This window comes from Diadema antillarum, unplaced genomic scaffold, assembly GCF_040938485.1.
Source record: "Diadema antillarum isolate AM-2024a unplaced genomic scaffold, OU_Dant_1.0 seq00000321_RagTag, whole genome shotgun sequence".
NCBI classification, from domain to species: domain Eukaryota; kingdom Metazoa; phylum Echinodermata; class Echinoidea; order Diadematoida; family Diadematidae; genus Diadema; species Diadema antillarum.
In genome coordinates, this window is record NW_027271340.1 from 2,001,513 (window position 1) to 2,145,691 (window position 144,179).

Here is a 144,179-nt window from a genome sequence, read left to right on the forward strand (position 1 = left end):
CAGCTTACGGGGGGGGGGGGGGGGGGGGGGGGTAGAAAACGAGAAAGGACAGAGAGGGGGATGTGAGAGAGAAAGAAATACCAAAAAGCTGCAAAAAGATGAGAAAGAAACAAATATAAACAAAAAAGTATTCTCTTTGTGTATGCATGAAATGAAATTTAAGATGCCATTTTTTTTTTAAGCAGAGAAATCTCAAAAGTTTTACAAACAGTTAAAAATATATAATATGGGAGGATAGAAAAGGTAGGGGATACAAAATATATTTTTTTAGCAAATTAAAAAAGAAAACACTAGCATGGCATATGATCATAATACTATTTTGTGCATACTCTGGCACTTATCAGCACACAAAACGGTCAATATCCTTTCAAACAGCCCTCAGACATCGAGGAGTGAATCATAATTATCTGAACTCTTCCATGCTGCAATATAAACAGAAAACCTTCCTTCCTTTGAGCCATATGAGAGGTGAGTGTCTATTAGAAGAAGCAATTTCTGGTTCAGTATTCATTAGCTTTGAAAAAAAAAAAAACAACCCAGCAACTACAGATGAAGACACACTGTTAATCAGAGTCATATGTCAACTCAAGCCTAAAGATGAACAAAGATGCCCAGCTTCTGACCCCCCCCCCAAAAAAAAAAAAAGAAGAAAAGAGAAAATGGTGGAGAACTCACGCGATCCCCTTCCTACCACTACCACCGCCAAACCAACACCCCAAGGGGTGGGCGAGGCACTCCCCTGCGGTATTTTTATGAATGATTAACGGGTGCGAGTGCACTGTTGTCAGAGGGCAGACCCAAGATGCTGCTACACTCTGGGAGAAAAGTGCATCCTCCCGGCCCGATGACATCATCAGTGGGGTGGGATGTCTCCTCCCGAAGGAGGATGGAAGTCATGTGTCACCTCCTCACATCACCTCCACTCACTCATCTTCCAGGCATCTCCCTCCACCACCTCCTCCTCCTCCTCCTCCTCCTCCACCCTACCATAGCTTATCAACGCTGGATGCTGGTAGAACCAGCCTCTCTCATCCTATCTCCCCCATCTCTCTCTCATTTCTATCCCTCCATCACCAAAAGCAACCGCACCAACAAAACAACTGAAAGTTCTAACCGCAGAAGCACCATTTTACTTCATACGATGCCTTTCCATCAATAATTCCCATCTATACTAGAATCCACAAAGATAAAACAGTAGTTAGATTAATTTCAAAGATGATCAACATTGCTCACAAAATATTGATACAACAAATTTCCGTATTCAATACAGCTACTTGGTGTATTCCAACAAAATGTAGGACCCCCCCCCCCCCATAATTGTTGGAAGTACTCATTTACCACACTAAATTCAACAGAAATTAGGTCTATGTGGGGCACCAAAATCAAAGCATCATTCCTGATTGAATATTTTGCCTGAGGGAGTTAAAGAGGCCTGTACAAACTCTATGGAGGTTTAGATTCTGAGAAGAAGTGGGTTAGGACCTCCCACACCCATCAGGCATTCTAAAATGCATTAACCCTGATCCATATGGTAGAAACAAGTTATTCCTATAGCTGAATGATGGGTCACATGAATGTGTAGGCTCATCCCTTCAAAAATATTTTCATAATCTTTTAGTCACTGGTCATCCAAATTTGGTTAAGCTCAGTACTGCTGGAGGGAACCAATGTGATTGGCCTACTAAATGGAACAAAAAAAAAAATCTCCTGAAAGAATATCCAGGCTGGCTATAATTGCTCATAATCATCTGCACAGTGGTTACATAACAGTTGTTCCTCCAACAATTGCTCCCATGAAATTTCTACATGCTAATCCAAACATAAATTCTACCCACAAACCTAACCCTACCCCTAATCCTAACCCTAATCCTCACATCAAACTGAACCTAAAACCCTATTACAACCCTAACCCTAAACCCTTAGTCCTTGGATAAAGTAAGACCAGAGCAATTGTCGCAGGAGCAAATGACATGTCACCCTGAACAGTATACACAAATGATATTTTAGCATTATTCAGCCATGACTTACAACAGAGAAGACAGTGGGGTACAATGGTGATGCAACAAGTCATTGGCACTCCTTTACTGTTGTGAATAATCATGGATTCCAAATACAACCTAACACTTTTCCATGTGAGCTTAAATAATGTGAATGATAGGAACTTGTTTGACTAGATACTGTAAACGTCAATATTTTCGCGCGATTAATTTTTCACGCTGAGCGACTCGAAAACATATTCGCGGGTTCTTAAATTCGCGCTCCGCAGCAGGTTAATACACAGTCGCTGTTTTCATCCAGCGATGCCAGCGTACGATAAGCGACGTAGCGAGCGGCGCGAGTGCGAGTACAAGCGCTCAACTAACCTCTTTGATTTTACTCGATACATGTACTGTAGTACTAGTACTGTAGTCGCGGGGATGTAGCACACCACTGCTATATGCGTAAACATGTCTGTACTACGTAGCAGTATCATCGACGAAGCACACACAATTCAGGCCGTTCAAAATGTGCATGGAAAATTGCGAAGATATATTCGCGCGTTTTTGAATTCGCGCTAGCCGAACGTAGCGCGAAATCCGCGAAAATTTCCACGTTTACAGTACTCAAAAAGTCAATGCCTACAGATAATTTGTACCACAATAGGTTCGTTTGGGTGAGAATGATGATGTTGCATTGGGGAGAGGTACAGACAGAGAAGAAGAAGAAGAAAACCCTGAATATGTGAGAGCGTAAGAGAGAGGGGTAGATGGAGAGAACAAGGGAGAGAGAGAAAAGGAGAGGGATGGAGAGAGAAAGATAGTGAACAGAGAGAGAGAAATCAATGGAGATGTAAAACTTATGTCCATCGTAAATATGGCCCTCATCTTGGAAGTGTGAAAATCACAGCTCAGGTAAAGCTACGGCTTATTACTCATCGGCCCTAATTCTGTTGTACTCTGAATCACTGGTGACAGCGAGGGTAAAAACAAAGGACATCCAACACATTTCATGAGGTGGTCATCTTCCACTAACCATTAATGACGGCAAATCTAATTAGTGTGAAATTTCATCCAGGAGGCGGGCTCCATGGAGATGGAGGGGGATGCTAAGACCCCCAACACCTCGTCCCGGACCAAACAGTGTTTTTCCCGAGATTACCGTCCATTCATTAGCTGGCCAAGTCAATCCTTTTGCTTCGGCATTTGTCATGATTTTTTTCGCGAACAAAAGAAGAGGGAGGGGGAGGGGGTTGTCCAGGAAACTGACCCACCGACAATAATTGGCTCCCTCCTAACTCCCAAACCTGCCCCCATTGTCGACCCACGAGCGAGAGAGATAGCGATGAGAGAGGATCATTGAACGTTGACAATGTTTGGTGTGGGATTAGGAGGAAAGGGATGTCTTTCTGAATCATTTCCCCTCCTCCCTGCCCACGTGGGCTTCTGGAGTAATTAGAAGAATATATTAAATGCAAATAATGAGTCACGCCATCGAGGCGGCAACTTTCCCTTTAATGATCTGACCACTCACCAGCACGGGGGAGGGGGGTGTTGGTTACTAGTGGCTACTTCCTACTGGTATCACATTTTTTATTGACAAGCACCTGAAGGTCATGGTAAAGGGCTTTGATATATTACAATACACTTGTTCCTATCTTTTTGTCTCCCCAACTCCCTCCATAATGGACTATTTAAAATGAAATTGTGGTACCATTATTTATTCAATCCTAAGTTTCCCTGAGGGCTTTTGGAGCACCATATTCCAAGTGGCTCAGAGTCCTTTCTGACACACGATGAATTTGATGAGTTATAGAATGCCTGCAGCAATATAAACAAAAAGTAGTCTGGTCAAAATGCAATGATATTGCTCCAAAACTAAATGGCTCTTCTTGTGTATGCGTGTGTGTGTGTGTGTGTGTGTCTGATTTATTGTTGTACATATGCCATCTCAGCAAACTGAGCTATTGTTTGTGAGGGAAAGAAGTTTGATGCACTTTTATTAGCACAATAATCTTTAATTAACATGATAACCAAGAAAACTAAGGTAACCTGAAGGAGAAAAAAAAATCGTCCAGGCCTAAACAACCAAAAATCCATTATGATGATTACTGTATACCTTTTTTTTTTTCATATGCATGATCACATAACATCGATTCATTAACAATAAATGATGACAAGTATGTAGAAAATTCAAGTAGAAAATTGGCAAACTTAAAAAAAGAAAATAGTGACCATCCCTCATTTCTTGAGGGCAGGATGAAAAATAAATTCACTGCATCAGCATTTGTAATGACACCTTATATGACTTTATGTGTATGATCTATACTGGGATAGATATTTATATTATTATATTATTGCTAAAATAAGCTGGGTGTTCCATTCTCAAATTCATTGTTCATATCACAAGGATATGATATATTTTTGTTCCTGGCTCTCCAAGATGAAACAGCTTTCCAGAAGTAGATGTTATTTCTCACATACCCCCTCCCCCACAAAGAAACAGAAAATCACCTTTCCCAATCATTTATATTTCATTCAAAATTGTGTACTTATCCTGTTTATTGATCGGGGACAATTCTGTCCTTCTGAACAATTCCATTTTTGAGTGGGAGAAGCTGAATTAGTGGCTGCCACAGAAGAGGTGGAGACCATACAGAAAAAAACTTGAGGGGAGCACGACTCTCCCTTCTTGAGGTGTCCAACGCAGTTAACCCATTCCATACTGAATTCTGAAATCCCCATAGACTTAATACACAGGGCACCATGTTCCCGTAGGGAACGGGCTAATAGATGAATGACAGACCCAAGTTCAGACCGGTCGCAAGTTCACGTTTGTAGTCAGATCCACAAACAATGAACATCCAACCCTCTGGGGGGAGTACAGACACGAAAGGGGGCCAGTCTATACATACAGGGTCTGGTTTCCAAATTTCTCCACTCTCTCTCATTTTTTCCCTCCCCTACCCCCTTTGTCCCTGTCACAACCCGCCCCTCCTTTTCTCTTTTTTAACATCAGAATGATGTCTAGTCTACCTAAACAGTTAGCCACTTCCAACCTAATTCTCTCATCCTTCATCAAACAAAACATACTCAGCAATCCATCCGAAATGAATAGACAGTGATTTTTTTTTTTTTTTTTGGGGGGGGGGGGGGGGAAGGGGAGGGGGTAATTCTTTGCATTGTTTGAGTCTAGTGAAACAACATATTAATGGCCCATTGTCATATCTCCACTCTGGGGCCCTTGGGAATGGCTATCTAATTTAGCCATTCCTCTGGGATTCCCTAACTCGCAGAGACGAGCATCAGCGCTGTTTGCCATTCCAGGATGAGTGCACAAAGAAAGCACTGCCACAAAATACATTTTTAAAAAGACCACATTGAGAGGGGGAGGGGGAAGGGGGAGAGGTCTTTTAACTGCCTTGGAGGGGACTGTAAATATTGATCACCGGGGATACAATGTCGGCAGAGACAAAAAGTGGACGAAGGTTGTTTAGTGCTTCCCGGCAGGCTTCGGTTGCCGGGCGGAGTCCCTCGGTCAAGGCATCTCCTTGTCATAACATTTATCAATTGGGGAGGAGGGGGTTTTCACAGTCTTACTCACAATGATGTTGGTAAACTTTGGAAAAGGGTATGGGATTACTCGCCAAACCCAACGCGAGTCATCCGCGCCTGCCTAAGTCCATTTCTCCTGGTCGAGGTGCGCGACATGGACTGGACGAACCACTTTCGCCATGGTCAGTATGAGTCAGTTAGGGATATCTTCTCCCTGCCTATCAGAAAAATGTTTTGTCTTATCCAGGGTTAACGTTCCATGATTTCAAGATTGCATCAAACTAACTACAATAACTCAGACTATGAGGGAATGTCAGTAACCCATGTTATATATATATTTTTTCATAGTTTGCACATTTTCTCTTCTTGGCCTGATTCTATGCATGTACCTCACTAATAATTAGTGTTCTGCACGAGGAAAATGAGATCACACATTGCTTTCACTTAAAATTTGTCAGTAATGACATGTTAATGCCTTTATGTACCATTCAATATGTTATAACTCTTGTCCCATTTTCAAATTAACCTCCAGCTCATGGTTCAACGAAGCATTTTTATTTCTCTTGGGTCCTGCCCTGATTCTAACCATGTATTCCACACCAATAATCAATGTTCTACACGATATCTGGGGCATGCAAAATGGGGTACTGCAATTTTCTTTACTCTAATAATTTCTGCTCAGTCCAAGATTCAACTGACACACTTTAGCAAGTCATAAATGCAACATACACAAAAACAGCAACAAATGGGCAACAGAATGTTGTTCCCTTTTCTGGATAGGATATCGAATGCCACTAAATCAATTTGGAACCAAGTGCAATAATCTATATTTCATATGTGTGGTAGGACTAAGCCAGAAATGACTGCATGTGTGAGAGGGTCTCTGACACAGAAAAATCAATCTCTAGTCCCATATATTGGAAACGGTGGTTATCACACTTGACTCCGATGAGTGATAGAGAGCCACATTATGACTGACCTGCCAGTTTTAATCCGTGGCGTATACAGGATTTGGGGTGGCATGTATTAAGGCTACGGGAAATAACAGTATATCAGTCACAACAGGTTAAGCAAAAGAGCCCCCAAAACTTAATAACTTGGAGTTCCACTCTACTATCAAGATATGTATTATTGCAATACCGCCCTCTACTGCATGTTCATTAAAGGCTACTTATTCATTAACTATTTTTATACTGATTTCACACTAGAAGGGAAAAGATCAACACTTAATATGATGAAATAAGACTTTCTTCAATGTAAAGTATTTGATATTTGTATATTAGTATTTGATATTATCCACTGACACAGAATATCTAAACTCTAATTGTTTTAATTGCTTTAGCATAGGTAAAAAAATGTCAGGGGTTAAAGGTCAGAAAAAACACTGTCCCAACAAAAAAGTAAAGGGGAAGAGGCATTAATCTGTTATCAAAAAGCCACAAGGTCTGCTATAGATCTGACAGACCCGACATTTTCTACTCTCCACATTTTCATTTCTGATATTCAACTCTGGCACAAACATACCAGTGATCTATGTTCACTGCACTGCCACTGTACGATTGCCTGTCTATAAACTAGTCACACCTGAATTCTTCACTGCAATGGATACTGTTAAGATACATTGGTGAATTAATCACTTAAGCTAACCTTTTACTCATATACAAATGATGCACAAGAGGTGCCTTAGTGTAGGCGTATAGTGCACTCGAGGGTATTTACAATTGTGAAACATGCACGAGGCAAAGCCGAGTGCATGTTGCACTACATTGTAAATACCCGAGAGTGAGCTACGCCTCCACTAACGCCACGAAATAATCCTGTGCATCATTTGTTTTATAAAATGGGTCAAAAATACGAAAACTAACAACATTTTTCAGTGTTTTTCACGTACCTTTGTGGGTCAAGACGTCCGAAGATGTTGGTCCCAAACATTTACGCACATTGCACTCGGAAATCCCGCACATACAGTATAAGTATAATGGGGGGTTGGGTTTCCGGACACTTAAGTTCCCGCATGAAAACTTACTTATTTTACTTAGAATATGCACCCTTTACCTTAAAGACTTGATATAGACTCCTCATATAGGCCTACTAGACAACATACTCTGAAAACGGCGTGAGAATTAACCTGCTAAATCGTTGGATTTGCCCTTCAAAGTGACTCCATGTACGCGTCCGGTCCCACAACGCTTGGTCTACTGTACTGTACAAAGTGTACGTATAGTAGAGTATACGTACGCCACACATGTTATGCACAAGGGAAGAAAGGCCGGCCGGCCGGCAGCCCGAACTAGAAGTTGTTTACAGGATTGACAGCGCGTATGCATGCAATTCAAAGGAGCCGCCGCGCGCACAGACGATCGGCAATAGGATTTAACACGCAGTGCAATGGGACTGAGTAACCAAAGCACACGTGACTCATTTCAGCGCTTCCTATTGGCTACATTCTTGAACCCATTTTATAAAAACACAATAATGCATTTCTCCAATGTTAATCTCACCTGATAAATTCAGAAAATCAAGACATATGCATATGGTAGACATTAAAAAAACTACACTATTTGTTTGTTACTTTTCTTATCATTTGAGAGCATACAAGCACACTGTAAATGACTAATCAACTGATGATGTATCATTCAGTCACATCTAATATAAGCAAAGCCAATCTGTATCAAGCCAAATCCATTCAGGTGATGTACATGTACTTAGTAAATACGTATACCACACACTAAACGTCCAAAGCAGGTGAGCTGATACTAACCCATGGATACTGCATCTATGGGTTACACACAACAGATTAAATGCCTCCAAGCACTGGTATTGTGGGGTGAGAATGTATGCCCCCAGGGTGACACATAATACTCTTCATATCCTGCTCCTTCATACATCTCAATATCAAGTCTTGTTCCCAAGTAACTTTATCCCAACTCAGTATGAACCCATGCTCAATATTTCTTGCCCCTCTGTAACCTTTGATCCATCTCCCCCGCCCCTCTCACTCCCCACCCATCCCATATCTCAAGACATCTTTCATGCCATACACCATCTCCTTACCCCAGAACAGGTGCTCCCAATACAGTCTTCTTCTTAGTCACTACCCTTATTCTGATCTTATCCCCCTCCCCAAAGCATCTCTATCATACAAGTCACCCCTCCCCCCATCACTGATCCAATAGTTCCATATCCCAAAGTCAAACCCTTCTTTTCCTGAATGCATCACAAAACCATCCTCCTCCTCCTCCTCCTCCAGCCTGCCTTCCAGATTCCTCCCTAGCCGTGGTCACACAGGCAAAAAATCGAGAAGTTTAAAATGGCAAAGTCTTCACAATCTTTGGTCGTCTGTTCACACTGGCTGTCAAACTTGTCAATGTTTAAATCAAGAAGTTTGGGTCATTAGTGTGTGTGCACATGGAAGAAGAAAGAGTGCGCCGTCTGATGGTTAGTAATTGTGACGTAACGATAAACATCTGTACAACACAATAGCCATGCGCTTCTGACGCACCGCCCGAAAACAGTTGGAGGACTGGTCACGTGACAAACATCACAAAGTTTCCGTTTCTAGCGTTCACAGTGGCAAAAGATAGAGAAGTTAAGCGGAGGTGGGGAAATATCCCTAATTTGAGTGGGAAGTTTTGTGAGAAGTTTGGCGGAAAGTTTGGCGGGAAGTTTGCAGTCACACTGGCAAAATGCCAAAACCTGAAAGATCGCCATCTTAAATTTTGCGATCTTTTGCCAGTGTGACCGCAGCTACTGATGCTGCTTCCTCATCAGTGACTACTCCTCATCATACTTAACCCTCTTCTTCCCCAACCCCACCAGGGTAAGCCTCACCCCTCCCCTTCCCCCCTCCCTCCTAACCTGTGGTACCTCGGTGGTTTCATATCTTCCTTAGATGGTGTAACGATCCAGGATCTGTGTTGATGTACGATGGCCCAAACGGATAGTGACATGGCTAATTGTCTCGTGTCATAGCGTTACAACGTCTCCCTGATTAAAACAAGAGCAGAAATGTTTCCCGAGGCAGAGCCGCAATTAATTGAGACATATATCAAGTGATCACAGCTCATCATGGCTCTGTCTTCCCCCATCCCCATCCCCTCCCTACTTTCTTTCTTTCTTTCACCAAAAGGATAAAGGTAAACGCCCTATTGGATGCAATCTGCATACTGCTTAATGCCATAAACTGCACTTTGTAGCACAGATTCTGTGCAGGTGCATTTAAAGGGGAAAATTCCCCTGCATATGTATGGTGAATGTAGAAAGATTAGTGACATATTGATTTAAACTTCTGAGGAAAACTGGATAATCCATTCAAAAGTTATAAATGACTAGTCTTGATTACTTCCATGTACTACCCTCTGTGGATGGAAACTCTACATCAAGTTGTGATGTCATAGTAGAGCAATATCAAGTATTCCTGAAGTCCTACAAACTGGTTGTGGCGTAACATGTAAAACTACTTTTCTGTACTTGCTACCGTTACTTTTCAGTAGTTGTAGCTTTTCTACACACGACTGACCCCTTTTCTACATCTGACTGTAAAAAGAAAATATTTCACACTTTAGAAAACTTTGTGCATTCTGTGCCATTTACAATACCAGTACAATGATACACGTGTGCCTAGACTATGCTTACCTCGTATTTCATTTTTTTTCCATGTGGATATGGAGAAAAAAACAAAACAAAAACCAAAATAAAACATGCAAATGTCCTCTCCTGAGACTGACTGCGCAAAGGTGAATTGTGGAAAAAAATTTCGATTTCTACATGATTTGGCAGGCATGGTAATTTGACCACCCAAAAGACATGAAAATATGATTACATGCAATAAATGTCATTGCAATTCATTCCTCTTTGACCTGAACCTACCACCTTCTGCAGCTGACAACTCTGTGCTATCTTGTGAGTAACTCATCCCACACGTGTGGGTTATAAGTCCTCTTGCAGTATAAACAACACTGCTATCACTTTGCTCAGCACAAATTTGACACAAGCATAATGCTGAGAGTTTCCTAGTTCGGAATGCTGGGAAGGTTGATGTTTACAACATAAGAGAGAACACGACCTACCAAGCAAGAAACACATACCTTCAGGGGGAAAACCCTGCATAATTCAATGTGTTTAACGCATTACACATCATGTATCCAGCTTCAATATTTTCAGATGAAAAACATCATCTTTCCACACGAACCCGAATATCTCCGGGCGGTATTGCAAAGCCCATGTTTTGCATCTCAATCGGAGAAGAGAGAGAAAGAGACCCTACGTTCATGTGTGAGAGCGTAAACCCACTGATGAATTGAATGCGACATCTCGCGGAGACCGATAAAACTTTGCGGGGAATGAGGTCATATCCTGGCCTGAAATGTAAGACGGGGGAGCCGTTGGCGTAGCCATTTACACCGGGTGAAGAACTGGAGCACACAGTTGTCAGTCGCTGCCCAAAGATGTATGGAATACAAATGAAGAATTTCTGTGTTGATAGCACATGGCAAATAGAATCAGATATCTACAGTGGGGGGGGGGGGGGGGGGGGGAGAAAACAATCTCAATAAACAAGCAAATGTAATATTGATTATCTGTATATCTTGTTAGCACCTGCCTCTGACTTGGTCACTGCAAATTCTGAGAATTCTTGACCTCCAAATTATTTTATAACTTCTTCAAGGAATTAAAGTCCTGAGACTGAAGGAAAATTGCACATGAACCCCCAAAAAAGAATAAAAAAGACCCCCCAAAAAACAACAACACAACAACAACAACAAGAAATGAGTGATGAAAAAGGAAAAGAAAGATATAGTGAGAGCTATCTAAGTAGTACATCACCAACCAAAATGCTTACGGAAATAGAACCTTTCCAACAGTTTCTATGTCTTCAAAGAGCCCATTATTTCTACGATACTGTATGTCCCGTAGGGTTATTACATGGTAGACCTGGTTCCAATACGCGATTGGCTAAAACTTGCCCTGCAGAAATCGACGTAGTGGTTATAAGAATGTACACTGATGTTAATGCATGATTTTCAGGGTTAGAGGGATTAAGGGGGTGGGGGATGGGGGGGGGGACTTAGGGGCGAGACAGAAGCTTTTGCTGAATGGTCTAGCATACTGCAAATCTCCTCATGACTATCACATAATATGACCGAGGGATCATCTCCTATATGAAGATTGTACTCTGATATACACAAATGGGTACTTGATATGTGTATAATAAAATAATTCGCTTTGAATTGATTCCATCCCTAGTACATGTATTTCTTTGGGTGTATATATTTACATAGTAATTATGTTAAAGACGGAAAGAGAATGATGTTCTGATAAATGGAATTATCTGCACAAAACGTCAAGAAGCTGTAACGATATTCAGAATTCAACTCACACTACAATGTCTGCAGAACAGAACTGCACAACATGGGCAGCACATATACAACTATATTGAGTGAGGGATCCATTTACGCACCCTAAGACAGACAGACACACGACAGACAGACAGACAGACACACGCACAAAGTTATAAAACTTTGCGGCAATACATGAAAATATAAGAGACTGCAACTCTGATAGGTCACGTACCCCCATACTGTATTATCTATCTCGCAGGAAAATAATGTAATCTTCTCCCTCACTCAGCCATGGCAAAAATTATCTTTACCACTCAGGCATGCAATAGTTGCATAATTTTTTTTTCACTTGTGGGGGAGTGGTGCTAGGTTCATGTGAGGTTGCATCCAGTAGGTGAAAGTAGCACGTCCGCCTCACTTTCTTACCTCAGGGGTGTAAGCTGGAAGAATGTGCTCATTACTGGATAGTAGCTCGAGCTGGTAGTTGTTCCCTCTCACCGTCATGGTAGGAAAAGAGAATCCTGGTCGAGGTGTCATTAGTGCATAGTGTGGATACCATAATCAGAGATTGTGGCAATGCTCCCGCAGTCGGGAGGGGCAGAATTTACACAAACCATATCTCTCAAGAGCTGTCAGTGCCAAAGTATCTCCTAAAGTTTCAAAATCTCAACATTTTCATAAGAGACACAGTTGATAAATTTTGCTGACTTCATAGTATGCACTTTCAAGACAGAATTTATTTCATATTGGAAAAAAAAATGTTTTGTGAAACATTTCACTCCAGTAAACTTTAGTTTATTTGAATGCTATTGTAATATTAATATTGGAGTGCAAAATGTCATCTGACAAAGTAAACTATTTGTGACTTATCATACATGTCATGTCACCTTAAAAGTCAAAAACTTGTGAGGGTGCATGATATTATACTGTATAGCAGGTACATCCCCTAAAGCAAGTCGTGGAGAATAAAAGCAAAAGGGCAGAGTTCTTGTTGTCTATACATCCAAGTTTGGGAGTTTTGTGGATGCCTCAAAAACTCTTTTACCTCCCCATACGATGAGTCGAGCGATAAAAATAGGGATCTATGTCCTTGTCCCCTCCAAAGATACATCTTTAACAATTGATTTATCATTTGCATCTTGCAGTGTCAGAAGCACAGCCCACTTCCTATGTAGTCTGTACTTGGCGCATTATACGTAAGTGCCTCACGTATCATTTGATCCACAAGGGCGCAACAGTGTCTGGGTTGATAATGCTGAGCAATGATGATGTTTGTGTGGATGCGCGCCTTCCGTTCGCTGGGTCTCACTTCCCGATGTCGAAATGCAAAGATTTTTGGAGATAGAGGGATATATGCGGGACTCAATTCCGGCCGCGAGAATACATCCTGGGCAGACGACTGCTCCCAAACACCGGGAGTGTGAAAGCAGCCCAACAAACATCCCTAGCCTCCCAGAGGCTATTACCGACCTAGATTGGAAGACATGTAGGAAAATAAGATGGGCAGGGGGAGGGGGTGGAAAGACAACTAATACTACAGTTGTGAGATAAACTTAAGCTTTGGTTACACAGGCAATTCTTCCTTTGGAAAGAATAACCATTATTTTTTTTCCTGGTAGTGCTCTAAGAATAGAATTCATGATTTCTTTTGCCACCTTTGCCCCGGGGGATGCTATGAAAACTATTTGATGATCACTGATCGCGATGAAGTATTAGCCAGACAAACACTGGAAGAAAGAGACCAAGTTCTTTCTCCGGCTCATATGCCACAGAAAGAGAAGACAAGAAAGGATGAGAGACATAGAAAGAGAGAGAGAGAAAGAGAGAGATGGAGAGAGAGAGAGAGAGAGATTGTGAGGAAGATGCCTTCCAACCATGGTGTGTAGCATTAACCTCCCTTGCATCCACACGCTCTTATTTAGGAATTTTGAGTCTAAACATCTCTCCACTTTATACCAATATTATCACGTTGACACTGATGAACATCAAGGTTACTGCCCCCCTGTCAGGGGAGGACAAGCCAGATTTCCATGGATGACAGGAAAGTTGAGTCTTAAACCCTGCTTCAGATGAGACAGAATGCATAATGTTTATTCTTTTGATTAATATGTGATTTCTAGTTGGGCATTAACATTGCCCAGATAAAGTTGACTTGGATATCATTCTAATAACATAACTTACTTCAGAGGGGAGAATGGGAAATGACAAATTTTGTCCTTGTGAAATATAGATCAGCTAACTTTTTTGCATGCCATGAAATGTATTATTACTTTTGCTGGTCTTATCTGTATGCCATTTAGCATAGTATTCTCCCTTTCCATTTAATTCTTCAATCACCCATAATTCTGCTACAGAGTTGGAAAATCATACTGACAACTTTCTTTTTGTCACAGAAGTTTTCAAGTCTTCACACTTTCAGACATCATGATTTGCTTAAGATGCTACTTATCCCATAATTTCTTAACTTTTTTTGATCTCCAGTATGGCCACCAATCAAGTTTATTAGTTTTCAGTGACTTGAATCAGAAAAGATTAATCTCTTATAACACAGCCTAGCAAATCAGCAAAGAACAAGACACCTCATATGAGTTGGAGCAGAGGCTGTCAACAACTATCCTCCAGTTATCTTGGCAGCGTTACTTCAATTTCTTGGCAATATTTCCTCCAACAACCAAAAACATGATTATTGAGTAGTCATATCAGCAGGACAAACCTTTTTTCCTTTCGGTGCTAGGTCTAAGAGCATGCTCCATGAGATTTTTGTAGGACTACTTGTAAATCTGATACAAAGAGCATTTTCCCCTTTGTTTTCGTTTCTGTTTTTCTGATCATCATTTACTGTTGTCCTGACTTCCTCACGATCCAGGAGGACAGAGCGCTTGAGATTCCATCCCGACTGGGGAAGCAGACGTAAACAGATGGGGGGCCCCAGGAGAGAGAAACAAGAGGGAGGGAGGGTGAGAGAGAGACTATGCCCTGGGTCGTCCTCTTGGAGTGCTCCACAATCACAGACTGACAGGTGAGTGACATCGGTAAACATTGCCATGGCAACTGCACCTAGGGGCATCTTCACCAACGCCCAGGTACCGCTGCCTGGGAGAGATCGGAATCTCCTGAGATGGAGTGGACAGGATTAGAATCAGACCCCGTCTCCATCTCCGCCTCCTCCCTCTTGTTCCACTGCGCCAGGATGCCTTCCTGGATCAAAAAAGATGACGGGGTTTCATCCGATGTTTCTCCTTCTCTCGCTCAAGATTCCATTTCCTGAGGTGAATTTTCAGGAAATGATGGTGATATTGTATACACCGTGGAGAAATCAATATATTCAGCATGATTATTTTTTTTTTTTGTCTGTAATCGTTGCATAAGGAGACAATGAAGTAGCTGGTCTCTCCCTGGACCCTGGCTCCAATATTTTGCTTCTCAGAGCAGCCACAGAGGTCCCATTTGGTTAGGTTGTGGGGGCACAAAGTCCCTTACTCAACATCCATCATGTTATCAGTTGAAATATCTTTCCACAGTGGCAGCATAATATCAAATGAAGCTTAAAGTCCCCAGTCAGTGTGTAAAGCAATCACAAAGCTACATCATACTTAAAGACAATGCACTGAAAATTAACTATCAATGTACTTCATAATCTGAATATATTTCATGGTTTGTATATCTAGTGGTGGGGTGATTTGCACAATAAGCATGTACATGCCGACCAGGCCAGAAATATTCGCTTGATGACAACTCACAAGATCTGTCAGTTGGTGGTGACCATTCTGCAAAAGTTAAATACTGTAAACGTGGAAATTTTTGCGGTACATTAATTTTCGCAGATTTCGCGCTACGTTCGGCTAGCGCGAATTCAAAAACGCGCGAATATATCTATGCAATTTTCTATGCACATTTTTAACGGCCTGAATTGTGTGCGCTTCGTCGATGATACTGCTACGTAGTACAGACATGTTTACGCATATACATTGTAGCAGTATCATCACACGCACCGCACGCACCGCATGCACCGAGCCCACGGCTGATTGGTGTGCTACATCCCCGCGACTACAGTACTAGTACTACAGTACATGTATCGAGTAAAATACATGTACTACGTAGTTGAGCGCTTGTACTCGCACCGCTCGCTACGTCGATTATCGTACGCTGGCATCGCTGGATGAAAACAGCGACTGTGTATTAACCCGCTGCGGAGCGTGAATTTAAGAACCCGCGAACATGTTTTCGAGCTGCTCAGCGCGAAAAATTGACGTTTACAGTAAGTCCCATTCCATACATTAACCACCCAGCAACAATCTGGTTGCACACAAATCAATGGTAGTTTGATGTGATGGGCTCAGAGTGGTTAAGGTACTTGTGAAATTCTCTCGGCACACCACATTTGGTCGAATTTTGAATGCTACAAGAATGTCAGTTAGTCCCTACACTGCCTTCATCACCTTGGGTAATTACATGTATGTGACAACTCAGTATGTGATTGTCTCGGATGCAAAGCTACAACAGATCAATATCTTGGATGTAGCTGCAGCCTCAAACAATTCCATTCAATTTGAATATTCTTGAACATCACAACATTTAGATACTTTACCTGTGGTGTGATCCCTAATTCTTCTTAGATTAAAGGTACAGCCTATAACCATTCAGAACAAAGATTTTGGGACTTTAATGCACGGTGAGAAAAAAAAAACAGAATGGAAATGCTTCAGTCCCTAGGAACTTTAAATGAACATTAAGACTTAACATGAAATGTATGACCAGACTTTGCCACAATCTGATTTTTTTTCCCTCCCCAAGTTAAAGGTGCCCTTAAAGCTATAAGTAAGGATTCAAAGCTACATGTAATTTGGGCTTACAGTATCACTGTGACTGAATGATTAAAAATGTATGTAATCATAGCAATCATGGCATGCTGTAGTTTGTATGATATATGTTGACACATAGTATATGAAGATTAAAGAGTTGATGAAAGGATTCAAACTTTGACATCCTTTTCTTTTTTGATAGCCATGAAGACAGGATCCAAATATATCTCTAAATCCCATCTTGTTTTGGGAAGGAAGTAATGTAAGCTGTTAAGTAAGTAGTCAGACAAGCCAGTGCACTTGTGGAGTTTAAGTGGATTAGCATTATATGCCCCAAATGCCTGAATCTCCTCTTTTAAATGTGAGAGAGCATTAACCCAGAATGTCTCCAGTCCCCTCGTTGCATATCAAAACAAAATGTCAACACACATCTGCCTCCCCACACACACATACATACAAACCCACAGACCTACACACACACACACACACACACACACACACACACATCTACACACACATTGACTATTAAAAGAAAAAGAGGTTATAAAGCATATTGTTCATTGCCCACAGCCATGAACTGCTCTGCACTCGATCGGCCGCCAACTGACTGGAGTCAGATTAGTTGGCAGATCACGTTTATGCCATTTTCAAACGATCGGTTCATGAAGGATTTAATGCTACATACTGAATGTAGACAGATGGACATTAATCTATATTACCTTTAAAAAAAGAAAACATCATGGCCTAGTTTTACACATTTGATCAGCAGCCATATTGTTTTTCATCTTGTTAATTTTAAATGAGCAAGTTTCTCAAATGTGAACATTTACCGCTAGGTTGTTGAGATAACCCCAATATTTTTAAAATCAAATTTCACAACAAAATCTTCTGAGAGTTCTCACATTACTTAAAGTGTTGATATTTCTTTTCAGCAGAACTAGCACAAATGAAACTTTGAAGGGATGCGGCTGGCTCATTTGCCCAAGTAGTACGAGCACTTTGCTGCTTCCAACACTAACAGCCCTTTGCATGGCAGGTGGGAGCAGCAAACACAGGAGACATCATCACATATGTTTAAGATTGTGTTCCTGAGTGTTGCTACAGTATAGCTACTTGAATGTTATTCATACAGTGATATCTAGAAGACTGAGGTACCATTTTCATTTTGGTTTTACAATTATCTTCTTGAGAGATTTCATTTAATAGTTGTTCTGAATGACTGATTGTGCAACCAATTTTGAAGTCAAACAGTGTTGGACTTCATGAACTAAACATCTTTAGAAAAAAGAGCACATCAAAACATTATCAGAGACATAACTGTTCTGGTAATTAGTACCAGTAATACAAATATTAGTGAATGGGATGGTGTAGAGCGAGCAGACATATTAGGTACCTTAAACATTCCTGAGAGTGCCTGAATGTTCTTTTTGAAGCACTTGAAAATCAACTTTCTTCTGATGTGGTTTATTGAGACCACTTGTATATATTAAGTTCCATTCAATTCAGATTTTATTTCCAATATCACATAAATTCTTTCAAACAAATACAATTATTACAAGAAATTACTGTTATACAAAATGAATATATATTTGAAAGCAGAAAAGAAAAATAAGCATGAGCATACATGAACTTGTCTCAAACTGTTTGAACAAAGTCATTGTGCTATTGGAAAAGAGAGGCCTATGTAAAAGAATAGTCTGTAAAGATGTGGACCACTCAATTAATTGGATGTAAAGAACAAAAAAGATATAATAATGGAAGCACACAGAAGTATACACACATACAGACAGTGACACAGACATAGACATACAGACACAGGAATACAATAATTGAGGAAACAATGACGTAGACGGGACAAAACAGCAAGAAACAGTTAAAGAGAGAGAAGGAAGGACCGATATATCGTCGTTTGTAATCTAACAGAGAGAGAAGTGCAAAACCTGACTGATGTCCCGCATGTATATGAGAGGGACTGGAGTTAAGAGACAATGAATGGACACTGAGGAATGGGGGACCACTGGGGTTGGTATGGGGTAGGGCAAAGATGCAGGCCATCCATTACCCAGCGGTGCGCTGGCTTCTTAGCTCCATTACCCCAAGTGTTCGCTCCATCACTTTGGATGCCGGGGCACTCTGCAGCGCTGCTGCCCAACCGACTGCATCAACCTTAATCCGTCCCCATGGCAACATCAGTCATCCAGGATCGGGAATGGCTTTGGGTTTGTTGAGCTCCCCTTGCAGAAGATAATATATGCTTTCTATGGGATATGATCGATACCAGTCTGCAACAATTCTTGTTAAGCCTCAGAAAATCATCAGCTAAATACTGTGTAGACTTCTTTGCTTTTCAATTCATCTCACAATTTTGGTATTCCTGAGGGTGAAAAAAATACCCTAAAAACTATAGAAAAAACCCACCATGAACTACCAATGAAAATTGGGCAAGAAAAGACATGAAAATATCTCATTACCCAAACCCTCTGCTGACAGACAGAATCAGACCTCTAGAAGCTAATAATGATGAATTCATTGTAAAAGCACATATTACAAGATCAGGATTGCAACAAAAAGAAAAGAAAAGAAAAAAGACACATAATTGTTTTATGAGTTGCTAAGAAAAGACTGAATCTAAGAAGACAAAAGGAAATGCATTTGTAGATGATAAGCTTATGTATGTATGTAATAATCACATTTTTTCCATTTTTTTTTTTATTTCTTATATGCTTTATGTACAATTTTTACAGGTCCACAAAATTCAAATATATTTCAACCTTTGCAGTCAACCATTGGCTCTCTTGATTAGTTTCATTAATAATTTACAAAACAAAACAAACAGCTCATTAAAATGTCAAAGAACCTATAGACTGCTTTTGAACAGTTAAAGTTCGGAATGTCACATCACTAAAAACTTATTATCTGTACCACAAATTCTTGTGTCAGTAATAGGCAGCACACTGCCATTGAATCAAATATATTCCTGGAGATTTGCAGTGCCAGCAGCACAGCACTACCAACTTTGGCAGAAAAAAAAAAAGAGGGGGGGGGGGGAGAAACTTTACAGATCCACTGCAAAAACATACTTTGTGATGGCCATGTTATCAAGGAAAGTACAACATGGCAAATATGTTTCATTTATAAGCCAACCTCAAAAGATATCTTGCCATTAAGAAAATGAAATCCTCCTGTCATATAAAAACATGTATCTGTAGCACACAAAAAAACAGTCACATAAACATGCACAAATAGACACACACACACACCAACGTACTACCACAGTGCAAGATTTGATTGATGCCAGAAATTTGCAATGATCACCATGGTAGCACGCGGCAGACCCAAACAACAATAGAATTATTCACGGTGAGTGGACGCAGGCTGCCTTCGGGCAGATTTCCTCCGCAAAAAAAGGCTTTAGCAGGAAGAACACGTTTTCTTTCTGCGAAAAGACAGGAGCATTCCCCTCAATATTACATGTACGATCAAAAAAAGAGACGATACACTCTGCATGAGAGATTAACTTGAAGAATAGAGCAAGTATTCATATATTTTTTGTTTCTTTTTTTGTTGTGGTGTAATGCAAAATGACTCATACACTTGAGTCAGTGAGGTTGTATTTTATTTTTGCAACACACTCCTAAACAGAGGGTTGTTAGACTTTGGAAGTTAAGGAACATCTGAAATCTGATTTGGACAACAACAACAACAAAATAAGAAGGTGTGAGAAATCAATTAGGGAGATGAGCAATGTTGCTGAGATGGGTTCTGATGGGAAAACGGCTCACACCCACGGAGGTGCGTGACTGTACTGTGGGCACAATGTCCCACTTTACACTGTGATGTAACAGGTACAATCCTTTTTACGCTCATGAGTCACTACTGTGATATACACATCTTTTGTATGAAAAATGCAATTGACATGAGAGCTGGTATGTAGAGGGCCTGTATCACTTGAGGAAACATTCACATGACTGAGACTCCAAGGCAATTAACTTCCAAGATGTCTCCAAACATGGTGACAACTTGTTCGCTGCGTGAAGTCGCCGCAATATCTCCGAGACATCATTTTTATCACGGAGACGTATCTGCGATGACTTCACTTCGTCACCAGTAGTTCGCCATGGGTCTCTGCAAGGTCGTGGAGAAGTCGCCGAGACGTTGCAGACAAATCAGTCTCTGTGACTTGGCCACAGCTAGGAAGATGTCACAAAGACATCACAGAGACATCTCTGAGACCAGCTGGAGACTGGAAAAAGTCTATGAAAAAGTTTAACAAGTTCAATACTCTCGACTCCCTGCAGACCAGGCAAGTCTTAAAGAGACGTACGTCATAGAGACGTCTCCGCGACCAGGGAGACTGGAGTCACCATCAGGTTGCCACCTTGTCTCCGAGCCAATGAGATACCCACTTTAATACGATAGAAATCATTACATCTATACATAAACTCACACAAACCATTTTTTAGTTTGTCTGTCTGTCAAAATGAAAACAACCACTTAGTCATTTTGAAGACAGAGACAAACAATGCATACTTTGTGGGTACAAATAAGATTGACAAAGCCAATTCATGCACCAAATTTCTTGTGCTGTGGACAAGGGATCCTAGCACCAGTTGGAGGATTGCTAATATCCTCCATTGAGAATCTGATCGAAATGTGAATGAAAAAAGTAGGTATTTTGTTGTTTTGTTTTAAAGTTTTGTTTTATTGAGGAAAAAAGGGAAAAAGCTGGTTCTTTAAAGATTTGTGGAGTTTCTGCATTGATATTGAGTAATCAACATCTGATGCTGCATTAATAACAAAATTTCAAACTGTGCTCCTTGATACTTCTGCTATTAAACTCTGCATCTTGGGATATTCACACGAACTTGCACCAGACTTATTATTAAGGTATTACATGGCATGCTGATGCTCTCTGTATTCAAATCATTGACTTTTACATCAAGTTGTTTTTATCTTATTTTTTTTATTACAACTAATTAACAGATTGCCTTTCATCTATATTACACAAATATGGCTACTACTCAAAACAATGAATAAATGGTGTTTGAAGGCATTTGTATCAATGAAGGGTAATGCGTCAATCAGTTGCAATAAAAATAAGTCGACACAAGAATCAATACTGTACTTTGAAATATGCAACCACAAGCTCATATACATTCTTGATTGCACACTCTATGCAAAAATCATCTTTTATCTCATACTTTGATTCCCTACACCATATCTGTTTCCCACTCAGTCTCTCTCTCTCTATCCCTTCCCTTCTCTCTTTCTTTCTATTTTCATCTATCTTTCTTGACTCATCCATGTATTTCCAAATCAAATATTTCTCTGTCTTGAGTGATTAGCTGAACATTCCGTAGACTGAACTTGTCCCTCACGTCCTGCAGTTTGTGCCAACAATGCATCACATCTTCGCAAGTATTAAGTCAGATGCAGATGGGCATTAGCACTACAGAGTCAGGTGTGTTTTACGTCCTTCTGGTCTTAAACCGCCGGGATAATGTCACGATGCGTCCTACATCAGGACAATCCTCTTACATGTATATTCTAATCTTCGTCTCTCTTTCTACTTGTAAGGCTACCGTCTGGTTGCCTTAACCCCACATTCCCTGCCTTCTTTACTATTATTACATTTTCCAAAGACTTGATTTCTCTTTGAGCATGAGGAGACATTATATATATGTGTGTTTGCTTGCAACATTCAAAAATTGGAGCTGACAGCCTATTTTGCGGCACAAAACTTTCACATATTGTCACTGGCATTCAATGCATTGTGTAGACATTCAAGCACTTCCACATTTATTTTACTTTCGCGAATCTTGGCTTCTCACAAAATCTACAAAAGTTTCATACATACAAAAATTTCTTGTTTTACAGCATATATTTTTGTATGAGTGTATGTGTATGAACAGAGATGAATGAATGTTTGTATGAATGTCTATGTCTCTCCCACATTTCACATACAAAACAAGTAACAGGGGCGGATCCAGGAATTCTGAAAAGGGGGGTTCATCTCATTTTTTCTCTTTATTTCTTTTGTTTTAACAGCTAATAAAGAGAGAGCGCACTCCCGGTGTACCCCCCTCTGGATCCGCCACTGAGTAAGGATCATTTCTAGCTCTGTCTTTCATATATGTTGCTTTGAAGTTGTTGTTTTTTCTGTCTTTCTTATTCTTCTTTTTAGAATCTCTACAATTTTCTCCCCCCTCTCTCTTCCTTAATGCACACAGGAACAATTCGCTTTTTCAACAATGAGGGATCAGAGTTCTTTTCTTCCAAGGAGCTTGAATACAAAAGGCACCATCTCTTTTACCCTTTCTTTCGCATATTTGTGTGTGAGGGCGTCAAAACTTAAACATACAGAAAGCAATACAGATGTACATTTCACACACAGCTACATGTAGCTTCCAGTGCTGATACTGGCTGTATGAATGCATAATCTGTGAATTTCCACTAATTGTAAGCACTACACAAAGTCATAAAGACGCCTTATATGATATTCTTGAAACGTAATGCTCTCTGAAATCAAGCAAACATACTGCTACATCTTACCCTTGCCCTTTCTCTCCATTCCATCATCTATATCTCTATCCCTCTAATCAAAGTGATTAGTCCTGGTAGCATGGGACGTTGACCGACTCCTGGGATGCGGCCGCGGCGTAACGCCTCCATTATGTATTCGAGTTAGGCACCGCGCCTTGCTCCTCCCAAATTAAGAATGAGCTCAACCGTGCCCCCCATCAAAACTCCACTGGGTGTCTGATGAGATAACCGTGCTCGGCCTCCTCTACCTTCCCTCCCCAGTTCAGTCACCTCTACCAAAAAGAGGCTCCTGGAGCACTTAAAGATCCAGGAAGATAAGTTCTGAATATATGAAGAGTTTGTTCGCAAAAACCGATAAGTCCATTTTTAAAGATTTTGAAGTATGGTCTCTGTCATAAAGTAAAAAATAATACCTTTTAAATGATATATTGGTCACTAAATATAAAGGTACATTTTTGAAGGTATGGTCAAAAGAAGCAAAAATTTTCTTAGTATTCTCTTTATTTTTCTTGACCTTTAATCGCCAATATCTCCATTTGGCAAATATGGACTTATCGGTTTTTGCGAACAAACTCTTCATATATAGGACCTATATATGCTCTGAATCTATGGTGGTGAATACAGGGGGCAGCATTAAACACGCTGCTGGCATTAGCAGAGAGGCACATTCTGATAAAGACTTTTATGTACATACAAAGTAGGTATGGACAGCACCAAACAGCAAAGTCATGAATATGGTATAAAGAGATTATGACATGATTGGGTTTTATATTTTAATTTGGGGATATATTCAGACCCAAACTTTCCAATATTTCTGCAAAGAATGTGTCATCCCATAACCAGTAGAGCTGGCATGTAACTCTACCTGTAACTTAGGAATCCTCCTTTATCTTACTGTAAAGCAATCACGGCATAGAAAAAAAAATCAGAAAACTCAGTTTTCTCTTCTTCTTTCAGCTTAACAAGTATAGCTCACAGTAATCTTCTTGTGTATTTTCAGCACACAAAGAAAAATCATCCAAAATATTTACACTTGAAGAACTATTATGTCTAAGCCAGGCTCACCGAAATGAATGATATTTTGCAGCTTTTTTTTTTCTCATATTTTTGTAAAAGTTGCCCTTCAAACCATCTCCATATGAAATCTTCTGAATGAAGAAAATTTCAATACCCTGTCTGTCTGCCTCTGGCTGAACAAAGCATTGTGTCTGTCCCTGGGCCTTTGTGCAAGGTCACTGAGGTGTATGCAAATTGGCCACTCGAGCTCCGTCATCGCCAAAATTACCACAGATGGGCAAAAATGCATGTAATTTTTGCCGTTGCTTAGAGACGAGGGTAAAATGTGAAAAATTGATACAAAGAACTACTCACCACTCAGTAAGACCCCTATTTGCTTAATTGCATTTCACAAAAAAAAAAAAAAAACACCCAAAACTCACACACATGCAGATTCAAGAAAATGCAAGTGTACAGTCACAAAGACTAACTTTCTTCATATCATCTTTGTGGGTGAATGGATGGGCAGACATACATGCAGGCAGCATGCTGTTTTGCAGCACAAATGTTGCGTCGTCTGCCCCCGAGCCATTGTTTGCCACGCCACGTTGCCACGGCAACTGTACACAGGGGTTCGCTCGCCAGCCGCGGGGTGTCTTTTCAATCAAATATCTTCCACTCTCGCGATGGAAGATATATCCCTTGCTCTCATGCAAATTGCTACCAAAGAAGAGCAAATTTCCAGTTTTCTTCTCCCCCCCCCCCCCCCCCCCCCCCCCCGCTTCTACACTGAGATACATGTCTAGGATACTAGAGATGCACCACAGACTGAGTTGTGTATTGCAGACACAAAGAAACTTGATTTAAACAACAGAAACACACAAACAAGAAAGCTGTGTCTTCTTTGTTGGAAAGCTTGTTTATCATTATTGAAATCAACATACACTCATCCTTGAATATTGCCTCTACTAAATATGAATATTTACTTTCTAAGAATATGTACTGTGAATGAAAGTCTTCATGATTTATGTCACATAAAATATATAACTGTATTAAACCTTGCATCACAAAAGTACATGATTGCATCAATTTGGGATAGATTTAGAATTTTGTGCTCTGAGTCTGCTTTGTAGATTTAAACTTTTGGGAATTTCTTTATGGAGCAAACTTTTTTCTATCTAAATATGATGTTTGAAATCAAAGAATTAAGTAAAAATTAGTAGTTCTTTTTCATAGTTCTCGTAGACCCATCTTTCTTCGGTTTTTCCCCATTTTCCTGTCATTCGAATGATGCACATCAACGTTTACATGAAAACCTGTGAAAATCTTTAACAAGCAGCCAACAATCACATTGCCACAACAAATTATGATGAGAAGAATGTTTTCAGGATAATCAGATAGTCCATTCACAGTGGTTGCTATTGAGATTAAAATCCCTTTTTCACATGCACATCACAGAGAGTGGGTCGGTGAGCTCCAATAGACCCTGAATATCAAAGCCCGCCCCCCCTTTTTTTTTCAAAAGTTCACAATCCCAAAATGTGGATCTTCTATAATCATTTCAGTTGGTTGAGAACAGGCAATTTTGATGAGTTTATACCTCATTGCAAACGTAACAACCCGCACTTTCAAATATGACTCTACAAACCCCAAGGTCTTATCTGGAGATGCCTTGGTTGGATTTATGATTTAAGGTCAAATAATACATCAGAGTAATCCAGATCTTCTGTCAAACTATTGAATTTTGCATGTTCTTGTTGAATCTGAGATTTGTTTTCCCTCTTTGGAGCCCCCTCACTTGTGCCACTAGTGTGCCGTTGACAAAATCCGAATGACCGATTGACCAACATATTCATAATTCACGCATGTCCTTATAGCAAAGGTTGTTCCTGGCAACAAGGAAAGTCTGCCAGAGCCTTACCTTACAAAGAAAAAAACAAGACTAATGCACACAAAGTGGATTCCATGTATTGAAACGTGAGTAAGGAGCTTGTTACCATGTCCTCCGAGGAATAAAAATCCATGAATTTTAACACGGTTGCGAACCTTTCTTTTGTCCAGCGCTGATGCAAGTATGAATGAATAGCTGCAAAACTCTCAAACATGACTATAGATGGCGCTCTCTACAGATGGCACATAGAGCAAAGTCATCTCAGAGGCAGATCAGGGCGCTTACCAGGTATTAAATGCAAATTTCTTCTCACAGCAAGTGACCCTTGAGTGATATCGAAGACTAAGTAGGCTTTTTTCTTTCTGTGACCACAACTGAAAAAAGTGTAATTTTGTGCCCTTTGGCACTACAATGAAGACATTGCCTGAATATGTTTACAAGTAAAGTGCAGACTGGAAATATGCATGAAGGTCTACATTCTGCAAAAAGAATGTCTTGCACGTTATCTTTGTATGAATAACACTACCTCCCACTCTCCAACCCCCCCCCCCAAAAAAAGAGAAATAAATCACAAGTCCCATATACCCATGTTTGTGTAGGTAATATTTACCATACAATGTTAAATTGCATTATTTTGCTTCAGATTCTTATAAGCTGTTTAATGAAAGCATCCATACACAAGAGTTAGCAAAGTTATCTATTTATGACAATATTAAAACAAAAACTATGCCAGGGCCTGTATTTCATTGTAAGACTATAAATGAATGGACTATAATCTCTATGTGCGGCAGACCATGTTTCCTGAACTATGAAATCTGTGGATGCGAAAATAATATTTGCAAGTGGCTGCAAAATTTGTACGATGTAATCTCATTTTGATAGCCTATCCCCCTTTCTCTCTTTCTCTCTCGGTGTGCCTGTCTGATTGTTTATTTGTCTGTCTGTCTCTGGTTCTCTCTTTCTTTTGCTGTCTGTGTGTCTCTCTGTTTCTGTCCATCTGTCTGTCTGTCTGTCTGTCTTTTTTTTTTCTCTCTCTATTTTTACCATCACATACTTTTTCTTCCATTCATCCTTTCTCTCTCTCCCTCTATCATAATTTCCATGTACCATTCATGTCTTTCGGTATTGCATGATACTGCTGAAAATGAAAAGAGACTTTGTCTTACCTTTTCTCTCTCTCTAGTCCTAGCTACATTGGGTTGCTCACAGCTCTCCACTGTCGTCAATGGCTCAGTTTGCATGCATCGACGTAGTCTTCGTTTGTGTACGACACGGGGGCTATCAGCTCTTTGAACTTCTCCAACGGCAACAGCGTCTTGCCAGATTTTAACATCTTCAGCTCCTATGGGGCACGGAAAAACTGCCAATAGTATTCAACAGAGCTTAGATATATGCAGCCAGCATCAGCAAAGTAGGTTATACAGTATAACCATGTATATAGAGATTGGCAGATCTATGGTACAAATTAAGATAACAACTTTTATAGTGGTATGAAAAAAAGACATTCAGTAAACTTTTATTTCAATAACATCAAGCTTAGCTTGGTTATCATTATTCATCCTTTGCAGATTAAATACCATATCACAGTTACTGAAGGCAGCTGTCTTGAATAGTTTATAGGCAACCTGTTTGCTATAGTTACTTTGATCTTTATCTTTACTAGCTGACTGCAAACATGTTTGATAATAAACAAAGTGTTGAGAAGATAGACAGATCAGTTGATATGATAAGAAAAAAAGGAGAATGATAGAAAAGTGAGAGAGAGAGAGAATACAATGGAAAAAATAATAACATATTAAATGTACACATAAATGTAAAGAATTCCTTTATACAGAAGTCCTTCTTACAGATCTTGACTTTGAATCAAGAAAGGATGCCACAAGAGGGCGCTATTACACATATCTACACAGACATCCATTGAGACCTGCATTCACAAAATGGCTTTATCCACAATGTAGGCCAACATTTGGTGAAACTTTCCTGGTTAGTTCATACAAGGCAATGGTGTGATAAAAGCTGGGCAGGCAAGGGAGACTAGATGTTAGATGAAGAAATGCATCAGAGCATTTTTATTTTGTACAAGCGGAAATTTTAATGTGATCAATTTTACATGCTTGGTCAGGTCAGATGAATTTCATGTGTTTTTAAATTGGCAAATGGTTACAACAATTGAATGAGTGCTTCAAACAGCTCACCACTGTCACAGCAGATAAGGGTTATGGCAGCACATACTAAGGTAAGCAGAAACTGGTCTACATTACCACAGCAAATTCACTCCTGCTACAGGACTAGCTAACATGGAAAAACCACAAATAACAAAAATGCAAAACCAATAAGCAAAACATTCACACACTGAAGTTTTTGTGGAAGTTCCATGTCGCATTTGCACATAGCAAAAATTTATATTCTTACAGTGTCAACATTAGAATAGGTAAAGGAAGGGTATATATAACATAACAGAGCATACATGCATAAGATATAAGGAAATGAATATAAAATGGGCCTTAGAATCTCTGCAATGTGATTTGTCAATAGTCATGCATTGATTTTTACTGATTCACACTTAACCATGCGTCCGGTGAAATCTGAATGCATGGCTCAAGTCTTGTATACTATAGATTCTAGTGTTGTAGGTATACCAGAGGCATGATGGGGAAAAAGGTTGTATTTCATGAATTTATGGGCCCATTTTATACCACGAATGATACACAGGCCTATTTCATGGATCAGTGAGAATTAGATGCTCTTGTTTAACTTTGGAACAGTCTAAAACCCATGAGTGCAGCGAGTGGGTTTAAACATCCAATTCTCACCGATCCACTCTGTCCTGTGCATCATTTGTATATATAGACAGATGGTTAGTGCAGATGACAGACTAGCTGGTAGCTGGAAACAGATTGCTAAAAAGATGGGCAGATCCCTACAAAGAACAAAGAATTGCCAGATGGGACATTGTTAAACCATGAATATTCGCACCCATGAAACTTTCACAAATTTCAAGAATCAAGATTTGTGAGACTACAATGCATATATGAAATTTTCTATCTACACTATGCATTGAATGCCAGTCGCCAATTCCTGAAAGTAGTATCGTTGCGAAATTGGCCGTCGCCTCCAATTCATGCAAGTTTCATGACGCAAATGTTTCTGATTTTATAGTATGGCAATAGGTATGAGCTGAAAAAAGGAGAGAGAGAGAGAGAGAGCTTTAGAAGAAAAGAGTGCATCTGGGCCCTGTTTTATGAAGAGTTACATGTATAGTTGATTATATAGTTGATTTCTATGGTAAGTCTATGGCAGCCTGTGTGGTAAGGAAATTCATAATCGATTATATCTTTTGATAAAACGGGCCCAGGGGGGCATTTCATGAAGGAACTTGTCGGATAAAATGTCCGACAAGTCAATTATATCCGACAAGTTCAGAGAAATCAGCCAATCAGACTAAAGAATTTCTCAAATCCTGTCGGATATAATTGACTTGTCAGATATTTCATCCGACAAGTTCCTTCATGAAACGCCCCCCTGGGGGGCATTTCATGAAGCATTTTTGTCCGACAACTTGTTGGACAAATTTGCTCTCAGCCAATCAGATGCAAGGATTTCAGAAGCTTTTAACATTTTGTCAGACGAAATATCTGACAAAAATGCTTCATGAAATGCCCCCCAGGTCTCAAGACGAAGGACTGACAAAGAGAAACTGACCTTGCCCTGGTACACTGCCCTGACGTAAGACTTTCCCTTCTTGTCCTGGTAGAGTTCAAAGATCACTGCCGCGGTCAAAGGTGGCCAGACATCATCGTAGGCATCCAAGGCCAGGAGGATGGTCATCAGAGTGGTGTCATGGCACGAATTCAGGTGAAGTTTGTAAGAGCTGATACAGGAAAAAGACATGAATTGTGGTAAGAATGGTGACACGGCATGAATTCAGATGGAATTTGTAAGAGCTAATAGAAAGAAAAACGTGAATTGTGGTGAGAGTGGTGACATCGCATGAGTGAGTTCAGGTAGAGTTTTTAAGAGCTGATAGGAGTAAAAGACAAGGATTGTGGTGAGAGTGGTGTCATGGCACGAATTCAGGTTGAGTTTGAAAGAGATGATTGAGGAAAAGACCACTCGAGTGGTGTCATGACATGAATTCAGGTGACGTTTGTAAGAGCCGATAGAGGAAAAAGACATGAATTGTGGTAAGAATGGTGACACGGCATAAATTCAAATGGAATTTGTAAGAGCTAATAGAGGGAAAAACGTGAATTGTGGTAAGGGTGGTGACATCGCATGAGTGAGTTCAGGTAGAGTTTTTAAGAGCTGATAGGAGTAAAAGACATGGATTGTGGTGAGAGTGGTGTCATGGCACGAATTCAGGTAGAGTTTGCAAGAGCTAACAGAGCAAAAAGATATGAATTGTGGTTAGAGTGGTGAAATTGTGTGAGTAAGGCGGAGGTTGTGAGAGCTTGGGGGAAAAAAATGGCATAGCAACAGATGTCCACAAAAATAAGCAGAATGAGCATGTGGAAAGAATAAAACTTGCCTCATACTCATCCATTCATACACGTGTTAAATTATGTGTTATTTTGCTATTTTATCTATTCTCCTTATATATTCTTCATATCATTTCACAAGTGTGACATCACAAATTGTTGTAGCTTTCTCATACAGCAAAGACTACATATGGATTTAACCTAAATTTTAAACATTTATAACTATTAAGTGGATTTATTGTGTGATTATCCTTCAGCTCACAGAAATGTTGTAGTCATTCTTCTTCATTACTGAATGTTTGGGGTAAATTCAACTTTCACTAACCTGTTGCTTCTATTGAAGTATCATAGTTTCCAATAGATGGTATAGGGATGGTATAGTTTTGATTGAGGTGGGGATTCAGGTTTTAACTTATTGCAAGATTATTAAAACCCATTGATATATAGAATTTTATTCAAAAGTGCATAGAATTCTAAGAGTACTGGTAGTTCAAAGTTTATTTGATGAAAATCAGTTTTGAAATGGCTGAGATATCCAAAAACAAAATAAAATAAAGCAATCCTAATAAAAGGTGGGTCCCATCTTTTATTAGGATCACTTTGTTTTAAATATCTCAGCCATTTCAAAACCAATTTTCATCATATAAACTTAGGAATCACCTTAGAATTATATGCTCTTTCATATTTCATGGGAGGTTTCTAATCATCTCAAAAAAATCACATAAAAACACATTGGAAACCTGAAGCCCCATCTCAACAGAAAATGTACTGTCCCTTCAATGCATGGTTCAACTGGCACCCACAAATAAAGGTTAAATCATTTATAAAGAAATATATGCAGGCTTAACGAGTAAACATGTATTGATTGACTAACTTCAAAAGCATAAATATGATCGATTTGATTTATATACATTAATAGCAAAACAGCCTGCTTCAAAATTTGAAAATTTGCTTTGTACTTCAATATGCCTGGGTGAGTAAGACAGTCATCCCAAATAGAATTTCTGAGAATAAGAGACTATCCCACCCAACCTTTCAAACATTGTTATAACCAGTCTTTGGGTAATCATGGCAGAATATATATTGTTTGAATTGAATCATACTAGATATTATCTCTGCAAACAGGAGTGGATGAAAGATGTAGCAATGATTCTTTCCAGAGGGATACACGGTGAGGAAGTGACAAATTGCTATGGGAACCGATCCTTGTGGAAACCATAACACAGTGACCGATCGCTATGGGAACAACTCCTTGCAGAAACAACAACTCTTTAATAGACTGGTCATCGCTGCCGAGAGATACACGTAGCTCTGAAGACTGAATTCCAGTTGACAGATTGACACTTTTCATCAAAATATTTGTCAGATGAGACATACTATCACGTGGCTTCCTTAAGCTGGTATCTCACTGAGCGGCGAACGTTTGCGAACGTAGCGAATTTGAGATTCGCCAACTTTTCTGACGAATGTTTGCGAAAAATCAAAGTTCGCTTCTGCCATTAGCGACAGTTAGCGACTTTTAGCGATGTTTAGCGACAATTAGCAACACTTTAGCGAATGTTTGCGATAGTGTTTGCGAACACAGGTGGCGACTATTAGCGAACGTTAGCAAATGTTAGCGACAATTTTGCAAATGTTAGCGACAATTTTGCAAATGTTAGCGACAGTTTTGCGAATGTTCTTGGACCTGGAAAAGTACCAGGCGATTGCGTATAGTAAGACCCATAAAGCGACATAAAACCTTCCACTGAATTCAGATCTCTTGTGACAACCGTTCAAGATGGATTTCCAGGATATGGAAATAAATTTCTGCCAAGAAGAGGCTCAAGGTGTTGCTATCCTTGAAGAGCTGCTTTGTCAGGCTGCTGCTACAGCTATTCTCTCTAAAAAACGAAAGAGTGAAAATGTTCACTCTTGAAGAAGTGAATAACAGAAAAGAGTGAGTTTCAAGTGAAATTAGAGTGATTTTGGAGTGAAAATGTTCATTTTCACTCATTTTGGAGTGACCTCAGGGATCACTCCAAGATTTTCGAGTGATCCCTGAGGTCACTCCAAAATGAGTGAAAATAGATATTTTCACTCAAAATTCACCCCAATTTCCCTCAAAACTCACTCTTTTCTGTAATTCACTCCTTCAAGAGTGAACATTTTCACTCTTTCTTTTTTAGAGAGTTGTGCAGCATAAGAGAAATAAAATAAAGAAAAACAAGAAAGGAAGAAGAAAAGAAAGAGAGTCAGAGAGTGCTTCTTGCAGATGACAGACTTTAGTCAATATGAAAAGCTTTTGAAGCAATTACAATCATGATGGAGATGTCAAGAGCTTCAAGAACTTTCTTAGAGTGGAACCTTGTCTGTTTCAGAAGCTTTTACATAGGAACCATGTGGTTACTTGTTCGCTAGCAGTGGCGAATCATATAAAAATGTTAGCGACACCGTATTACAACCGTTTGCGAATTCTTACGTGTGTTTTGCGAATGTTTGCGAATGTTTGCAACTGTTAGCGAAAATACAAATTCGCAAAGGTTCGCAAAGAAATTTTGAACATGTTCAAAATTTCTTTGCGACAAGAAAAACTGTTTGCGACAATAAAAACCGTTTGCGAACTTTCTTGCGAATGTTAACGAACCTTTTGCAACCGTTCACGAACCCTGGCGAATTCCCAAATTCGCTACGTTCGCAAACGTTCTCCGCTCAGTGAGATACCCCCTTTAACCCTTTATGTGCGTAGGCATCTAGTTTAACTTGCCATTCTTAAAAAAAAATAAAAAAAAATCAGCACTCAGCAATCAAAGCAAACTTTGTCCTAGTTGTAATGCAGGGCTGCCAACTCTCACTCATTGAGAGTGAGACTCACTCATTTTGGTCCTTTCTCACTCTAAAACTTTATTTCATTTGCATGCATTTCAATTGATCTCACTCATTTTGACTCCTAAATTATAGCATTAGCCTATGGGAGTCTCACTCTCAACTAGTTTCCAATGTTGGCAGCCCTGTGTAATGTTAGCAAGTCCATGCACTGTAGGTGCATCAATGTGCCTCAGTCCAATAGGAAGGCCACAGTGATACAATAGGGATAAGAGGGATTAGATAATCTCCAGTCATTGACAATAATATTTCAGATACCAATGCCAATTGTTGGAGAGAGCCCTCTAGTGGCATGCCAATTGGCAAACAAGGCACAGTAGGAGCTAAATGACATAAGATGTTACACAGTCATATGGGAAAATAAATTTGTGAGCTGTATTCCTTAGTAGTAATCCTTGGAAATTACAAGATTTTGGCCTACTAATGCAAGGTCAATTTAGATGAAACTGACTTCTGGATTGTGCCTGCATTGTCATCTTTTGACAGATGCGTAAGAAAGGCAACTAGTTGAGTTACCACGAGCAAGCAAACTTCACTTCCTGGAAACTAAATCTGAATTTCACTTGCCCTCATGAGTTAACACTAGAGAGAAAAGACATGGCTTAACTTTTGAGACAAAGGAAATCAGACAGATTCCTATATACCCCCATACACACTATGTGTGGGTGGGATTGGAGTATGATAAAACAGGAAGCATAAACAGGACAATGCTTTTGAACAAGCAAGAGATGAATCAGAATATAGTATACATGTATACAAATGTCAAGTACTCTGTACAGGTGAGTGACTTCCTGAATTCAGCAGTCCAAACTTGTTTTCATATATTGTGATGATTGTGACATTGAAACAAGCTAGTGCTAATCTAATCATTAATCTGTCCTTTTCATGGCTGCATCATCATCATAAACATTCCCCCTAAAAAAAGAAGAAGAAAGATATAAATATGAAGAAAAAAAATAGTCATATACTGAACGACATGTTTAAATCTGTTGATAGCATAACAGTATTTCAAATTTATAACTTCGATCATCACATGACAAGACATAATCATATGCCATAAACATACAGTCTATAACACATCTGAAAGTGATAAATACATTACAAATATCACTGTTAAATCAATTTTTGACTTTTGTGGAATCAAATCCCGAAAGGTCTGTACAAAAAATTAAAAAAAAAATCCTAGATTGTACACATGTATCAACTAGAACTCCTTCATGAAGATGGATTGTGTACCAGCAGAGTTTATCATACATCATGACTTGCACACTGACATTTACAGACCCAGGGGATCTGGGAAGTGAAACATTTCAGTCCCATCAAAAGAAAAATCTAGTTGTAGCAGGATAACAGTTCTGAAACATACTATTTCTAGTGCGGACATATACAGTATGTTTACATGAAACATTTTTAGCCCTGCCCTGGGGGAGATTGTCTTTGGAAAGCTGGAAAGACAAACATGACTTAGGACCTATTTCACACGATTTTGATCAACTGTTGTGAATTCATTCACAATGTATACCTTATCACTCGTTCATCAGATTATTTCCAAGGGGGAAAAATCATGAGACCACATATTTCAGAAGTACTTTAAAGACCATCAAATAAAAATTGGTTTTATGATACTACAGTCTCCCACCACTGTACAAAATCCTATCCTATTTCTGAGTACCGGGTACCTCCAAAACATTTGATTAATAACATCATCCAGCTTTTCAACTAATCGATTCATATGCGACATCTTAACCCATTGAGGACGGGCTGATTTGGCTACAACACGCATTTCCCCTAGACACCTGCCCGAATATACTTGGGACTTGTCCTCAACGGGTTAAGATATTGTTACACAGAATCAAGAATAAAATTAATAAAGAACAGATCCTGTCAGCACAGTTGGTCATGATTGAATCTTTTACATTTTTATATGAATAGGTGAACTACTTTAAAGTGTAGGTCAAATCTGTTCAATTTCTAATCTGTAAAATCTCTATTTATTGATGAATTCATCAAACAAAGAAGGAAAATACAAATTTAGCAATAAACCAACATATGACGTTATGAAGATGTGTATTGATGGTGTATCCTTGTAGAGGAAACTCCACATGATGTTCAAATTGACACCAATAAATAATATAAAAAGAAATGAAATTGTGAGAGTTTAAATAAAATTGGTAGAATATACAGTATACAAAAGTTACAGAAATTCTTAGTTTTATATCTCTATGAAACACTAGCACCAAACGCAATCACAAATGCAAGGAAGACATTCAAACTAAACTCTTCATGAGATACAGCTGTATCCTTCATGAAATGAACTTGAATAGAAAATATCATACAACTCCTAACACTTTTTTTCTGAAGTTAATTCAAGTTTGCACCACTGACTTTTTATAGCTGGAGAATGGTTTAAACACTTGCTAAAAAGTTACAAAAAGACCTTCATAACATCCTTCTTCAAACTAATAAAAAGGTTATGAGGCAGTGATATAATCACTTCATCTAATTTGCATATTACATAATTGGGACTGATACCCCTGTTTTGTTAAAATGATAAATTTTGATATTAATTCACTAAAGTTCTTGTCAATGTTTCATGCACAAAAGCATGTCTTAATTGATTCATTCCCTTTACTCATTCATTCATTCATTTCATCTGCTATTTATTCAGCTAATCATCATTCATATGGTGGTAGATTAGAAGTTATTATTAGATCATTGTTCATACAAAGCAGACTTGTTGTAACTAATCTGCAGTACTACAGAACAGTACAAGGCTATGTACACCAGACAGTCCAGCAATGCTTTAACGACTATCCAAAGCACATGAAAAGAGGTTGGAAATGCTACACAATTGCTCTTCTAAATGCTGAATAGCCCTGCTTACTGTGACCAAGCAGTGTAACGCCTAACCTTCATGGTATCTGCTTCGATAGCACCAAAAGAATATAAATGAAAATGAACAGATTTTTTTTTTTCAATCTATGGTTGGAGTGTTGCTGTAATTCACAGCAACTGTACAGGTACAGGTGTATAGTGACTGGAACAGTGAGTGGTAAATGCCAGTTTCATAACTGTGCCAATTTTCAACTGTGGATTCAAAATCTTGCATTCAACTCACACAGAAAATGAGTCAAACACACCAAACAAACCGCCCTTATCTACTGAAAAGTGCATTACACAATACAGGAATCTTCCTACTGGAGTAAAAATGGGTACAAAATATTGCATTAAGAAGCTACCACACTTGTGTACAGAAGGGTTCCCCCGGTCAGAAAAATGCTTTAAATATCAGTATCAAATATCTCTTGTCCGTGAAATTTCACAGAAACTGGGGGGCGTTTCATCAACGAGTTCGTCGGAGGTTTTCACCGACGAATTTGCTATCAGCCAATCAGACGCAAGGATTTACACTGACAACTGTTAAAAGCTAATGAAATCCTTGGTCTGATTGGCTGATAGCAAATTTGTCGGTGAAAACTCCGACGAACTTGTTGCTGAAATGCCCCCAGGGGGGGCGTTTCATCAACGAGTTCGTCGGAGATTTCACCGACGAATTTGCTATCAGCCAATCAGACCAAGGATTTCATTAGCTTTTAACAGTTGTCAGTGTAAATCCTTGCATCTGATTGGCTGATAGCAAATTCGTCGGTGAAAACCTCCGACGAACTCGTTGATGAAACGCCCCCCTGGACTGGTGTGAAACTTAAAGCTTACTAAGTCCAGTGAAGAAGCCTACTCCGTCCACTCTTTCCTGACTGCAATCATCCCCTGAATCTGGGAATATCTTACCATGGCAAAAAGACCAAAACAAAACAAAACAAAACAAAACAAAACAAAGCAAAACAAATGAAACAAATCCAAAGCCTGAATCCACATCAATGACCCAAAATGCCCTGTTCTTAGACAGAAAAATCTTTCTAATCCCACATGCTGGTTCGAATTCTACACATCACGTAGAAATTCTATTTGTGTTTTCAGCTGGAACGAGAAATGGACCTTCATATCTTACAGAGATATCATATCCTACAGATGGCAGATGACATCAAATCAACACTCTCATAAATACTGGATGCCATTACTACATGTACAACAAGGCACTAAAACAACTTATCCTTAAAAATCGTTACACAAAGCAAAATGAGAATAAATTTTCACAACACAACAACAACAACAACAACAACAACAACAACAACAACAACAACAACAACAACAACAAAGAAAAAAAATGGAGGTGGTGGAGACAATCATAAGTATGTGAACAACATGAAGTAAAGTAGTAAAATAAGTTTTCATACAAGGGAACTGGTGCATGGAGTGGAAAATGAGGCTTCATATTGTATCATTAGCACAGCTGGAAGGTGACATGATCCGTGTAATTTCCAAAGTTTTGCCTGCTGCAGAAGTGGTGGCTGTACTTCATGCATGCACAGAGCCTAAAGCCTCAGTTACACCGGAACTAAATCAGCTGCGAATCCACCTGAATACATGTATTCGGGTGGATTTGGAAGCATTCTGTTCTCCTTCCCCGCATGGGCACAAATTTGGGAGGGAGTCTGGAATATTCGTGGAGGGATTCGGCTCATTTTGAAATGTTTAAAACCAGTCAAACACCCTCCAAAATACTCCTGAATGTGGCCCCGACAAATTTCATGCAGGCAACATTCGGGATGTATTTGGGGAGAATTCGGGGAGGCATTCAGGGCATTCTGGGCAGATTTGGGCCTATTCGTATCATTAGGGGAGTAACTGCCCGAATCGTCCAGCCAAATAGACCCAAATATCAGAAATAGAGCCGAATCTGCCCAGAATGCCCCGAATACCTCCCTGAATCCATCCGAATCGTTACCCAAATACAGAGCAGAATACAGGCAAGTGAGCCAAATAGGCCAGAATACGGCCAAAAAGCAGCCGAATAGGTCAAATGAGCGGCCAGAATGACCCGAATAGCCTCGCTAATATAGCCAGATTGGCTATATGCGTGCAGGCAGGCCTCTGCTTCATTCCGCCTGTAGCACCTGACTGGAAATTCAATGGCGTATTCTGCGCATTTGGCCATATTCGTCCCGATTCAAGTCGACATTCGGCTCTATTTGGCTATAATCAGGGCATTCGGGCCACATTCGGCTCTATTCTGGCCACATTTGGTTCAATTCTGGCCATTACCCGGGTTGGCATTCGACTTTATTCGGGATGCCAAAAAGTGATTCGGGTCAATTCTTGGCGATTCTGCTGTTATTTGGGACCTATTCGGAACCTATTTGTCTCTGATTCGGGGAGCTCCCAAAATTTGTTCAGAAGAATTCGTTTCTGGTGTAACCCTGGCTTAACTTGCATGGGGGAGCATTTTTTGCAAGGTTGGGGCTCATATTGTTCTGGTATGATTCTTGATAATCCAATGACAACCCTACTCTAACAGTAGATGTTGCAGGAAGCTGGCTTGACCTTGTTATTTCGCCATTGACAATATTGACAACCTCTCTGTACAGAGTGTCATGGGAAATTTGAAGCAGCGATCCTACAAGAATAAATGTGGACAGCTACTAACTTATAAAACAGTACATATATTTGTATAATTTCTCGAAATGCTCATTGGTAGTTCACATTATACGTTACAGAGATATGTCAGAAATATGTTCTTCTAAAAGGAAGTTCAGAATTATGCTGAATCAGTAAAAATGAATCAGTGATACTGTTTAAGAAAAAAATGCTATGAGGTAATGCAGTTATAATGAAGAAATGCTTTCCTCTTTAATGTTCCTGTTTGCAATAAAAGATACTGTAGGTGTGCGATTACCACTACTAGTGATTTTTTTTTTTTCATTTTCTAATTAGATATACTATTGCTACGGATCTTGAAAAAATGCATGGAAATAGAAACACAAAAGGCACTTTTTTTTTTCTAAATATTGATGAACAGCCTTTCAGTAAACATCAGAGTAACTCAGTTTGCACTTTCACTTTTTTTCCTCTCCTTAACTCCCCGTTATCAGATGATCTAAGTCCCTAGGAAGTACTTTGGTTGCAACAGGTAATTGTTCACTTTGGGAATTTCCTGCCCGTTAGCATGCAGTGGCTCTGTTTAAGGTCGTGTAGGCACAGTTTCACTCAGTTACTGGTCCCTTGTTATCAAAATAAAATGACAGCTAAAGGTTGCAGTCTCCCTTAAAAAAAAATGTATGTCATGTATTTCTAACTTTTGCTCATTGTTTTTTCCCCAGGTGTAATTTGGCTCACATTTCAAGTTACATGTGCACCATATCTTTAAGAAGGGATGTGAGGAGATATCTGGAAATATTACGTATTCCTCCAAGCTCCTTTTCCAGCTCATGTTACACCGTACCCAGAGCAATGTCACAAACATAACTTTAAACAGAATTTAGCCTAATGTTACCATGCCTGTATTTTAGCACTGCCTCAATTTGCATCAGCTGTGACTGCCCGCGGAATCAAACTATTCTTATGTGCCATCGATTTCAATCCAAACATTTTATCAGCCACTTTGTTGCTAGATTTTCAAAGTGATCAGAAAGAGGTCATTATGTAACAATGTGATTTTTAGATGTCAATTTTTCTCTTTTCATTTTCTATTCTCTAGTAACATATTCTCGTAATTAAAAACATTCTTCACAGAATTCACACAATTACCTTGTTAATACATTAATCCTTGAAATTACATTGCCCTTTGACCTGCGACATCAAAGATACATTGCATTTGATAACTCTACCACAGTTTATACCTACATGATATTACAGTCACACTTTGTCAGACATTGTTTCAGTTACTACAAATCTACAAGAAATACAAACAGAATTTGAGCTGGAGCTAAGACTGTCATCATAACTGAAATGTACAACTGTATGCCATAAAATCAGTTGTTGCTACATAAAGACAAGATTGGACAAACTTTTGGGTTGTTATGGAAAATGCTTTGCTCTCTGGTTGTGCATGAAAGTTAGATATATAATAACAGAAAATTCCCATATTAGGTAAAATACGAGACTGGAGAAATCATGCTACCATGACAGCAGAACTTGTTGAATGGCAAGTCACAAGTTTACTGGTATGTCACTCAAAAGTCAAATCCCACACGGAAGCATGTCTGTCAGTGTTGCTTGTGCAATGGAAGTTACATCTTTTCACAGGTTTAGTCTCTGACCTACGGTATATGCTTTAGCAGAATGAAGTGGCCATATCGCATGCAGCCACACACAACTACACACACACACACACACACACACACACACACGGCAGATAAACATAAACACTGAGACATATTCATGCACATGCTCATATCAGGGCAGGCTATAGAACACATACATTTGTATTTAAACTAGAAATGTCGCTTTGGCGACTGGTATGCCTCCGCCATAATGCATGATTTTCCCAGGTCTAGATAGTACATGTGGACAATGTGTGATTACATTTTCACAAAATTGGCAAAATATTGAAATGACAAGTTTGTCACAAATGTGTTGAATGTTCACCTTCCTTGACCTACATGTAGGTTTAATTGGATGAATAGGAGAGCATGTATCTAGGGATTTAAGGACTTTAACTTGACTTTGACCCATTCATACATTTAGGCATTGAGTAATTTTCAAGGTACAGGTGTGGAGAAAAAGTGCAATTTCTGAATTGAATAGTAAATTGTTACAATTCTCATCTGGCCCTTGACCCTAAAATTCATAAGATAATCACTTTCAGGTAGAACATGCATAATATGTACTAAGTTTCAAGATAACTTGAGCCACTTCCGAGATATGGAGGAAAAAGTTAGTTCAGCACTTTCACTTGATCTTTGACCTTTTGACCTTTGAGGCGAAAAAAGAAGAAAAGATTTCCAGAGAATTTCTATTAGGTTACACATGCATACACCAAGTGTAAAAAAAAATAACCCTGCTGTCATTACATAAATATGAGGGAAATAATAAAATTTTGAAGTGTTGCACTTGACCTTTGACCCCTGACTTTTGACCCCATGAACCCTACATTCTCTAGATAATCACTTCCAGTCAGTACATGTATATACTATGTTCCATGAAGATACCTTGAACAATTTTCCAAGGTACGGAGAAAAAAAAGAAGTTTTAATATTTTTACTTGACCTTTTGACCTTTGACCTTTGACCTCATGACCCAAACTTTCACCAGAGAATCTTAATTGGGTAATACATGTATACACTAAGTTTCAAGAAAATATCTTCAGGCATTCAATAGATATGGTGGAAATAGTGAAATTTTACGTATTTGACCCTGACCTTTTGACTTTTGACCTTTGACCTCGTCACCAAAACTTTCACCAGAGAATCTCGATTGGGTAATACATGTATACACTAAGTTTCAAGAAAATATGTTCAGGCATTCAATAGATATGGTGGAAATAGTGAAATTTTATGTATTTGACCTTGACCTTTTGACCTTTGACCTTGAGCATGTGCACCCAAAAGTTGATAGGCACAACTTCACCCCCTAATACACATACATGCCAAGTTTCATTAGGATACCTCAACAGGTTTTGATAGTTACCTTGTCCACAAAATTCATTACGGATGGACGGAAGGACGGACGGACGGAAGGACGGACGGACGGAAGGACGGACGGACGGAAGGACGGACGGACGGACAACCCGAAAACATAATGCCTCCGGCACCACTTCGTGGCGGAGGCATAAAAACATGTTTACTGTTTTCTAATCCCACATGTGCAAGAATGCATGCAGGATTAAAGGGATATATTGAATGGCCCATTATTTTGTTAATTCATACTGATAATACAGTGAAGGTGAAAGTACTACATCTGTGTTTCATTCCACTGGCTCCAACTTTTAGAAATCTCCAAATAACAGTAAACAAGGTACTTAGTTCCTCCATTACTGACAAAAAGAATGATTTCAAAACATTCTTATAAAGAAACCAATGAGAAGAGAATTGTGCACTTGTAAGTGAAATCATTGACTCGTCTAGGTAATATGCACATATGTTTTGCAATTGCTGCCCCTGCTTTGGAAAAACATTGTTTACTTAAAAATTTAAAATCTGAGGCTTTTATATTATGAAATTTTTATTATCATAATCATTTAACATTTACTCTCTGTACTACCATCAACTTGACCACAGGATGGAGTTTCCATTTAGGAGAATACTAAAATCATAATGTTATATTGTGGCAATTCACACTCACATTTCTTTCTTGCAGACTGCATCGAGCGTTTGCGTGAGATAGTGCATCGTGGGTCCCGCTGAAATTCGAATGATGTCCTTGCTGAGGGCATTACTGCCCTCTATCAGGTGTCTGCAGAGAACTACCGCGGACCTGTCGATGAGGTCCAGGACTGGGAGTAGATAGGTGGGCACATCAACATCATGTTCCTGGATATCAGGAAAAGAAGATTTCTTGTAATTACTATATCAATACCGTAACAACAGAGTTTAGTTAATCCAATTAGTTCACTTAAAAAAAAAACACAAAACAAAACAAACAAGGAAAAGTAGAAATTACGCGGTGCGTAATATATGTCCCCGCCGAAGTAGCATTTAGTAGCAAAATGTACAATAAAGGTAAAAAGATCAAGGTCAAAGGTCAAAGAAGTCAAAGGTCAAAATTCTATGTAGAAGTTTTGAAGCCCTCACCTAGTGCCATCACATAAAGCAAACAGAATCGAAATCGGGTTAGAAATGGCGAAGGAGTAGCATTTTGTAGCCAATGTACAATATAGGTAAAAAATCAAGGTCAAGGGTCAAAGAAGTCAAAGGTCAAAATTCTGTGTAGAAGTTTTGAAGCCCTCGCCTAGTGCCATCACATAAAGCAAACGGAATCGAAATCGGGTTAGAAATGGCGAAGGAGTAGCATTTGGTAGCAAAATGTACAATACAGGTCAAAAATCAAGGTCAGAGGTCAAAGAAGTTCAAGGTCAAAATTCTGTGTAGAAGTTTTGAAGCCCTCACCTAGTGCCATCACTTAAAGCAAACGGAATCGAAATCGGGTTACAAATAGCGAAGGAGTAGCATTTTGTAGCAAAATGTACAATATAGGTCAAAAATCAAGGTCAAAGGTCAAAGAAGTCAAAGGTCAAAATTCTGTGTAGAAGTTTTGAAGCCCTCACCTAGTGCCATCACTTAAAGCAAACGGAATCAAAATCGGGTTAGAAATGGCGAAGGAGTAGCATTTTGTAGGCAATGTACAATATAGGTCAAAAATCAAGGTCAAAGGTCAAAGAAGTCAAAGGTCAAAATTCTGTGTAAAAGTTTTGAAGCTCTCACCTAGTGCCATCATATAAAGCAAACGGAATCAAAACCGGGTTAGAAATGGCGAAGGAATAGCATTTTGAAGCAAAATGTACAAAATAGGTCAAAGGTCAAGGTCAAAGGTCACAACTGAAATTCTGTATAGAAGTTTCAAAGCTCCCATGTAGTGCTATCACATAAAGCAAACAGAATCAAAATCGGGTTAGAAATGGCGAAGGAGTAGCATTTTGAACATTTTGATCACACAGACGCACAGACAGACGGACAGACGGACAGACGGACAGACGGACACACACACGTACGGAGCCCGTTTCATAGTCCCCTGCTCGAACTCGTTCGGCGGGGACAAAAAACATTCATGAAGGATTTAGTCTACTCACTTACATGATATACACTTTACTACTACACCATCACATTCATGAGTTCAGTTTACCCACTTCTATTACTACTACATGTACACAGTCATACACGAGTTCAGTTTACTTTAAACCTTTACTATTGAATGAATACTATCACAGAAATATATCGATCACATGAGATTAACCCTTAAAGGCATAATTTACCATTTGCAGATGAAACAAAAACCCAGCATAAGTGCTTTAAAATAGTTCTAAAATGTGAGTTAGGGATATCAAACAACCACTGTGAAAATTTAAAATCAGTAAAATCGATGTTAAGTATTGTTAAATACATAAAATGTGAACAATAGTTATAATAAAAAAGTTTCCAGACTAAAACCGCCTACAGTTACGGCTTCATGAGAAAAATACAGATATCTCCTTATATTTTAGGCTTTATCGCGAAAAATTATATATGACAGGATGTTTTGTGGTACAACAGACCTACACATATATGCATTAAATGTCATATCATGTAAATTTTTTTAAATCACTGTTCCCAAAGGTAAACAGGACCTTTAACATGCTTTGTTCTGCGATGGGCATATCCCTGGAGTTTTGTCTTTGACAATTGCTTCAGACGTCTGGACACTAGCTGTCAATGAATAGAGATGACCTACAAAGCAATCCCCTATAATCCCTATTCTGTCACCGAGGTTTCCTTTTGGACTGAGGCACAGTGTTACACCTGTGAGGGCTGGCTAACTGCCAAAATACCTGTCTACAGGTCGGTCAAGTTTGGATGCTCTAACTTAACCCACTGGAGATGGACTAATTTTCCTATACTACATTTACTAGTAATTTTTTACACACTTCCAATTTACCCCAGCCACAGAATCCAAGACCAGTCTTCAATTCTGAGTTACACTACAAGGTACTGTACGATGTGGGTCAAGTTTAGATATTCTGCTTACTGTAAAAGTGGATATTTTCGCGCAACTAATTTTTCGCGCTGCGGGGTAAGAAGAGTTTCGCGTGTTTTCAATTTCGCGGAATCAAGACTTCAACTACTGGAACATACAGCCAGCATAAATATTTGCGTGCTTTTATTTTTGCGCTAGTTTCGGATTGCACGATATGTGCGAAAATTTCAACACCGTGAAAATTTCCACTTTTACAGTAAACTATGAGGTACTGAATGAGCTGAAAAATTTGCAGTGATTTTCATGTGCTAGTATGGTACTTTGAATGCAGAACATACTACCTTTTTTATGAACAGGGAAGCACTCCATAAAAACAAATCAGTATGTGTACTAGTACTGTTATATGTTGTAACTCATTCTCATATTCTTATTTTGTGAAAGGTGAAGTTATCAGACCCTCACAACTGCTATAATTAATATGCGCAAATGGCTGACAGGTAGCAATGCATGAAAATACCTGTACGTGAAAAGTTCAGAACAGAACTTATCTGCTGAGGAGGACACCCAAAAACATATCACTCTAATTACCAAGAGCGGGTCTGAAGAAAATTTTTCATGGGAGAATTTGTGAATTTTCTTATACAAACCCCACAGAGAGCTGGTCAACTTTGACAATTGTTAACTTCACAGGGCTTGACATTAAAGGTGGCCTGGTGGCCCAGTGGCCACTAAAAATTGATGTCAGGCCACCAAACTTTCAAAAAGGCTCTCCTCTAGAGGACTGGTCAGGCAACTTAGATTAAAAATACAATTGATTCTAATGTTTCCTTTTATTTTGGGCTACTTCATTTCTTCTTCGGGCCCAAATATTTCAGATGCAAAGATCTTAGTTGCCTGAATGGGCCAACAGAGAAAAAAAGTTATTAACAAGCCCTGTTTATGTGTCTGATTCCCCCCCCCCAAAAAAAAAAAGAAAGAAAAAAAACGAAAAAAAAACTAAAATGAAATAAAAATAAAAAACAAAAACAAAAAATTCACTGAACTACTTTTCTTTTTTTTCCTGTTTTCATACAAAAGCAACAGATATCTGGATGGAATTTTCTTTTGAGTCAATCCTGCAAAGCAAAATCCCACCTCGGGTGTAATAAAGTAACAGCCCTGCTCAAAGGCCATTGATACAATAGGGACTGATTGGATTACATAATCCCCACTCCTAGACAGCTTGTTTCAAACAACCTGTTTTGATCAGTGAAGAAAATGTAACAACAGTGAGGTGTTGATTGTCCTTTGTCAAAATGTGGCAAGGGTCGGGACTTCATAAGTCACTTGATCACATTGGTATAAATGAATGTATGTCCTGTGAAGGTGGACTATTTTGCAAAGTTTGCACTCAACGATGCTAACACAAAATCAAGAAGACTAGCAAATAGTTTTGCAGATGTTGTGATATGTGCAAAGGTAACCTCATTTATGAAATTATCAATAAGTGAAGTTTACTGAAATGGCCCATTACAAAAAGTTAAGCACATGGAAATTTCCACTTTTAGAGTACAGTATGTATGTTTGTATATAAATGAATATATGTAAATGCTCGTATGTATGTGTGTGTGTAGTGGTGTGTTTGGTAGTATGATATAGTACATGAAAGGATAAGCAAATCTATTGGCAGCAAGGGGAGGGCAGATCGAACCTCCTTTTGCCATTAATACTGCACAGCAAAACAAAAACAAGATGACCTTCTAGCAAATGTCTCAGCTTTGTAAACAAGTTAGCTGATGTTTGTATGGAAAGGATGGAGCCAATGGTAAGAAAATACATCGTACATAAACTGGGATTGTGGAACTTCACCTGAACAGCTGATCAGCACTCTATTATATGTGATCCTGCATCACAAAACCAACAAAAAGTCCCTAGACACCACTATGGATTTTTAGTTAAGGGCAGACTCTAAGCTTTGAAATGATGTATGATAGCTCAATAAGCCAGTTCGTAATTGGCTCATGTACACGTTGGTACAAATGACCTTTCTTTTTTCTCAGTTGGTTAGGCACTTCACTTGTTTTCAAAGCGACATAATGCATAAGCTTGCCCGACGTAACAATGCATGGAATTCATATTCAAACAAAGAATGAACTTGCGTTTAGACCAGGTGACCAGAATGGCCAATTGACATTTCAGGAGGCATCCATTTCATTGTTTTGTATTGAATGCATGAACAACATTTTCTTTTGATATTGCCAAATACCACGCAGGCTTGCTGTCAGGTGGATGTGCTGGCAAGCACCATCTATCAATATAAGGATATATGTGACCCGCGACAACGGTTTCAGGCAAAAGTCGCAAGAGCAAATTCCCTCCTAGGCGGGGTACAAAGATTTTGACCATTATTTTTGTCGATTTAGGTTTTTTGCAGAAATCGAATCTTTGATATGTTTTCTACATCTACACTAAATTTCATAGCATAAGACTAACTTTTTCCTATCGAAAATGGAATTTTAAGCACCCTATGTTGGATCGCACTCGTCAGTTTCGAGCTTCTTTCGAACGCCGCGCCAATATCCCCAGTGTTGCTACGGCGCAGGGACTCGCATGCGATTGGCTGGTGCGTCGCATACATTTACATAATTCGGCTTTCGGAGACACCAGTTGCAGCGTTTGGGGAATGCTTTGTCCACGCGTGCACGACTCGACTACACGCTCCATTGTTCTTGCTATAGTGGTTTATATACGTTCGCTCTGTAGTGCGTGCTCTTCGTTTGGCTTTCTATCCAAACTATTCTACCGCAATGTTCGACAACGGAAGTGCAACAAAAATCATGTAGCATGACATAACCGTGTGAAAAGAAAACTAGATATTCTCAAATTTGTCTACTTGTACATGTAGTAAAAATTATGACAGCAGACTGACTCAATGGAAGGTAGATGAGAGGAAAGGAGCGGTCACATGTGACTAATTATATTCAAATACTACACATCAAGATCGCACCAAACTAACGAGTCGTGTTTGTTTGTTTGTTTGTTTCAATTTAATTATGTTACGACCAAAATCACTCTGAGAATGATCGCACAAAAGAACACAATCAACTGATGTTCAGGCGGTTTATTAACAATGATATTGTGGGTACAGACTGGTAATCGGTTTCACATCAGTACAATAATGATCACGAGAAACAAATATAAGTCAGTAATGGAATCACTTACGTACACATTACACGCAATATCCCTGGAAATGTCCAAATACGATGCTCGATGCACAAATGAATGATCCGCGATGCACCGATGAATGATTCCTCCGACGTAAATCCAAACGCGCAGGTTGTGATGATCCTCGGTATAAATCCGGGGTAAAAATCCAGGATATACGTCCACAATAGATCCACGGTAGAATGTTCACAGCGAAATGTGCAAAATCCAACGACCACATCCAGTCGATGCGTTGAATGATGATTCACTTTATATTGTCCAGCTAGGAATCCAGCCCGTCACAGCTTTGCCGTAGCAATGTCCATTGACATTAAAATATGGAGTCCAATGAAGGCACATTAATTCTCTGCAGGCAAAATGTCTCCCAGGCCTTATCTCCACAAACATAACAGGTCAGCAGGTAACACAGGACTGACTATAACAAGTCGCTTCAGAGCCAGAAGTGACGTAACTCTCAGAGCAGAGGTGTTGGGTACTCTGCCTACTGCAGAATTCCTCTGGCTTATATACTATCCATTCACCCCCTTCTAGCACATTCTATAACTCTCTCCAACCTACTAGCCAGTCCAAGTTCCAGGAAACCTGGATGACTCACTGCCTAACTATGTACAAAACATCATTACCAAAATTAACTACCAATCACATTGGGCTACAGGGACAGTGCCTCACTCAGCCAAATATGTTAGCACTTCCCAGAACTTTCTGGAATGGGTGAAATCATTCTAGATTGAGTGAGCTATAATGTATTTCCTGCTACATGCATGTACTGTATAGCTACATTGTATACCACCTAGAAAATTCTCCACTTATCTGGTCAGCCTGTATGTACTATATCTATACCACATAGAATGTTCTCCATTAATCTGGTCAACCTGTGTACATACACATTAAAACAACCATGCATACAGTACATCATACATGTACATAACTACTAGTGTGTACATTTGTGACACCATCCCCCATGGGAAAAAGAAAGCCTTGCTGTAGCAAGGGTTTCTTTTACCTTCACAATTTCTCATTGTTATTTCCAACGAATGTGAGGTAACATCCAAATCAAGCCACAATAACCACATACTATCACATGTCTTTTGGATAGCTGTATTCATTCCACGTTCTCTTTTCATGGATACCATTTACAATGATATTGCTTGGATTCTCGGAGCTTATACAATCATATCAAACTGTTTTGCACACATTAATGAAACACATACACTGGAAATGATATGAGGTGAAAACTTTTCACCTTTGATACTCTCTTCATGTTACACTCTTGACAGAGCGTCGGCAATTATATTGTTTTTGCCTGCCACATGTTTGATTTTTAGTGCATATGGCTGCGTCATCATGCTCCATCTGAACAACCTGTTGTTCTTCATTTTGAACCGGTCTAAAAAGACCAAGGGGTTGTGGTCAGTATAGACCGTGATCTCCCCTTTGCTATTTGTCAAGTACACTTCGTATTGCTGGAGGGCAAGGATGAGACTGAGAGCCTCCTTCTCAATGGTGGAGTACTTCTTCTGGTATGTGTTCAATTTTTTGGAGAAGTAGCTAACTGGTCGTTCAGTGCCTTCTTCATCTTCTTGGAGCAAAACCGCTCCCACTCCTACATCGCTAGCATCTATTGCCACCTTGAATGGCTTTGCGAAGTCAGGAGCTGCCAAAACAGGCTCATTAGCAAGGACTGCCTTTAGTTTCTCGAAGGCTCTTTGACACTCATCAGTCCAGGTGTACTTTGCCTTGCCCTTCAGCAGGTTTGTTAGGGGGGTGACTACTGTGCTGAAATTTGGTACAAATTTCCTGTAGAAACCAGCCATGCCCAGAAATCTGAGCAACTCCTTCTTGGATTGGGGGATGGGAAAGCCTAGTATAGCCTCTACCTTGGCTTCTCTTGGCAATACTTGTCCCTGACCGACTACATGCCCGAGATACACCACTTTGGCCTTTGCAAATTCACTCTTTGCCAGATTAATCACCAATCCAGCCTCCTTGAGTCGATCAAAAAGTTGCCGCAAGTGTGTAATGTGCTCCTCCCACGTGTCACTGTACACTAGGATGTCATCAATGTATACTACACAATTGTCAAGTCCCGCAATGATTTGGTTTGTCAGCCGTTGGAAGGTGGCCGGAGCATTTTTCATGCCGAATGGCATTACTTTGCATTGGAACAAGCCATCTGGTGTAGCAAAGGCAGAAATCTCTCTGGCTTTGTCGGTCAAGGGCACTTGCCAGTATCCCTTTAGAAGGTCTATTTTACTGACATATGCAGAATTTCCGACCCTGTCAATGCAGTCTTCTAGTCTGGGAATGGGGAAAGAGTCTGTTTTCGTCACGGCATTCACCTTTCTGTAATCTATACAGAATCTTTGAGACCCATCCGGTTTGGGCACCATGACGATTGGGGAGCTCCAACTGCTTTTACTAGGTTCTATTATGTCATTGTCCAGCATGTATTGAACCTCTTCCCTTACTTTTTGCAGTTTGCTCGGGTTTAACCTGTAAGGGTTTTGCTTGATAGGGTCAGCATCTCCTACATCAACATCATGTACAGCCAGAGGGGTGCAGCCTGGTTTGTCCTTACACAATTCTTCGTACTCATGTAACAGACTAGTCACATCTTTCCTCTGATTTTCAGGTAGGTAGTTCAGTGCCTCATCTACTTTCCCTAACATCTCTGAGTTAGACAACCTGGCACTAGAGGGCTCACTTCCATTCTCATCTCGAGCTTCTCCCTCTTCATCTACTTCTTCTTCTACCACCTGGGTTACACCTACTGGCTGACTAGCCTTTCTCTCATAGTACTCTTTCAGCATGTTTACATGACACACCCTCTGATCTTTGCGTCTGTCTGGCGTACTGATCACATAGTTCACATCATTGAGTTTCTTTTTGACATAGTACGGGCCACTGAACTTGGCTTTCAGTGGTTCACCTTGTATGGGCAGCAGTACAAGAACTTTGTCACCTGGGTTGAAAGTTCGGGCTTTGGCATTTTTGTCTGCCTTTCTCTTCATAGAGTCTTGTGACACTTTCAAGTGTTCCCTAGCTACCTCACAAGCCTTTGAAAGCCTTTCACGAAACTTTGACACGTAGTCAAGTAGGTGGACCTCATCATCCTCAGTCATGAATTTCTCTTTGATGAGCTTCAGTGGGCCCCTGACTTCATGACCGTACACCAACTCAAATGGGCTGAAACCCGTCGACTCATTTGGGGAGTCCCTTGTTGCGAAGAGCAGGAAAGGGATGCCCTTATCCCAATCCTCTGGATACTCCTCACAAAATGCCCTAATCATTGTCTTTAGGGTCTGGTGGTAGCGCTCCAACGCACCTTGGGATTGGGGATGATAAGCTGACGACTTCAGCTGCTTCACACCCAAACGATACATCACCTCTTGAAATATGCCTGACATGAAATTTGACCCTTGGTCAGACTGCACTTCCTTGGGCAACCCATACCTAGTGAAAAACTGCACTAGAGCATCTACCACAATCTTTGCAGTGATATTTCGCAATGGGATAGCCTCTGGAAACCGTGTAGACATATCCATGATTGTCAAGAGGTACTTATGACCCGACCTAGTCCTAGGCAAAGGTCCAACACAGTCGACTAGAACCCGACTGAATGGTTCTTCAAACGCAGGTATCGGAATCAATGGCGCCGGCTTCACTGAATGCTGTGGTTTACCAGCCACCTGACATGTGTGACAAGTCTTGCAAAACTCAGCCACATCCACATTCAACCCCGGCCAATAGAAATGCCTCATGATCCGATCCTTTGTCTTTCTGACGCCTAAATGGCCGCCAACTGGTAACTCGTGAGCAATCCTCAAGATCTCATTGCGGTAACTAGGAGGGACAACAACTTGACGGACCACCGTCCAATCCTCATCAGCTGGCCTATGGGGAGGTCTCCACTTCCTCATCAAAATGCCATCTTTGACATAATAGCACTCAGGGACCTTTTCAGCCTCAGCCTCAGAACACGCCGTCTGAGACAAGCCTTTCAACTCAGAGTCTGCCTGCTGTGCTTCAACCAAGGAAGACTTGCTAAACAGCCCATCACTGTTAGCCTCGGAGCCTAATACAGCAACCCCATCATTCAGATCCTTGAAAAAGGTTTCTGCCAACCAAACACCGGAATTCTCCTCCACATCAACAGAATCCGCATCATCTTGAATAGCTCTACGAGCCTGAGACCTAGTCACAACACAATCTGGGAAAATCCCAGGAAACTCCTCCTGCAACTGCTCAGTTTCAGCAACCACCACTGGTTTATCCGAAACAACTGGAGACGCAACCACCTTGTCTCCAGCCAAGTCATTCCCCAACAAAAAGTCAATGCCTACCATGGGCAACTCAGGAACAACTCCAACAGTGACAGGACCAGAAACTAGGTCACACTTCAAATCCACTCTATACAGTGGCACTGACATATAACTGCCATCAAGAGTCTGAATCAAAACTTTTGCATTCACTGCACTATCTGGTGGAAAAGTCATACCACCATCCACCATCAATGACTGAGAGGCCCCCGTATCCCTCAGGATGACCACTGGCTTACCTGCCTCACCAGAAGTACATGGGGTCACCTCACCATCAAACAAAAAGCTATGATAGCTCTCATCCACCTGCTTCATCCTATCTTTGAATTTGGGAGATTGACTTTCAATGGCCTGTGTTTCACTGAACGGGACACTGTTTTCTGGTAGGACACTTTTTGACATGACAAATCCCAAGTCCTTCTTTGTTTTGTTTTGCAACTTCCAACACTGTGACTTTACGTGCCCTGTCTTGTTACAGTGAAAACATTTGATTACATTTGCCCTTGTACTGGACCCTTTGTCAGATTGAGGCTTTGGTGCCGATGAAGTTTCAGAACTTGTGCCTTTTTCAGGACCAGCATTCTTTGGATTGCTCGAATGAATTTTGTCTCTCTTATTTCCAGAGAAATTCCTGAAAGGTGGTCTGTTGTCATTTCTGTGGGTCAGCTCATACTCATCAGCCATCAAGGCTGCTTTATGCAAACTTGTCACTTTGTGATCATCCAAATGTGACCTCACACTGAAAGCAACACTCTTTTTGAATTCTTCCAAAAGAACAACCTCACGTAGGTTATCAAAGTCCTGATCCACTTTCAGGGATCTGTACCACCTATCAAACATCATTTCTTTTTCACGAGCAAACTCAACATGTGTCTGGCCTGGTTTTCGGTACGAATTTCTGAACTTGTGTCTATATGCCTCTGGCACCAACTCATAAGCATTCAATACTGCTTTCTTGACTGTAGCATAGTCACGTGATTGCTCTTCAGAGAGAGATGAGTACACATCGGCTGCTTTGCCGACAAACACACTTTGCAGGAGCAAGGGCCAAAATTCCTGTGGCCAGTTCAAACTGTTAGCCACCTTCTCAAATGACACAAAGTATGCATCAACTCTGTTTTCTTCAAACTTTGGCACCAATCGAATGTTCTTGGCCAAATCAAATTCAGAGGGAGCCCTTTCACGATTTCCAACAGTCTGTGCATGAGTCAATTCCATCTCACGCAATTTCAGTTGTTGCTCCATTTTCTTCTCTTCAATTTCAAGTTTCCTCATTTCAATTTCTCTTTCTCTTTCTCTTTCCTTCATTTCCATTTCTTTCTCCTTCAGTTGCAATTTAGCAAGCTCAAGCCGTGTTTGATCTGAAATTTGAGCTCGATCTGGAGTGTCAATTTCTTCTTTGAGCTCCATGTGACCAGCTACTAAGTCAAGAATCTCTGCCTTTCTTACACCTTGTGGAACATCAACATTTAAATGCTGTGCAACAGCGGTCAAATCACATTTGCGTAACCTTTGCAAATCTTTGAGGGACAAATCTGTCCTCTGAACAAATGCCTGAACATCCATTGTACTGATTGACATTGTCACAATGTATTACACACAATATACAATTGAACAATCAACTCAACTGGTATTTTGTCTGTACCAATATTCTGGCTTCCGGAACGTTCCAAATTCTAAGTTTTGGCTTAAATTCACTTCTCGGACACAAGCCCCCAATTTTGTTACGACCAAAATCACTCTGAGAATGATCGCACAAAAGAACACAATCAACTGATGTTCAGGCGGTTTATTAACAATGATATTGTGGGTACAGACTGGTAATCGGTTTCACATCAGTACAATAATGGTCACGAGAAACAAATATAAGTCAGTAATGGAATCACTTACGTACACATTACACGCAATATCCCTGGAAATGTCCAAATACGATGCTCGATGCACAAATGAATGATCCGCGATGCACCGATGAATGATTCCTCCGACGTAAATCCAAACGCGCAGGTTGTGATGATCCTCGGTATAAATCCGGGGTAAAAATCCAGGATATACGTCCACAATAGATCCACGGTAGAATGTTCACAGCGAAATGTGCAAAATCCAACGACCACATCCAGTCGATGCGTTGAATGATGATTCACTTTATATTGTCCAGCTAGGAATCCAGCCCGTCACAGCTTTGCCGTAGCAATGTCCATTGACATTAAAATATGGAGTCCAATGAAGGCACATTAATTCTCTGCAGGCAAAATGTCTCCCAGGCCTTATCTCCACAAACATAACAGGTCAGCAGGTAACACAGGACTGACTATAACAAGTCGCTTCAGAGCCAGAAGTGACGTAACTCTCAGAGCAGAGGTGTTGGGTACTCTGCCTACTGCAGAATTCCTCTGGCTTATATACTATCCATTCACCCCCTTCTAGCACATTCTATAACTCTCTCCAACCTACTAGCCAGTCCAAGTTCCAGGAAACCTGGATGACTCACTGCCTAACTATGTACAAAACATCATTACCAAAATTAACTACCAATCACATTGGGCTACAGGGACAGTGCCTCACTCAGCCAAATATGTTAGCACTTCCCAGAACTTTCTGGAATGGGTGAAATCATTCTAGATTGAGTGAGCTATAATGTATTTCCTGCTACATGCATGTACTGTATAGCTACATTGTATACCACCTAGAAAATTCTCCACTTATCTGGTCAGCCTGTATGTACTATATCTATACCACATAGAATGTTCTCCATTAATCTGGTCAAACTGTGTACATACACATTAAAACAACCATGCATACAGTACATCATACATGTACATAACTACTAGTGTGTACATTTGTGACAATTAGCACCACCGAACAAAGCAACATATGATGCATGTCTTGTAAAAGCAAAACAAACAGGAAGCATGACCCTTGCCAGCACTAGCAATTTTCTGCCTTCAAAAGGGTCGCCAATGATATAGACAAATCAACCACAATGAAAACGCGATTTGTAAAAGTGTAGATTCGCCATCGCTCCTGTTACATGCACACGGTCATGGCGTGTGGATGCCATTGCGTAATGCGTGCACCAAATACACATGTACATGTACACCATACAGCTGTACGTGCAATGATCGTATTCGCCATCTTGAAAGACGTACTGTAAACAAACCCGAGCGAAACGCATTGTTTTTCGACTCCATACGCTGAGCTCCGAGGAAGGTGCCCGGGAAATTTGACTCTCTCAGTGAGCCAATCAGAAGGCGATGTGGTTGCTAGAGGCGGAGCTTAACATCGATTGGCACCATCGTACGGATGGGTGATTCTCCCCTCGTATCGCCGCTCGGACATTGTCTTTGAGAAAGAGGTGAATCTTCAAAGCCTGGTTTCTCGCAATTTTGACAGGCTAACAACTTAAAAAGTGCATTTTATTTCTCTTTCTATGCCCACTTATGGTGCCGAAGAATACAAGTGTTTTATATCAATGCAAAGCTTAGAAAATGGACAATGTGATTCAGTCAAAAAATGAATTTTCAAAATTCCTGACTTTTGCCTGAAACCGTTGTCGCCGGTCACATATGAATAATCATCACATCACAGATGCTTATCTCAGTGAATTAACAAACCAAAATGCCTGTTGTCACAAATGACCTTTTTCTGCTCATGTGCAAAGTGGAACTACGAACTGGTCTATTGAACTGGACTCTCCTAACCTATCCAAATATTGGAAAGAAAGCACACACTCTGGAAAAGTGTGAACTGAGAAAAGAGGCTCTGAAGTACAAGGTCTATCTGTCTATTCAACCGCTTAATCTTTACCAAACCATGCTAGCTGTGCGGTGAATGGGACAAAAAACAGGGTGTAAACCACCAGAGTAACAACAATGAAGGGATTATCAGATTAAAGGGGCATTCCGGACGATTTTCATAATTTCACATCACGTAGTACATAAATCAACAGCTCCATAGATTCGTGGAATTTATTGTTGCCTTTGAGCAGAGAAACCAATAAAATGAAAATCTTAAACAAATTACACTGAACAGTGTTGATGACATCAGAGCCTCACATATTTCAGAAATGTAGCAGTGTAATTCCATTACAATACCACCCGCTTAACAAGTTCACCTGTGAAGAATCTATGCATGCCTTATTCTTTTGTTCTGCTTCCTTGAGCCTCAACTCATGCATTCTTATGGTGAGGCTGCCATGTCATCATCCTTGTTCATTACAATTTGTTATAAATTTTGGAAACATTCTCATTCCTCATCCCAATCACTATAAATTCAGAAACTCTGTACTCGGTTTAACTAATTTATAGTTGTTCAGGTGTAAAAGTCTGAAAATCATCCAGAGGTCCCCTTTAAACTGAAATTACACATGCTCTATCAACACATTCTGTCCATCATTAATGCCAACTTTCAAAGCAGTAGTGTTATCCCTTCAAAAGTTACTAGACTTGAAAGTGAAAAGTGTGCAAAGGGTCATCAAGAAATGAAAAGGGGCCTCTAAGACATACATGATCTCTCTACTCTACAAAAAAAAAAAAGTTGTAGAAAAATTGCTGAAAATGCACTTTCCCATTCATATAATGATCCCAAACTTAAGAATAATGTAGAAGAAGGGTAGCTGTTTCAGAAAATATGAAAAACCCAAATATTGACTTGGTTGACCCGCTTCACCTTTTTTGAGTCCTCACATAAAATCAAGGGGTGCGACTTTTTGTTTGTTTTGTGATGCACAGTCACATATCTCAGTGAGTAAGAGTCAGGCCATTGCACCTGTTTGGCAAAAGCCCACTCTGAGAGCTCCATAAGATATACACCACAAAGGGGTTGACAACAACTAATAACATGTGGCAAATTCCCTCACACACTTACACCTAGAATCATTCTAAGGTGTGATACATTGCAAACAATGAACAGTAAACTGCCTCAGATAATTTTCCTTGACGAGTACTGGGCATATTTTGATAACAATCTTATCATACAAAGTAGTGAAACTATCATCAGCAAAATGGACATGATTTGCTTGCTGTTGTATCTTCAGGGGCTTGTAGAGGTATACAATTGAGTGCAATTCACCCTTAGACTTATCATGCTCAGTTTATCACAATAAATCAGTACTGAGAGTATATCAAAATGGTGATTTTTCTTTCGGCACATGTGGAATTTACATTAAAAATGTGCATAAATGCGATTCCACTGAAAATGCCAGACTGACCAAATTTGACAATATTCATATTATCCGTAATCTTCTATACGTGTCAATCTAATTAAAAAAATAAAATCATCAGGGATCAAACTTTGATCACTTCTTTCTTCTTTATAAAAGGCAATTAACATGTTATACAAGCATTAAAAAACAGCAAAACATAAGTTGAAAGCTCCACTCAACAAGCATAACGACAATCATTTGATCTGAAAAGTGCTACTGTGAGACCCCTTTAAAGTGTCCGCAAACAGAAATCTATGACATCATCACTCGGCAGGTCTCTGCATGGTGTGCCAGAAGGATAATTCATCCTTGCATTGTGAAAAAGGAAGTGAGCCTTACATTTACAAAAAGCTGACCCAGGAGGAAGAAAAGAAAACAAAAAAAATAGATATTTACCACTTCAAATTTTACAAACAAGTGCTTTGTATTCAGACTCTCAGTTTGAAGTCCATACACAGTTTCTTTTTATAAACTAATACATTTTACCATGACATTTTGTTGTTGTTGTTTTTTCTACCAAGGATTAGAGGAACTATGCAAAGTAAATGCATAACTTGTATCAATTCATAATATCCTCATCATCACTTCCATGTGGCAATAGATTATGTAAATACAAACCATATATTTTGGAATATTCTTCTACCATTTTCTTCAGATTACTTGGATACACCCACACACACACACACAAATAAAAAAAAAAAAAACCACCTTCCAAACGAGGATTCTGCAAGTGAAATACCAATGAAATTGATATACACAGCACCAGGTTCGCGCATGGAACAGGTCATACATAAGTAAACATGGAAACATGTAGGTTATGCTGAGCCTTGGGAAAGGTACCTTCATGTGCCTTTTGTTATCAATCAGTACTTTATAGCAATGATTGTAGGCTATACAAGTAATCTGAAGAAAAGTAGGAGAAAAAGTTATAACAAAATACATGGCACATATTGAGATACAGTGGACTCCCGTTCTAACAAAGTCCTCAGAACCGGCAGTTTTCTTTCACTATACCGAAATTTCATTATAACCAGACAAATAACCAATAAAAATACATAGAGTGGATAAATGTTGAGGCCTGAATTTTGACTTTGTTGTAACCAGAATTTTGTTATAATCGTGTTTGTTATAGTGGAAGTGCACTGTATTCATGTGGCCACACATAAGTGATGTTGAGGGTATCGTGAATCAACACAAGTCAACATGCATTATACGTATTACATACAGTAAAACAGAAAAAAATCACATGCATGAAACTTTCGTTAATTTCACGAGGAGCCAAGATTCATGAAAGTATAGTGCGCACAAAAGTTGACCAAATCCCTGTATTAGTAGTACATGTAGTACACTCTTATTTTTTTCATGGTTAACAATTTGCAGAAGTTTCATGCCGCAAAAAAAGGCAGTTGGGTCCAATATTCAAAAGTTTCATGATGCGAATATTTCTGGTTTTACAGTTAGTTCCTGTAAATGAATTTGATGAACTTACAATTCTGGCAGTTAGGTCATCTCTGACACGAATGAAGTCCAGCTTTTTTGTCTCCCCCTCGCTGTAGTTGAGGAGTGGTGCAATGACGGCCGCTGCGTGCCGGATTCCAGGAACGCTGAACATGTCCTTGAAAATGGAGGAGTAGTGCTGCGACAACTGCTTGCAGTTTCCACTGTTCGGGTAGAGGATCTCCCTGGATGATTCGGCCACATACAGGGTAACAGGGCCTATGCAAGGAGGGGTACAGTTTAAATTCAGTGATTTTGATTTGGGATTGGATACATTTCACTCTGTAAAAGTGGAAATTTTTGTGGTGTTGAAATTTTCGCGCATTTCGCGCAACCAGAAACTAGCGCGAAAAAAAAGCATACGAATATTTTTGCTTGCCATATGTTCCTGTGCGTGATGTCTTGATTCCACGGAATTAAAAACACGCAAAACTCTTCTTACCGGGCCAAGCGTGAAAAATTAGTTGCGCGAAAATATCCACTTTTACAGTAGTCACTAAAGAAGATAGCGGATGCTTATCAGCAGGGCAACCGTGGGGATGACAGCGTAAGTCCAAGATATTCACAGAATACAATTTAGCAGAGGCGTAAACCCAACATAAATCCTTTTGTATCTGGAATTCAACTCCAGGCTATAGAATGATGAATTGTGTTGCTGGCAGTAATATGTTCAATACTGGATACGTCACTGCAGGTATTATGGATCTTAATTTCAAAACAACAGATTACGATTCATTCCTTGTTGCCATGATACTTATGAAGTCACTGACGAGTCAGTGACGTACTCCAAATCCAAAGTTGCATTCATAGAATAAGTAAAACAAAATCTATGGACAAGAAGAATATAATAGATCCGCTACACACAATCTTTTTCTTCATAAAATCCACTCCATTTCCTTTGCTTCAATACCCTTGAATATATCAGGATCTATCAAGTCTATGGAGGCAGCAATAATGGAGACTGCTTTAATCACAACACACTACATTCACTCTCTGACTAGACTTTTTGACTTTGTTACAGAGAAGTACAAGTGCTTCTCACATAATTGCAAGAAAGTCATACATATTGTACGTTATCTCTTCTTTGTTTGAGCTATGTTTCCTTCCACGTATATTTTAACCATGGATAAGCCTCACCTTTCTGGGATGCCATGTCCTGGCCGTACAGACCACCTAACAAACAGCCTAGAGATTGTAATGTCCGGTGGATGTTTGTTGATCTTGTGCTACAAAAGGAGCAAAAATCCAAGTATTATTTCATCATTTTTTGCACTCTTGGTATTAAACACTAATCTTTAATCCACGAATACCTCTCATCCATCCTAACATTTGAAAATTAAAAAACAATAAATAGGAATAAAATCTCCACACAATCAACATTAATAACTGCACTTTCAATCAAGTCAATCATGTTCTGGTAAACAAGTATTTGCTATTATGAAATCCATTTACAACTATTTCTGAATACAGAAGAAATTCTTCTTCATCAAGTACAACTCATAAATTCACCATACTTCACAATAAGGCATTACACTTTCTCATCCTTGGCAAACACAGACTACAATGAATTTCAAAGCTCTAATCAATGCAAATAGGAATATTCATCAGATGCAAGACAAGTTCATGAAGCATCCTTAGTTATTTCATTTTTAGCTACTTTACAGCTAGGGATTGCAATGACACACTACCTTTGTCTCTCACTACAAATGCTTCAAAAGCAGTTAAGTTATTCCAAAGTGAGGGAAAAGTGGTAGACAGTGTTATGACATGAAAGCAGACTATGTGCCTGCTCACACTTACTAGACAAGTTCCGGGCTGAATTCGGCAGGTAAAAAGTGAAGATTGTCAATGTAATGCTTCCTGAGGCTGGTTCCAAGCTGGTGGGCTTGCTTCATCCCCTTCGCTGTCAGCTGACCTCCGTATGACCCACCCTGAAAGACAACACACCGGGTCAGAATTGGGCATGCTAACTAGGAAGCAATATTAAGACACCATAGGATGTTTATCGGTTCTCTCTTTGCTCATTCCCTCTAGTCCTTTCTCCCCCTCTTTCTTTCTCTATCTATCTATCTATCTATCTATCTACCTATTAAGCTATTGATTCCTAATAGCATATTCCAGTTATTCCAAAATGAAAATGCAGAATATCTCTCTACAAAATCACAATTACAACAAATCACATTATACATATTTTGATTTACTTTACAAACAAGTTGTTCATAGAAAATAGAATTAGACGGATTTCTGATCTCAGAAAAAATGAAATTTTGGTGAAAAGAGATGGCCACTATCTTAAAATAACAAACAGATAAAACTATACACACAGCACTTTACAACTTAGAAGATAATGCTAATTAGACTTGCCCTGAGTGTTCTCCTCCTGTAGTGATTCTCAGTGTGCCACACTGGCTGCTCCCCTCCTTCCAGATCGCACACGTTGTAGTCGATACATAGATCCGATGCTCCTCCAAAGATGGTGCTCTTATCCCAGTATGCCTGAGACCAGAACAATGAATGAATGAATGAATGAATGAATGAATGAATGAATGAATGAGTTGAATCAATGAACAAGTAAGTGAGAGCACATAAAAATACCTGTATTAATGAAATGCATGTACAAATGAACATACAAAACAATAAACAAAGGAATGAATAAGTGATAAACAAGTAAATCCACAGATAATGATACATCACCATGCTGTAAGAGGTAAAACACAAGTGGTATAATTTCCTTTAGGTGCAATACATGAACAAGCATGAGGATAGAACTCAGAAAATGCCAAAGCAAATCCTGACTTTGCTAATTCTCATCTGTGAATGTCTTCTTATTGTCTCTCATAATATCTTCCTTTGCTCTTCAATCTTTTGTCTATTTTCATGCCTCATCTCAGTTTCTCATCTTCTCCCATTTTTTTTTTACTGTTCCCTTCAGTGCTATAGTCCATGAATTTTCTCTAGTGTATTTCTTAGAACTGCTACCTCTGAAAACCACAACAAACTAAAAGGAAAGTACGCAAGAACAGTGATCTCATGATTTCAGAGACTCACAGTACAAGACAGACTGGTGCTGGGCCAACTGTCACAACATGTCATGGTGCTAGCTTTCACTCTGAAAGCAAACTGAGTTGTTCCAGTGCAGTGCCGAGTGATACAGTGAAGCAATAACAACAGAAAATGCCTTTGGATATTGTGATACAAGCAGTAAGTTGAAAACACATTAAATTCATGTACATGTCTTGCAGAAATCAACCTCAAGATCCTAAGTGAATGATTGTTGACATGTATGAAGTCTCATCATGTTGTACATGTATGTGCATATTTGTCCTGGATCCTATGGTTTTCTGAAATTCCCACAAATTTTGTACTTGACACAACATAATTCTAGTACTGGTAAGCAAAGGGTTAGATCTTTATATGTGCTTAATGCTTTGAGCTGTCAGCCATCTTATTGGCATTAAATGGCCAATCATGCCCAAAATCTGGCTGTAAAAAGGGTTAGATGACCAACTCAAGTATATAATGATACCGAAGTCCTAGACAAAGGTCCTTTAATTGTGACACAATAGGAATTACAAGGACAGAGCAATACTTATCAAGTTGACAGTAATTGTGCTGACCCACAGAGAAGGCTTGCCAGCAGATGAACTCATTGGCGATACAAGCAGTTAGGGTAATAATTCAAATTGTATTATGAATATTCAAAGAACATACATTACATTATTCTCCATGCCCCAGGGCCTATCAATACATTGTTCAGTGTGCTACTGTATAGCAATGTGCATTTAGCGTATCAATTCAATCAGCAGAGCATAACACTTAATCTTCTTTTGTCTGTTCTCTGTTCATTCATCTTTCAGCTTTAATATCTTTTTGCTCACCCACCATGCCTTTTTATTTGCCTTCTATCCTACAGCCTCTGTCTCTATTTGTTTTCTTCCTTTCTAATTACATTTCATGTTGTCTTTGCTTTTTGTTTTTTTTTTCTTCTCTTTTTCTTGTCTTAACTTCTTTCATTCTAACCAGGGCTAGAACTTGCATTTTGTATGTGTGTGCTATTAAAATACTGTCATGCAGTTTCGTATCCAATCGCTGTCTCATTACCTCAAGTTCAGATGCATCAAACTTGCAAAAAATATATTCATTATTAAATGTATCAAATCATTCAAGGAAGTTTGAAATACATTGCATTAATCTGCCATTATGGAAACTGCCGATTCAGCTTCAGTATTCGGCCTTAGCGCTTATTATTTAACACAAGGCTGTATCTACAAAAAAAAAAAAAAAAGCTGTGGTTGATCTATAGATAACCATTGTGCTATGTTAACGTAACAAATGCATCGTTTGCATACTAGAATCGACCACAGCTGGGTGTATCATACGGTCCTCCCCAGGGACGTTGCCAAAAATTGATACCAAATCGACACTTTCAGTAATCCAATGAAGACGTCTATGTAGCTCATTCACAGCAAAGACCTGATACATGTTAGTAAAAATTTTTACAATTTTTGATGCAGCTCATTTGTCTATAAAGTTGATATGCTTTCTAATTTCTGACACTGCATGAGACTCAGAGAGCCCGTTTTTTTTTTTCCCTTGGGGCCTTGGCTAATGCACTTTAAATATAATTAAATAGATGTCTATTACTAGTCTACAAAGACTAAACTTATCATCATCAGTTCTTCTTCTGATCCATAGACCATTTACTCCTTCACCTTCTTCCTTTCTTTTACAGTTTTGTAAATTGTACATGTAACATATGTCTGTCTCTTCCGTCCTATTGCTGTAGACACTGGAATATATGTGCAGTTGGTTCATCATTTACAAAAAAAAAAATGTTGCAGTACCATTACCAATTTACAAGACTGACAGAAAATAGACTCATTTAAGTTTTACATTCTGATGAGTTAATTCACAATACAGCAGACACAGTAGGCCCTACAGTATAAACAGGGCACTACATGACTTAGTACTGTATCACTATCCCTGACTAACTATACACAGTCCAGTCGCTGTACATGGTAAACGTTTTCGCATAGAGTAGTAACAGCGTCTGGTCGGGCTACACTATCACCTGAGTAACTGTAAACTCAGTTCGGGAAACCCACTCACAAGGGGGGCCCCTCCTTATAAGTAACCCGTCCCCCTTATAAGTAACCCCGTCCCCCTTATAAGTAACCCCCGGGGCACCCCTTATAAGGAGTCTCCACGCTTTTTTGCAATGCAACGCGAAAATGAAAGGACTGCGGCAATTCGCTTGATTATGTCCATAAAGCTTCACAAGTTTCCTAGTTACTCACGAAATTTGAGCAAAATCGGTTTGAGGCATCATATCTAAAATCATGGATTTAAATGCGATGTCAAACGACCCATGCGAATGCTGAAATGCGAGCGATTACTGGCGTGAGTGTCGCCAGTCGCGGCGGGGCGGCAATGCTTGAGCGCAGACGTGGCGACTGAGTACGTTACTCAGTCGCCACGTCTGCACTCAAGCATTGCCGCGCCGCCGCGCCTGGCGACACTCACGCCAGTAATCGCTTGCATTTCAGCATTCGCATGGGTCGTTTGACATCGCATTTAAATCCATGATTTTAGATATGATGCCTCAAACCGATTTTGCTCAAATTTCGTGAGTAACTAGGAAACTTGTGAAGCTTTATGGACATAATCAAGCGAATTGCCGCAGTCCTTTCATTTTCGCGTTGCATTGCAAAAAAGCGTGGAGACTCCTTATAAGGGGTGCCCCGGGGGTTACTTATAAGGGGGACGGGGTTACTTATAAGGGGGACGGGTTACTTATAAGGAGGGGCCCCCCTTGTGAGTGGGTTTCCCGAACTGAACTAGTATCATGGTCAGATCACATCAGTGCAGTGATTTATTCTGCAAATTGAACCACTATTTACATGGATAGGTCGTAGGGCCGTCAATAGTACTTCTATAGTCGATATCACCACTCACCTCTTCAACATTCGGGATTGAATTGAGCGGCGTCCTCGCACCATGCCTGAAGAATATTTGAACAAATTTCAGTTCTAGGTCATCTCTCGGTAACACCGGTATCATGGTCTCTTGTGCCCCCGAAGCTCCCGGCGGGTTGTTGCCACCACCGGCCGCTACTGGTGAGCGGACGATATTGCTGCCAAAATACGCTGAAACACCTCCAAAAGTTGTACCCAATAGGACAGCTCCTACAGGCAGTGCTCTTCTGAAAAACGACATATCTGTTAATAAGTGTTTATGTTTTACAATGGAACGTTTATCAAATAGAAGATTACTATCGTTGCACACACGTCCTTCAGTCCGAACCAGGTACGTAAAATAGCCTGCAATGCACGTTTAACTCCGCGATGATGCGACCGATCCGCTGCCGATTATTACCACAGTTACACACGTTAGAAATCGCATCGTGGTCGCATCGGTACGTCGTAGGCTGGACTACCGTGATGCATGACGAGGTGGTAAGATAGTTCTAGATCGATTGCTGAGATAGACTCAAAAGTAGTCGCTCAAAGTAGTCTGATTTTGTGTATTTTTTTTTAATGAAAAAAGACTTAAAATCTACTATATTTAGCAATATTTATATTTACATAAATTTAGTAGAATGTATTTCTAAGGAAATAATAGACGGAATAATAGATATATCATCATTCAATTAATGGGGATTAAAAAACACAGCGAAGAGCTCCAGCTAGCTGGGTAGCTGGTCCTGAGATGATTGATTAAATGCGACAATGACACCGCTGAGGCGCTGACAGGGAACTGGTAAGATCACACCAAACCAATCTTTAGACTTTCAGTTCAAAGCATACCAGCATATCTAATGTCGATGTATCTTCATAGGCATGCCATCTTGATAATAATCCAACATTTATGTTGTTATAACTCGATGATTGAGTATGTAACATAACAATACATGCAGCACTGCCATGCCACTATGCACTATCTAGCACTGCCCTGGCTGGTCAGCACAGCAGATTCGATGTTCGGGTGTCCAGTCAGTCCGCAGCGCTGGCTAATCCCGTCTATTTTATCCAGCACGTATGCACGAGCGTGTCGCTGAGGTGTTCACAGCAGCAGCAACACAGCGAACGAGCCCCCAGCACTTGGGCGAGACATATGCCTGTTCACGTTTGCTTAATTCTGTAGGAGAGGCCAAAAATGGAAACGTGCTCATATGCCTATAGGCATTGAGATTTGCAAATTTGCCAAATCTATTTTACAGAGAGGGAGAAATAATGTTGCACGTATTTGTTTTTGTTTGTTTGTGGTTTGTGGTTTTTGTTTTTGTTTTGTTTTTGTTTTCTTTTGTTTTGTTTTGTTTTGTTTTGTTTTGTTTTGTTTTGTTTTGTTTTGTTTTGTTTTTTGTTTTTTTGGGGGGGGGAGTGGGTCAAGGGTCAAAAGACACCTCTGGCCCTCCCCCAGGGGTGTCTTTTGCCCCCCCCCCCCCCCCCCCCCCCAGCTTCAACAGGAACAATCTAGACCCTAAATGAAGAAACCTTGCTTCAGAATAAAGTCATGGGAGTTGTGATTTTTTCCAATTTTATTTTTTCAACTTTTTGCCTAGCTGTGGAGTGTGGTGCTTGAACTTTTTGTTTGTGTACCAACCAACCTAGCTAGCTCCTAAAACAACCATTTTAATATTACTACGTGTATTACTAAATATATTCATATTAACAAATCATGTCTGCTTTGTTATTTGACCGAAAGATCGGTCTGTATCTGGTCGTCGGGGATATGTTCCGCGGAGACTCCTCCGGACAGACGGATATCTTTCTGGCTACTTTTTATTTGCCATAATTTACAGAAAAATATACTCGGTGTTCTAAGTTATATAGAGGACTAGTATTTAAGTCAGAGGAATAGGGAGATTGATATAGTCCATAGAAACGTGTGATGTGCTAGATAAATCAACGCTTTTAATATCGTCTTTCGTTACAGCTTGCGTAGCATGATCACTGCACTGAACGATTATGGCTACACGATCAAGACTGAAAGCTGTGTTAATTGATCTGAGTGGAACCATACATATTGAAGACTTAGCCATACCAGGGGCAGTTTCTGCATTAAAGAGGTATGTGAGCACATTAAAAAAAAATACAAACACAATCCTTTTTTTTTTTCCATTTCAGTCTTTCATTTGTCTCTTTTTCTCCTCGTACATGGATATTCCACATGTCTGTCCATTTATACTAGGTGTGCTCTTGATGAATTTGAGAAATTGAAATGGTCAGCCCAAGGAATAGTACTTGCAAAAAGTTTTTATAATTCTTGATTTTGTTTAAGATTGTGATCTATTCACTTTTTTACAGAACTTTAATTTAAAACAAATGAATGAATTCTTTCTGCAGAAGGGGTGTACGAGTATTAAATTTTGAAGAAAATTGCTGGATACTCGAGCAAGTCTACATGAGAGCTTGATTTTACTTTAATATCTTGCGTATATTAACTGTACACAGCCCAGTCGCTGTACGCTGTATTCGCACAGCGTATTAACAGCGTCTGGTCGGGCTAGTGTATATAGATAGTGTGATTCATACAACTTGTACTATGAAGCATTTTGACACATTTATGCATTCATTTACTAGCACATTGATGTCTGAAGATTTTGTTTATTTATTACAGGTTTTAAAAATGTACAATTACTGATTTGAGACCCCCAGCATTACCCCTTTTTATACTTCATGCCAATATGATGTTGGTGGTGATGGTGATGATGGTGGTGATGATAATGGTGATGATGATGATGATGATGTTGGTGATGATAATGATGATGATGATGATGTTGGTGGTGGGGATGATGATAATGATGATGATCATCATTACTGGTAGTGATAATGACTTGTTATTAAAATTTACCATTATATAAACATAAGTGTATCATTGTTAGGAGTTTTGTAAGAAGGTCGGATATTGCAAGATACCGGTAGGCCTACCAGATGAACAAGGTAATTTTGCAGGTCTCATTCCTTTTATATTCTGTTGTTTTTATCCCTGATTTTATAATGAGATATCTGATATAATCAGGAAATTTCAGTGGTCCTAAGAAGCTAGTAATGAGGAGGTTCCCTTGTAGTGGTATTGTTATTATAGTCAGATGAATCATCATTTTTATCAGTTTATTTCACTTCATTCTACTTGTTGACGTTGTTGTAGATTATGGGGCTTTCTGATAATCTTTGCTTTGTCTTGGTTGGGGAAATAGGTTACGAGATGGAGCCCTCAAAATCAAGTTTGTGACCAACACGACCAAGGAGAGCATGGTCACCCTCCACCACAGACTCACAAAGATTGGATTCAACATCCAGCCCACTGAGATCTTCTCCTCCCTGACTGCAGCAAGGAATCTGGTCAGGGAGAAGGGGTGCAGACCAATGCTACTTCTGCAGGACAGCGCCAAAGAAGACTTCAAAGGTGGGATATGGGCAGGGTTACTGTATTGCACACAAGTTCTCTATACTGTATATCACACTAGGTTTATATTTTTGTTATTTTTCACAAGTCATGTGTTATTTGCGAATTTAACAACATACAAAAATATCAACTCTGATCCAAAACAGGAATGTGCAGTACATAGTATAGTCTACGCATAGTAATAGGCCTAAGTCTTGGCTGAATTACTGTGTGAAGGCATGTTTACACATTCCGATCTCTCTAGTGCTGTATGACATGATCATTGATTTAATCATTCATGAAATTATTGGTAAGTCCCTATTTGCAAAAGAAATAGACTCAATAAGTATATGGTGTGTACAGTATTACATGTAAATTGTATATTTTGTATTATACCACTGTTTGTAAAATCAATTTTGTGTGAATTTTTATTTTGAAGAAAGGACAAGTGTCATGAATGCTATGAAATTTGAGGCAGACAGTTGTTTTAGAGCCAACAGGCTCTGAGAAAACATGTTTATGTGTAATGTGTCATGCCACAGAAAACTGCAAGAAAATAGATTTGTAACAGTGACTGATAGAATGTAGATACATGTGATTTTTTCATATGATTTCCTTTAATGTCGTAAAGACAAACTTCTGTTACATTGCATTTAACATTGGCACTTGACATTAATCTTTTTATATCCTAGGTATACCAACAGAGAATCCAGACTGTGTTGTAGTGGGTCTTTCTCCAGACAGTTTTAACTATGACACACTCAACACAGCTTTTAGGTGAGTGATTCTCTTCTACAGCAAGAGGAATTGTCTAGTTTGTTCACAATAACTTTTAAGCTCATATCTATGTATGCTGTATTGCATTGATTTCTTAGATTATAATCTATCTAAAATCTCAAGTCAATGCTGTCATAATCTGCAATGTTAGAAAAAAGAAATTTTCTAAGACAAAATTTTCAAAAGTTGCAGATTCTGACAACCAAAACCTGTTGCTGTGCAAGGAAACATTTTTATAACCGGTACATGTACCTCGTTGCAAACGTAATGAAGAAGCTACCAGTTAAATACTGTGATGGAAATTTGGGACTGCCAAACTCATCTTGTTAAAAGTGGTACCTCGTTGTAAGCGACCTCATCATAATGGGTTTCCCTGTGTATATGAGTTGAAAGGAGAGCTATGCTCCATATGAACAATTCTGGTAGATAGTGTGCCAAGATATCCTAACTGTTTTGAGTAGCCATATACCAGTTAAATACTGTGATGGAAATTTGGGACTGCCAAACTCATCTTGTTAAAAGTGGTACCTCGTTGTAAGCGACCTCATCATAATGGGTTTTCCTGTGTATATGAGTTGAAAGGAGAGCTATGCTCCATATGAACAATTCTGGTAGATAGTGTGCCAAGATATCCTAACTGTTTTGAGTAGCCATATACATTGTACCAGTTAAATACTGTGATGGAAATTTGGGACTGCCAAACTCATCTTGTTAAAAGTGGTACCTCGTTGTAAGCGACCTCATCATAATGGGTTTCCCTGTGTATATGAGTTGAAAGGAGAGCTATGCTCCATATGAACAATTCTGGTAGATAGTGTGCCAAGATATCCTAACTGTTTTGAGTAGCCATATAGAATTGATTAAAAATTGACTGAAATTCTGATCACCTATGCCACTTCTTACAATGTTACTTCAGAATAATGTAGAATATTTTGTGTTCAGACAGCTGTTTTGCTTGATAATTTCCTCACTGGAACCAGACTGGTCCTCGAGGGCAGTCCTCTCATAGCCATCCACAAGGCCAAGTACTACAAGAGACCCGATGGACTAGCCCTTGGACTGGGACCATTTGTGGCAGGGCTGGAGTACGCAGCTGGTGTCAGGGCATCGGTAGTCGGCAAACCAGAGGCAGCATTCTTCACGGAGGCTCTGAAGACCTTGGGCTGCTCACCAGATGAAGCCGTCATGATCGGAGACGTGAGTGAGACATTGCACCCCATGTCAGCTCATCAAACCATAGATGCTGTTAAGAATACTTGAGATACGCTTTGATATGTCGATGAGGTGTGGTGTTTGTAAAGCTAAAGGTGCCTTTCACACAAGATTTCATTTTATATGTGAGAGTCATTTGTGAAATGTAAATTTAGGACAGGAATTGATTGAACATCTAGCCTTTCGTGCAGTTGTAAATCACAGTTGATACATTGCAGTTTGAAGATGAGAAGCAGTACAAATTTGCAATAGGCTTTGCAACTACTTGGAAATTAGAGGTAATTTATGTGATGCAGTATTCAGCAGAATAGCGTTTGTATTTCTAGCGTCTATTGTGGAAGTCACATTAAAAAAAAAAAAAAAAAAAAACAGAAAAACATATACTAGAACACTGGTCGTTTTGAATCAATGAAAGATCTTTGAATCAATGCAAGTTCTTCTTTTGTTACAGGATGTCCAAGGAGATGTTGAAGGTGCACAAAGGGCTAACATCAAAGCCATCCTTGTCAAAACAGGTGATTTTTGCATTTGTTACAACACATATGAATGATTGTGCTGTCTGTGTGTAAACCTCAGTATGCCACTTTGAAACATTTTCATAAAGTGCTCTGAAAATGAGTTATGATTGCTTTATAACATTGTTGATATCAATATTGCCAATACTAAAACTTTATTATTATCATTATGATAGTGATAGTGATTATTATGTTACTAATATTATTTGTTATTATTGTTACTAAAAAGTCTTGGTATTTATTATCATTATTTGCATTAGCATTATTATTACAGTGCACTCCCGTTACAACGAACACGGTTATAACAAAATTTCGTTATAACGAAGTAAAACTTCTGGTCCCAAACTTAACGTCATTATAAGTCTATGGTACAAAATTCGCTTATAACGAACACGGTTATAGCGAAATTTTCGTTATAACGAAGTTTTTCTGAGCACCACTGACAAGGAAAAACAGAAGAAATGTGCTCCGTTATAACGAAATGCGAATTGCTTTTGAAAATACGTAGTGGAACAAGCATTTATAGCGTCTCTGCATGGGCGAACGCTTCACGTCACTGTGTGTTCGCCCCTTGTGTCACGCACAGTTTCTGAGGGGAACTTGCGTTTAATATTGTAATACAATAATCCCATCCCATTTCACATAGCTTTCCATGATGAGTATTCAGCAAACAGAATATATATATATATATCGGTGGTTTCCTTGTTTACGTTATATATTGTATTTGTTCGGTTATAACGAAATTTCGTTATAACGAAAGAAAACTGCCGGTCCCGAGCATTTCGTTATAACGGGAGTGCACTGTATCAGTATCATCATTATTGTTTTGATCAATACAATCATCGTTTTTCAAAGTCAAACTCAGAAAGACATTTATACAGATGGAAATGCATTGCAGCATCATTCAATTTCAGCATGTGGACATGGTGACAAGTTAGTGACCTTTATTTTATTCTTACTACTTCTTTAATTGAAGGAACTTTTATTCTTGACTGAGGGGTATTGTGTTGCTATCCACTGCACTCTACAGTTGATAGTTATACTAGAATGATGTGCAAACTTTAGTGGCCAGTGGTGTCCTATTTTAATCTTTACTTTGATTTTTTTTTAATGTCAAAGATAGGTCAGGTTTCATTGCAAGGTTTTTGTTGGTGTGGCAACTCGCAGTAACTGCAGCTATGATAGTAACAAGCCAGCTTGTAGTCTTTCTGCTTCTTGCTGTGGTAGTTACTCTGATTAAAAGTTACCGTTATAAATCTTTACCATAGCAGGGCTATGATACGTTCAAATAAAGCTGCAAGATAACAAAGTTTGATTTCCTTTTCTCTTTCTGCAGGAAAATACCGCCCAGGCGATGAGGCAAAGATAACTCCTGCACCCATGGCTGTGTGTGACGATTTCTCAGCTGCTGTGGACCTGTTGCTGAAGGATTTTTTATGACATCAACTTCAGAGACTTAAATAACTGTATTTCGCAATTGGCTGTATTACTTAATACATTGAACTTGCCTGAATCAGCTCATTGTACATCCCTAATGAGAATACTTGTATACTGTCATCCTGAGTTTGAAAGACATTTTGCACCGTGCATGGCACTACGTACATGTGCTGAGCATACTCATCTGTCTCTAAATGTGCACTGAAGTATATGGTATATTCAGATATGTTTTCGTCACCATTTACTTTGAGTGCATGTGCAGTGGTGTCAACCATATTTTACTGAAAAGGCCGGTATAAACTTCACATGAAATATAAAGAGTGATGATTTACGACTACTCTACTTCCTTCTTAAGAAGTACCTTCCTAGTGCTTCAAGCATACATTGATAAATAATGAAATAGATGCATATAATCATGCACACATACATTTACTGTATACACCGAAAATTCGCGAGGTTTTTATTGTCGTGAATTTTGCAAGTCAGGTGCTATTCGCGAAATTAAAGACACACGAAAATATTGACTCTGATCCCGATGTGGATGTGACGTAAGCATAATGTACATTTCTCCGTTCATTATAAGACTCCACAATCGCGAATTTAATCACTCATGAAATCGTCGGGAATTCCCGATTCGCAAAAATTTAGACTTGCGAAATATATGGCGTATACAGTATGTAACCAACCAGACAAGCCCAATCAGTGGTGATTGTGGTAATTGCTATATTCAGATGGTCTTCTGTGTACAAATAAAATGTCTAGCTTTGTTAGTCCTTTAAATGTTCATGTTCAACTCAGTGAAAACTGTATTCTAGTGTTTATCTACTAGATAAACAATGGAATAAAGCAGAATGAAAACTTGTTTATAAAAACTGCATATAATGGTTTAATTTGCTAGAAAAGGTATGTGTTTTTTTACATACAAATTTAACATGACTTTCTGATTAGAGTTGTCTGGCATAGCACACAGTGTATTTATAGTAATTGATAATTACATAATATGAATCGTGAGGTTACGCTGTATATGCATTTAAAAATATTTATTGTGTTGTATGTCATTTCTTATAGTGCTCCCACCAGGTTGCATGGATGATGTAGGGTTACCTAGCATCTATGTGTCGTCGTCTGATTTTACAAGGTCAGGACAGTAGAAGAAAACGACGAAGACTCGTTGATTGAGGGGGATGAGTTCTTTTATCGGGCTGGCAGCCTTGGTGCTTGCATGTAGAAGATAAAAAAAACCAAAAAACCTCCAACTGAGGTTTTGCTCTCACTAGCCTCGGACGCCAACCGCAAGACCAGTAGACTCGCTCACCAGCTGAATCTTCACTCCTCGAAGAGCTGTAATCTGTATCACCCTCTAGTGACACAAGACTTTGACTTTGGTTCTCCCACGAAATGGAACCCTCACAAGTCTGTCAAAAACCAGCTCTTTCGATGACTCTTTTCAGCTAGCGCATCCAGCAATCCAACACATCAAAAATCACCAGTGCATCTCCGGAGGAGTGCTGGTCAAGCACTTTTCCTAGCAGAGGGCTAGTTTTCCTTGCCACTTTACCTCATTAGGGATGCGATATTAATCCACCAACTACATGTACTAGTCAAGCAGTCATATAACCAACTTTATACACAATCAATTGCCTTTTACACTATACTCTTGTGACAATAACAAAATACATATATGACTATTTACACTGTGGTATGGTGCTATATTTCATCTTCAATGAAAGGATATCGAGAACACATACTTCTTTGATCAAGTGACCCTCGAAGTCTCTGCCCTGATCAGAATGGATGCGAAGAGGAATCCCGTAATGGACAAACCAAACATCGCATAAGACTTTTGCAATTGTGTGGGCACTCTGATCTCGACACCAAAGACGTCAGTCATTATGACGTCAGTCATTACAAGAATGTCTTCATATCCTCCTCGACCTCGGTCCATCTTCAAGAAGTCTATTGCTAGAACTTCATTCGGCCTGAATGCTAGTAAGTGGTGCATAGGGCTTCTGACTGTGGGAGTCGGTGCTTTGGCCATTGTACAGTTAAAGCACGTCTTGATATGCTGCCGTACATCTGCATTCAATCCTGGCCAGAAACATCTCTTCTGCAACAATGCAAGAGTTCTCGTCACACCTTGATGTCCCCATTTATCATGTGCTGACTCTAGTATGACCTTCCTCATCTTGGTTGGGACAAGTAATTGCTCTACAAACACTTGTTTGAAAGACACACGTCGATACAAGACTCCATCTCTTTTAGTGACGTGTCCCATTCTCGTAAGTAGCTCTTCACAGATGGTGGCTCATCTGACATTGGCTCAGTTGGCTTCTTTTTCTCTTTCCAGTAGTTCCATACTCGTCCTAATGCTTCATCACTCTGCTGTAGCTCAGACAGCTGTGAAGGGCTGAATGATGGGAAGATACTGGGTTTACAGTCGTCTTCTGTCGTCTGTCGAGATGGTTGTCGTCTATTCTCAGCTTTGGGGAGAACTTCTACTGGCATGGCAGAACAATTTAACATCATGTCTATGCACTCGTCTTCATCTGTTTCTTTGTCATGGGGACGGCGACTAAGTGCATCAGCACACCAGTTTTGTTTGCCTGCTTGATACTTTATTTCCAGGTCAAATGGTGCTAACTGAGCAACCCATCTTTGTTCTGTAGCTCCCAGCTTGGCAGTATCCAAATGTGCCAATGGATTGTGGTCTGTGCGATTGTGGTCTGTGCGCACTTCTGTCTTACTTCCTATTAGATACTCCCTGAACTTATCTGCAGTGGCCCATTTCAGCCCGAGCAGCTCTAACTTGAAGCTTGAGTAATCTGGGTAGTGTCACTTGGCATGTCGTAGCCCCCTGCTAGCATATGCTAGTGGATGCAGTTTGTCATTGTCACCTTCTTGTAACAGACTCGCTGCAAGTCCTTTCAATGAAGCATCCACCTCCACCACAAAAGGCTTTTTGAATCTTGGGTAGCCCAACACTGGTGTTGTCGTAAGTGTGTGCTTCAGCCCATCAAACGCACACTGAGCCTCCTCTGTCCACTCAAATGTTTGCACACCCATTGCTCTGTGCCTGTTCTTCGATTTCTTGGACATAGGCTGACACTTCCCAACCAGGGCATGTAGTGGGGCCGCTGTTGCCGCAAATCCCGCCACAAATCGTCTATAATATGACGCGAGTCCTAGAAAAGAACGTAATAGCTCTCCAACATTTGTGGGGCGGGGCCATATGTCTTAATCGTCTCAATCTTGGTCGGGTCGACGGATATGCCTGCTGCTGTCATCACATGGCCAAGGTGATGCACTTCCTCTTGCAGAAATTTGCATTTTTTACCCTTCAACTTCAAGTTGTGTTCCATCAGTCATGTGAACACCATCTGCAACCAGGCCAAATGTTCTTCAAGTGTTGCAGAAAACACAAGGATATCATCTAGGTAAATGACAACATGGGTCAGATTCAAGTCACCCAGTACTATACATCGTGTAGTTCTATCAGACGTTGGAATGTACTAGGGCTATTGATCTAGCCCTTGGGGCATCCGTAGAAATTCAAAGAGACCCCAGGGTACTCTGAAAGCGGTTTGCTTGATGGAACTCTCTTCCATGGCCACTTGGAAATACCCGTTAGCAAGATCCTATGAGCTGAAGAACCTCGCTCCGCCTATTGCCTCAAGTGTCTCCTTGATCCGAGGGAGTGGAAAGGAGTCTCTGACTGTTCGACTGTTGAGTTGTCTGTTATCAATACAGACTCTAAGGGATTCGTCCTTCTTACGGACAGGGACAACTGGACTAGCAAATGGGCTGCTAGACTTCCTGATAATCCCCTTCTCTAGCATCTCTTGCAGGAGAGATTCGGTGCAATGCGTCGATAAGGCAACCTTATGGGGGACTCATCACGGAGCTGAATCCGATGAGGAATAGTGCCAGTGCAACACCCCAAACTCGTGTCACTCTCCACAAATGCTCCTGCATTTTCAGACAACAGCTTTACTATCTCGTCAGCCTGTTCTCTGTCTAGATGATCCAGTGTCACTACAGATGGCACAATGTTGCAGTTTCACTCCAGATGCTGTAACATACTCTCCAGCCTTGTCTTCCATCAATATGGGCTGTAAGTCTTCTTCAGCTCGAGTGTTTTTCCGCCAGCTTCAACAGCAACATCAGCGATGTTCACCTCGACAAAGCCATCTCTTTCGAGTAACACAACCTCCTCTGTCACTCCACTCTAACAGCTGATGCCACAGGTGTTCCTTTTTCAAGCTTCATTACGCCACTGCTTCGGTTTGCAACAATCACGTGTACCGTTTGATGATCCAATCCACCTGAATGCACCCATCATAGATGTCTAATGCGTCTCACTCCAGATCTGATAGCTGCTTTAGGATTTCTACTAGCATATCATTGCCAGTTTTGTTAGATTGCGGTTTCCATGCTGTGTCGACTTCCACATCAGCTCCTTCCAGCAGCGTACCTTTTTCTGTGTTGCACTGTAAACTTCTCAGAGTCAATGGTGGCATCACCTCATCCCCTGTCGTGGTGAGCATAGAGGTTGCGGCAGACTTGGTCACTTCCCTTTTAGGTACTTGGAGAGTTTCTTTGATGAGACCCCATCCATCCGTAGTGGGAATGTCTCCTTCCTGAAGAATTACACATAGCGCATTGCATCCTAGTATGATCGGGTAGTCATCCCTCCGGGGTGTGTAGACTCCATCCTCCACAATGAGAAATCCCACTTCAGCAGTTTTTCCTCCCACAGGTATTGGGACACGCATATACCCCATAATAGGTGCTATGTTTTCCGTCACCCCTACCACTTTCACACCACTGCCACGTCCGTCTAGAGGCCCTGCCCTCTCCCTTAGATGTTCGTTGTAGAATGAGGCTAGGATAACTTTATACACAATCAATTGCCTTTTACACGGTATGCAATTGCAACAAACTCTTGGTGACAATAACAAAATACATATCTGACTATTTACACTGTGGTATGGTGCTATATTTCATCTTCAATGGAAGGATATCGAGTGATGAGACCTACTGACCAGCCGCTCCCTATCACTCTTTCTGGCATATAGTGCCTACCATTGTCCTGGCCAGTTCCTTATCGTTGACACTCTGGCACATAGCAGCCTCCTTTGTTTACTATACATCTTATGGGGAGAGTGCAAATTTCCACTCTCCTACAATTGCATATAATATTAGTTCACATCCTTGGCAATGCGTTAGTGATGTATTGTTGATATTATCATGTTCTGTCAAATTCATTCAGTCTGTAAACACTTCACAAAAGCCAACGGTGCCAAAACTTTGTGAAGACAGAAATAAACTCTTGGTGTACCGGTACAGCATGAAAAGTTTCCAAAGTAATTTCTTTGTTCTCCTAGCTGCTATACAGTCAAACTTGTCTATAGCGGCCACCCAAGAGAGACAAAAGAAAAAAATGGCAGATAGAAACAGGTGGCCACTATAGGCAGGTTCTTTAATATGCTTTTTCTCTCAGAGGAAATTGTTTTTAGTGGTCGTATATTTAAAGGCAGGTGGCCGTAGTAGACGGGTGGTCGCTATACAAGTTTGACTATACATGTATTGATACTGTTTGGCCATACATATATGGATTATGAAATGCTAAACAGAAGTATACAAGGTGTATAGGCCTATATCAACTGCTTTGACCAATAAAAATGCAGACATGTACCACAGCAATATCACATAAATGAAGACTAGCATAAGTGTGACATCGATCGAGAGACACTCCTTCAATGCCAAAACAAACACACAAAACAGCATTGTGGACTAGTGTATAGTCAGTGGCAGATTGAGGTGGGATGGGGGATGGTTGGCGCACCAGGCGCTCCCCCTTTATTTTTTGTTAAAGCAAGAGAAACAAAAGTAGAAATGAAAGAGGGTGCATGCACCGGCCCCCCGTTAGGTTTTTTATGCCTCCGCCAACGAAGTGGCTGGAGGCATTGTGTTTTCGGGTCGTCCGTCCGTCCGTACGTCCGTCCCGTTATGTTTTTGTTGATATCTCAAGAACCGTGAGGTGGTTTTGCATCAAACATGGTATGAGGGTATATCCTGGGGGGATGATACTTTGTTTGGATTTTAGGGTCATGGGGTCAAAGGTCAAAGGTCACAGGTTATTTTGTGAAAAAAGGTTGAAATTTCATGTTTTTCTCTATATCTCGCAAATGGTTCAAGGTATCTTCATGGAACTTAGTATATATGCATGTACCGATGGGCAGTGATTATCTAGGGAAGTTGGGGGTCATGGGTCAAAGGTCAGGGGGTCAAAGGTCAAGGTCAACTCCTCAAAATATCACCACTTTCCTTATATTTATGCAATGCCTGAAGGATTTTTTTTTAACTTGATGTATGCATGTATAACCCAATATATATTCTGTGGGAAGTTTCTTGCCAAAAGGTCAAAGGTCAAAAGGTCAAAGGTCAAGTGAAAGTGCTAAATTGCACTTCTTCCTCCATATCTCTAAAGTAACTCAAGGTATTATCATGAAACTTACATATTTATGCATGTTCTACCTTACAGTGATTCTCTTTGGAACTGTGAGGTCAAAGGTCAAAGGCCAGGTTTAGATAATACTATTTTACCATTTGATACTGAAATTATACTTTTTCTCAATACCTTGAAAATTACTCAATGCATAAACTTATAAAAGGGTCAAAAGTCAAATAAAAATCATCAGTTCCCCCAAATACCTGCACTCTGACGTTTTAATCATTCATCCAATTGAACCTAGTTCTAGGAAAGTGAACATTCAGCACATTTGTGGCAAACCTGTCATTTTAATATTTTGCCAATTGTCTGAAACTGTCATCACACATTGTCAAGACATTGTACTATAGACCTATTAGGAGAACCATGCATTATGGTGGAGGCATACACCAGTCGCCGTAGCGACATTTCTAGTTTTTTTATTCTTTAAAGAAACCATTTTTGTCGATCAGCACCGCCGCCCCCTTTACGGAATTCCTGGATCCGCCTCTGGCAGGCAATAACAAAGATACACACAGAATACTAATCTGCCATTAGAAACGAAAACTGAATGAGCTAGACACACTCATTGCATATCGGATTCGGATATGCGAAAGTAGGATAATCCTACATTCATATTGCAAGAATGCAAAGCAGCTGCTTTGTCATAATTATGTTTTGTGCATGGACATTTACCAGCTGAACAGAGAACCATGTTTTCTTTGTTCATTTTTTACAACTTACAAATGAATTTAAAGACTATATACCGTACCCTTCTTCTTTTGCACAATTTGATCTAGCTGTCTCCTTGGATACCGGGTATTGGTTGAAGTTTTCATTATCGTTCAAGCTATAGGCTTCCAAATCTCACGCAATAAGGGTGAGACTTGCGCAATTCACCCAATTCTTACTCTATTATTTATTAAAGAATGCTCACACTAGATCCCCCAAATAGAAAGTATATATACATGTACTCAGTACCAGATTGCATCATTTGACATTTGAAGTGTAGATTACTAGTCAAAATTCCTAACCTTTGAAAGGGTAAACCCCCTTTCACATCTTTATGCCTCCGCCACGAAGTGGTGCCGGAGGCATTATGTTTTTGGGTTGTCCGTTCGTCCGTCCGTCCGTCCGTCCGTACGTACGTCTGTCCGCTTTCGTTTACGCGATAACTTGAGTAATATTGAATGGAATGTTACCAAACTTGGTCCAAGTATAAAGTGTGATGGGGCAATTACTTCATTAGATTTTGGGTGAAATCAGCAAAAGGCCAAAGGTCAAAGGTCAAGGTCAAATCATGAAATTGTATCTGTTTACGCGATAACTCAAGACTGGATCAAGCAAAGTTCACCAAACTTTAGATTGTCCGAGGATGATGTATGCTTTTTTGAGTGAAATCGGACAGAGGTCAAAGGTCAAAGATCAAGGTCAAATCCTGACATTTGTCTGTTTACGTGATAACTCAAAACTGGATAAAGCAGCTGTCACCAAACTTGGTCCAAGGATGATGTATGATGGGGCAATTAGTTATGTAAATTTTAGCGACATTGGCAAGAGGTCAAAGGTCAAAAGATCAAGGTCAAATGCTAAAAATGTTGCTATTATTTTCCCCATATCCATGCAATGCCAGAAGGTATTTTCTTGAAACTTAGTGTAGACATGTACTACTGCATAAAGATTCTCCAGAGAGAGTTTCATGTCATAAGGTCAAAGGTCAAAAGGTCAAAGTTAGGTGAAAATGTTACAATTTCACTTTTCTCGCAAATGGTTCAATCAATCTTGTGGAACTTGGTGCATACACATGTACTGACTGGCAGGGATTATCTAGGGAATTTAGGGGTCATGGGTCAGTAGTCAGGGGTCAAAGGTCAAGGTCAACTCTTCAAAATTTAACTATTTCCCTCATTTACTAGTATATGCAATGCTTGCATTATTTTTAAAACTTTATATACTGGTACCGGTACATGTGTATTACCTAATTGAGATTCTCTTGGAAATTTCCTGCCAGAAGGTCAAAGGTCAAAGGTTAAGGGTCAAGACCAGGTTTAAGTGCTAAAAAAAGAATCTATTTTATACTGTAATTACCGGTACTCTTTCCTCATACCTTGAAAATTACTCAATGCATAAACTTATAAAAGGGTCAGTCAGATGTCAAGTAAAAATCCTCCAAATTCCCCAAATACATGTAGGCCTACCTGCACTCTTAGACAACTACAGCATTTTTTTTTTTACCTAGTTCAAGGAAAGTGAACATTCAAGATATTTCTGACAAACCTGTCATTTCAATGCTTTGCCAGTTATGTGAAACTGTCATCACACATTGTGAAGACGTTTAATTGCACTATACACCTATTGGGCGAATCGTGCATTATGGCGGAGGCATCAGTCGCCATAGCGACATTTTTAGTTTTTCTTTTTTTTTATTTGATTTATCATCTAAAGAGTGCAGTATTTAATTATTACCTACACGCGTGACTATAACCTATGAAAATTGTAAACTGTTGTAAAAAAAGTGAATGTAGAACCTGAAAATTAAGCACGACCTGGGGGGCGTTTCATAAGGGAACTTGTCGGATAAAGTGTCCGACAAGTTCAGAGAAATCAGCCAATCAGACTAAAGAATTTCTCAAAACTTGTCGGATAGAAGAGACTTGTCAGATATTTTATCCGACAAGTTCCTTCATGAAATGGTCCCCAGGTTCACTGCATATTACATGTACTGCAATGATTTTTTTATAGCAACGCTTGCCATAGACGAATTGGCATGCTTATGTTTTTTATGGGACGTGCGCTGTGCCATGCGTGAAAAGAGTTGATGCCGCGGCGCGGTACAATGTGGTATGGTGCCAATGATTCATGCTCGGCACTCAATTGACGCCTTATCAATGGGGCACGCTACTAGCAACAGAAAAATCCGTCTGTCCGGAGCAGTTTATTTTTTTGACTTTTACGACTCTCCTCTTTGGTAGACATAGGAGGTCGACATAGGAGAAAATTCCGTGAAGCCAGACGCAGACTCCGTGGAACATTATCCCCAACAACAAGATACAGGCAGACCGATCTATTCGGCCAATGCCAATGGTGCATGGTGCTCGCCCTTGCAAAGGGCCTACTGCTTACTGCGTAGCCACCCGAACCTCCTCGGTTGATCCTGCTGACAGTTTCGCATCTAACTACTAGTATCACAACCAGCAGAGAGCAGCAATACCCCACTTCACCGGTGTCTCCACGTGCTGCGCGCCGTACCCGTTTAACGTTAGACTGTTCAGTTCGTTATTAAATGTGTTCACAACAAACTAGTCATGAGTTCCAAAGACGATCAAAGAATACTATCTAAATTGAAGTATTTGCGGCAAGAAGACAAGGCCCTGCAAGATATTGAGACCAAGCTTAAAGCTCAGCTGAACCGCTTGAAGGTAATTTAATACATTCTGAACTGTGAGAGTGAGACTAGACTAGTTTGAGTAGGAATGTGTTCATTGTTTTCAAAAGAAGATAGCATACAATCAATCGAATCTTGACCACTTTCAAAAAAGCATGTAACACCACCTGTGTAACACTGGAGAAATATTTTGCCAGATATAATAATAACTGCATGAGTTCATTCATCGTGGGATTATGTTTCACCTTACAGCCTCACAGGTCATGTGTTTTGAAGGATAACAGGTAGACAGTGGTAGAGTTTCTACTCTACAAAATCGAAAATGTAGTACTGTATGCAGAGACTCCAACCCAAAGCACCTTCTGATCTGGAGATTCTCCCGCCTGAAACCTCTAGAAAACGGGAGACTTCAAGTTGATGTGTGCAAAGCGCGAAATTCCTAGGGTTGTAGATGCTCTCTGGTGCTATCTAAGGCTTATTTTTTCAACATACAATAGCAATAAGTAAGAAATCCTTTCCAACGGGAGACACAGAGCCAGGGCGGGAGAAATTGAATCTCAAACGGGAGAACGGGAGATTTTGCAAAAATGGGTTTTCGGCGGGAGATCTCCCGTCGAAAACGGGAGAGTTGGAGTCTCTGTGTATGTGCCAGGTAGTTCTTTTTCTCGTGATGTACATGGATATACAGTGGAAACTCGATATAACGAGATAGTCGGGACCGAGTCATTTTCCTCGTTATAGCCGATATCTCGTTATATCAGGTAGGCATAAAAGAAGGCATAAAATAATGACATTAATTTGCACATGTGGGACTACCCATATTTCAATCAATACTGAAAACTTGATATTGTGTGTGAGGGAATTACTCACCTTTATGGGTAAGAAGATGTTTTTGCCAAGGAAATCCAATATCAAGAATGTGTTTCTTATTAATTGTAGATGTTTGAATTTGTAAATTTATATAGCTTGCGATTGTATCAAGATCGTATGTGGATTGGTATGTGGTTATTGTATGGGTGTGTGTTGTGTGGAAAGCTTGAATATGGTCTGCACAATGCTGTGTGTGTATGTGACACATTCTGTATGTACATTATGACTGCATGTGTGTGTGAAGACGGGGAATTCCCTAAGTAGAAGGCCAATCACAGCATCAGATTGCCTCACACCTGCTAAATGTCATGATGTCATGTATACATGTGGCTGTCCCACCACATTTTCTGCATGTATCCCGGAGTGTGCGTGCACACACACACTTCACACGTACAACATGCAGTGCTAGCTGGAGTGCATTGAAGAAAATGATTATGTGTGTACAAGACAGTTTTTGGCGCATCAAGCTTTACAATCTCGGAAGATGATAGCACAGGCGAAGTAAAGCTTTACCGAAGGCATTTTGCTTTACCTCGCTATAGCAGGTTTGACTTACTATGTTTTTCTTTGTTTGGAAGTCACAAAATTTATCTCGTTATAGCAGTTATTTCGTTATAGCCAATCTCGCTATAAGAGTAGCATTTTACATAGACTTGTGTGGAAGGAAATTTGGGACCAAGAAAATTTCCTCGTTATATCCGATATCTCGTTATAGCAGTGTTCGTTATACCGAGTTTCCCCTGTATCGTAAATATATTTTCCTTTCTGCAGCAAGAAGAACGCGTGCTCCGTCAGCAGATGAGGCAGTCAAGTGGAGAGGCCTATGCTGAAGCCGCGGCAGCAAGAGCAAGGATAGAGGAGGTAATTAAGGGGATAAATTTAGTCAAATTAAATCTAGACCTTACATTCTACCTTGTGAAGTGCACATAGTGGGGGGGGGGGGGGGGGGGGGGGGACAAGCCCCATAGTATACAGGAGTCCTGGGTGGTATTCTGGAAATCTTCCTAAATTTCTTCCAAAGTTTCTTCGTAAGTCAGAAAGTTAGGAAGTGCCTAAGTAGGAAAGACAGAATTGGTATTCTGAAATTTCTTCCTCGGAACTTCTTAATGCAAATTAGGCCATCCTTATAAGCCTGCCCATGTCCTTTCATAAGCCAATATGAAATGCTGTATCATAACGAACCAACCAATGACAATTGCATATTATTATGACGTAGGGTTAAATACACGTGTCACGGCATGTCCCCTTTCTCATGCATGCCCATTTTGCGCATCAAAGTACATGTTGCGTGCAGTGAATGACAAGCTCCTGTCACAATGTTTTGCAGCTTGCTATATCTTAACAAAGTACCTTAGGACAGGGGTGGGGCTTTCCTAAATATATCCTCCTAAAATTCTTTCCTAAGTGCATTCTAGAATACATGTACCAACTTCTTCCTATGTCAGAAATTTGCATTAAATTGCATATTTATATCCTCATTTTCAAATCTTCCTAGGCTAAGTTTCTCCCTAAGTTTAGGAAAAAAGTTAAGAAGAAACTTAGAAAGATTTTCAGAATACCACTTAGGAAAAAATCCTTCAGAAGGATACCTCTTGGGATTAAAGTTCTTGTGTCCAGAAAATTAGATTCTTTTCATAAGTTGATATATCAAATATTGACCTTTCCTTAGAATAATAAAACTGCAGAAACATCTTTATGATGTAGGGGGAATCAATATTACAGATTTTCAATGAATTTATTTGGACCCCATAACAATGGGGAGTGTATTCTCAAGTGACATGGGGTTAATTTTTCATTCCTTTTTGTGAAAGCTCTGAGGTGTGTTACTAGTCATGGCGTTGGGAGAAATTTTCTTATTTTTCAATCATGCACAAAGTGTTATATGTTTGCAAAAGTGATGTAGATGAACTTAAAGCTGCACGCATGCTCTTTTAGTAGAGGGATGCAACATCTAGAATGAGCAGTAGATTGATGACATCAAAATATATTTCTTTTTTTTTTTTTACTGCTGTTGACAAAACTGCTGTTTTGACAATTGGTCAAACTTTGTGTGATTGAAAAAAAAAATGCAATTGTCTTCAGTTCTTCATCTCCAGTCAGCATTGATTCACTAAAAGTTGTTTAGATAGTGCATAGAAAATCCAGCATGAGCTACATTGTAGAGGAAGATGTCTATTTGGTGATGTTTAACCTGTTGAGGACGAGTCCCGAGTATACTAGGGCAAGTGTAAATGGGAAATACGTGTTGTAGCAAAATCAGTCCGTCCTCAATGGGTTAACATTTTCTAAAGAGAGCTGTCTACAAGTGGCTCTTCCAGGAGAGCCAATATAAAATGCCCTGCGAGAAATGTTTGATTTTAGTTCATTCTTTTTTAAAAGTCAATATTCTGGCCATGAAACCATGTGTGCATGCAGCATACCGTCTATGACATATCCCTCTTTGTGTATCATATATCTGACACCTTGCCAGAATGCTTTGCTTTGAAGAAAGGTAGAAAGATAGAGCAACTGTAGCAGGCGGAGAAAGTGAGGAAGTTTTCGAAAATTAGCAAAGTATGGATTCTTTTTTTTAAATGAAAATACTGTGAAATAATTTAATACAGAGTTTACAACCTATCAGATATCGTGATGTGTGTTGGGAATGTCTGTATTGCCACCACATATTCATTCTATTGTTTCCAGTTTCTCTCATCCGTACCAATTTTTGTTTGTTTACCCGTGTTAAGAATTAAACGCTCAGCAGACTTTCAATTCTTTTCTGATAAATAAAGGCAGCTCTGACAATCTTTATTCCAAAATTCAGCAAATGTCAGAATTTGATGGGGTTTCCTATTTTCTGCAAATTTTGTTTTTCTACAAAATATTGTACAAAAAAAGAAAAAAAGAAAGTGTTTCATATTTGTTTTCTACCTTAGCATTACCACTACAGTTTAAATTGTATATAATAACAAATTCCACCAGGAAAGCAATTTCACCAAACTTGGAAGATCAAGACATGGCAAGGGTCAGTATGGCACTCTCATCAAAATGCATCCATGGCATGTACATCCAGATGCATTTTTAGTTCACACACTTGGGTATGGGTAGAGCGTGTCTTAGTTTTAAATCTGTCAGTTATTTGTTCATGTCTTCATTCATTCATTCATTTATTCATGCATTCATTTGTTTGTTTGTTTGTTTTGTTTGTTTTTTTGATGGTGAGCAGGAGTATGGCGTGCAGCAGGATGTGGATGACAAGGAGCTCATGAACAAGAAGCCACTGATGGACCTCAATGATGCTGCAACCTCCATCCTCCAGATGTGCCAGGCCCAGTTTGTAGGACAGTACGTGGCGGAAGAAGAGGAGGAAGAAGAGGAAGAGAACGAGGAGGAAGTGGAGGAGGAGGAGGAAGGTGATGGAGAGTTTGGAGCCGGTGGACATGACATTCACAGAGGAAGCATCGAGCAGGAGGTTGGCGATGAGCTCGGGGCAGCGTACCAAAAGCTCTTTAAGGAGATGCAGGCAGAGATGGATTATGATGATGATGATGAGTTTGACGACACTTGAGAATCCAACATGCCTTGGGAATCAATGCTACAGCTGTAGCAATAGTACACATCACCTGTAGGGCCATAACCGCCATTGAAGAGAAAGTGTCCAGTACTTTTTATCACCTATGCAGGCTGAGAGCCATGCCTCCTCCTTGCCACCATCATGGGTGCGGTGATGACATCATCAAGAAGATGGTATTAATGTGGGAATCCATAGTGCTGTGAAAACCAGTTCTGCGCTTGTACTGTACCAACACTACGTATCACTGGAGGTCAACAAACTGATGTGTACAGTAGCTGAATCGAGTTGAATTGCCTAGGCAGATGAGAAGTGCCCATACCATATGAGTATGATCATCATACCAAAAGACGTTAAAAGATGGGAGTTGCTGCTACCTTGTTTGCCGTTCAACAGTTGAAAAGGTTAGAGCAACGTCGATCTGGCGCTGCTCAGTGGCTGCCGGGCCCACGATCAATTGGGCAAAATGAATTTCCATTCTTGGACTGTAAAATTTGGAGTTTTTGGAGTTTATATCCATAATATGATGGAATTGGTATTCATGCAAATATGAATATGAGTGTAGAGCCAAAGAGTGTTAGCTGGAAACATCCTATTGACTGCTTAGAGAACCACAAGCTAGTTACCTGTGTAAAGGGCGCAGACAAATATACAAGTGTAGGTACATTTTATGATGCAAGAGGAAGTACTCTGCGGGTTATGAATGTATTTCCAACTCGTTCGCAAGAAAAATATCATGATTTTTTGTTGTTGTAAACATGTCTTTGGTGTTTGGTGTTTTACAGTGTCATACGACCAAGTGTGTTTCTTGTTTATTGTTTCCTTTGTTGTTGTGTCTGCTGAGAGTAAATATGCCATCATATAGCATGAGAGATTATATGAGAAATAACTTATAGTGGATCATTATCACAGATAACTTTAAAGGGTGTGTACAATTCTGGTTGAGGTGAGGATTTAGTTTTTAACGTTTTGCGAGATATTCAGAAACTACTCTATGAGATGTCAAAGAGCATGCAATTCTAAGGGGTATCAAAAGTTCATTTGATGAAAATCGGTTTTGAAATGATCGAGATATCTAAAAACAAGGTGAAACAAAGAGATCCTAATAAAAGGCGTGGCCTGTCGCCTTTTATTATTATCACTTTTTTGGATATCTCAGCCATTCTCAGCCACCCCAACCAGTACTTACAGTCCCTTTAAACTACCTTAAAGATCACCACTGAGCTATAAAAGGAAGACTTGTTTATTTTTCTTTTCTTTTCTTTTTTTGCTTCGAAAACAAATGCCAATGATTTATCTATGACATGGTTATGATTTCTGGGAAACAAAACCAAGCAGTTAGTGATTGCATGTATGGAATTCATCAAGCATGTACATTCTGTGCAGGACTTTTGTCTGTTAGTGCATTTTGATATTCCATTTTTGTCCAGTGCTTATTGTTTCTAAAAATGGAGTCCACTGTATCAACAGGTGTAAGCATTAGCCACACACATACACACACACACACACACACACACACACACACACACACACACACACACACACACACACACACACACACACACACACACACACACATGCAGTTGGTATAGACTACGTGTAACTACATCATCGCGCAGGTGCGTATGATGATTCTGATTGGGTCCACACAGGGGTCAGTGAGACATTGCTCTATGTACATTGTAATATCATGTACGTTAAGTGGAGTATCGTTACAGGGCACCACCCAGGCAAAAGATTACACAAATTTTTGAGATTAAAATTGTTGTGATTATACATTTGTACATTTACATACATTGTATGTGTTTATGAGTGGAGTACATGTATCTGCCGTACAGCAAAAAACAAAGTCCTCGCTTGGCTGTAAGCCTCCAAAATTTCCACTGATTTTTATCTGGAGCTAACATGACATATCAAACTGGCATTTTGAAAGTGTAAATTCAAACTATTTCATCACCAAGCAGTACCAGTGAAGTGTTTCATGGATATGGTTGAACTTTCCCATCATGTTCAAAGTGACCTTTATTAGTAGGATGAAATCAGATAAATGCAATAATAAAAGTTTCACCAAAGTCAGACATAGAATGAGAAAGTTATAGGCCGGAATTCACGATGGTGGTACAATTCAAACCATGGTTTAAACCATTTTCAAAGATCGTAGTTTTGTTTGGGGCGGCAAGTGTCAAGGAAATATTAACATTACGTCAACGAAATGACTGATTTCGCAATGAAATAGGCCATGCGACGCTTAGTGCCTCATACAAAACTAGTCTTTTTCCATGGTTTAAACCATGGTTTCAATTGCACCACTTTTGTGAATTTGGGCCATAGAGTCTCAGAAGTTCACATTTTTACTCCCATTGGTTTGGGGTGGATGTTTAGCAACTGCAGCATCTGTTCCTTGAGAAGTCATTGTTGCCACATTTATGTTATGACAAGATCACAATAATTTGATGGAAATTATTCATCTTATTCCTATTGATTTCATGAAAAGAATGTCAATTTAGTAAAGGTTTCCAGGCAGTTAAATGGGAGACTTGTGATGATTCGAATACTGTATGTGGTAGTGACTACTATTACAGAGTTCAGAAAACTTAAAAATCCCTGAACTTGCTTATTTAAGGTCTGATTTTCAAGAAACCTGTACCATTCCATTCAACTGACACCATAAGCCAGTTCTGAGTTAGTTCATGTGCACATGGGTACAAATGACCTCTCTTTATGCTCAGTTGGTTAGGTACCTCACTCGTTTTCAAAATGACATAATGTGTAAGCTTGCCCAATGTAACAATGAACGGAATTCATTGCTCTTGTTCAAAGCATAAACTTGCGTAGACAATTAACACTTGGGGGAAAATGTCCGTCTCCTTATTTTCATTGACTATATGAACAATCTTTTGTATTTTTGTCCCCGCCGAACGAGTTCGAGCAGGGGACTATGAAACGGGCTCCGTACGTGTGTGTGTCAGTGTGTGTGTCCGTCCGTGTGTCCGTGTGTGCGTCCGTGTGTGATCAAAATCTTCAATTTGCTACTTCTCTGTCATTTATCAGCCAATTTTGATTGTTTGCTTTATATGATAGCACTACATGGGAGCTTTGAAACTTCTACACAGAATTTCAGTTGTGACCTTTGACCTTGACCTTTGACCCATATTGTACATTTTGCTACAAAATGCTACTCCGCCATTTCTAACCCGATTTCAATTCCATTTGCTTTATGTGATGGCACTAGTGGAGGGCTTCAAAACTTCTACACAGAATTTTGACCTTTGACTTCTTTGACCTTTGACCTTGATTTTTAGACCTGTATTGTACATTTTGCTACAAAATGCTACTCCTTCGCCATTTCTAACCCGATTTCGATTCCGTTTGCTTTATGTGATGGCACTAGGTGAGGGCTTCAAAACTTCCACACAGAATTTTGACCTTTGACTTCTTTGACCTATATTGTACATTGGCTACAAAATGCTACTCCTTCGCCATTTCTAACCCGATTTCGATTCCGTTTGCTTTATGTGATGGCACTCGTTGAGGGCTTCAAAACTTCCACACAGAATTTTGACCTTTGACTCCTTTGACCTTTGACCTTGATTTTTTACCTATATTGTACATTTTGCTACAAAATGCTACTCCTTCGCCATTTCTAACCCGATTTCGATTCCGTTTACTTTATGTGATGGCACTAGGTGAGGGCTTCAAAACTTGTACACAGAATTTTGACCTTTGATCTTTGACCTTGATTTTTGACCTATATTGTACAATGGCTACAAAATGCTACTCCTTCGCCATTTCTAACCCAATTTCGATTCCGTTTGCTCTATGTGATGGCACTAGGTGAGGGCTTCAAAACTTCTACACGGAATTTAGACCTTTGACCTTGATTTTTCACCTGTATTGTACATTTTGCTACAAAATGCTACTTCCGGCGGGGACATATATTACGCACCGCGTAATTTCTACTTTTCCTTGTTTATAGCCAAATACATGTACCACTTTTGCTGTCAGGTGGATGTGCTGACAAGCACCGTTTTTAAGGATTAAATGCACTTCAATAATCATTAAATCACAGGTGCTTATTTTCATGAATGTAAAAGCCGAAATGCCCTGTCGGTACAAAGGACCTTTTTCTGCTTATGCGCAAAGTGAAACCTCGATCTGGCGTATTAATTGAACGTGACATGGAATAGCACCTTCAGTGGACTGCTAAAAAATTTTGATTTAATGTTCTTTGCAATTGCTTACTGCAGGAAAACCTTGGTGTAACAAGCTGTTTATTTCATCACAGCAAGGACAACTGAAACAAATTAAAAGAATATACCGTAAAAGGAATGGGACCTCCAAAATTACTTCATTATGTGTCACTACCATCAGGTAGCTCTCTACATCTAATATCTATTACCTCGTTATAATGAGGTTCTACTGTACATGAGTAGTTCTCAGTACCTGAAGGAAATACATCTAGTCAGGTTGTCAAGAATTTTGTCCATTTGACCTCGACTCACATTTGACCTTGACGTCATGCCCATCCACATACACTATATTACACAGTACACTACACATAAAGGGTTACTGCATTGCAGCATATCTTTTATTTTCTTTCCATGCACACAACTTCCCATACGTAATACATTGTATGCAACACTGAACACATCTGTTGGAACATGTACATGTATTGTACGTGGTGGTTAGAGCTACAGTGAAGTGGCAGTTGGCCCGATGCATGTAGTATCAGTGCTGTAAACATATTCTTTTTGGAATCCCCTTTTGGGCAATCATGAATTCACCTGAAACTACAATGTAGCAGTCATGAATTTAGAGGTTGTTTGTTGCGTTCAACTTTGAAGAAAGACAAAAAAAACATTTCTGAAAGCTATAATGAAGCCCATCTAGAAATCAATGCCATGGAATGTCAATAAAAATAAATATCAAATTAATTTGTGTTTCAAGGTGTACCCTTGGTGCTATAAACCATTATTCCTGCACAGGTGCAATTTTTTTTTTTTTTTTGTTGACATGTGGCCTACACTTCTGTGCCAATCACAGGTGTTTTTACCCAATTGGAAAAGCTCTTTTTTTTTTTTTTTTTTTTTTTTGGTCATACACTGGTCTATCAATACTGAAATTTAAGTATAGTCTAAGGACTATTGGATACTGTACACTGATATTTGCATATTATGAATAAAGGTTTAAAATTCCCCCCTTAACCAAGTAATGTATGTGATTGTGTATTTCATAGGACTTGATTGGGTATGGGCATGTGTACATGTACATACATATATGTATGGCTATTTCCTGCAAGAGAAAATGAGAGAATCCCAAATGAATGTCGATGATATGTGGCCGTAAGAATACCAGACAGAGCACATTGTTTGTACATGGAGAGAAATATCCAGTCTTTACACTAACACATGCAGTTAATATTGCAAATTTAAAAAACAAACATAAATCATTTTCTTGACATTATTTTTTTCTTCCAAATTCTAGCACATGGTATTTTCAGCCAAAAATGACCTACAGATTGTACATCATGTGTGGCAGTAGAGTGAACATACATGTATGCATGCTTTCACTACAGTACTTTGAAGAAAAAAATGTCTTTCCTAAATAACCAATCACTTCTTTAGATGCCTCCAGCTGCCTTACATGCTCATGCACAAAGGTAGGTCACACTGCATTTGAATAGGCTGAGTTGCAAATCTACACTGTACATGTATATTTTTTTTGTATGACCTACAACTCAAATGTATGTGGCAATGTCTAGCTTTTGATGCACTGTCTCCCTACTGCAAAAACAAACAACAAAGCACAATGACAAAAACTCAATCTAGCCCGATATTATGAAAACCTTGAAAAAAAAAACCCAAAAACAATAAAAGCAATACAAAATACACATTAGACAAAAGTAAACAAATACAAGTGTACGGTACTATGACTTCCTCCAACATTGTCCTGGCTTCAGGGCCATTTGCAGAAGAACGAAATGATTGTTGTCACACACTCTACTCTCTACTGTTCACACATTACTGTATTCGCCATGTATCTAGCGAGTCTAAATTTTCGCAAGTCGGGACTTCGACAATTTCGCGAGTGGTTAAATTTGCGCTCATGGAGTACAGTACTGAATGGAGAATGTACAGTACCACATACAAATTGTAAGCCCAAGTCACATTAATATCAGGATCAGAGTCAATATTTTCCGGTGTCTTTAAATTCACAAATAGCACCTGACTCACCAAATTCGTGAAAATACAAACCTCACAAAATAGTTGGCGTATACAATACTCTTCTTCTGATGGGTTGGCCCAAACCCCTTACGATAGACAACTTTCTCAAATCACCCTTCCTTCCCGTTCACATGCCATCTACGTCTTAAATACTGTACTAACATTTCATACCTCATTTGAGTTGGAATATCGAAGACACAAAATGACTCTGGCCTCTTCATTTTTATAGGTGAGCTTTAAAGAGTGCTCTGGTCATTGTAGGTAGAATCAGCAAATGATGCAAAATGTACAATTATTGTAACTTTTCTAATTGTAGCTGTGCAGAAACCACATGTCTATTTTTTTTTTTCCTTCTGAGACCCAGGTCATTACTTTGTGAATGAGACTGACCTCACATACGTAACACTGGTTGCAATTACAAATTGTGTTGGGTTCACAGAGAAGAAGGATATCAATACTGCTAATAGCCATGGCTGAGAGTGGTGTATGTCTTAAATATGAAGAGGTATACCTTGTATTAGAAAATATAATTTCAAATCTGGAACACATATGACAGACATACAGGGTAAAAATACAGTCATCTGTGACCCCTTGTACAGCTGTCATTCTTCTGATCTGAGAAACACTGACATAACCATGTTAGACATTTCACATGATGAGCTCAATCTAAGATGTAATGGTTTACACTAACAATAAACAAAATAGCATATCCATGGTAGTCATACTTATAGTACTTGGTACATTGTATGCACTTTCATTATGCCTCTTTGTCCAGACATATTCCATATTTTTGTTTGCATATTATATATCACCTGTAACCCCACACTCAATTGCAGATTCACCTGTATAGCTGCATCAACTGCATAATCTTTTGAAACAGTCTGATCTCATTCTACTTGCTGTAATTCATCACCTACTGTACATGTATGTTTTCCCACCCTATTATGTCACATTCTGCACCAAGAATTATGTATATAGCATATCTAGACAAATGAGGGATGAGACATTGGTTTTTATGTTTTTTTCCTTCAATAACCCCCCAAAAACAACAACAACAACAAACAAACAAACTTTCAAATTATCGGCTCTTTTGCAGTACAGTGATATATACATTGTATATATGACATGTCCAATTTCTGACTGAATTCAGCACCACAATTCTTGATGGACACGTTCCTTACAAAAATATTTATGGGGGAAAAAAACCCTCAAATAGTTTGAATGTGAATCATTGGCATATGATATACATGTACCATTTCTCTACTGAAGATACCTGTCACGTCTTGCACAAGTTATGCTAGAGTAGAATCACCTTCTAAATAGTCCGCTGTTAAAAACAAGACATCATTATTGTCTCCATCAATAATTCACAAGATTCTACATCATTGATGAGTTTCAGGCAAATCTGTCCTGGTATTCCATCATAGACAAGTGCAGTCTTTCACTAATTTAGGCATCGGTTCAAGAGACTTCTCTGGTTTCCATGGATCAATCCTTGCATGCCATCCCGTCAGTCCTGGGCAGCCGACGATATCTTGCCATCAACAGCCACAATCTTCACTTTGTCAACTGTAACAAAGTCGCCATTACGGAACTCTACGTCATTCAGTACGAATGTCCACACGTTGTCACAGAATCTGTATGTGTTGAGGTGACCCTGTCCACAAAGTTGTACCCAAAACACAGACAAACATAAGATAGAAATCTTCACCACTCTTGCATAATCCATTTCTTTTACATGTCTGACGTGCCTATTTTTGCACTTTTTGCAACATTTATTGTGGACTCATGTCTGCCTGAGATCTGTGCACCAAAAAAGGTTCAAATTGCTCACATTTGTGAAGTTCCAGTAAAACTCTCTTCTTTTTGTTGCTTAATTAAAAAAAAAAACATATCTTCACCTTGAGCTATTCCTTTCTTGTACATGTACAGCTTGTAACTGTAATTAGCCAGAAGCAAGGACACTGAAAAGTCCATTTCAGCAATAGTTTACGGTTAAACCAATACAACAAGCATCTAGTTTGCTTTGGCAAGGAACTCAACAAGGTGTAAGCAACATCATTATGAGGAAAAATTCATAATTTCTTGCAGGAAATTCATTTTGAAGCAGTTTCAAAATGGTTGCTTCTCAAAACTAATGGAAAATTGTATCACACACTTGTACTACATGTATGTAACTGGAAGTACAGTGTTTGCAAGTTTGCAATCTGTCTCATGACCTTTTGAGATTTCTGATTATCATCCCAGTCATGTCAGCAATTACAATGAGAGATTGCAGTGAATGAATTCCCAGGTTTTGTACACATTTGGACTTGCTTTCGACCATTATCAACTGACTTAAATCCCAGATTTGGGCAAGGTAAAGACATTTCTCAGAAAATTTTAGGTTATAATCATTACATTTAAAGGTAAATGGTAATAAAAAATGGACTACACACCCATATTTTTTTTTCTTTTTTGAGTGGATAATAATACAGATCTAGGATATTCATCTGTTCGCTATCCATGTCAAAAAATGTGTTCTGGTACAGAAAGTGACAGCATTGTGTATAGTGCGTGTAGTAATACATGTCGTAGCTGTATATTTAACTGTTTAAATTGTAAATGGTCCATATACTGTAGTCTTACCTTAAAACTGATCTTATTCTTGAGTCTGTTGGCTAATGCATCGTTGATGGCTCTATCAAACTTGAGCAGTACAGTGAGTGCCAACTGTGGTGTAATAAGCCTTGCCTGTAAAATACAGAAACATGTTACAATCAATGCAAGTACAGAATACAGTCCATGTCCTATTTGAGTAGGTTTTCAAAGTGCAGGTTAATCCATATTGCATGGATTCTTCACACTGAACTTTCCTACTGTAGCTCAGGATTAGATCTGCTGAATGATCCTGTACAACTTGAAGTCTTGACTTACTGGGCATCATCATAATTCAGCTAAGGTTTGACTTGGAGTTGAAGTTTGACAGATGCATGCAGTAGATACTGTCTAAGTAAAATAATGATAATAATAAAATAACAATAATAATAATAATAATAATAATAATAATAATATATTGTAATACTAGAAAAGCACTCTGAGAGCGCAGACCTCCGCCAAGCATGCAGCTTATTTCCACCACTGATCTTGTTCTTCCATAGAGATATCATACGTACACACAGCATCGGTGCTGAAAGTCGCCCGATTTCCCAATATAGATGCCTTTGTTCCGTCATAAACCCTCAGCTGCACGGCGCGCCTCGCCCTAGCAGAAACTAGAGAACGCACTTTAGTGCGTGCAGGCAAACCTCAAATACGCGCAGCCTGAACTCCCAAGTTCATTGACCCTACCTGCCAAAATATCAAAAATCCTTCATAAATTCCCAAAAAATTCTTGGATCATTACCAAAAGTTAATCGTTTGTTACTTGTGTCATTCTCAACCTTTCCTGCAAGTTTCATCCCAATCCGTTAAATACTTTTTGAGTTATTTTGCACACGGACAAACAAACGAACGAACGAACAAACCAACGGTAACGAAAACATAACCTCCTCCTCCCTTGGCGGAGGTAATAATAATAATAATGATAATAATAAGCAAGAATAGATGATTAAGACTCAAGAGTTAGAGTCTAGATCTATCCTGATTCTTACTAAATCTTAGTCTACTTCGGCATAATCATGATATAGTCCCCACCGCTGCGTGTCCGTACTAAATTAAATAAAACCCTACCTAACCCTATACCCTAACCCTAAACCCAACGGGTGCACACGCACGTGTGGTGGCGCAGCGGTGGGGACTATATCACAATTATACCTCTACTTCTAACTGCGACAGCCGCCACACGCTGTGTGGCGGCTGCGCCGTGCTCCCATTCAGATCTTCATGTTGAACAAACGGGTGCCTTTGCGGCGCTGTATTTCCTTAATTTTTCAACAGAAACTACTAGGAATACTTACATGGGTCGATGAAACCTAAATGACTATCATCGGTGACTGTTTGAGGCATTTCATTGCTTGTGATGCACAAAATGATGTCTTATAACAGTCCGGGAAACCCGCTCATGAGGACCGCCCCCGCGTACGAGGATGGTCCCTCCTCATGAGGACCTCCCCCCGCCTCATGAGGCCCCCCGGGGAACGCCTCATGAGGCCCCCCATTCACTTCTTATTCATCTCACATCTGACGTATAAATTGTCGCAACTTTGCACGGTGATTTTTTGTTACACACACATGTCCACTATCCATGATGAAAAGAAGAAAAAATCCTGTCTGTTTTTTTTTTTTTTAATCGAGTTTTAATCACCCGATGCAGAGCGCCCATCAAAACACGGGCGCCAGCGCGTTCGCACAATGCAAGACTGCCGCACCTAGCGGCCTGATCCGACTAAATATTTTCGATGCTTTTTTTCTGCGGCTCTCACCTCTCCGCGCACGAATCAGCCTCGTGAAGCTGAAGTCTGACATCTTTTTACACAAATTCGTAACGAGAAAAATTAAATCAGTACTAACCTGATCTTGTCCATATATTCCAAATTACTATTCCACACTGATAGAGTAGGTGGGTAGATGACATACTCCAGTTTGTTAGCAAAATAATCACTTTGTAGGTATGACGAGTTCACTTTCTTCGTCAATTCCGCCCACGATGCCGCCGTTTGGGCGCTTTTTCTGGAATCATCCCGCGACGCGACGTACGTCGCATCACATCACGCATCCAGCACATACTAAGTACCAGACTGGTATGTGCTGGATGCGTGATGTGATGCGACGTACGTCGCGTCGCGGGATGATTCCAGAGAAAGCGCCCAAACGGTAAGAGGGCGGCGGAATCGTGGGCGGAATTGACGAAGAAAGTGAACTCGTCATACCTACAAAGTGATTATTTTGCTAACAAACTGGAGTATGTCATCTACCCACCTACTCTATCAGTGTGGAATAGTAATTTGGAATATATGGACAAGATCAGGTTAGTACTGATTTAATTTTTCTCGTTACGAATTTGTGTAAAAAGATGTCAGACTTCAGCTTCACGAGGCTGATTCGTGCGCGGAGAGGTGAGAGCCGCAGAAAAAAGCATCGAAAATATTTAGTCGGATCAGGCCGCTAGGTGCGGCAGTCTTGCATTGTGCGAACGCGCTGGCGCCCGTGTTTTGATGGGCGCTCTGCATCGGGTGATTAAAACTTGATTTAAAAAAAAAAAAACAGACAGGATTTTTTCTTCTTTTCATCATGGATAGTGGACATGTGATGTGTGTGTAACAAAAAATCACCGTGCAAAGTTGCGACAATTTATACGTCAGATGTGAGATGAATAAGAAGTGAATGGGGGGCCTCATGAGGCGTTCCCCGGGGGGCCTCATGAGGCGGGGGGAGGTCCTCATGAGGAGGGACCATCCTCGTACGCGGGGGCGGTCCTCATGAGCGGGTTTCCCGGACTGATAAGCAGCTCACCGATGTTCACAGAATTCACAATCACTTGCACAAGCACACAGAATAGGGGGAGCTATTTGTTATTCTCACATAAGCGAAACTGCGGGGAAGCCGCCAGGACCGCGCCATGCGGCGCTGTCTCCGGGGCTACTCTACTTCCTGCATGCATCCTGGCATGGCATGGCTCCTGTTGATCTGGAGCGTAGCAGGAACAGTCATGCAAACACAATACTAAGTATACGGTGACTACACAAACTAGCTTAAAGTCGCTCGTAAGTTGTTCGTAACTTTACGAACAGCTTTATGAAACACCCCCCGGGTCTTTAATTGGTGTGCGCTGACAGCTCCAAAATAAGCATGCAGGGATGCAGCAAACAACAACTGTTACCTGAATTAATTCGTCAAGGCTCTCTTGCAAACTGTTCCCAAGGACAGTGTTCCTGTACAACTGGTGACTCATTTTGATGTTTGCACAGCTCAAATATAATCAATTTTCTTGCAGTGTTCACCTTCCTTTTTCATCCAATCTGTTCAGATTGCTTTGAGCTTGAGAGCGAGCTAGCTACTAACTACTGTATGTATGAGCAATTCGGCGCAAGCGCCAGGAGAGGGCGCCAAATAGAATCTCTGACCAGACCACAAAGCTAGTCTCTTGGGCAGCCATACTATGAATAAATCCCGTCCAATTGATATATAAGTTAGTCTAATAAGAAACTTTACTGAAAGAGTAAAATATTTAGAGTCCAATGGTAAAATTTTGATCGAAATCTGGTTAAAAAATAAGGAAGTTACATGACATTTTGAAGTTTCGCTAATTTTTCAGGAAACAGTTCTTGAAAGGTCAATATGCAAAATGACAACGTGAGCATGTCATACCGTTATAAGGGTGAAATGCCATGGTATCACATTATTTTCCGGCAATTGACTAGTACTAGTACCATAGTGACTGGTACTAGTTATACACGCAAACCGTACTTATACTTGTACAATGTTTTCTGTTATAACAGAAAAATGTATGTCGTCTCCCCGTACATAATTCTGTCTGGTTGTACTGCAATAGCATAGCGATGACGACTTTAATGATTCACTAATTTGCGGATGACCGTCTGACCTATAGGGCAAAGGGTTTTGGTTGCTAAATTATTGTCGACCCAATATATTATTTTCAAGATCTATGTGAGCGCACAAACCACTACGTTAATTCTTTGGAGAGGACTGTGAGCTGAAAGTACGCATTTTATACAGCTGATTTGAATGTTTAAATTGTGGATGCAACCAATTGTTCCCATTCGGTGGCCAAATGTGAACGTTTGAAATGTGTCAACAATTCCCCCCTTTTTTCAATAGTCTATTCTCATGAAACATCACTTTTCTGTTCTTTTGATTTTACTGGTTTTCAGGCAACTTGAATGTAGTGTGAATATTTTATGCACTCTATAAAACGACCCGATGTTCACTCATGGTACCTTCATATATCAACGTTGGTGGAAAGTGAAAAGAATGATAATCATATCGATGTTCCAGGCATTTTTACCATCACTGAATACATGTTGTGCACTCCCTCCTGCGAAGTTTTGGTATGAGAGTTATAGGCCTTATATGCGTGCTTCTCTATGATGTCTTTATTTCCGGATATTTGATAGGACTAGAATAGGGAAAGGGTAGAAGGTAACGGAGGGGTGCATTGCATATCATGGAGATAAAAAGGGACATAATATTTGAATGGAGAAGAAGAGGGAGAGAAGAAGGCGGAGAAAGAAATAAATGCAGAAGAGGCCTGATACCAAGTTCATTTATACGAGAAAAATAATACTCTTGTATACGCGCACAGGCACCTTTTGCGAGAAGAAAGAGCTGCTTAAATTCAAAATCATAGTAGTCAATGAGTGTCGAAGAAAGGAATTCACTCAATCCCTGAACCAATAATGGTCCTTTTATAGCCACAGATATTATACATTTGTATTAAGTTTAATATACGTAATGTGCGTATAAGATTGCGGTGTTTGTGATCTATTGATTGATTTAATTATTGATATTTATTTTATTCATGTGTCAATTAAAAGAAGTTATTATTCTCCTTAAAAAAAGCTGAGATGGAGAGAAGTGAAATCTGTTCAATGATGAGACCATTTCAATTTTCGACAAATCATCTGGCGTCATCAATAATAGGTTAGAGGCAGGCAACTCCTCTCAGTCACGTGACCATGACGTTTCTTGAGATCACAGTCATCAAAGCCCGGCTCACGTACACGATGAAATTGACGTCTTTTAAAAGAGCGTACATATCTTCTGAATTATCAGGGGCGTCACCAGCTTTTTTTCAAGGGGGGTGCGTTTTGACAGTAAATGTAACGATATTTTTTGTGGACAAACATTTGGAATATACGAAACTCTCAATCCCTATATTATACACTTTTACTATTTTTTGAGGGAAACTTACACTGATGTCATGAACGCGACCGAGCCCGAGCACGCGGAACGAGCAAGGAGGGAGGTTGTGGGAGGGGTTGTCCCCTCCCCCCCCCCCCATAAATGGATTATGGAATGACGGTGTGAAACAACAAATTACTGGCAGCAATATCAGGAGAATGGCATAACAATACATGCGAGCGAGCGGAGCGAGCGAGCTCGAAAATTTTGACATTTTGCAGTCCAGAAACTGCCGTTTGTAGCCATATTTTTTTTGCTTTGGAAATTAAGGGGGGGGGGGGGGCCCACCGGGCGCAACTGCTGGTAATTACTGGCAGCTGAACATCAGATGAATGGCATAACAATTAAATGCGAGCGAGCGAAGAGAGCGAGCTCGAAAATTTTGACATTTTACAGTCCAAAAACTGCCATTTGGAGCCTTATTTTTTCGCTTTGGAAATAAAGGGGGGTAGGGGGCGCACCGGGCGCAACTGCCGGCAATTACTGACAGCAACATCAGGAGAATGGCGTAACAATATATACGAGCGAGCGCAGCGAGCGAGCTTGAAAATTTTGACATTTTACAGTAAAAAAAAAAAAATGCCATTTGTATACTGTAGCTATATTTTTTCGCTTTGGAATTTAAGGGGGCGCATCGGGCGCAACTACTGGCAATTACTGGCAGCAATATCAGGAGAACATCGATTACATGCGAGCGAGCGGAGCGAGCGAGCTTGAAATTTTTACATTTTACAGGCCAAAAACTGCCGTTCTTAGCCTTAGTTTTTCACTTTGGAAATTAATGGGGGGGGGGGGGCGCACCGGGCGCAACTGCTGGCAATTACTGGCAGCAACATCAGGTGAATTGCATAGCGATTCAATGCGAGCGAGCGAAGAGAGCGAGCTTGAAAATTTTACAGTTTACAGTCCCAAAACTACCGTTCTTAGCCATAGTTTTTCGCTTTGGAAATCATAAGGGGGCGTACCGGGCGCAACTGCTGGCAATTACTGGCAGCAACATCAGGTGAATTGCATAACTATTCAATGCGAGCGAGCGAAGAGAGCGAGCTTGAAAATTTTGACATTTTACAGACCAAAAACTGCCGTTTGAAGCTATATCTTTTTTTGCTTTCGAAATTAAGGGGGGGGGGCGCACCGGGCGCAACTGCTGACAATCACTAGCAGCAATATCAGGAGAATTCAAATGTGAGCGAGCGGAGCGAGCGAGCTTGAAAATTGTGACATTTTACAGTCCAAAAACTGCCGTTTGTATCTATATTTTTTCGCTTTGGAAATTAAGGGGGCGCACCGGGCGCAACTGCCGGCAATTACTGGCAGCAACTTCAGGAGAATGGCATTACGACTAAATGCGAGCGAGCGGAGCAAGCAAGCTTGAAAATTTTGACATTTTACAGTCCAAAAACTGCCGTTTGAAGCTATACTTTTTCGCTTTGGAAATTAAGGGGGGGGGGACGCCCGGTGCACCCCTCCCCCTGGATCCGCTACTGGTAGTCAAGGGTGTCGGTTTATGTTCATGACTGGGGGAGGTATGACCAGCGAGGTGACGTCGAAGTGACCAAGCGGGGGAAGGATGTCCAAAATCTGCACTTCAGAGCATCCCCTAATTGTGCGTGTTTGTTTGTGTGTGTGTACTATATGCATGGAACAGTTAGGAATTAGCCCAGGTCAAGTCTTTTTATTGGCAATGCAAGACATTTCTATATAGACTAGTATGTAAAGCAACACTGCAAAATCAATGATCTAGCTTTGATATAACGAAGCGTAAGGTATACAAAGGTGTACATTCTACATCACATTGCGCAACATTGCATCGACTCTTTTTGCCGTTCGGATGTTCTGAGTACACTGCGCACATCCTGCTTATATGCAGAATGCCAATCAGGAATCACGTTGAATCACAATTATTTGTCAGCTCCGGGCTCTTTGAACAATGTTTCACACTATATACCTATTTAATTATGGTTAAAAGAAATCATAGAAAAATATCTTATTTCTTGATCACCCTTTCATTTGAAAGCAGTTTACTAACCCTCGAATTACCATTTTGGTAAGTCTTTTTTTTTAACCAGCGGATTTTTTTTTAGGGGGGGCACCCCCCCCCCCCTCCGTGGTTACGCCACTGCTTTTGGGTGAAATAATTGGACAGATTTCTAACAACAAAGCAAGAAAATCTTATGATTATGTGTGGTGGGGCAAATGATGCGCTTGCCTTCCACTATCTTTATGGGGGCAACATTTTTGTTTTCTTTCAAAAGCAAGAAAATCTTCTCATTTCGGGAATTATTGATTATGGGGGGGGGGGGGCAAAATTATAATATGCTTGCCCCTCCAATATTTTTATGGGGTAACTTTTTTTTTCTGTCCCCCCCCAAAAAAAAGGTAAGAAAATCTTCTCGTCTCTGGAATTATGGAGGGGGGAGGGGTGGGCACAATGATATGCTTGCCCCTCCATCTTTTTTTTTTTAATGAGGCTAAGGCTCGCACTTGGGCTTGCAATATGGATTGGTCAGAAGTAACGTATATAGACCCATACTTGTAAGTAGCACATGTACATGCAAACGTGTACGTGCTCCGTACCGTACGGATGTACAGTACGGTCGATAAATAGTAAACATTGTATAGAATACTAGTAGATATGTATAAAAGCAGTGCTGCCAGAACCAGGGGAGAGAATTGTTTTTGCCAACGATTTTCTTTTTTTTTTTTTTTGTCCCTGAAGTAAAATAAAAGTATAAAATAGAAAAGAATGATTATTTAGCGTCCGGCGTTGAGATCGCTCGCAGACTGAACGGTTGGTTTTTTTTTTCTTAAGGATCTGAAGGGGGGTGCGTTCGCACCCAACGCACCCCCCCTGGTGACGCCCATGATTATACAGAGATGGATGATAAAAAAAAAGATACAAATAGACGGATAAATGGATAAATAAATGGCCGTGTTTACACTGCAAAAAGTCCGGTGTTAAATAGTGAACACCGAGCTGGTGTTAAATTTTCGGTGCTCATTTATGGTGTTAAATTAACACCTACGGGTGTTATTTCCAAATTTTAAACTGTTTTAAACGAGTTTCTTAGTAACTGCACTTCTTGTTGATTTTTAATTTAAACAAGACGATCAAGAATTTTACATTAAAATACTAGATTTTTGAAAAAATGTGAAAATAAATTTACACCAAAGTAACACCAGCTGGTGTGGTCTCTTATTGAAGCTGGACGGGTGTTAAACCATTGATATTAACACCAACAAATATCAAATCAACACCATGTGGTGTCATTTTTGAATTAACACCAGTACAGTGTCAAAATAACACCAGGTACAGTGTCAAATTAACACCACGAAGTGTCAGGTGAACACTTTTCAACACCATCACAGTGCATTTTTAACACCTGTGGGTGTGGTCCTTTATTGAAGTTTGATCGGTGTTAGATTTAACACCCGTGGTGTTAAATCTAACACCGATGTTTTTACAGTGTACTAACATATTCAAATAATACTATAGTAGTGCAAGCATTTATACAGGCTATTTTTTTCCTGATCACAACCATCAGGCAAGCTTGTCCGTATAGTTGCCGGAAACAAAACAAAACAAGAACCAGACGGTATGGCATGCAATTAAGATAATTATGAATCCCATCGAGATCGTGGATATCATGGGGTATTATAGGAACATATCAATTTAACTTTTTTTTTTTTTTTTTTAGCTATTCCCATAGGGAAACATAAGTTTGAAAACATCATCCGTCGGTCATTATATACGTATAAATAAGCTGCTTCGAACAATAACGAAGGGAATATTTATTTTTCTGCCAGTTCGTCATTCATATGTGAATGATCGTCCACATAATTATTCGCACCCATTCGACATCACAATATTCGTGATAAAGAACTCTCCCGCAGTGTAGGCGGCGTCCGTAGTATATGTCAGGTCACTGAACAGACATTCAAAAGAAAATAATAATCTCTAAAGATGTGATCCCTCCGATTTCCCAAAGTCAAGTTCTTCTCAGGAATTCCGTTACAAACACTATGCTGCTTACATGAAAATGAATCCCGAGCCAGTCAATGTAGTCTAAAAAGAAAGAGTTACATTTTATAAGCACTGCAGTGAAAATTTTCTCAAAACCAGATACAGGATTGAGGAAAATTGTGAAATTTTGACTGGCCCTAATTTTTGCAAAACAGTTCCGTAACAGTTTGAATATGCAAAGTCATTAGCCGAAGATGTCATCACGTTATCCATTTTTCTTTGATTGTGGACAATAACAATGATGAAATTTTAATTTTTCTGATATATAACTTGAAACATGATGCCATTTTTGGCTAAATAACTGGCTTCAAAATAATGATCAGTCAGATAAAACTGCGAGGTAAAATGCTTTCGAACAATACAACCGGAAATCTTGAGTGTGTGAGGCGCATAATAATCCGACATTAACTCACTCATTTACGTATTCATGTATTGACTTTTCAAGATTTTTTCCCCTTAAAATATGCGGCGATTCAAATTTTCATTACTTCTGTAATTTCATGCGACTTTTGATCGAATTTTGACTATTGTGCTTGTCCAATGTATGCTATTCTATCTTTTCAGACTATTTTTAGGCTGGTCCGGAATTTCAGCATCTGTTATTATGCAATATCTTCACTGAAAACAAACTACTGTAAATCTGTATCTTTTCTCCCGAACATCACGCTTTTGATTGGTTACACCATGGGCCCATTCTCAAATTTAGGAAGTCTAATGACGTCACATAATAGCAAAATGATCTGTTTACTCGCGACAAAACTCTGCAACGTGTAAATTTGGTCAAACGGCGCGCTGGTGCTTACGTCATTATTGCTTTGTATGATCTGAAATACAGTAGATGACTAAGATCTTGTTAACGATAGGCCCATAGGGTACGCAGTGCGCGATGCAATTTTACATGTTTCAAACATTCCAACATAGAATGTTTTAATATTTCCAGATGACTTTAGTCGTTATATTATATTCAATCATTATATGACGGAGATTTAGCTAAGGCTTACTAAAAACACATTGGATTAATGTTCCGAATTCGATGTATGTTGAGTTGGCCACCGAAGAGTGTTATGCACTGCACAGAACCTCAGTTAGTCTAATTTCTAAACTTTTTTCATTTTTGTTGTAAACGTTACGCGACTTCCTGGCCACGATCCTGACGACACAATATCTGTACACTGGTCCTGTCTATCCGATCCGGTTGTCACGCACGACTGCAACAGAAAACAGTCCAGAAGCTAGACTATGTCCTCATGCCCGAAAATTCCCATTACCGAGCGATAAATGTAGTCTATTTTTAGTTGTTGATATATATTTTTAGAAGATTTTGGAGAAATGGTGTACTAAAATGATATTTTTTTAATCTAAAATAAATCAAAATAATTATAGATATTTATATTATACCCTTGAGACCATAAATGAAGTGTTTTAATCATAATCAGATCTTAGAATTGATATAATTTCCTACTATCGACTATGTTGTAGGTCATACATTGTCGTCATTTGTTATTTTCTTCGATAGCCAAATCATTTACTGTACTTATCACCTGGAACGAAAGAGCATTTCACTGTTTTGCTTGTGTTAAATAACTGAAGTTACGCTTGATATTGCGCATAATTCTTGAAATATCTGACAGCTGCAAGAATCAGATGTCTTTGAATAAGTTTGCATGTGAGTAAAAGCTTCTTTGACCAATTTATTTCATCTTTGTGGAGAGTTGTTGACGAAGCGTAGACAGAGACGAGCGACATGACAGTGCAGTGAGGAGCGTGAGACTGCTGTAAATGTAGTGCTGAACCGTGTGAACAGGAATGTTTCATACGTACTAAATACTACTGTGCAGTTGTGTACACATCATCACAGTTACTTTTTTACCTTTTTGGTATTACTAAACCAGCCAGCCTTGTTTATACACAGCCCAGTCTCTGTAAAAATCGCGTTTTTACAGCGACTGTGCTGTGTATAGTTACATCACAGTTAACAGTTTACACTCTTAGCGACTTATTTGTAATTGTAGTTGTAAACTTATCTTATTAAAACTGTCCAAAATTCGACCATAACAATGTCAATGCCATAAGTACCACACCGGGTCATAATTTGAGTGGTTGACTGCGACTGCCAGCTCAACAACATAATTTGTTTATATTTATATATTCTAAATTACATTATTACATAAATGTAACGGCAATTACCATTATATACAAAAGTCGCCACTACCTGAAGTCGCCAGACATTCACATCGCATACATTAATGCACGCCGCGATCGGAGATCAGATTGGCGATTGGAGACCGTATATGTAACACTTAACAGGTGACAAAACCATTTTTAATGCGAGAATGTTGTGATTTCGAATGGATTTCAGGTGGCAGATTAACAAAGTTTTTCAAACGCGTATAGTCTACATGCGCTATTCAAATACGTGGCGCGCTATGGGCGGCGAACTACAGTGCCTATCGTTAGTTTGCCAACCCGGGAGTGCATAGGAAATACACACAAGTGGTGACTAAGTGGTAATTGACATTAGAAACCTTTCTTCTTCTGTTCACTGCACATGTACAGTCCTCTTTGTAAAAAAGAATGCAGGCTTGAATGGTAGGCCTACAACAAGATACTCTACAAATTGTAAACTTGAGAGTATTTTGTCGTAGGCCTACCAAGCCTGCATTCTTGTTTTAGCACGCTGTTGAATTTTGGTATGGACAGGCGGTAGGCTCCTACTATAAATCACTTATTTGGCATGGAAAAGCATTGATGTTGTTCGTCAACAAAGCAACTCGCTCTTTGTGAGCTTACAGTTAATAATACACCTTTGCGCTGCACAATTGAAGTTCGGCATTAATATAAGGGTAGATATCTACCACTATGGTGTCTTTCAAGTCAAGTAGAGAGACTGATTTTACTGTAAACATGGAAATATTTGCAGTAGGTACATTCATTTTTGCATATTTCAAGTTACTTTTGGCTGGTAGGAATTCCAGAACTGGTGAAGATGTTGCAGTTTTCTCAACACATTTTAAATGGGTTGAACTGTGCACTCCATCAGTGATGCCTCCCTGGTATGATAACCGCACCAGTGACCCTAACATGTACCTGTTACTGGTTGTAACAGCACCCTGGGGTTATGGTATTAGAGTCATGAGTGAATGTGTGTGTGTGTGTATGCAAGTGTCCTAGGACTATTACATATTATTAGTAGTACAATGTACATTCATGTGTGCATGCTGTAGTTTATGTGCATCCTGTACATTGGAGTGGATCGAATGGGGCAGCACATCAATTTTCATGTGGGGAAATGTCAATTCAGATTCTGCCTTTTCTGTGAATTTGATAAAAAGCACAAGTAAATGATTATGCAGCACAAATTTATGAACCCTGAGCCACTTAGTGTGAAAATAAATCATGCTAAAATATTGGCATTTAATACACTAATTGGGAGCTAAAGTGGAAATTTTCGCGGTGGTCAAATTTTTGTGCATTTCGCGCAACCAGAACCTAGCGAGAAAATAAAAGCACGCGAATATTTTTGCTTGCCATTTGTTCCAGTAGTTGATGTTTTTATTCCGCAGAATTAAAAACACGCAAAACTCTTCTTACCCGGCTGAGCACGAAAATATCCACTTTTACAGTATTGCGGTAAGTTTAAAGAGGCTGGTTGAGAAATACAGACATTCCTAGAGCACACATGAATGTACACATTTAATATACAGACATATGCACATACACTGTAGACTTACTGATGTTTTCCCATACGTTTTGTGTTCACCTCGAATTCATTTTAGGTGCAAATTTCATAATGCAGTTAGTGCAAAGTTAAAATTGCTAATAAAAAATAAGCTGTCGTGCATGATACTGTGAACACTACGTGTACCATCCACCCCCCCCCCCCCAAAGAAAAAGAATTGTAACCTCAGTGTCCAGCATACAAATGTATATGTATGACAAATGTACACTGTACATGTCAGACTTTTTGTATCCAAAAATAGGCCATTTTTACTGAATAGCATACAATGCAATAATAAAGAAAATCACTGAGGGTTTGGCCCAATTTTAGATACTTTCATCCACATATATAAAAGATTGAAAAACAAAAAACAAAACCCACAGGTGTGTACATGTAAATTGATGGGAATATAAGATGTTAATTTTATGTGTTCAAATCTCTCCGGTATTAAGAACTTTTTAAGCAAGCTGCTCATAGTTCAACCATAATGCTGTCTTAAATTGGATTGCCGGCTACATGTAAAACCCATGCTTTTGTGTGCGGTCGACTTTGGGCACGGGAGGTCGACCCTTGGTGTAGGTTTTTTTTACTCATTGTCCTCAATCTTGATGGTATCACTATTATACTGGACCAGTTTCTAGGCAATTGTGCAGCTCATGCTCACTGTGTCTGTGGAGGAACTTCAGACTGCATCAGAGCCAGACTCGACAGATGAACACCCCCTTAGGTGATATAGGCCCAAATTGTCAGACTCTCATAATAAATAAATAAAGCCAACTTACATGTAATTCCATATACAGTATGAGGCGCTGCACATACTGTTTGCATGCCCACCCCCTGTGAAAGTGACATTGAAAACAGTCTGTAAGTTGGTTAGTGTGGCTGAACAGGAAGAATATACAGAAGAAGTAACTACTTTCTATTTCAGGGTAGTTTTCGTATACAGCGTAAGTGTTCTTCACAAAGTAGTCTCCAGTGGAAATCATCCTTACCATATCGACCTGTGCACAGAGAGGCACCAGAAGGAGTACATTCTTTTCATGTTGTAGAGAATATAGATGGTCATGACATTGGTAATATTCATACAACTTTGTATGGCAATGTACAGTGTACGTACACATTTACCTAGGGTACTTTTAACAAATTGTTCCACAATGCATCCACTTTGGTACATTCAATTTCTGGAGAGATGAAGGCTATGGACTGATCCTGTTGAGAAGGAAAAAAAAAGAGAAGAAGAAAATGAAGAAATGGAAAAATAGAGAAAGGATATGAAAAAGAGGAAGAGGAGAGAGAAGGGGGATGGGAGTGATAGTGAGAGTATGGTGTGTGATATTAGTATTCGCTCTGTCACACTTACACTATATTATCATACTCTGAGAATGTTTGTGTTTGGTACGATGTAGTTGGTGGTTGAGTACATGACCAACTTTCATAAATGTGCACATGATCTTCCTCCTTCAGACAATTAGGCCATGGCTGCAAGTGAGCTAGCAGACAACAGTGCAGGGGAGCTCCGAGGCGATGACCATGCGGGGCCTCTCACCCACCTGGACAACTTTGAAGATGTGAGCACCAACGTCTCAGAGTTTGCTCAGGTCATATTTCATGGAGTCCAGGAGTGCTACGTACCAGGTAGGCCCAATTCTCCTACTATCCAGCTTGTGTGGTATCATAATTGTGTTGCAATTAGATTTCAGTTCCCTGACAGTTGCTCCCGTGAAATATCTATATGCTAAAAACCAAACATACATGTAAATTCTACACACGAACGTAACCCTAAACCTAATCGTAATCCTTGCACCAAACGAAACCTAAAACCCTATCTTAACCGTAACCCTGACCCTAGCCCTATTAGTCCTTGGAGAAAATAAGACTGGCGCAATTGTCACAGGAGTAAATGTTGTGTCACCAGATTTTCAGCCACTGTGTAGTGGGATTGGATACATTATTTGACAGAACTTACATCATACTTTTGTGTAATGATGTGATTATGCAATGTGCAGAGATGCATCAAACCATGTAGGTATGAGTAATAATCAAATGAGTAAAACTGAACCCAAAACCAACACTGAACCCCCAAATCATAACAATGTATCAGTCATCTTCAACACGAGAGACACAGAATAAACAAAAGACAGAAACTAATCAAATTTAAGTAGTCTTGTAACTGTCAGTGTTAATGCTGATTGTGATCGTTGAGTGAGATTGTGAGATTCAAGTACACATGAATATCGCGTCTACCAGTTTTCATTGAAAAATTTGTGATTTGTGTTTGTGTTTCAAAATTCTCTTTTCACTTGAATGAGCTATGTTTATCTGCATGCCTGTCAAGTTTAGAGATACATTGGCATCACATGAAGGATGTCTTGCCCAAAAGGGGTGTAAATTTATTATCACAAGCCTGTTGCGTTTTTGCAGGAAATGATGTCATATGCAACTACTCTCTGACCCCGGCCATCAAGCCCCAGTCACGGGACTGGATTGGAGTCTTCAAGGTCGGCTGGACCTCCACCCGCCAGTATCGGGCCTTTGAGTGGGCCCCATGCCCAGCCGATTGGACGGAGGGCCAGGATTATTACCAGGAAATCACATTCAAAGGTAGGTATCTTAGCCCAAATCTGCTCCACACATCCTGAGCTATTTGAGGCACAAATTCTATTGTACATAAGTTGCAGATGTGCTTATTAGTAGATTTGGGGTAGAATGCCGAAGTCAAAATGTCACTGAGATTTGTTTAAAAGTTGGATTTTTAAGCTGTAACTTTTACTGGGAATGTTCAGTGGTAGTATAATTTTGAAGATAAGTGGGGAAGAAGGGAATAGACAATTACGCTGCATTTGTGTGAAATGGTAGTAGTCAAAGAACAAAGATCAAGGACAGATATTGTTGTGCTGTTACAAACAAGAAAAGTTATGCACAACCATTACTTTAACTGACTGCTCATAAATGTAATTTGATGGATTGGGTAGGAATATTTGAATGAATGTGGTAGTTAAAAGTCACTGCTTAATGCTTCCGTCTTAACTGTCATTTTACAGCCATTACTTTAGCTTGTTGACCCAGAACTTCAGTTTTGAAAGCCTACTGGTAATAGGGTTCTGAAAGTAGGGCAGAATTGAATTATATAAATGATATAATGAAATATCTAGGGATTAAGGGGTCAAGGTGAAATGTCCCCAAGTATAGCCAAAATGTAATTTCTGGCCATAAAATCCCCCAAGAAAGGGCATTAGCAAATTTGAAGACAAGATATATTTTTCGTGCTATCATGCATTTGCTATTGATCGTCTTCATTATGTTATAGTACACATACAATTGCAGACCTAGACTCTGATTTTAAACCATTTTCTCCAAACTTGAAGGCAGAATGATTAGGGCTGCTAGGGTCTTCCAAACAGTGAAGTTTTTGTCCGCTTATATTCATCTTCTCAAAGAGTCAAATAACTTGTGACTGTGTCTGATCACTACTAGTATTCCAAATGCTGCAATGTACATGTACAATGTACATACAATGTGTGAATTTTGCATACAATGTGAGTTTTTGAGGAACTACTGTAGAAGAAAGGTCTGGATAGGAGACTGAGGAAGAGATGGAGATAGGGATAAGAAAAGCGTGGGGAATTCCAGTCGGATCAAGGTATATTGTATAAAGTCCGCTCAGCACTCCCCTTTGTGATTGTGTATGGTGTGTGTATGTTTCGGGCTCTTTTTTTTCTTTTTAATATTCACTGGTACATTGTACCAGATATGATGCGTATTGTCCCACATTGAAATGTATTCAACCAGAATGGATACGTGGGTTGAATGTGTTTACATCCAAATTGATAGTCAATTAGGCTTTGTATTGAACATGGACCTACAGTGAGATACACACAAGGGTTCACACACAAGACTAATTCACTTCATGTTAAAATGCCAAACAGCAACAACATGGCGGCCCCTCATGTTCTTTGATATTTCACTTAGCAATGTTATTATTTTCCTTCATGAGCAATGTACACAAAAGTGTGACTGAAGTAAAAGTGTGTGCATTCTGCTTTTGAGATCATACCAATAAAGACTTTAATGATAGCCGTCATAAAAAATCACCTGTACTCTACCAATCTACTGTATGAGAACCGATGCAAAATTCTCACGCTTCCTGTTTCATATCTGCCTGCTTGTACGTTGTAATTAGAATTTCATCCTCGTTCTTCATGAAAGTTATGAAAATTTATACATTTATCGTTTTTAATGGGAAAAAAAGGCTTCTAGAAAACTTGATATAGCATGCTGAATAGTATAAATGTGATTTGTCCACTCTTGAACCCATGTACCTTATGCCAAAGTGTACCAAAAATCTATATCCTGTATACTACTATGCACACACATACATACATTGTACACAATACACATACAATGTGTAGTCTGCAGATTCTGGTAGCCAGCCCATAAATTTTCACGACCGGTATGCTGTCAATATTGCGGATGTCAAAGTACTCACAACTGCTGTGGTCATGCAATATCATGCCTTGTTATTGCATGTGACTATGCAGTTAGGCTCAGTGGAGATGGTTTATCCTGACGGCACAAAATCTAATCCAATCCCCATAACCACTGAGTGGCTAGATCAGTGACTTTAAACATCAGTAATGAAAACAAATCATTTCACCCAGTGGATGCATTTGTGTGTCAGACATTCTATGTATTCATGTCATTGTTTAATGTTTTTTTTTTTGCGTTTGTGTGTGTGTGTGTGTGTGTGTGTGTGTACATATGCCTGTCTGTTTATCATGTCTGTGTTCTGGTAATTGTGCATTTACATGTATTTCAGTATTGACTAATTGTAGACTGATCAGTGGAACTTAACTGTTGGAGTGTTAAGAAATGAACATGCCAATAAGTTATTTATATGGCCAAATTTTCCAGGGGGCCTCCCCCATCTTCATGGCTTTGAGTAACAAAGAGATGAATATGATACAAATAATGTAAATTTACACGTAGTTGTAGATAGTACCCTGTAGCACATCACGTAGACACTTGCCTGTGAAATATATTGTTGATACAAATTTTTTGTACATGTACATGTATAAACACAGCAGTTACATGTAGTGTGAAAAGCTCTTTAGATATTTTAGATGGGGGATGGGGGGGGGGGGGGGGGTAGAGTATCCAGTGGTAATGCTTGTACATGTGATGTCTATGTGCAGTGACAGGTGTTACATTGAGTTAAGGCGGAACTCCACTTGTCTTGACTTGACCGAACTGGCCTCATCCAGCACCATTGCTGTGGTAAAGGGACTTTCACTTGAATCAGATACCTCAGGAATTGGTGTTTGTGGTCACTGCCAACTACAATGTAGGTCACGATACCTCTTGTGCCAAGAATTCAAAATGATATGAAGAATGTTCTTATCTGATTTGCTGAGAGAGGGGATTTCAAACTGACCATGCCCTCTCAGACCGTCCTACAGTAGAACATGACTAAGCATGTGATGTCATGCATGTGTGTGTGTGTGGGGGGGGGGGGGGGGGGGGGGTAATCCCAGTTGTTTTAAATGCAATACCTACATTGTACATGTGGGTTTACCTAGGAAACAGCAATTTAGTCATCATCGTACACAATGGTTACATCCTGTATAATACTTATATTAAGTTAACACTCTACATGTAGTTTATGCAGTAGTCTAGACAAATTAGTTGTGTACTCTTACTCCCACATATTTTGGACTCTGTGAAACATTGCATGCTTAGTAACCATGTTTCCCTATCACACATGATTGATTTACGTAATGGCATGGTTTTGAAAGTGTTCTTGAGTGTACACTGTATGCTGTAGCCTTGCCACTCATGAACAGTACAATGTACCTTAGATGGGATGTGTCTTCTGTTTCTATGATCGCACTGTAGAATGTATACTTTGTGAGATATGGTAAGGGTAATGTTACCTGTCAGTTCAAGCAAAGCAGATTTGATAATACAGTGCACTCCCATTATAATGAACATGTATGGTTTTGAATTCTTCATCCTTGGTTATAATGAAATTCATTAATGAAAGAAACCACCGGTCTTGAGGACTTTGTTATAACAGGAGTACACTGTACTCTAGATCTGGAGGTGCTTGCAAATATGACACCCTCCTTGAGTGACTGATACTGCAGGTATATTGGATGTGATTTAGTGGTAATGCATGCATTTTTTTAAAAGCAAATTTTGTGCCCTTGGCATTTCATGTCATGCATGCAATTCAGTGTTTAGGTTACCTCACCACCGATGACAACATGGAAGTTTCTATTAAAGCATACTGCCTTTCATCAAACAAAGTAGCCGATAACAACAACAGACATGACCCACCTCCCCTTACACACCAAAATGTACACTGTAGACTATGTACAGTTTTGCAGACGGCAAGTGGCATTGAACAAATCCTGAAAGAAAGAGAGAGCTGTTGTGTGGTAAAGCATTTCAGAGTAGAAAATACCTTGACTTGTACTGATGGATACATGTAACTGTATCATGTTCCAGTGTTTGCTGAATACTGAGATTGAGTGCTTAATTCTAGGATTGCAACACTACATAATCCAGTGACTCATTGTGCCACGCACATGGATTTTTTTTTCCCTTTTGCCAGGAAGTGGGCAGCTGGATTGCAAAATTATTCTAGCTTGGATGAGAGAAACATTGTACAAAAGTGCAAAAAAAAGAAGAAAAAAAAAAAAGAAGGGATGTATGTATATGTAGCTATATACTGTGTGCACATATTGTAACTTCCATTTGAATTTTAACTGAATGTGTTTATCTCTCAGTTCTTGCCAACAAATAAACACATGTGGTAGAAAAATATCTAGTCATCGACAAATTGCATACAGTGTACCGTAATACAGGAAAACAACCTTTCTGAACTAAATCATAAATGCAGTTTTTCAAAAGAAAACTACCGGTACTTATGAAAGCGTGTGGAACTTTTCCCTGGTTTCTTTGGGCCAGTGTGCAATTGTTCTGGTATACAACTGTAGCTCAAGTCAGAAAGTTGTAACTTCAAACATATTTCATTTTAAAAAGACCTTGCAAACATTTCTCCATAGTATTAGGAAAATGTTATGGTGAGATGACTAGGTAAAGAAAGACTGTAGGATTTCATCTGTGACGATATGTGAAGTGTTGGATTAAAATCTATGCATTGTATGCGATGTACCATAGACAAACTATGTACATGCAAATGTTGGACCTGTGGAAACCTGATGAGTACATTGCAAAACAATAAAATACCTTCTGAAAATTTGTTGTTTGTGTAGCAGGTATAATTGTAATTCCACTCAGTTTATTAGCAACATTGTGATCTAAAAAAATTGTCTATTTAAAGCTCTCCCTTTGTAGACGTGATTCATGTATAGTAAGTAACACAGATAAAAAAAAAAAATCATTCACATTATCATCTGTAAAGCAGGAAGTGCAAAGGAAAAGGAAAGGTTACATTTTCAAGAGTGATCTTGTTGATTTCCCAAGATATACAAACAAAGACTTAATGGAAGTTGAGATATTTGATGTACTGTGAGATACGGAGTGCTATTTACAGCATACATGTACATGTCTACCAGTTAGCATGCTAGTGTGTGATCTGCAAAGGAAAGTTTTGATTGAGCTGCTTGAAATATATTGTTTGTCTGTGTGTTTGTTTTGTAATCATCATTGCCTTTTTATCATGACTTATTTGGGATGATATTTCCCTTTCACTTCAACTTTTAGATAGTTTCCTGAGATGGGGAAAGGGATAAGAACATTAACCTGTCGAGGATGAGTCCCGAGTATACTCGGGCAAGTGTCCATGGGAAATGCGTGTTGTAGCAAAATCAATCTGTCCTCAACAGAATAGGAGATGCCAAAGTATGTTGTGTATTTGTATCTCGTAAGTAATCTTTATCATCCTCTTTTATCCTGAATGATTGGTGTCAATACTATTTGTTTCCCCCTGTCTTCCAGCTTACTACCTTCCTAAGGATGAGGATGGAGAATACTACCAGCTGTGCTACATCGACTCCACGGGCAAGATGCGCGGTGCCAGCACCCCGTTTCAGTTCCTGGAGCAGTCCGCCGACGACTTTGTGCAAATCGTCGACGAGTCCATGGACATCCTCATGATACACAACAAGGTAAGGGAAGGGGAGCCTTAAATTGCAGTTAACTCTGTGCCATGTTCGAGGCAACTGTAAGGAATAGACTAAATTCCGACCAAAGAGAAAGGGAGCAGTTTTCCTCCTCAAACGTGAATTGATGACGGTTATGGAATATTAAAAGCTTCACCTGGCTTTGTTCTTGTTTTTACCAATATTGGTTGCAAGGACACATCAACAGTCGTGCATAGTGGAAGAGGTGATTATATCGGCACCTCACAACTTTTCCTTTAGTCTGTATTAAAAAACATATCAAAATATTGTTTTTGGTTAATAAACTGTATTTGGACAACTTTCCCTAAAAGTCATTGTTAATTATTACAAGGGTATGACAAATATGTATCCAAGTGTAATATTACAAGACTACAGTAATTTGGAGTGGATACAACTTATTCTGTTTCATGGGAAATGTCGTGAAGATGTATGTACAAGTCAGCAGGAGACATGCAAAATGATGCCATCACCTCCAATTTGCATCTATATAGTTGCAACAAATATAACTTTGTTATGAAAACATGTGCAACTTTAAATTGCATGAGTTTGTTAGTGTACGAGGTACAATTTTGAAGAAATTTCTGATATTTTGTTGGTCAGATTACACTCTTGTATAGTAGCTAACTTAAACACAGTGTGGAATTACGCTAATGAAATTTTTCCCGCATGCAGGCACCCACGCACTGTATACATCATTCAACAATGTCTCTGGTAATGTCATGCTCAGCAAAATTCTTCCCCGGTCAATCTACGATTCTCCTCCTCAAGATTATTTAGAACATGAGGTGGAAAGAATATGTGGTGCTTGGTGTTGAGTGTCGAAAGTGTTTGAAATTGGAGCCTTTGAATCTTCCAACCAAGTAACTTGTCCGAGTTATTCTGCCACATGAGACTATTACAGAACTAAACTGTTTGAATTTATTGTCCACTTCCAGGAATACAGACCTATTTTTCGCTCTTTGATATTATTGGCAAATATGAGCCTGACAGTACTTTTCAATTATGAAGTGTAACAAAGCTAGACTAATGGGGTCCATTAATGTCTTTTCAATCCCTTTGCCTAAAGACCGAATTTTTCCCAGAGGAACTCCAGCGTGTGCAAGAGGAGAAGCGCCAGATTGAACAGGAGTGCTTCAGCCTCACGGACAAGGTGGCTACCATGGAAACGGAACTGAAGGAGGCGAGGGAACAGCTGGAGAGAGTTACTAAGGAATATGAGGTGAGGATGTAAAAACAAAAAAACTAAACTGAAATAAAAAGACAACATACTTGGCATCTTTGTGTTCCACTGTATTGTCATTTAAATTGAAACTGAATTGGACCCTCTAGAATGTGCTCCTCTTTAACAAACCAGTTTCATCCATTACAGTCAACCTTGCTTTAGTCAACCTCGCATAAGTCGAATAATCGCCTTAGTCAAAGGTCCTTTCAAGTCCTCTTCTCTTTATATTCTATTGATTTTAATCCCTCATAAGTTGAATTTTCTCTAAGTCGAAGCTATTTTTTTAGTCCCAATAGATTTGATTTAGCCAAGGATGACTGTATTTCTGGAATTAATAATGTGCCCCCAATTTTAGCTCTGTGGTAGAGACCGTATATCAGAAGCACTGATTACTTTTCATTCTAGTTTCTGTAGAGCTAAGAGACATGCATTTACTGTACATGTGTGAAATATCTCAATTTAGAATAAATAGTATTATAATTTCTTTACTCACAAATCATTCTTGCCCTCGACAGTCTCAAGGCTAAATTTGGTATGATATCCATTAGAATTTGTCAGTTGTTGCTCAAAAAGTGGAAGAATCGTTTTCTAAAATCCCATGCAGGAGCGGTCCACCAAGACTGACAACCTAGAGGAAGAGGTGCGCTCCATGGCGACACAGCTGAGTGAGGCGCAGCAGAAGGTCTCCCAGCTGTCGGAGGAGGCGGGCAACTACGAGCGCTCCCTGCAGCAGACAGAGGGCGCCTTCATGGAAGTGGTCACCCGCGAGCTGGCCATGCGCAACAAGCTGGATGAACTAGAGAAGAAGCAGGCGGCACTGCAGGCCGAACGCGACAACATCAAGGTGATTAACATACCGTAAGACCAGAAACTTTCGCATGCATGACACTTCGGCAGATTTCGCGAGGAGCCAAGATTCGGAAAAGTGAAATGCCCACTTAAGTGTTTGTCTACACAATGCATTGAATGCATGCGAGAATATTGCAGAAATTGTATGTACATCATGAGCACGTATAACACAATATTTCGCAGCTTATCTCTCTTCATGTTCTTCATGCTGCTTACATTCAGTGTTCTCTTTCATGTTTTGCACACAAATATCTAAGTACCAGGTTGTTTGATGTTTCTTATGTTTTTCACATGTTTGAATACATTCTATTTTGAGCTTGTTGCAAATTTTTTAGGATGTTGCATAGCATGTTACTGGCTTTTTAGGATGTTGCGCAAGAATTTGAGCATGCTCAGTGACATGCTGAAACCCCTTGTGGACCACCCTGGTCATCAAGATCAACATTACTACATTGATCATCTGGCACTCTTTTAGTTCCACAAAGAAAGGCTGTCAGCTCCAATTTGCAAATGTTTCTGGTTTTGGAGTAATTTATGAGTGCTGATACTACCTTCTTCAGTCACAATTTTATGCCCAGTTTAGAGTCCCCCTGTCTAGGAGGACCTCTGGAGGACATGCTAGATGAAAATTAGCCATTTTTTATACAAACTCAGTGGGTGGTAAGAGAGACCCCCATTTAGATCCCCCTCTTGTCTTGAGTGAGGTCCGTATACATTTCTGTGGAAACCAGTGGAAGGGCATTTTTCCACCACAAACAGTGCTGGTCACTGGAAGTGGTCACGCTAGTCTGGTTAACAGACCGTCTTATCACACTAATTTCCATTTCAGAATATTAACACCTTTTTACAACAAAAGAAGTAGCAGGTTTAGCTGATGGGCCTTAGCTTTTGGCAAAAGCGGCGACTTCGTTAAGGGCGGCAACGAAATCCACGGAGGGAGCATTTTGTAAAAGGAGTACAGTTGGCAAAGGGTCTGAAAATAGACTATGTTCACGCCGTGTTTGTGCCGAGACCGTTTAGAGTCCCCTCGTCTGGCGTGAACACAGCACAACCTCTAGAGGTTGTGCCCTATTTGGTGGGACTCTAAATGGGGTAATTGTTGTCATCCTGCTATGTAGAGTCTGTGTTTGGGAGATTTATCATTGTAGAAACAATTACTTTTCTTCTAGTCTTGCTCTTCATTGTTCCTGTATATCTTTTCATATTTTCTTCTTCATTGCTGTAAAAGCGGAAATTTTTGAAGGAGTAAGTTTTCATACACAGCCGGGTATAATGAATTTCACACATTTTAAATTCTGCAGAATCAAAACCTCAGTAGTGTTTGATATGACGAGCAAAGACATTTTCGTCAAGCAAAATGAGTGAAAATTTCCACACTGCGTTAGTGTTCTCTTTTACTGTATCCTCTTTCTTCCTCGTTCTTCCTCTTATTTTCTTCCTCTGTCTGTTCTGCTTTTCCTCTTCTTCTTTTTCCTCTTCCTTTTTACGTCTTCTTATCTTGCCCTTTCTCCTCTTCCTTTTTCTTCGGCAATATTTATCATCTTCCATTATCATCATCCAGGGTGGTCCTCATCTGGAAATTTGAGCATGTTGCAAGCTCAGAATCTGAGAATATTGCAGAAATTGTATGTGCTCGGAGCGCACATCATGAGCATGTAGTATGCAATATTTCGCAGCTTATCATTCTTCATGCTCTTCTTGCTGCTTACACTCAATGTTCTCTTTCATGTTTTGCATACAAATATCTAAGTACCAGGTAGCTTGATGCTTCTTTTGTTTTTCACGTTCACATGTTTGAATACATTTTATTTTGAGCTTGTTGCAAATTTTTGAGGATGTTGCGTAACATGTTACTGGCTTTTGAGGATGTTGCGCAAGAATTTGGGTATATGTTGCAGATGTGCTGAAACCCCTTGTGGACCACCCTGGTCATCAAGATCAACATTACTTCATTGATCATCTGGCGCTCTTTCAGTGCAGACACAGCCCCAAAACTTGTCAGAGGTCTGTTCTTCAATTCACTAAAACAGTAGTTACATTCAGACGATAAGCCCTAACCTCGAGGTTAAGCTCTTCCCCTTAACTTAGACGTGCGTCCACACAACGAAGCTTAACCCAGAGGTTAAACTCCTGCCCTTTTGAGTTTGTTGACTTTTGTGTCCACACGGTGCTTAACTACGAGTGGGGACCATCCGCGGCTTGTGGTTAGAGCACTAACCCTGAGATACCTTGTGGCTCTTAACATCGAGCTAACCTCGAGTTAGCTATTACTACGAGTGCGTCTACACGGTCCCTAACTACGAGCTTAACCTCGAGGTTAAGGCTCGTCGTCTGAACGCAAATAGTGTAAGAATGTTACATAACTGTTGTAGCTTTCCTAACTTGACAGACCAAGGAGGAAGCATCTGAGAAGAGCCGGCTGGAGATGTATGAAGAGATCGACAAGCTGAAGCAGAGGCTGTGTGACAGCCACCAGACCACCCAGACTGTCAAGGAGAGTGAAGTGCGCATGAAGGAGCAGTATCAGAAGATCCAGCTTGAACTCCAGAGGGCGGCCTCCGACAAGGTGAGGAAAAAAAGCAAAAAAAAAAAAGCAAAAAAAAAAAAAAAAAACCACCTTTGAATTGTTCTCTTTTGTCCCATTGTGCTTCTAACTGAAATTGGTTCAGTGTTACCTTTGTCATGATACTTGCTGAATGGTAGCGGCATATGCAGCCTTTTATCAGTTGCACATCAGGAGAAAATGCATTCTAAACTTCTTTGAAATATCCCTGTTGCTATCTTGTATCATTGCTGAGATTGTAGTGACAGTGTAGTAGCCAGTAATGTTATAAATAGATGGCAAATTAATGAACCCGGTAGGAATGTGCAGTAAACTAAAAGTATGGTGTGATTCGTTGGGTGAAGGGGAAATAAACATTGAATAGAGTGATGCAGTACAAGATTTATTTCAAATTCAGTCATAAGAGTTAAGGGTAATGTGCAATGTTGCTGGACTATTTTTCAGTCATGCTAACGAGTATGTGAGATTGTAGTGTACAATGGATATATTGTGTTTGATGACTAGGATAAGCAAACCTATTCAAGCATGGAGAGAACCAAATTATTACATAACCCAAATTTCCTCCTAAGTCCACCAATGTGACTAGGGTGAGAAATCGTCTTAAAAGGTTTCAGAACCATTTATTTCTTGACTCCACATGTAAGTCTAGTTTAAATTGCACTGTACGTCTGTGCCGTCAGGTATGAATGATTTGCTTTAAAATCCAAAATCTTGCCCATTTGCGCTGAAACTTCATGGGTATGTCATATCCCCATGTGCTTCTAGGAGAACTACGAGATCCTTGAGTCGAGACTAGCCTCTGCCGAAGAGACCCGTACATACCTTGTCAAGGAGCTGGAGTCACAGAAGATGGTGAGAGAGAAGCTGTCCAGGGATCTGGTGGTAAGTTGCCTCCTCGTAGCCAACTCTTGAGCATTATTACCTCCGCCAAGGGAGGAGGTTATGTTTTCATTACCGTTGGTTTGTTTGTTAGTTAGTTAGTTCGTTAGTTTGTCCGTGTGCAAAATAACTCAAAAAGTAGTTAACGGATTGGGATGAAACTTGCAGGAAAGGTTGAGAATGACACGAGTAACAAACGATGAACTTTTGGTAGTGATCTGAGAATTTTGGGGGAATTTATGAAGGATTTTTATATTTTGGCAGGTAGGGTCAATGAATTTGGGAGTTCAGGCTGCGCGTGCTTGAGGTTTGCATGCGTGCACTAAAGTGCGTGCTCTAGTTTCTGCTAGGGCGAGGCGCACCGAGCAGCTGAGGGTTTATGACGTAACAAAGGCTTCTATATTGGGAAATCGGGCGACTCTGCACACAATGCTGGAAGTACGTATGGGTGGAAATCACTATATCTCTATTATATGGAAGAACATAACAAGATCAGTGGAGGAAATGAGCTGCATACTTGGTGGAGGTCTGCACTCTCAGAGTGCTTCTCTAGTTACTTCTGCCAAGGAAGGAGGTTAAGTTTTCATTACTGTTGGTTTGTTTGTCTGTGTGCAAAATAAATCAAAAAATTGTGCATGGATTTGGATGAAACTTGCAGGAAAGGTTGAGAATGACACAATGAACAAATGATAAAATTTTGGTAGTTATCCGGATATGTTTATGGATTTTATGAAGGATTTTCGGTATTTTGGCTTGGCAGAGGTCTGCGCTGTCAGAGTGTTTTTCTTGTTTTTCTGTATTTTTGTTTGTTTTCGTGTTGCCATGTTTAGTTCATTAGGGAGATGCCAGATGGGGGAAAAAAAAGGTTGTTTATTTTGTAATTCATACACAGAGATGTGGTCAGTTGCTATTTTGCAGTATTTTGTGTGTTTTGTTTTTTTTTGCCAAAAATACTATGTTTCCTGAAAAAAGTGCTGGAGAGGCAGGTGAGAGGCGGGTGAATGAGTTTGGCAAGATGATTTGTCTTTGCTGTAAGATGAGAAGTCACCTGTAAGGGCATCATTTACTATTTGCAGATGAAACAAAAACCCTGCCTTAGTTCTTCAAAATAGTTCCAAAGTGTGAGTTAAAGTTAGAAACAGCCAATGTAAAAATGTAAAATCAGTTTAATCATGTTAAGTATTGTTGAAGATACAAAATGTCAACAATAGTTATAATAAGATTGTTTCTAGAATAAACCATCTACAGTTTTGGTGTATTGAGAAAACTAGTGATATCTCGTAACATTTTACACTTTATTGCAAAATATTTATATCGTAGAATGTTTTATGATACAACTGACATATACATATGCATCAAATGTGATATCTCGAACATTTTGTAAATCACTGCCCCCAATGGTAAACAGTACCTCTAACCTTTGACCTTTACCCCTACTTTGTGTGTGTGTGTGTGTGTGTGTGTGTTTGTGTGTGTTTGTGTGCAGGCGGCCAAGACGGAGAAAGAGAGCCTGAAGGTGGCCAAGGAGAGGCAGATAAAGGAGTTTGGCGAGGAGCGGCGCAAGATGCAGCTCCAGGCCCACCAGTCCCGGGAGAAGCAGGCCCTGCTGCAGGAGCAGATTAGCGCCCTCAAGGACGGAATCCAGCAGCTGGCGCAGGTGAGAAGAGACCATTGATCTCTGTAGGAAGTGTCTGGATATCTCATAGGCCAACCCTTTTGAAGCCACCATGCCGCCATCTTACCATGCACATCCCCCATACACTTGTGTGTAGTGCTCACGACATCACATGATCTTGGAGACAGTCTCAGTTGGAAAATGTGTGCAGGTCCCCATAGAGTTTGCTTAGCAAGATGGCGGTGCAGCGGCTTCACTTGTTTGTACAGCATGAATGGGCTTAAGAGATATTCAGGTATGTTCTCGAGAGATCAGTGGATGAGACGGGGGAAATGTGAAAATGTCTCAGGAAGTGGATCTATTGCGGGGAGACAAAATGCACTCGATGCACCTCCCTGCCCCTAAGAATAATATGTGACCCTGCACCACAAAACAAACAAAAAGTCGCCAGACATGAATTTTTAGTTAAGACCATATTCTGAAAGAGCAGACTTTAAGCTTTAAAATGATGTATAACTCAAATCAAATGGACTCTCCTAACCTATCTAAATATTGGAAAGAAAGCACAAACTCAGAAAAAGTGTGAACTGAGAAAAGAGGCTCTAAAGTACAGTGTCTATTCAAGCGCTTAATCTTTACCAAACTGTGGTGGCTGTGTGATGAATGGGACAAAAAACAGGAAGTAAATCACCCAAGTAACAACAATGAAGGGATTATCCGATTGAACAGAAATTAAGCATGCCTAATTAAAACATTCTGTCAATAATTGATGCCAACTTTCAAAGCACTAGCACTATTCAAAAGTTATTAGAGTTGAAAGTGAAGAGTGTGTACAAGGTTTTTCAGAAATGAAAAAGGAACTCTAAAAACAGACTTAATCACACTATTCTACCAAAAAATATTCGAGATAAACTGCTAAAAAAAACACCTTCCCGCCCGTTTTATGACACCAAATTTAAGCATAATGTAAAAGAAGACTTGCTCTTTCAGAAAATATGAAAAAGTCAAGATCGGCTAGGTTGACCCATTTCACTTATTTTCAGTCCTCACGCAAAATCACTGCGTGCGACTTTTTGTGCGTTTTGTGATGCACGGTCACATACGATGATTTGTAAAAGGCATAAAAACAAATACAATTAAAATGACACAAACTAATTAACATGATATGAAACAAAAGAAAACAATAGAAAAAAAGACAAAAAGTGATGCAAACAAAAACATGAACAAATTGGTGTATAATGAAGTGAAAGAAAACAAATAAAAAATTTTGATCAAAATGGGATGAAAAATGAGGAAGTTATGACATTTTGAAGTTTTGCTGATTTTTGAGGAAACCGATCTTGAACAGTCAATATGAATATGCAAATAGCAAAGTGAGCATGTCATTCCCTCACAACTTGCCATATATTTTTGTACACAACATTTTTTAATTTCCAGTTTTTCATTCAAATGCAATTATGCCCAAGGCTCAAATCCTGATATATGTAACTAATCACTATTCTGAAGTTATTCAACCTGGAAGAACTTCATGTTCCAAACTTCATTTACAGAAACATTGAATTTTCATCATTTTTTGTACACGATCAGTGAAAAGTTGTGAGGTTATGACATGGTCAGCTCTCTCATTTGCATGTTCATATCCACTGTACAAGAACTGTTTTGCAGATATTAGCAAAACTTCAAAATTTCACAACTTCCTTATTTCTCTCGGGATTTCAATTAATTTTTTTACCGTTGAACTCGTAAGATTTTACTCTATTTTATCATACTACACTTGTAACTTATTTTTGGACCGGATTTACCCTTTAAAACTCTTTCCCCTCCTTCCCCTCCAGGAGAAGGAGATGGCATCCAAGGGTACCAAGGGCTCCCTGGAGGCTAACCACATTGCTACCAAGGACCTGAAGGACAAGGTGAGGCGGGCCCAGTTCCAGTGCAAGGAGGAGGTTCGTCGACGCGGGGAACTCCAGAAGAAGCTGGTGAGTTCATTTCTGTGAATCCCTCTCTTGAGTCACTCACTTGCTTTGGTCATACAATTAAACATTTGAGTCAGCACTTTAATTGTGATTAAAACAGCATGAGTTTTTATTCAAGTTTTGAGTTTGAGTTAATGTGCTAGGTTCAGTGTCAGTGATCGTGTTGATTTGGTTATCAGTATTACCATGAAGATTGGCTCAAGTATTAGTATAAAAGTATCAGTTTGAAGTGAGTATTAATCCTTATCTTTTGTCAGTATGACTTTGCCTTTGCTTTAAAAAAAGAATAGCAGTTTGGGTGTGTATTGCTACGCATGCTTGTAAGGGGATTGAAGAGTGTAAACTCACTCGATTAACAAACATTGGTACATTCATCTTCTGAATGGCTGAATGAAGTAAGAGCTAATGCTTTCCTTTTGGGATATCAGCAGTTATGATAATGCTTGTGTTTTCAGAAGAATTGAAATGTGCAACATATGGGCATGATGGACCATTTTCGTAATATGCTCATAAATCCTTTTTGACCCAAGTGTCAAAAAGAAGAGTGGAATTGCATAGTGCTGGTGCAGAGAAAAGGAGAGAGTTAACTAATATGTAGGTTTATGTAAATCAGTCTTTGACAAGGGCTCATATCACAGAATCCAGATGTGCTGAAGCAGCAGTACTGAGGAAGGGCAGCTGCTCACGCTTACCACATTAAGATAACTGTAACCTTGCTGCAGAGCATTTTCAAGTCCACATTGCAACACTGTACTCCACTCAGTATATTTTCCCTATTTTCCACATCTTCATCCTCCTTCCTTCCCCCTCCTTGTCTCAGATCGCCATGGAAACAGCCCACCGGGATGAAAAGGGCGAGCTGCAGAGGGAAGTGGAAGACCTGAAGCTCCGTCTCCAGATGGCCGCAGAGGAGTACAAGAAGGTCTACACGGAGTGCCGGCAGCTGGAAGCCAAGCTGGAGAGGAGGAAGGTCCCGAAGATGAGCACTCAGGCCGCGTGGAAGGATACTATTAAGGACATGGGCTCCATCCTTGAAAGTAAAAACGACATCCTTTTCATATCACCCGACTTGGCTCAGTGCCAGAATGCCGCTTTGATTTGGCGCTAGCATGAATCATTGTCATGTTGAAAAGAATGCAAGATGCCAACATTAGCCCTATCATGTGCAGAAGAGGGAAAGATCTCATGCTCGCTCGAGTTTGATGTACTCCTGTAAAACCAAAAACTTTTTTTGCCTGCACGAAACTTTCGCAAATTCTGTGAGGAGCCAGGATTCGCATATAAGTAAAGTGCACGTGAAAGGATTTGTCTACACAACGCGTTGATTGCCAGTGGCAACTCACAAAAGTTTCCTGCCGAAAAAAAAAGGCTGTTTGCTCCAATTCATGGGAGAGTCATGCCGGAGATGTTTCTGGTTTTACTGTGTCTATGCAAGCTGTGTCTTGTGTGTGTGTATGCACAGTGTAAAGGGGAGTCTGCTGTGTAAGCTGAACTAAGTCCCTGGCTTGTAGATATGCAAATGGCACTGTTAACTGCAAGCAAAGATTCCTTGTAGTACGTGAGATTGTTTTTAGAAAAAAGGGAAGATGAAAACTTCAAGGTGGTGCTTGTTGTAGTAGAGGGTTTGATTGAGTGGGTCAGTCATTAACTCTGTTCACAAAAAGATTTCAAAAAGATATTGTTTTGACCCAGAAGTGGCTAGTGAGCATACGGTCCTTTGTCTGTTCATTATGATCTTATAATGTCAGGCAGAATCTATACACTGTTAAATACTGTGCAGTTTCAATACTGTAAATATTCTACATGGTGTGGTTAATTTCTAGAACAGTGTGACATTTGTTTGTACTGTTTTACTATTTCCTCCCACAGATCCAACTGAGTCAAATGTGTCCAGCACTCAGACCGCCGAGCTGGTGCAGAGTACACAGGCCACTCAGGCTGTGACCGAGCTGACCACTCAGTCGGTGCAGGCCAAGGCAGAACTGACCACTAAGAGTAGCCAGGCCTTTAGCCCACCTGCGGCCCAGTCTTCTCTTGGCGTGCAGGCTTCGTCCGGTCCGGCGGTGGCCTCGGTCGTGGAGGAGAAGTCCACCCAGTCCGGCTTGCCCGCCGTCGCCGTGCAGGGCGAGGGCGCCCTTCAGCGAGCGCCGTCCCGCGACGACACCTTTGACCTGAAGGAGATGAGCAGCCAGATGTGTGAGCTGGCCCGGGAGCTGGAGGAGCGGAAGAAGGCAGAGGGTAGAAACCTGCAGCTGTATCAGGTGGGCGTGACCCCGTGTGCCTACAAGCCACAACAGTGACATGTGTCAACCTGTAAAACGACGAATGTTCGCGTGCATTTTAATTTCGCGAATTATGTGAGAGCCGAGTTTTGCATAATTGAAATGCACGCTAAAGATCTTGTCTTCACTATTATGTATTGAATGTTTGAGGCAACTCATGAAAATGTCATGCTGCGAATAAGGCCATCAGCTCCCATTCGCGAAAATATCATTCATATTTCACAGTAGAGTAGGGTTAAAGGGAAACTCCACCTAGTGTTCAAGTTGACTGTAAGAAATATGATAAAATTAATCAAAGTAATTTAGATTTTATAAATATTGGATTTGAAAGATATGAAATTTTGTGTTGTGTAAAGCAGTGATGACAATCATTTCCACACATAAAAGTGGTGTTTTATATCTCAAATATGTCAAATGTTCAGGAGAGAGAAAAAAACATGGCAGCCAGAGCACTATAACAAATGGGATTGCCTTTCCTTTGACATGCTGTGGTGGCTTCATTTTTGGGGTTAGACAACTAGGATTTGAAGAGGGCATGGCTTAACTTATTATCTGACGTTTAATAAAAAAACAAAAGTGTTTTTTTTACCAAAATTTGAGATACAAGATTTTGTCACCCCAGCGACAATATGCAAAGTAGATGAGGCAGTTGACGACACTGCTTCCAAAGTCTTCCTTTGGCTTCCTTAAAAATCTTCATCAAAAACAAAAGTGTTTTTTTACCAAAATTTGAGATACAAGATTTTGTCACCCCAGCGACAATATGCAAAGTAGATGAGGCAGTTGACGACACTGCTTCCAAAGTCTTCCTTTGGCTTCCTTAAAAATCTTCATCAATCTGTCTTTTGATATTCAAAACATATGCAAAATGCTTAATGGTAATATATATGTGCAATCAAGTTTAGAGTTACATGTGTTTAGCAAGGGTGGCTGTAATTGTCAGCCACCAGATGTAGATTGCAACCATTTGCAATGTTATTCGAAGCCAGAGGCGAGGAAACCAAAGACTGTGTGAGTTTTACCACATTGGGTGTATTGTTTTCCTAAATGTGTATTGTGCTGGGTATCTGTAAAACTTGCCTTTGTTTCCTTTCTTCACACCGATATCTCTCCCTCTCCTTCCAGGAAGAGAAAGAGAAGCGCCTGAACTCCGAAAGAATCTGGCTGTTGAAGCTGGAGTCACTTGAGGTGAGTCTCAAATTTAAATCTTTTCTATCTTTCCCTTTTTGTGTGTGTATTACTAAATCAATCAAACATTATCTCATTGCGCCTGATAGTTGCAATGTAGGTGAATAAAAGTGTGATGTCAATGTGTATACTATGTTGAATAGCTGCGTGACGGGAAGAAAAAAACAATCAAATAGAAACACTTAGTTTGGATTTCTTCATCACTTCACATTTGTTTGTTTGTTCATTTTCCATCTGAGAAGATGGCTGGATAGCCCATATTCAGCTACATTGAGCTGGTCTTCCATGAGGTCCAGTTAGATGTGAGGTGGGACCACTTCACCGGGTTAAACACCCTGCTCTTTACGATGAATGAGTGAAGCGGGATCTTATACGTGCATGAGTTGTTACTCTCTCATACACGGAACCTCCATTTTACGTCCTATCTGAGGGACAGAGTGTTTTGCCTCTTTCTAGAGGGGACGGTATGCTTACACACAACATTACTCGGTCCAGACTCGGGTTCGAACCCGGGCCACGTGATTGTGAGGCAGACGCGCTACCGACTGAGCCAACTCACCGCCCTCAGTCAAGATGTCAGTCACATGTCAAGATGTCTAGCAGATGTTGTTTGATTGCACGGCATTGTGTTTGTTTGTTTGTTCCAGGGCAAGAATAGGGAGCTGCAGGAGAAACACAACAAGCTGCTCAACGACTACACCAACATGAAGCACAGCTACGAGAGCATCAAGTTCGACATGGACTCACAGAACTCCTCCTCCTCCATGACAGACTCCAACGAGATCACAGATCACGCCCGCCACACCCAGTTTCCCAACCCCTATGCCCAGCCCAGCGCTCCACCAAGGTACATAGGGCAATCTGGCCCATCACCATTGTGCCATCCCCCGCGGTAAATGTCTCACCCACACAGAGAGAACAAATATAGCAGCTACTTGATATACACTGAGACACTTCATGCAGTTTAATCAACATCATGAACATGTGAAAAGTTAACCCTCACGGTATTAAGTGTACTTCCAATCAGAAGATTGTCAGTGTCCTCTTATTAGAATTTCAGCATGAACCGGTTGTGTAGAAGAGATTTATGGGGAGATTCCCGCTTTCAAAGGAATTCTAAGTGATATTGACATCATGACCATAGTAAATAATTTTTTTTTAGTATATTGTCGCTGGGGCGACAAGACCACGTATCTACAAAATGTCCAATGTTCAGGACAGCTAAAAACATGGCGGCCAAAGCACTGTGGCGAATGGGATAGCCTTTCCTTTGACATGCCGTGGTGGCTTCATTATTGGAGTAAGACAGTTGGGATTTGGACAGGACATCACGTAACCCATTATTTGACCATTAATCCAAAAAAGTCATTTTCACCAAAATTGCAGATACAAGGTCTTGTCACCCCAGCGACGATATGTTGTTTCCAAAGTATTTGCATTTATTAGGAGTCCCTTTTTCAGAAGGTCTTTTTGCTTTTCTGCAAAGGGGCTGAGATCCGTTGATTCATGTATCCGTTACATTTTCTCCATGTAGACATTGGACTGAAGTCCCAAACTCCAATGCAGGTCAACTTTCATTTGTTGGAAGTAGTGAGGTTGAGTCTTCTGAGAACAGTACTGGACGTTTTTTGTCATATTCTAATCAGTGTCGTATTGTAAGTCATACTTGTACCATAGACCATATTGTGGACCAGGTTAAACTAGTCTAAATGAACACTGATGCACGGGCTTGTTTTTCTGTCCAGTTCCGGCGGCGTTGTCGGAGGAATGCAGACCCGCTTCGGCAACCCCTATGCGTCCCCGGAGGCGGGGGAAAATCGCAACGCCGAACAGCTCTTTGGGATGTCCATGGGGAGCGTGAACCTGAACAGCATCTGCTACCCGCCAGACATGGAGGATGCCGTGCTATCCGATGCCTGCGACTCCATCCCGCCTTCCCGGCTGCCGGAACCCCTGCAGCCAGACGTCCTACCTGAAGGTATGGTTGTCAGCTGCTCGCTAAAGCAGTAACCCTTCTTGAGCTTTGAGTGCCGATCGGCACAGAGAAAAACCCTGCAACATTATGCACACTGTTTTTAAAGTCCCTGACACAGAAGGAGACCTCCGGATGATTTTCAGACTTTTACATTTGAACAACTATGAATTAGTTATACCAAGTATAGAGTCTCAGAATTTTCTAGTGATTGGGTTGAGGAATAAGAATGTTTTCAAAATTTACAACAAATTGCAATGAACAAGGATGATGACACCGCAGGGTCACCATAAGAATGCATGAGATGGGACTCAAGGAGACTGAACAAAAGAAGATGGCATGCATACATTCTACACACGTGAACTTGTTGAGCAAGTTGTCATGGAATTACACTGCTACATTTCTGAAATATGTGAGCCTCCTGTGTCATCAGCACCGTTCAGTGTAATTTGTTTAAGATTTTTCAGAGTATTGTTTCTCTGCTCAAGGACCACAATGAATTCTACAAGTCTATACATGGAGCTGTCGATTTATGTACAGTTCAGCCAGCGATCAAGTTCCCCCTAGATCGCGATCACGGGCGATAAGTGATCGCATATGCGATATGTCGCAATCAATTGATTGTATGCCGAATTTCATACAATCAATGATCGCGTATGCGATCACTGATCGCCCGTGATCGCGATCTAGGGGGAACTTGATCGCTGACTGAACTATACTACATGATGTGAAATTATGAAAATTGTCCGGAATGCCCCTTTAACCCTTTGTAAGCTCTGAGTGCTGATTTTCACAGAAAACCCCATGGTGTTGTGCACACTGTTCAAAGTCCCCTGCAATGAAAGGGTTATTCTCTACCTGCTTCTTTATTGGTGATGAGGAGCAGAGGACCACAAGGACAAGTTGGATTTAAAAAATTAGTGTGCACCAGGGCTCGTACGCGTCATGGAATTTCTGGAAAGTCAGGGAATTTCAAAATACTTTTTCCAGAAGCAAAAAGTCAGGGAAAGTCAGGGAATCCATCTATTTCTTCTGGAAAGTCAGGGAAAATCATTTTTTCAAGATATTTGTTAAAATGATATTTGATTTCTCTTATCAACAAAGGAAGAATAGTTTGTCAAATTTGTGGTTTCTCGTATTAAGACCGTTTTCGTAACAAACTCCACGCACATTGGTGTCTAATTGCGTCTTTCATGGGCATGTGCACGTGTACTTGTGTGTATGACTATCGACTGGCAGTGATGTAAGGTGCCGTGGTGCCTTTGTGTACACATATGTACATACGTGACATGAGCGCTGCTGATGATGTGATTGGCATTATTTTAAATTGCGTGCATGATCGAAGCGTCAGTCATCTAATACAGGGCTCGAAACTAAGGGTGGGATTTCACGGAGCACGCGAACGATTTGCGAAGGACGCGAATGGCAAAATCCAGCATTCGTATTTTAGTCTGCAAAAGATCGCCAAACGAACGTGAGGGTTCGGAAGCGTCGTCAATTGTTCGCGAATGTCGTTTTTACTTCGGCGAGAATTTCAAAAAAGTTTGAAATTTTTGGCGAACCTTTTCCACACACTTGGTCGTGATTTGCTCGTGAATTGTTCTCGAAAGTGTCTTTAAAGCCTCGTCATATGCGCAAGATCTTCGCAAGACACGCGCGATGTTCGCAAAATGTTCGTGAAACCCCAAACAGACTCCGAAACTTTGGAGAATGTCTCGCGTATGTTACGCGAAATCTGCGAAGTTTTTCCGATCATTTTACGACGTAATCGCAAACTGTTCGCATACCTTTTGAGATATTCTCGCGAACGTTTAGCGCACGTTTGGGGGATATATTACCTATACGTTTTCTACAAATAAAAGTCGTAGCATACATCTAAACATCAAACAATTATTAACAACTACAGTAACAAAAGAAATTAAAGACTAGCAAAGAGAAAGAAATGTTTGATATACAAAAAAAATCGCAGAATACACTTAATATTAATCTAAAGTATGCAAAATTTCCTTTAAACTATAGAGATTATGTGTTGGAGGAATTGCTAAAAAAAAAAATCAAATGCTTTACTACTTGTAGTGGAGATAGGTCCTAGGGGAAAAAAATGTAGGCAAGCACAGGATAGAAAAATGAGAGAAAAAGAAAGGAGAAATAGAGGAAAGAAAAAAAAAAATCAACTCAAGACAGCTTCCACCTCTCCTTGGGTACATTTCCTCCCATGATTATTGAAAAATTTTCGTTGTTCGCATTTCCGTCGCGTGTTCTTCGTGAACGTAACATGCTGTACTTAAGCAATGATACACACGACATTCGCACAAACGTCGTGGAAACTTCGCACAAATTGCGCAAGAATAGTTTTCGGCTTCATTGTCGGAACGCATTCGGAGAAAAACTTTTCCGAATGTTGGATTTTGTCATTCGCGTCGTTCGCAAATCGTTCGCGTGCTCCGTGAAATCCCACCCTAACGGTGGCCCGGTAGCCCGTGGCCACAAAAAACGCACATCGGGCCACCAAAAAAAAAAAGTTGGAGGATTGCCTTTACTTTTGGAAATGGACAGCGGTAACAATCGGCTCCGTAAGATGCTAAAATAAATGTCTGATGTTTGCTTTTAATTTTGGAAATGAATAACGGTAATATTCGACTCGGTATGATACTTAAATAAACGTCAGATGTCTGCTTATACTTTTGGAAATGAATAACGGAAATATTCAGCTCCGTAGGGAGCTAAAATTAATGTCAGATATTTGATTTTGCGTTCGGAAATGAATACGGATAACATTCGGCTCCGGAAGATGCTGAAATAAATGTCGAATGTTTGCTTTGACGTTCGGAAATGAATACTAATAATATTCAACTCCGTACGATGATAGAATAAATGCCGGATGTTTGCTTTTACGTTCGAAAGTAAATAGCAATAACATTCAGCTCCGGAAGATGCTAAAGTAAATGTCGAATGATCCCTGTGACGTTCGGAAATGAATAACAATAATATTCAACTCCGTACGATGATTAAATAAATGTTGGATGTTTGCTTTTACTTTCAAAAGTAAATAGCAATAACATTCGGCTCCGGAAGATGCTAAAATAACTGTCAGATGATTGCTTTTTCTTTCGGAAGTGAATAGCAGTAATATTCTGCTTCATACGATGCTAAAATAAATGTCGGATATTTACTATTATATTTCGAAATTAATAACAGTAATATTCAGCTGCGTTTGATGGTAAAGTAATTGTCTGATGTCTGCCTTGACGTTCAAAAATGAAAAACAGTAACATTCGGCTCCGTACGATGCTGAAATAATTGTCAGATGATTCATTTCACTTTCGGAAGTGGACAGCAATAACATTCGGCTCCGTACGATAATAAAATAAATGTTAGATGTTTGCTTTCAAATTTGGAAATGAATAACGGTAATATTCTGCTCCGTACGATGCTAAAATAAACAATAGATTGTTGCTTTTACATTTGGAAATGATTAACGGTATCAATCGGCTCAGTTAGATGCTAGAATGAATAGCGGATGCTTGCTTTCACGTTCGGAAATGAATAAGGATAACATTCAGCTCCGTAAGATGCTAAAATGAATGTCAGTTGTTTGCTTTTAATTTTGGAAATTAATAACGGTAATATTCAACTCCGTATGATACTTAAATAAACGTCGGATGTCTGCTTATACTTTTGGAAATGAATAACGGTAATATTCAGCTCCGTATGGGGAGCTAAAATTAATGTCAGATATTTGATTTTGCGTTCGGAAATGGATAAGGATAACATTCGGCTCCGGAAGATGCTGAAATAAATGTCGAATGTTTGCTTTGACGTTCGGAAATGAATACTAATAATATTCAACTCCGTACGATGATAAAATAAATGCCGGATGTTTGCTTTTGCGTTCGAAAGTAAATTGCACTGAAATTCAGCTCCGGAAGATGCTAAAGTAAATGTCGAATGATCCCTTTGACGTTCGGAAACGAATAACAATAATATTCAACTCCGTACAATGATTATGTCTGATGTTTGCTTTTATAATGTTCGAATGTAAATAGCAATAACATTCAGCTCCGGAAGATGCTGAAATAAATGTCGGATATTTGCTTTGACGTTCGGAAATGAATTAAAATAATATTCAACTCCGTACGATGGTAAAATAAATGCCGGATGTTCGCTTTCATGTTCGAAAGTAAATAGCAATAACATTCAGTTCCGGAAGATGCTAATATAAATGTCGAATGATCCCTTTGACGTTCGGAAATGAATAACAATAATATTCAACTCCGTACGATGATTGAATAAATGTCGGATGTTTGCTTTTACGTTCGAAAGTAAATAGCAATAGAATTCAGCTCCGGAAGATGCTAAAGTAAATGTCGAATGATCCCTTTGACGTTCGGAAATGAATAACAATAATATTCAACTCCCTACGATGATTAAATAAATGTCGGATGTTTGCTTTTACTTTCAAAAGTAAATAGCAATAACATTCGGCTCCGGAAGATGCTAAAATAACTGTCAGATCATTGCTTTTACGTTCGGAAGTGAATAGCAGTAATATTCTGCTTCATACGATGCTAAAATAAATGTCGGATATTTGCTATTATATTTCGAAATTAATAACAGTAACTTTCATCTGCGTTTGATGGTAAAGTAAATGTCTGATGTCTGCCTTGACGTTCAAAAATGAAAAACAGTAACATTCGGCTCCGTACGATGCTGAAATAATTGTCAGATGATTCATTTCACTTTCGGAAGTGGACAGCAATAACATTCGGCTCCGTACGACAATAAAATAAATGTCGGATGTTTGCTTTTAAATTTGGAAATGAATAACGGTAATATCCTGCTCCGTACGATGCTAAAATAAATAACAGATTGTTGCTTTTACATTTGGAAATGATTAACGGTATCAATCGGCTCAGTTAGATGCTAGAATAAATAGCGGATGCTTGCTTTCACGTTCGGAAATGAATAAGGATAACATTCAGCTCCGTAAGATGCTAAAATGAATGTCAGTTGTTTGCTTTTACTTTTGAAAATGATTAACGGTAACATTCGGCTCCGTAAGGTGTTAAAATACTAGTAAATGTTGAATGATTGCTTTCACAATCAGAAATGAGTAACGGTAACTTTCGGCTCTTTAAAATGCCAAAACAAGTGTCGGATGTTTACAAATTTCTGTAAATGCTCCCACTTTATCATTTCAAACGTAAGTTTTGACCACCTACATGTAAATAGGCATCAACTTTTATGATAACTCTATTCATTTATTTTAGACATGGGTACCTGTATCACGTCAGTAATGCTTAATATTTATTTTTCTATGTTTAGTAGGACCGATTTAGTTTTTCTTGTGTTTTTCTTGGTTTTTTTTTGGCCACCAGATTTTACTTTCGGGCCACCAAAAAATAGAAATCAATGATTTCGGTGGCCGGATCGGGCCACCAAAAATAGAAGTTAGTGTGGCGCCCTGTCTAATAACACGAATGTATGATTACTTTTGGATTGAGATAGTGCTTTGATTTTGATATAGAATTTGAATTAAAGCATTTTACCACAGAATATTGACAACACAATCATTTCAATGTAAATAATAATCATCTTCCCTCTCCTTTATACTTGAGGATGTTAAGGCTTAGATAATTGTGCGTACATTTATTATTGAACTTGATCAACTGCATTATCGATATCCAAGAAAAAAACTAGAATTGTGAAATTCTATGTACAAATTCAAAGGAGAGTTGTCCTCTTGTGATATCACATATTCTGGCATAGTTCTGTCCAAAGAGGGCAACATACACACTTTTGCATAATTCTTGTTAACAGGTTATCCAAATTTGCTCAACATTTTACTGTTGGGTTTCTAAAATTGTTTTCTACTCACCTAATCCACGTTGTTGTTTGGGGAAAATTCCCCTTTAAGGTGCTTCCTTCAGAACAAAGCATAAGTGTGTATAACCGAATATACACACTTGTTTTGTGTTTTGCTTCCTGGTATTATGATGATGTATTTTTACACACTTTAGAATAAGATGTGTACATCGTGTAAAATAGTCATGGAAATTTACATTTTCTACTCTGGAAAGTCATGGAAAGTCAGGGAATTTTGAAAATGTGGAAGCGTATGAACCCTGGTGCACACACTAATGTTATGAACCAATAACTCTTTGGCAATGTAACCTGCAGGAGTCACACTTGAAATTGTCAAATATGATAGTTTAGACTTTTGTACACATTTGTCAGTTTTGTCAGTGTCAAATGGGGCATTTTGACTTTCATATCTTTCACAACCGATTGTGCAAGAACATAAAAGCTTACTGCAAAGCAGTTTATTTGAAACAGTGCAGTAAAAATGAAAAATGATGTTGATGAATATTTTTGTAGTCATGTATTACTCAAAAGAGATTTTTTATAATCTTTATTTGTGTGCTTGACTGCACAACTTGAGCCATCTGTATTCAAGCCATCCACAAAACTTTCTAATTTGCCAATTGCTCTCCAAACTTGCCAACTTCCCAGGAAATGGAAACATTAATCAAAGGATGAGGAGAGATATAAACCTACTATCTCCCTAGTAAAGTCTTGGATGTCATGTAAGTGCGGGAGGTACTTTGGAAACATTCTCAGCGGTGTCGAAGTGTTTTGGTGTTCTGTGTTTTCAGCATACACAGTGTATAAGGTCACTGTAGATTTGTTCCATGATTCATTGTCCATCAGCTGACATTAGATTGCTGAGTGTAGAGGTACAGTGCACTCCCGTTATAACGAACATGGTTATAACGAAATTCCGGTTACAACGAAATTAAAATTCAGGCCGCAACATTATTGGCTCTATGTATCTTTATTGTTTATTTGTTCGGTTATAGCGAAATTTCGCTATAACAAAAGAAAACTGCCGGTCCCGAGGACTTCGTGATAATGGGAGTCCACTGTAGTTTGGAAGATAACCACACTGATCATATGTATTCTCTCCTTCAAGCAGGCAAGATAGCGGCCATCAAGATGGTGTCGTCCCAAGTGGAAGGGAGGCTGGGCGAGGGCGCCATGGTGCAGCAGGAACACACAGATGATGAGAGGTGGGTTTATACGTGTCTTTCAGCTTTTTAACTCTAAAAATGTTAAATTCTTCAAAAAAATTAGCACATTTCTGCCAGGTTATGTCTAGATCTTGAAGTCTCCATTAGTGTAATATATGCATGATGTGTTTTGATATTATTTACTTTGAATTTTTCTGTTATATAATGTATAGGTGTACAGTCAAACCTGTCTATAGCGGCCACCCAAGGGAGACGAAAAAAGTGGCCGTTATAGACGGGTGGCCGCTATACATGGGTCATCCAACTTTGTGTGCATTGGTAATGTGTACATGTATCATCGTTATGGAAGTACTTACACGCACATGTATGTGTGTACGTATGCACACATGTGTTTCATGCATTGAATAATGCCGGTGTGCAGTCGTGAAAAAAGCTTGACACTAGTGCATTATTATGACTGAATGAGTGATGAATGCAGCGGTGGCAATCACTGAACGTTGCCTATGAATGACTGGCACGGCTACAAAGCAGAAAAACACACTGAAGTATCGGCTCGGCTACTTCTCCTTCGGGTCTGTGGCCGCTATAGACATGTTAAAATCTACCACGGGAAACAAAATTTGTGGCCGCTGGCCATGTTAGACAGGTGGCCGCTATACACAGGGTCTTTAGCAGGGCTTTTCTTTTGGGGGGATTTTTCAGTGACCGCTATAGACAGGCGGTTGGTATAGACAGGTGGCCGCTAAGACAGGTTTGACTGTATATAGGCCGACATAGTACATGTATATGGTTACTTTAGCTGCCAGTGTTTGCCACATAACCGTAGAGTATTACCTTCTTTATTATTCTTCCATGCCCCCGGTGGGGCTGTTCAAGGCAGAAAGTCATTGTCATTGTCACACAACCTCCCCCTTTCCCATCATTTTTGTCCCCGCCGAACGAGTTCGAGCAGGGGACTATGAAACGGGCTCCGTACGTGTGTGTGTCTGTGCGTCCGTGCGTCCGTGCGTCCGTCCGTGTGTGCGTCTGTTTGTGATCAAAATGTTCAATTTGCTACTTCTCTGTCATTTATGAGCCAATTTTGATTCTGTTTGCTTTATATGATAGCACTACATGGGAGCTTTAAAACTTCTACACAGAATTTCAGTTGTGACCTTTGACCTTGACCTTTGACCTATATTGTACATTTGCTACAAAATGCTACTCCTTCGCCATTTCTAACCCGATTTCGATTCCGTTTGCTTTAAGTGATGGCACTAGGTGAGGGCTTCAAAACTTCTACACAGAATTTTGACCTTTGACTTCTTTGACCTTTGACCTTGATTTTTGACCTATATTGTACATTTTGCTACAAAATGCTACTCCTTCGCCATTTCTAACCCGATTTCGATTCCGTTTGCTTTATATGATGGCACTAGTTGAGGGCTTCAAAACTTCTACACAGAATTTTGACCTTTGACTTCTTTGACCTTTGACCTTGATTTTTGACCTATATTCTGCATTTTGCTACAAAATGCTACTCCTTCGCCATTTCTAACCCGATTTCGATTCCGTTTGCTTTATGTGATAGCACTAGGTGAGGGCTTCAAAACTTCTACACAGAATTTTGACCTTTGTCTTCTTTGACCTTTGACCTTGATTTTTGACCTGTATTGTACATTGGCTACAAAATGCTACTCCTTCGCCATTTCTAACCCAATTTCGATTCCATTTGCTTTATGTGATGGCACTAGGTGAGGGCTTCAAAACTTCTACACAGAATTTTGACCTTTGACTTCTTTGACCTTTGACCTTGATTTTTTACCTATATTGCACATTTTGTTACAAAATGCTACTTCCGGCGGGGACATATATTACGCACCGCGTAATTTCTACTTTTCCTTGTTTAATCTGAAAGTATGATGCCTCCAAAAAGAGCAATAGATGGAAGGCAAGTTTTCCTATCGTACACACATACATACCTACACATACACACACACACACACACACACACACACACACTGACACACACACACTGACACACACCCACCTACACACGCACACATGCACACTCACGACTCACAAACAATGAACTACCGATGCACAAACACACACATACACACACACGCACACTCATACACAGCACGTACACACGCACACACCCTGCACATACACAGACATTACCTATGACTGTACATTTGAATGGTTTGGGCAGCACATCAATTTACATGCATTTTCGGTGCACTAGATGAAAACATATGAGTATCAAGCAATAATTCAAGAACCCGTAAATATTATTTTGAGCTGCAAAGCACCAAAAGTTAATCATGCGAAAGTACTGTTGTTTGCAATTGCTGCTGTAATCAAAAAAGCCCTGCACAAAATAAACTCTCGTATTATTCACTGTCCATTATTTCAGGGAGGATGCCCAGTTTGTTGATGCCCAAGAGTTTCCTGAGGAAGGCAACACACCTGAGGTAGACTTATACAGCCCGGACTCCGCCCCTCCCACCACTCCTCCAATGGTGACTTCCGAGGGCACCCCGGTTGATGTCGCCCCCTCGGCGCCCGAACTGCCGCCCAATCCGTTCCACCCGCTCGAGCCCAAGAAGTGTCCCGAGTGCGTCATCGAGTTCCCGCCCACGTACCCGGAGGAGGACTTCGTCAAGCACGTCCAGCGGCACTTTGCCAAGCTGTGTCCTGTCTGCCACGGGCTTCTGGACCCCCAGATCAGTCAGCTTGACTTCCAGCGCCACGTGGAGGACTGCCTCAACAAGAGTGCATAAAGTTCCTGTAAGCAGCATGAAAAGAAATAATTCTCCATAGTAGCAGAAATAAACAACCAACAAACTTTTATATGTGAAGGGGGAGAAAATGTTCTCTGTTATTCTACTGGTTATCTGACCTGAAAAGAATTTAGAATCTACTCTGTAAGATGATGTCTACAGTTTGCATCCAGTAGTTACGCGATCTCTCGCTTTGAAGTATGACCGATGTAATCTCACTATGGGAATGACCCATATTTCCCCTGCTTGTGTGCATGTGTGCGTGTGTGTGTGCGTTTGTGTGTTTGAAAGCATTAGTGTATCCATTTGCTCAGCTGCATGACAACTGAATGAATTTGCCTGAAGCCGGCTGTCTAGGCACACAATTCACCATTCACCTTTGCTTTTATCTCGCTCTCATTTTCGACCTGGATTTTGCTACATGGCGCTTATGAATCCTGATTTGATATCCGATCCCCAGAGTTATAAATGAACACTGAGTGAAAGCATGATAAAATTTCCCTCTTGATAAATTTTAGCTCTTTCACCCGTACAGATTTTGAAATGCATGCTAATTTGATGTTGTTATGTACCTTAGTGATTTTTTTAAATGGAATCTACCCCTCAGTGAAAGTCAGCAAATTCAACTTCAGAGCAACAAGTATGTAAACAGTTTTAGAGGCGATTGTACATAGAAACTATACTAATCACCATATATAAGGCAGTGAATAATCTGCCATGATTTCCGATGGATGCCTGAAATATGCGCCTTGGTTACAGGGCCATAGGAGCTCTGGTGAAGGCAGCGTTGTTGCTCTGCACGCAGTGCGACAAGTGAAGAAATGATTTACACGAGTCCTGTACAGGGGATCAAATTTCTCTTGCATGTTGGTGATATGACATTGCTTGATTCTTCTGTCTTAAAGAAAAATCTCAAAGTAATAGCTGCGGTTGAGAATAGGTAAAATTTGAGGTCCTTGATGAGTAGGATCTGGGGGTTTCCCCTGAAACATCACAAGTCTCCTTACTGATTCACCTCCCTACTTACTACGGCAAAGTAATAGATGATTCATTGGCATAAATGGCCACAATTAGTTGGCATTCATTTAGTCTTGCTTGAATTTTCTTTGTTTATGCTGTATTGTCTTGACTCCTTCATTTGAGATGGTTGTCTTCACAGGTAGGGGTCTCATTTGAAGACAAATGTGTAAAGCAAATTTTAACTTCACAAGCAGCGTTCAAATGGCATGTACATACGTTGTATGATATCAGCTCTTATGAAAGTGGATTGAATTTTGTCAGTGTTGGAAATAGCTGCTTGTAGTATTATGTGTTTGTTTAGTTTGGAAAGGATGTGGCAATATTTGAAAGATTATGTAGAGTAAGTTACATTTTATGACATGTAATGACAAAAGTAGCAGACATCACAAAAAGACCAAATCACTTTCGCATTATGTAATTGGAAAGGAAAACAACAGATTGTGATTGCAACTGGACGTAGCGGATGATTTGTCAAATCAAAGCGTTTAGGTTCTGACGAACGCATGGTATGTTGATTGAGTTGTCAGAATACGAGTGCAGTGAACAATCAGCTAGCCTAGGTATTGTAATGTGGTGCAGCATCTGTACATAAGCAGTTGAGGAATGGCTATGGTCGCATGAGACTTTAATCCCGCGCTAGACAGGTTGAGGTGAGGGTGTTGCCACCCATTCTCAGCATGAAGCGCGCGCGTCTGTGTATGTGTGTGTGTTATGTGGGACATTGTTGGGATAAAGGCTCTCCAACTTCTCACAGAGTTAGAGAAAGAGAGATAGTGGATTCAGAATCATGTCAAATCCTTAATCCTAATCCTTGATCTTCAGAGCTCACAGAGGTGCATGCTGTTGCTGTATGTTCAAACACTCAAAGGAAGTATGTATGTATGTATGAAAGACTGTATAATTTTACAATCCTGCTCTAAATAAAGTCATAGAAACTCACCACACTGTAAGTGGCATTTAGAGTAAGACTGCAGATGAATTTGTATTTCTAATGGCACATGTTTGGGTGATCAGCTGATCATGCATTCACTGTGCATAGAAAAGAGATGGAAGGGATGTTTTATGTACAAGTTTGTATATGTATAACATTATGTACAATATGATTCTTAAACTATAGAATGTTTAAAATGTTAGACTCTTAGGATGGTAAATACTAGAGCTGATGGTTTATGAAGAAATCTTGAAAGCTTAAAGCAATCAGACTTCTGCCGTCTTGGAAGCTTAGAATCACAAGACTAGAAATCTGATGTATTGTGCAAAGACAAATCCAGTCTGTGTTAAGGTAAATCTTGAATATAAATAAATGTAAATATATGAATTAGAATGTCATTGTAAATCAGATCATCTAAGCATGTAATAATATTTGCTTGTTGTAAAAGTGATAGTATTTCTTTTACCTTAATTCTGACAATCTCTCCGCATGTCAAAATGATCTTGTCAAAGTATACTATTGCATACTTCGGCAGGCATACAAGATGAGATGTGCGTCACATTCTGATGTTATTTCCTATCATTATTATTACCTTTTTTTTTTTTTCATTTTTACCCAAATCAAAGCATGTTTGTTGCTCCTAGTAGTCTATACATAATCACAAGGGGTAGAGTCAAGAGAATTTATGCATATATATATTTGCTTTTGTTGTTTTTTCTCTTCCTCTGTCTGGTATGTTTGCAGTAAAGGGCTGCTTTGTTGTTTTTCTTCACAAAATTTATGTGTGATTTGAAGTAAGTATCACTGTGATGCTTACTTTTTTATGTCTTGTTATACATGTATATTCTTTTCAAAACTCATTTAAAAACTCATTTATCAAGATGTGTATACATACGGCTTATCTGTAGCAGTGGAATAGGCAGTGCAAAACAATGTAAAACACCATACGTGGATAGTTTTTAAAGATGGCACTGTACGACACGTTACAAAAGTTTATATTACAGGGAATGTACACCTTTATACAATATTGTACATATTCCAGTACATACCCAGAATTTGCTCATACCCTTATATTCTAAATAGACCATTGTTTGGATTAACAGCCTCCTTGTGAGAAAAATCTGATAAAGTCACAG

General features: G+C 39.7%; 5 protein-coding genes across 5 annotated transcripts; 3 read left to right on the plus strand and 2 right to left on the minus strand.

Moving 5' to 3' along the window:
• Positions 1-27,280: 27,280 nt before the first annotated feature.
• On the minus strand, positions 27,281-65,450 carry LOC139730564 (lysophosphatidic acid phosphatase type 6-like). The gene is made up of 8 exons (XM_071641416.1): positions 65,128-65,450; positions 61,537-61,668; positions 60,973-61,103; positions 60,310-60,398; positions 59,165-59,391; positions 42,628-42,815; positions 29,807-29,975; positions 27,281-27,446 (listed from the first exon to the last, which is right to left on the minus strand). Exons 1-8 carry the CDS (start codon positions 65,386-65,388, stop codon positions 27,327-27,329), a joined length of 1,317 nt encoding a protein of 438 aa, XP_071497517.1. The 5' UTR covers positions 65,389-65,450; the 3' UTR covers positions 27,281-27,326.
• A 419-nt stretch (positions 65,451-65,869) lies between these two features.
• On the plus strand, positions 65,870-73,158 carry LOC139730565 (haloacid dehalogenase-like hydrolase domain-containing protein 2). The gene is made up of 7 exons (XM_071641417.1): positions 65,870-65,931; positions 67,108-67,240; positions 68,372-68,580; positions 69,252-69,336; positions 70,317-70,533; positions 71,000-71,063; positions 72,400-73,158. The coding sequence occupies exons 2-7, from the start codon at positions 67,140-67,142 to the stop codon at positions 72,501-72,503; spliced, it is 780 nt and encodes a 259-aa protein (XP_071497518.1). The 5' UTR covers positions 65,870-65,931; positions 67,108-67,139; the 3' UTR covers positions 72,504-73,158.
• Positions 73,159-82,108: 8,950 nt separating this feature from the next.
• Positions 82,109-87,432, plus strand: LOC139730566 (uncharacterized). The gene is made up of 3 exons (XM_071641418.1): positions 82,109-82,409; positions 84,017-84,106; positions 86,451-87,432. Exons 1-3 carry the CDS (start codon positions 82,296-82,298, stop codon positions 86,790-86,792), a joined length of 546 nt encoding a protein of 181 aa, XP_071497519.1. The 5' UTR covers positions 82,109-82,295; the 3' UTR covers positions 86,793-87,432.
• Positions 87,433-93,758: 6,326 nt separating this feature from the next.
• LOC139730567 (transcription initiation factor IIA subunit 2-like) lies at positions 93,759-98,959 on the minus strand. Its single transcript, XM_071641419.1, has 3 exons — positions 98,820-98,959; positions 95,648-95,752; positions 93,759-94,676 (listed from the first exon to the last, which is right to left on the minus strand). The coding sequence occupies exons 1-3, from the start codon at positions 98,889-98,891 to the stop codon at positions 94,530-94,532; spliced, it is 324 nt and encodes a 107-aa protein (XP_071497520.1). The 5' UTR covers positions 98,892-98,959; the 3' UTR covers positions 93,759-94,529.
• A 7,445-nt stretch (positions 98,960-106,404) lies between these two features.
• LOC139730601 (uncharacterized) lies at positions 106,405-141,092 on the plus strand. The gene is made up of 17 exons (XM_071641457.1): positions 106,405-106,551; positions 110,068-110,238; positions 111,025-111,204; positions 116,566-116,735; positions 117,817-117,969; positions 118,577-118,816; positions 121,211-121,387; positions 122,150-122,266; positions 123,750-123,920; positions 125,714-125,857; positions 126,675-126,891; positions 127,724-128,115; positions 129,262-129,324; positions 129,972-130,171; positions 131,070-131,302; positions 138,273-138,366; positions 140,726-141,092. The coding sequence occupies exons 2-17, from the start codon at positions 110,079-110,081 to the stop codon at positions 141,090-141,092; spliced, it is 3,078 nt and encodes a 1,025-aa protein (XP_071497558.1). The 5' UTR covers positions 106,405-106,551; positions 110,068-110,078.
• The last annotated feature ends 3,087 nt before the right edge of the window (positions 141,093-144,179 follow it).

Coding starts and splice junctions, on each gene's coding strand:
- LOC139730564 (XM_071641416.1), bottom strand. CDS start 65,388: ATGTCGTTTTTCAGAAGAGCACTGCCTGTAGGAGCTGTCCTATTGGGT. Junction 61,669..65,127: donor CAATCCCGAATGTTGAAGAG/GTGAGTGGTGAT, acceptor TTCTGGTCTCAG/GCATACTGGGATAAGAGCAC. Junction 27,447..29,806: donor GGGCAGTGTACCAGGGCAAG/GTCAGTTTCTCT, acceptor CGTGCCCCATAG/GAGCTGAAGATGTTAAAATC.
- LOC139730565 (XM_071641417.1), top strand. CDS start 67,140: ATGGCTACACGATCAAGACTGAAAGCTGTGTTAATTGATCTGAGTGGA. Junction 68,581..69,251: donor CGCCAAAGAAGACTTCAAAG/GTGGGATATGGG, acceptor TTTATATCCTAG/GTATACCAACAGAGAATCCA. Junction 69,337..70,316: donor ACACTCAACACAGCTTTTAG/GTGAGTGATTCT, acceptor CACTGGAACCAG/ACTGGTCCTCGAGGGCAGTC.
- LOC139730566 (XM_071641418.1), top strand. CDS start 82,296: ATGAGTTCCAAAGACGATCAAAGAATACTATCTAAATTGAAGTATTTG. Junction 82,410..84,016: donor CTCAGCTGAACCGCTTGAAG/GTAATTTAATAC, acceptor TCCTTTCTGCAG/CAAGAAGAACGCGTGCTCCG. Junction 84,107..86,450: donor CAAGAGCAAGGATAGAGGAG/GTAATTAAGGGG, acceptor GATGGTGAGCAG/GAGTATGGCGTGCAGCAGGA.
- LOC139730567 (XM_071641419.1), bottom strand. CDS start 98,891: ATGAGTCACCAGTTGTACAGGAACACTGTCCTTGGGAACAGTTTGCAA. Junction 95,753..98,819: donor GCCTTGACGAATTAATTCAG/GTAACAGTTGTT, acceptor TGTATTTTACAG/GCAAGGCTTATTACACCACA. Junction 94,677..95,647: donor AGAATAAGATCAGTTTTAAG/GTAAGACTACAG, acceptor CTTTGTGGACAG/GGTCACCTCAACACATACAG.
- LOC139730601 (XM_071641457.1), top strand. CDS start 110,079: ATGGCTGCAAGTGAGCTAGCAGACAACAGTGCAGGGGAGCTCCGAGGC. Junction 125,858..126,674: donor GGGAACTCCAGAAGAAGCTG/GTGAGTTCATTT, acceptor TCCTTGTCTCAG/ATCGCCATGGAAACAGCCCA. Junction 129,325..129,971: donor TGAAGCTGGAGTCACTTGAG/GTGAGTCTCAAA, acceptor TGTTTGTTCCAG/GGCAAGAATAGGGAGCTGCA.